Source organism: Hippopotamus amphibius, chromosome 6 (assembly GCF_030028045.1).
Source record: "Hippopotamus amphibius kiboko isolate mHipAmp2 chromosome 6, mHipAmp2.hap2, whole genome shotgun sequence".
Classification (NCBI taxonomy): domain Eukaryota; kingdom Metazoa; phylum Chordata; class Mammalia; order Artiodactyla; family Hippopotamidae; genus Hippopotamus; species Hippopotamus amphibius.
In genome coordinates, this window is record NC_080191.1 from 50183606 (window position 1) to 50327784 (window position 144179).

Genomic DNA, 144179 nt, shown 5'->3' on the forward strand with positions numbered 1-144179 from the left:
CAGGGCAGAGGCACCACTTTTCTTGGTCGCTGGATTCATAGGAGTCCAAAAGAGACAAATAGCTTTAGGCAATTTTCAATAAATCTTAGAGAGATAATAGTTAGTGTAACAGTTAGTTCCTTATATCACTATCAAAGAATAGAATCAAACAGCACTTCTTACTATTAAATATGAAACACACAGGAATAGCACAGTTATAGGAGAAGTATTAAATGATTTCTCAGTGTTTATTAGCTAGTTCTCTTTAACGGACAGGATGTTTTGCAGATGTCTAGTAACCCACACAACTCTGCTTTGGTGTGTACTGTGTTTATCACTTATTCCAACCAATTAAATTCAGCAACTATTTACTGTACACCCAATGAGAGGCAATGCCTGTTCTACTGAATTCATTGAATTCCTTGATAAATTTTTAAAAAGAAATAGTTGTATTCTTCTATGTTTACTAATTTTTAGAGAAGGAAATAGCAGCCTCCCTTGTTTGGTATTTATTATTCACTTGGTTAAAGAGATTCTGGAACTTAATACCGTGTATTTTTGGAGAAAGAAAAATCTAAAATGGAAAATACTATAGAGATTTAACTACAAGATTGAAAGAGCCTTAAAGTTTACTTGTACTTAAAATCTTTCAGAAATGATTTCACTATCTCCTTTGAGAACTCAATTTCTGTTCAAAATTTCCTTTCTCGTGGATAATTGAAATCTTGCTGGATGTTTCAGGCCTGTCACCCTCTGCATTTCGTAGATGAGCTCCTCCCCGCTGACATCGTGCTATGAGGATGAAACTCTTCACCACACCTTTCTTGCCTGATAGTATGAGTAGCTCCCATATTAACAGGTGACGCGTGGCTGCCATATAAATGGATGGGAATAAAGCTGTTAGTGTTGATCTGCATGTTAAGTAAGAGGATGCTTAATTTCTCTTGTATAAGTAGCCCTCCACTCCATATAATTTCCAAAAGCTTCTTTCCACATCTTAATGGATCTCTCTGCCTATCCCTGGAATGTGTACATGCCACACTGGAGGCCACTTAATGAGCCAATTATACTCATAAACTACCCTTTTTATGGGGTGGAAACTTTATTCTTTGATGTTTAAGTCACAGCTAAACACTTTGCGGTATGTTTTCTTAGAAACATTACAATGTTATTTAATAGTGGTAGGGCTTCCCTGGTAGCACAGTGGTTAAGAATCCACCTGCCAGTGCAGGGGACACGGGTTTGAGCCCTGGTCCAGGAAGATCCTGCATGCCGCAGAACAACTAAGCCCATGCGCCACAACTACTGAGCCTGTGCTCTTGAGCCCATGAGACACAACTAAGACCATGTGCCACAACTCCTGAAGCCCATGTGCCTAGAGCCTGTGCTCTGCAACAAGAGAAGCCCATGCACCACAACAAAGAGTATCCCCCACTCACCACAACTAGAGCAAGCCTGCACGCGGTAACCAAGACCCAACAAAGCCAATTAAAAAAATAAATTAATTAATTAAAAAAAAACATAAAAAAACACCATGTGAACAAGCCCACATCATACCCATGTCCCATTAAAAAAAAAAAGTGGTAGCAGAAGTCATATCACCCATTTGTTTCCCCAAGTGTAGTGCATGAGTCAGAGTTCAACCAGAGAAACAAAATCAGTTGTAGACATATATTAAAGGACTTATTGCAAGGCATTGGCTTATGTGATTGTGGAGGCTGTTTAGGCAAGTCTGAAGTCCGTAGGGCAGGCCGTCAGGAAGGACAGGCTGGAACTCTCAGGCATGAGCTGAAACTGCTGTCCACAGGTGGAATTTCTTCTTCTGGGAAGTTTCACTTCTGCTTGGAATGCCTTTCAACTGATTAAATCAAACCTGCCCAGGTCCTCCAGAATAATCTCCCTTAAAGTTGGCTGATTATGGACTTTAATCACATCTATAAAACACTTTCACAGCAATACACAGTGTTTAATTGGATAACTGGGATTACAGCCTAGACAAAATGACTCATAAAACTGACCATCACAAGTGCCAATTATTTCTGTGGTCCTAGAGCAGTCACAGAATATCACTGTTTACAGTCATATGGAGATGGCTTTTGGTTTAAAGTCAGCTGCTATAAGCATCCTCAACCATTTAATTTGTTTTAAAATAAAGTGTAAGATGCAAAATTAAACGGAACTCCTTGTCCTACAGCCTACCAGACTTGCACACACCGCTGCTGCTGTGTGGGTGGACTTCTTTCTACAATAGGCCTTTGCCCATGATTAATAAAATTGTGTATATAGCAACTTACCACATAGCTTGGCCAGAAAAATTTAGCCCATTCCCTTCCTTGTTCTTGATGAGGAGACATTGAAGAGAATTTAAAAATAGGCTATTGTAGTTGTTCTCAAAAGTTTTGGTCTCAGGACCTTTATATGCATCAAAATTGAGGACTCTAAAGACCTTTTGTTTATATGGGTTATGTCTTTGTCAGTTTAAGCTGCTACAGAACTCTTTTCAGGGAGCTGCAGACTGTACACAGTGTGGGGGGTCTTACCCTCTGAAGCTCATCTGGGGAACCTCTTCCTCCCAAGCGCCCACTGACTCCAGGTTAGGACACTTGGGTGGGGGTCTGATAAGCACCTTTATGTGATGGTGAATAAACAAATACAGTTTTAAAACCAAGGAGGAAAAGAGCAAAAAGGAAGAAAGGAAGGCAGAGAGAATTAAAAAGTGGTTTACTCAGTAAAGATCTTTACGTTGATGCTTCAACGATAGGAAACTTGCTGATCTTTTGCTTTATTGTATGTGGAAAGATGATTAAAAGTAATCCTCCTTAAAAACAACTCACTGCATAAATTGCATGTCTGCTTAATTGAATCAGCGCTAACAACTTGATAGGAAGCTGAAGTGCTATGTAACATCTTTGCTTGTACTGGATCACGCTGGTAGACCATCCTCTGGGAAGCTGAATGTGAGTTCAGGGTAGAAATGGTCACCTGCAGCATGAAAGTAGTAACCTGATTATCAATTAGGGATTTAAAAAGTGAAAAGCACCAAGGAAGCTTTAATTAAACAATATTCCACAAAGATGCTTTTAACAGTGTATAGTAATCATTTATAAACAGTCTAATACAGTAAAGCAAGATCAGTCACTAAAATGCATTCCCTTTTGAAACAGGTTTGCACTGACCAAAGAAGACAATATTCTGTGACAGCCAAAGGGAAATATATTCAGTACAGTCAACAACAGTAATGTTTTCCTTAGTCAGTGGACATTTTTACAAACAGTCTGGAAAAAAAATAACTGGGTGTAGCACGTTTGATTGGGAAGCAGGGAAACAAAAGGGCACAAGTTACCTTTATAGTTCTGAGCTCAGAATTAGGGACGTGGCAAACATACACTAAATGGTCTTGAAAGAAAACAAGCACAGGTAATCTCAGTAGATATATCCAAAATAAATTATTAATAAAGTGAGGAGGAAGTAATTTCTAAGGAAATCTGGGCATAAATGTTTTCTCTGTAACGCACTGGAGGAGTCAGTGATCAGAACTGTGAGGCATGCAAATCAACAGATCTGGAAAGATCTCGTATGTTGAAAATATGTGTTTGCTCAAAATTATTTCTAGAATAGGCTCCATCAAGGGTATGGAACATGAAGAGCATGTTTACTAGGAGATGAAGATACCAAAGGGGTTTGAAGAGGAAGTTCTTTAAGAAAAGGCTGAAGGGATGGAATATTTGAAAGGCAGAAAGAAAAAGTTACTGAATAACTTAATAATAATAATAGTCACCCATACAAAGAACCATTACACAGATAACGGAGGTAAAATTTTATTTCTATTTTGCAAGGAAAAAGCATAAGCATAAGCAGTACACAGGATTTGGTTTCAATACAACAAAGTCAGTTTTAGTGAACAAAATCAGTCTTGAGAGTCACTGATATTAAATAAGGGAATAGGGTTCAAAGGATGATTTGGGACCTTCAAAGACAGGGTATGAAGGTCTTTGAAAGGCTGACTGAAGGCACAGGAAAGCTGGAGATGTCAACTTTGGTTCCGGCCAAGTTCTCCCTCTTTTTTCTGTATGTGACACTGTCTGTTCTTTAACTCAAAGACAACACCACATACCCACTGTGAGAACTGAATTCCCTTTGGGGTTATCAATTCCTCACATAGCGTCCCTCTAAAGGAAGGCTTGCAGGTAGTTCATATTCAAGCCTTACGTGTAATAGCATTTATGTGAGATTCACAATGTAATAGGTACATGGAAATGCTGGTAAGCTATATAAAATATAGAGTTGATTGATTCTACTTTGAAGAAGCATCACTGAAGATTAGATTTCCTTTATCAGAGTAGACAGGTTTAAAACACATTGCCTGTACTGTACTGTTTTAATAACATTTCATTTTTATATTGATATGCCAGTTAGAAATTAAGAAATGGCATGTAATTGTGGAATTTTGTTTAAATTCTAGAAAAACTGAAAGATACATTTTATTCAGCTTAACTAAGCCTGAGGTATTCTAGCATAGGTGATTTCTGCATTTCTTGAAGATTATCCTGTAGTTTAATAGACATAAGGCACTCAAGCACACTAAAATCCTGGGAGAACTTGAGAGCAGAAGATTTAAAAGATATCATTTCTTTCTTTGTCCACTAACTGAGTAACTTGAGTTGATGATTAATCTTGGATTGTCAAATTCAAATCCTAAATATTTTGACAAGTATTGTTAAGTTTGATAAATATTTGTAAAGAATTTGTGGTTATGTGTTGAATTATCATGTCAAGAGTTTTCAGTTTGTTGTTATTAATATGATATGAAAAGGACCAGTCCCTAACACTGCATCCCTAAAACATGGGCCATTCTGCTGAGATCACATACAAAGAGAAAAGTTGAAGCTGCAATAGACATAGTAAAGCTACCTGGGTTTGAAGCACAAGTCTAAGGAATTAGGTGTATTTCACATTGTATGTAAGTAAGTCTTTTCAGCCCTAGCAAGGTCACTTGGATTCATTTATCATTTAACAGAGGTGTGGCCCCAGATCCAAACACATTCCATCTCTTTAAGGACTCAAATCACCTCACTTTTTTTCCCCTCACTGGTTCATTAATAAAACACCCATTTAAGAACAACTATTTATAAGTACAGTGATATTTCAGAGAATATAAAATGATGGAAGGAGGGAACAAAAAAGTCCTCCGTTTGCAGCCAAGATGTGGGGACTAGATCTGAATTTGTTTTGAACAATTATTTGGGAGAACTGTTACAACTGTTTTGAAGAAATAATAAATGCCTATAAAATATAGGATTCTGTGGCATAAACAATTTTGACACCTTTTGTTGAGAGACCAAAACAAACAAAAAACAAAAACCATGCAGTTATTGTCTATGGATCAGAAATTAAATAAATCTCCAAATTTCAATTTCCACTAAAATATTTATTTAATTGATAATATTTTACAGAAATAAATAAGAGCAGTTTTTCTCTAATACAGATAGGTATATTTATATATTTATATTTTTATATTTCTTTTTTTTAACAAAATTAAAGCATATCAAATTGTTTTCCTTAAAACTGCAGCACAAAAAGGAATACTAGGAAACAAACAAAAAGAAATACTGAAATATGTTCATCATTAAATTATAACCATGGGCCTTCTGAATCTCAGCAAGGTATACGATTTAGCAAAAGAACATGAGATTTGCAGTCAGGGGACCTGGGCTCCACTGTTTACTTGCCAGGTGTCCTAGGCACATTTCTCAATATTTATGAATCTCAGATCTCTACCTTTAAAACAGGAATAATATTAATTACATCAACTTCACAGGACCATTGGGCAAATTAAACACGTGAATATATAGGAAAGCTCTTTGTAACACGTAAAGAGCTACAAAAATAATAGTTCTGTTTAATTTCACATAAAAGAATCAATGCATATCCTCCTTCAACTGAAGAATAAGCACCAAAAATGTGTGTGTGTTTTCTTCAGTTGAATTATGTCACCCTATAAATCAGAATAAGAAAATGCACCTTAACTAAGCACCAAAGCTTCTTGGACAAATGTGATCCAGGGTATATTTCTATTACAGTTTTTTGGGCAACTAAGTAGGAGCTAATGAGTCCTGAGGGTCATTTACAACTCTGAAGGCTCAAAGAAAACAAATCAAGAACATTTGTATTACATCAAATGGCTAGGATACAATAAGCTACTCCTTACTTAGCAATTTCAAAGTCCATTAATTCTTCACAGAAGAAGAAACACTAGGTTATTATCACTTGCAATTATTTGCTTATGTGAATATGACATTCTCTTGTTCCAAAGATCAAATACTAGTCCTTAAGGACTAGTGAAATGAAATAATAAACCCTATCATAAATTTAGGTATTAGTGGTTAAAAGTCTAGTTACACAAGAAGATGGGAAAGGAAAAGAACCCAAGACAATAGCATAATAATGATAAAAAAAAAAACCCCTGCCATATTGCCATATTATAATGATAAGAATTGAAACTATAAACATTGCAATATTTACAGATACATCAATTTGAAAACATGTAAAAACTCAATAAGACAAAAGTAGAGAAAACATAAGGAAAGTAAACATTAATATACTTAAAAAAACTAAAGTTAACTGCTTACACGGATAATACTTAACATATAATAGAAATACTTAAAGTGTTCAGTGTTTCAATTTTTAGTAGCAAGATACAGAGAAAAGAAATAATTGCCTAATTAACTTATTGTTAGGAGGTGCATTATTCTAAAGTTACTACTTATGGAGTTATAGTCTATATCTACTCAAAGAACTAGGAGCTAATATAATTCATTGTCTTTTAAAAATATTACTAATAAGATATTGGTGAAACATGTGCTAAAGATATTGCAGGCTCTTTCAAAAATGAGATCTATGTGTTGGTTGAGTATACCAGGTCATATAAAACTAGACTAATTGACTTACTCTCTTATTCCTATTTTTAAGACTGATCTTATCAAAAGAAAACTACACATTATCTCTCTTAACTCCCTCAGATAGAGATGCTCTTTGGAACAAAAATAAATACTTTATTAGGAGTGTAAAATTAAAGATCTTTATAGCTATTGTGGAAACAGTAAATTGAAAATGATTCAATAACTACTAGGACACTGTATAACTGAAAAAGAAATTCATTCAACTAAGAACAGTGTTTACTGACATCTACTGGATTGTTTAACTTATAACTTTATTCTATAAACTATGAAAAATTTAAAATACATTAAAGTCTGTGGATTGAATCAAGTGTACTTCATTCAAGGTCTTCAGTTTCTTTGGTAAATAGGTCTGCCAGATCAGCCACGGTCAAGACAGAGGCCTCGGAATGCTTTGCTGATGGGTTTGTGTGACTGCAGGATTTTCCAAGTGAGCAGAATCAGAAAGAAACCCCAAGGAACAAATTATTATATTTGTCTTTATGGTCTCATAATAACACAAGACATAACAGTACAATAATATCATATTCTTATATAAGAACATATTTGTTCCCAAGTTTTTGTAATTGAGTTATAAGAAAATTCCAGAAGAAAGGAGGTGATGGGATCATTATTACAACTTGCTAAAATTAGTGAAGATTTCTATACATCCTTTTCAAACTTTGTTATGACATGTTTTTCTCTGCACAAAATTAATGAAACAAAGAAACAAAACCCCTGCCAACTACTACTAAGGCTCTCACCTTACAACTTACCTTTTTAGTATTCAAAGTTAATTTGTTTCAAGAATAATTCAACAGCTCTCTTAATTGCTGTTTTATTGAGGCAGCTTAAATGTAATCACTGAATTCTATTACATGTGGAAATACCAACAAAAAGCCTCCACATTTGAGGCAAAAAATTCTTGTGGTAGCCTTTCTTTCCCACAGACCACCAATGAAAAGAGAATTTCTGGTTTCCAACGGCTTCTTTGCTATGCAAAGTACCTCTGTGGACACAACCCCTTCTAAAGCAATTATCTCTTCTGAACGTATCTTCCAATCATACCTATCTCACAAGGATTCAGTAAGGCATACGTTTACGCTTCAAAATGACTTTAAAGAAAATAAATTAGGAAATAAATGCTAGGAAGTTTTATGATTTCAAAATTAAGTTTTTCAAATTAAGGCTATTCTGGTTTCTCTGCTTCCGTTCTGCCTTTGAAATTAATAGCACAATTACCAGCCTAGTTTTAAGTCCAGACCTTTCTACCTGCATGTGACTAACAGGTGTGATGTATCAAGCAGCACTGTAAATTTCACGTCACAGCTGTGAGACTAAGGCTTTCAGGTTGAGCGTAAAGACAGATTTCACTGGAAAAGTAATCCAGTGCAGCAGGGAAATGCAGGATGGTTCCTCACCCCCCCCCACCCCCCAGCACACACCGGTGATTTAAAGTTCGCTAGCTCCGAAATCAAGTTTCTTTAATACTAGGACAGTTTAAATATTTTTATATATAGTACAATCCCTATTAATAAATTAACTTGAATATAGAATGCCCAGAGTATTCACCAGGAAATTTTGGAGAGCTAAAATGTCATGCCTTGCTTTTAAAAAGTATTTGCACTTCGATTTTTCTATCTTTTGGCTAAGTGGTCATCTAAGTGAAGAAGTTCTACACACTTATACAACCTCTTATGAACAGAAACACTTCTCCCATCCACCTGAAGTGAACTGTCACCTACCTCCTCTCAGCAGTTTTCAGCATTGCTTGCATTCTTTCTTCTATTGTTGCTTTAATTAAGAATCTGTGTACAATAGTGGGTCTAGAAGGTACATAACAATTATAAGTTTAAAACCATCTAAAAACAAATTAGAACCAAACAAACTTCATTCATCAGTCAGTTGGTATGTACCCTGGCAGGCGCTACTACAGGTGCTGGCGTGGAGGTGGGGGGTGGGGGGCTTGTCAGCAGTGAATACAACAAACTAACCTCAATGAACCAGCATCTATTGAGGGGAAACACACAACAAACACACACAAAATAAGATATTTTCCAGTACAGACAATGACATGAGGAGGCTGACATGACCTGAAACATGAGTGATGGGAATGAGGCAGCTAATAAGCAAGGATGAGCGGGAGGAGCATCCAGACAGAAGCAGCAGTAAATAAATGCAACGTCCTGGGAAGAGAACGTGCTTGGCACAAGCTTAAAATGTTTGAGGGGCAGAAAGAAGGTTAGCGCGGCTGAAGAATACTGTACAAGAGGGGTAGGGAGGTCAGATCATGCAGGGTCTCATAGGACATGGCAAAAACTTGGATTCTTGCCATCAGTGGGTTTAATGCATGATTTGAATTCTTCTTGGTTATACTTTAGAAATCCCTTTAGCTGTTGTGCGGAGGACGGACTGTTAGGCTGAAAGTGGAGGCAGAGAAGCCAGATGTATGCATGACTTTGTCTTTTATCTCATTTCACATTTCTTTGTTCAGCTGTTACCTTCATTGTAAGAACTCCCATGCCTTCCTGCCCAGCCACTTGCACTCTTAATCCTCCTTACCCTGCTCCTAACATAGTGTATATTTTACTTATTATGATTATTGTTTACCATCTGTCTCTCTACCTAACCCCTACAACCAGCATTTAAGCTCTGTGAGGGCATCTCCGGTACTTAAAACAGTCCTTGGCACACAGAAGGAGCTCAATAAAAACTTACTGAATAAACTATGTGGGTACTGACACAGGTAGACTGTTCAAGCTGGTGATGGAAAGATGAGATACTTCCAATCTTGACTGTATCTATTTTCCCTGAGTGCAGCAAGATCATCCTTAATGGGGAGGAGGAAGATAGAGGAGACTTAAGATAGTCTCCTCAGGAAGTAGAAAAATCTTTACTAGGGAAGCATAGTAGGACTGTTAAACACTGTTGAGTGGCCTTTGTAGATTTGTGGCCTTACATCTGGGATGAGTCCAGTGTATGCTTTAGAAAATAATGATAAGAAGTCAATGTTTAAAAATATAAGACAAAACCAACCCCCCCAACCCCAAACCAAACAAAAAACAATAACCCAGTAAGACATAACTACATTTTAAATGATACTTGGTAGTACTTTAGAACAAGCTTGCATTTATTACAATTGTATTATTTTGCTGTATTTTGCTTGAGGAACACGTTTCTTTCTTGTTTAAACGTAAGAGCCATCACTTGCCCTCCCGGCCACTGCTCACAGAGCAGGGTATGTCTCTGAGTGTGGCATACAAGACCTCGTCTCCTGTCGTTCCTCTCCAGATACTTTATATGCCAGCAGTTTCAAACTCCTTAGGGTCTCTAGAAATATCATGTTATCTCCTCTGCGTTTTTGCACAGGCAACTCTGGCTGTGTGAGCACCCTTTTCTAGCCCAACTTTGGAATAATTACCCCTTCAAGACCCAATCTAATGAAGCCTTCCCTGACTCTCTAAGGCACTAGAGATCATTCCCTTCTTTTGTTACCACAGTCCTTCAATTTTATTTTCACACACTCTACTATAATATGTTAAGTCATGTTTCCTGTACTACGTAGTGATCTCCTTGGGGAAACAGATTATGTCTCATTCAATCTGAATCATCAGTATCTAGCATAATGCCTGACATATAGTAAGTATTTAATCAATATTTATTTAATGAGTACTTAGTATGGATGCATTTTAAAAAAAATTCAAAGCATCTAACACCCAGGAGAGAACACATCTGAGGGGCCTTATAAAGGATAATTGTCCATTCTGATATTTGAATAAAACTAGTACATGCTACATAATATTTACTATTATGTTTACTCTGGGCCTTAAACTAAACTAATCATCTCTTAGAGTGAAGCTGGAAGGCTGTACTTTCCTAAGGGAAATAATTTATACATGAGCTACTTGTTTTCAGTCATGTATGAGATATAACTTTTTTTAAATACAGGCTACTTTAGCCAATCAAAAATCAATTCTTTCAGTTATGACAGATACCTCAACTTAGTAGTTGTCTTAAGTATTTTAAGAAACTGTTTTGATGAAGTGATCAGGGTAATTTCTGAAGGAAGAAAGACAAAATCTGGGAGAACTTGGGGTTTTGCTGCTTGGAGGAGAGAGGGTTGCAAATCTCAAAATGTCTTCTGGTCATCTAATAACAATTGAAAATTTAATACATAAGGAAGAAACTAAAGATGAATAGGTTATGATGAATATACATGAAGAGTTTAAATGCTGATATGTTATCTTAGAAGCTGGAGCAAATGTGACTGAGGTTCACTTTAGCCCTTACTTTGTTTGTCCAATCCGGTGCACCCTTCCTATGGCCTGAAGCTCATGGGCAGGGTTCAGTATGGGCTCCACCAAGAGGACATGAGTTGCTTCGATGATAGTTAATCCATTAGAACCTGTGTGCAGGGGCAGCAGCAAAATATTGATTTGGGGATCATATTTAAATGCTGAAAGGTTCTCCTAAAAAAGAAAGGTACATTTAAATTTTAGCTGGATAGTTAAAAATAAGAGCAGTATATTATATATAGCTCATGTTAAAATGCCTAATGGTATCCAGGTCATTGTGAAATGTAGTAACTAAGAAAATTAAATGTAAAATTACCAATTTTGCAAAACATAAACTTAATGCTTGACCTCATGGAAAAAAGTGTCACATAGCCTCTCTTGTTCTTTATAATAATATAGTGGAATCATAAGATATATGTATGTGATGTAGGTGAATTAAACTATATGAGCTTAGAGGAAAAAGAGAGTGAGAGAAAGAATGTGCTGGAGTGAGTATGAGGTAGGTAAGAGACATGAATCTACCAAGTTTTCGCTTGGTCTTTTTTTGGTGTTTGCCACTTAGGTGCGCACCTGTCATTTTGCTGAGTGTGATATAAGCACAGTTTGATCATATGCAGTTTGCCTAATGCAGTGATTTTAGAACTTAATCCCAAGGGCATGAGGCCTCTGTCCATTCAAAAGGAATATAGTAGGCCATCTTTTCCTATATTAAAGAAACGGACCTCAAATCAGAAGATCTTTAGATATGGTTTGCTATGAGTATAACTGCATAGATGGAAAATAAATGCAGTTTCTTTACTTTGCCTTTAAATGTTAATTCTATAGTTAATTAAGAACACAAACCATGTTTTTGTGGTTTATATGATGCAAGACAATAAATGGAAGTAAGCTAGTTAAGAGCAGTTTCAATTTACAACTGAATCCACTCCAAAAAAACATAAGTAAAATCTTTTTGACGTACCTGAAATGTCTTAACGCGACTGATCTGTGCAAATTCCATGTTGTTGTCAGTGAGAGCTTTTGAAATAATGTCTAATACATCTTGCCACTAAGAACACATAAAACAATAGGAAAACAAATATTTTACAAAGAGCTTTCATATAAAAAAATTTGAAAAGTGACTAAACTAAATACCCTTTATACCTCAGAATTAAGTAAATGAAAACAAAATCTTCAGGTGCGATACCATTAATATTATTTTGTTCTATCCTGAAAGTTTTTTTTTTTTATCAAATGCTGGTTAAAGATAGGGTGAAAAATATGAGCACCTTTAATAAATGAATTAAGATAAACATAAACAATAGAAAATACATTATGGAGTGCTTAACGGATGTGGTTACTTATTTTCCAAAAATGAAAACTAGAAGTTTTACTCAATACCTTTTATTCAATATGTTACTTTAATTTCCTTTTCCTTAGCCAAGTTCATTTGTGAAATGACTTTCAAGGTTATAGATTCCAATATAAGAAAATCTCTAAGTAAAATTAATATAAAAACGTGAAATGTAGCTATAGGAATTGCCTTGTGAAGCATCATCAAATTTTTCTAAAAATAATTCTATCCAATGGACATAGAAAAAAATCTAACATGGAGAAATCTATTAGTAATTCTAAATCTCAATTAAATTTTGGCAAACATTAACAATTATTTCTCAGATATAAACTGATTTGAAACAGAAAGCCACTTTGAGTTAATACTGAGGATGAAAATGTTGATTGTACCGTTGAGAAAACAAGTGCTTTAGCCCCTGGATCTCTAAGCTGGATTCTCATCAGAGTTCTGACCACAGCTTCCACTTTTGTAGAATGGCTGCCCTTTGAACACAAAGAAGCAAACACATTATTACCAAATAAAATCTAGTTAACAATGGAATGAAAAACCAACATAAAATAGTTATTATCAAAACTATATGATAGGCTGAGAAAAGATGGCGGCGAAGTAGAGAGACGTGGAGTGCATCCCTCTCCACAGATGCATTGGGAATGCACAGAAGGACGCAGTAATTCCCACAGAGAACCAGCTGAACACCAGCAGACGGCCTCGGACACCAGAAAGGGCTGCGGGGAGCCCGACATAGCAGGTAGGGAGGCATCTACGAGGGCTCAAAGAGGGTGAAGCGGCGGAGCTGTGGCAGACGGGAGGGAGTGAGAAACATACGGAGGGTCCGCAGCCCAGCTCAGCAGTCCCGGACCGAGACATCGATCCGTGGCTGAACGGAGGGTCCAGGAGCGGGAGCGTGGGAACCGGAGAGCTGGTTCAGAGGGAGAAACATAGTTGCTGGTAGGGTGACGGACCAAGAGGACAGAAGGGAGGAGGTCCGCGGAGAGGAGTGCCTGTCCCTGAGAGCTGCCCGGCCATGATGGCAGCTGGAGGCTGCAGGCTCACCGGCGGGGGGGAGGAGCCGCGCGCATAGCCTCTCTCTCTTTCGAAGCCTCTGCAACAGGCAGTGGCGAGACGCCCTGCGGGCCACCTAAGGCACTCAGGGATAACAAGCACCCTCAGGCACTCGGGCGGGGCTAGATTAAAACCCCTTGCAACGCCAGCAGCAGGGAGGTTGCCGAGAGGAAAAAAAAAAAAAAAAAACAACAACAGCAACAAAAAAAAAACCAGAGAGAGGCCCAACTCTAAGACTTTCTGTTTACCCCTGAGCCACCGGCATCCCTCTGCAACAGGCACCTCCAAGCCTGACTGACACAACAGTGTGCCACTGCTCACTCACTCCCAAGAGAAGGAGCCACTATTGTACCCTCTCCCTCCCCACACACCGAGGCTTACAGACGAACAATAAAGGAACCTCTGCTAGTCACAGAATAATGCAAAAAAACCCAAGGCAAGGAGAAGGACACTTACAGCTGAGACGCTAAGGAAACAGAAATAGTAGTATCAATAACTATTGAACTGGTCCATTCTGGGATCAGTTCTGGATTTTTTTTTTTTTTTTCTTCTCTCTCTTTTTTTTTCTTTATTAAATACGATCTTAGCCCTAAGGGATCTACAAGTTTTATAACATAATTTTGTAATGATATTTTTTATTCTTTTTTTTTTCTTTTTTTGCCTTTTTATATACCTCTATATCTAGTTAAGCTTTTGGTAGTACGGACAATATATCTCTCATACTTTCCTTTCATCCCTATCTTTCATACATTCTATTCCTTTCTTTTTATTTGCATATTTCCAACCACATTACGCTCTTCTATTCCCCTTTCTTCCAGCCTTTTTAAGTTTATTTTATCTTAACATACTTATAAGCAACACTATCGGTCTGCTCAAACTCCTTGCTCTATTCTCCAGATGACGCACTGCCTTGGTATTTAATATTAGGCTTTTGTCTTTATCTTAGTTCTTAGTACAGTTGTCTAATTACATTCTGAGAATCTCCATTCTCTCTGGAGCTACTCTGGCTCTTTTCTGTATTTGATCCTAGCTTACAAAATCTCCCTGGATTAATGTTTGTATGTGTAAGGTGTTATTTGTTTGTTTGTTTGCTTTTGCTTTTGTCTCTGATTTGTCCTGTTTCAGTTGTCAATTTCTGCTGGGTTTCTCTTTGAATATCAGATAGCACACTGGGGTTCTGTCAGGTCTTTGTAGAGCCTTATGTCCTAATGGATTCAGTAATTGTGTGTCTTATACATGTATGTGTTTCCTAGACTTAATATTCGTTTAATCCAATACTTGGACATTAGTCTGAGGCTTGGACAGTCTTCTATAAACACCTCTATCGCCAGGACAAGCAACCCCAAAACTTTGGACAACCGTGAGGAAACAAAGAAACACCATGCAGGCAAAGGAGCAGGGAAAAAACCCACAAGACCAAATAAATGAGGAGGAAATAGGAAAAATGCCTGAAAAAGAATTTAGAGTAATGATAGTAAAAATGATACAAAATCTCGATACAAAAATAGAGAAAGTACAAGAAACAGTTCATAAGAACTCAGAAAAACAAACAGCAATGGATAACAAAATAACTGAAATTAAAAATACTCTAGATGCTATAATCAGCAGAATGACTGAGGCAGAAGAACGAATAAGTGAGTTGGAAGATAGAATGGGGGAAATAACTGCCACAGAGCAGGAAAAAGAAAAAAGAATGAAAAGAATAGAAGACAGTCTCAGAGACCTCAGTGATAACATTAAGCATACCAACATTTGAATTATAGGCATCCCAGAAGAAGAAGAAAACAAGAAAGGGCCTGAGAAAATATTTGAAGAGGTTCTAGTGGAAAACTTCCCCAACATGGGAAAGGAAATAATGAACCAAGTCCAAGAAGCACAGAGAGTCCCATACAGAATAAACCCAAGGAGAAATACACCAAGACACATATTAATCAAACTAATGACAATTAAACACAAAGAAAAATATTAAAAGCAGCAAGAGAAAAGCAACAAACAACATATAAGGGAAAACCCATCAGGATAACAGCTGACCTTTCTACAGAAACTCTGCAGGCCAGAAGGGAATGGCAGGATATACTGAAAGTCCTGAAAGAGAGAAACCTACAGCCAAGAATACTCTACCCAGCAAGAATCTCATTCAGATTTGAGGGAGAAATCAAAAGCTTTCCAGACAAGCAAAAGTTAAGAGAATTCAGCACCACCAAACCAGCCTTACAACAACTGCTAAAGGAACTTCTCTAAGTAGGAAACACAAGAAAAGGAAAACACCTACAAATACAAACCCAAAACAATTCAGAAAATGGTAATTGGAACACACATGTCAATAATCACTTTAAATGTAAATGGATTAAATGCTCCAACCAAAAGACACAGACTGGCTGAATGGATACAAATACAAGACCCTTCTATATGCTGCCTACAAGAAACCCACTTCAGACCAAGGGATACATATAGACTGAAAGTAAAGGGATGGGAAAAGATATTCCATGCAAATGGAAGTCAAAAGAAAGCTGGAGTAGCAATCCTCATATCAGACAAATTAGACGTGAAAGTAAAGACTATTAAAAGAGACAAGGAAGGACACTACATAATGATCAAGGGATCCATTCAAGAAGAACATATCACAATGGTAAATACCTATGCCCCCAATACAGGAGCACCTCAATACATAAGGCAAATGCTAACAGCTATAAAAGGGGACATCAACAGTAACACAATAATAGTGGGAGACTTGAACACCCCACTTACATCAATGGACAGATCATCCAAACAGAAAAATAAAGGCACACAAGCTTTAAATGACACATTAGACCATCTCGACTTCATTGATATTTATAGGACATTCCATCCAAAAACGACAGACTACACTTTCTTCTCAAGTGCACACGGAACATTTTCCAGGATAGATCACATCTTGGGTCACAAATCAAACCTCAGCAAATTCAAGAAAATTGAAATCATATCAAGCATCTTCTCAGACCACAACGCCATGAGACTAGATATCAATTACAGGAAAAAAACTGCAAAAAAGACAAACACATGGAGGCTAAACAATTCACTCTTAAACAACCAAGGAATCACTAAAGAAATCAAAGAGGAAATCAAAAAATATCTAGAAACAAATGACAACGAAAACACAACAACCCAAAACCTATGGGACGCAGCAAAAGCAGTTCTAAGGGGGAAGTTTATAGCAATACAGTCCTACCTTAAGAAACAAGACAATGATCAAATAAACAACCTAACCTTACACCTCAAACAACTAGAGAAAGAAGAACAAAGAAACCCCAAAGTGAGCAGAAGGAAAGAAATCATAAAGATCAGAGCAGAAATAAATGAAAAAGAAAGGAAAGAAACCATAAGAAAAATAAATAAAACTAAAAGCTGGTTCTTTGAGAAGCTTAACAAAATTGATAAACCATTAGCCAGACTCATCAAGAAAAAAAGGGAGAAGATGCAAATCAACAGAATTAGAAATGAAAAAGGAGAAGTCACAACGGACACCTCAGAAATACAAAACATCATGAGAGACTACTACAAGCAACTATATGCCAATCAATTGGATAACCTGGAAGAAATGGATATATTCTTAGAAAAATACAATCTTCCAAGACTGAACCAGGAAGAAATAGAAACCATGAACACACCAATCACAAGTACGGAAATTGAGGCAGTGATTAAAAATCTCCCAACACACAAAAGCCCAGGACCAGATGGGTTCACGGGCGAATTCTATCAAACATTTCGAGAAGAGTTAACACCTATCCTTCTCAAACTCTTCCAAAATATTGCAGAAGGCGGAACACTCCCAAACTCATTCTACGAGGCTACCATCACCCTGATACCAAAACCAGGCAAAGATGTCACAACAAAAGAAAACTACAGACCAATATCACTGATGAATATAGATGCAAAAATCCTCAACAAAATACTAGCTAACAGACTGCAACAGCACATTAAAAAAATCATCCACCACGATCAAGTGGGGTTTATCCCTGGGATGCAAGGATTCTTCAATATACGCAAATCAATCAACGTGATACATCATATCAACAACTTGAAGGATAAAAACCATATGATCATCTCAATAGATGCAGAAAAACTTTTGACAAAGTTCAACATCCATTTATGATAAAAGCTTTCCAGAAAATGGGCATAGAAGGAAATTACCTCAACCTAATAAAAGCCATATATGAGAAACCAAAAGCCAACATCGTTCTCAATGGGGAAAAACTGGAAGAATTCCCTCTAAGAACAGGAAGAAGACAAGGGTGTCCACTCTCACCATGATTATTCAACATAGTTTTGGAAGTTTTAGCTCAGCAATCAGAAAAGAAAAAGAAATAAAAGGAATCCAAATTGGAAAAGAAGAAGAAAAATTGTCACTCTTTGCAGATGACATGATATTATATATAGAAAACCCTAAAGACTCTACCAGAAAACTGCTAGCACTCATTGATGAGTTTAGTAAAGTAGCAGGATACAAAATTAATGCACAGAAATCTCTTGCATTCCTATACACTAACAACGGAAGAGCAGAAAGACAAATTAAGGAAACTCTCCCATTCACCACTGCAACCAAAAGAATAAAATACCTAGGAATAAACCTGCTTAAGGAGGCAAAAGATCTGTATGCAGAAAACTTTAAGACATTGATGAAAGAAATCAAAGACGACACAAACAGATGGAGGGACATACCATGTTCCTGGATTGGAAGAATCAACATCATGAAAATGACTGTACTACCCAAAGCAATTTACAGATTCAATGCAATCCCGATCAAATTACCAATGGCATTTTTCACAGAACTAGAGCAAGAAATCTTACGATTTGTATGGAAACACAAAAGACCCCGAATAGCCGAAGCAATCTTGAGAAGGAAAATTGGAGTTGGTGGAATCAGGCTTCCTGACTTCAAACTATACTACAAGGCCATAGTGATCAAGACAGTATGGTACTGGCACAAAAATAGAAAGGAAGATCAATGGAATAGAATAGAGAACTCAGAAGTAAGCCCAAACACATATGGGCACCTTATCTTTGACAAAGGAGGCACGAGTATAAAATGGAAAAATGACAGCCTCTTCAATAAGTGGTGCTGGGAAAATTGGACAGCAACATGTAAAAGAATGAAATTAGAACACTTCCTAACACCATACACAAAAATAAACTCCAAATGGATTAAAGACCTACATGTAAGGCCAGACACTATAAAATTCCTAGAGGAAAACATAGGCAGAACACTGTATGACATCCATCAAAGCAACATCCTTTTTGACCCACCTCCTAGAATCAGGGAAATAAAATCAAGAATAAATGAATGGGACCTCATGAAACTTAAAAGCTTTTGCACAGTGAAAGAAACCATAAACAAGACTAAAAGGCCACCCTCAGAATGGGAAAAAATAATTGCCTATGAAACGACGGACAAAGGATTAACCTCCAAAATATACAAGCAGCTCATGAAGCTTAATACCAAAAAAGCAAATAACCCAATCCACAAATGGGCAGAAGACCTAAATAGACATTTCTCCAAAGAAGACATACAGATGGCCAACAAACACATGAAAAGATGCTCAACATCACTCATCATCAGAGAAATGCAAGTCAAAGCCACAATGAGGTATCACCTCACACCAGTCAGAATGGCCATCATCACAAAATCTGGAAACCATAAATGTTGGAGAGGGTGTGGAGAAAAGGGAACTCTCCTGCACTGTTGGTGGGACTGTAAGTTGGTACAGCCACTATGGAAAACAATTTGGAGGTTCCTTAAAAAACTACAAATAGAACTACTATATGATCCAGTAATCCCACTCCTGGGCATATACCCAAAGAAAACCATAATCCCAAAAGAAACTTGTACCATAATGTTTATTGCAGCACTATTTACAATAGCCAGGACATGGAAGCAACCGAAATGCCCATCAACAAATGAATGGATACAGAAGATGTGGCATATATATACAATGGAATATTACTCAGCTATAAAAAGGGATGAGATGGAGCTATATGTCATGAGGTGGATAGAACTACAATCTGTCATACAGAGTGAAGTAAGTCAGAAAGAGAAGGATAAATATTGTATGCTAACTCACATATACGGAATCTAAAAATGGTACTGATGAACTCAGTGACAAGAACAAGGATGCAGATACAGAGAATGGACTGGAGAACTCGAGGTATGGGAGGGGGCGGGGGCTGAAGGGGAAACTGAGACGAAGCGAGAGAGTAGCACAGACATATACATACTACCAACTGTAAAATAGTCAGTGGGAAGTTGTTGTATAACAAAGGGAGTCCAACTCAAGAATGGAAGATGTCTTAGAGGACTGGGGCGGGGAGGGTGGGGGGGACTCGAGGGGGGGAGTCAAGGAAGGGAGGGAATATGGGGGTATGTGTAAAAAAACAGATGATTGAACCTGTTGTACCCCCCCAAAAAAAAAAAAAAAAAAAAAAAACTGAGGAGAAAAAAAAAAAAAACTATATGATAGGTACATATGTGTTTATCTTTTTTTAATTTTGTATTTGCTGGAAATTTTCTTTAGCTTCAAATTGTAGAAGTTAGGGATTTACAACTCAAGGGAATCAAATATAAAAAGCATACCAGAAAGGCATACAGTGATATGACCTTAATATAAGATTTTTTAGTTAAGTGGCTGCATTTTGTAGTTACAAAATTTTGTTACTTAGATAAGCAGAATTTATATTAAAAATACTCTTCATTTCAGATATTATGGCACTGAAAATGTTCAGAATATAATGAATCAAAACTCCAATGTAAGCAAATAATAAAGAATCTAACCCACAAAGAATCTTTTATTACAAGGGCATTACAAAGGACAAGGACAGAGTAACAAATGACGTTCACTTGGACGGAAGCAGATTTATACAAAGCTAGATAAACACTGAAAGAGTGCTTTTTGTACTTTCCATAACCATTTCCAAGGTAAGAATATGAAAATGAGAATAAAGATGAAGAAATAAAGTAAGTGTTTTTGTAGCCTTCATTGAGAAAGTTTCCCTCCTGGAATGCTCTGGGAGATACTATGACATGGAGATTAAGGGGATGAGATTTTGAGTGAGATAAATCAAAATTCAACTGCCAGTTCTCCAACTCCTTAGTTATAAAGATTCTAACTTTTCTAAGCCTTAGTTGCCTCATCTGTCAAGCAGGGATGATAATTATATCTATTTCCAAAGGTTGCTGTGACGGTTAAATGAGAAAATGCATACGAAGTGCTTAGCCCAATAGTCGGCAACTGGTAGGCACTCAATAACTTACTACCTTTCAGAGACATTAAATATGAGCACAATGACACAGATTATTCTACAAGGGGGGCAGATCTAACCAAAAAGAAGTAAAAATATTCTCATACTACTCTCCTCCTCAAATCATACCCCCTTACTACTCTTACACAAAGAGACATTCAAAGGTAAAAATATACACAAAACAAGAAAGAAAGCTTTACTAACTTTAAAGCTGCCAACAAAGAATTATGGGAGAAATTTTAAAACTCTCATATTAAAATCCTGGATCTACATTTATTTCTCTGGATATGCAGATTTTCAACTGTACTTGTAAGGTGAAAAAGGATAAGGGAACTACTCCAATCTAAAAATTATCTTAAATAAGAGCAAAATTATCTCAAATAAGAGAAAACAGAAAGTAAGCATAAAGTGATCATTTAGGAGTTTAGACAGAAACTTCCATGTTCCTTGCAAGGTCTCATTTTCAAAGATATTTTCAAGTGAAATACCAGGATAACTATGAACCCGTTATCAATTAAGCTGCTTCTTACAAAAATTTCAAAAGAAAACAGAATAATCTTTTATAAGCAACATTCCAAACTAGAGTGCTAACTCTTTGAAGGAAAAGACTAGAATATTCCCTTTCATCAAAGTTTGGCCAATTCAGTGGTAGCTCTCAATGATCCCTTCCAAATGCTACAAATCTGAACCATTTGGTCCCAGTCCAGTTACTTCCTACTATGAAAGAAGAATAATAAGTAAGTCTAGAAATCCAAAGCTCTGCTTGGCAGAAAGCTACATGGGGAGTGAGACAGCCTTAATACCCTTTTCTTCCAGATGGACAGAAAGTGGCTACTGAGAATGAGAAAAATGAAGAAAGAAGAGGGAGGCCCATATTTATCTGTGGCTCTTGGTTTGAAAAGGCATGCCTTGTGCAATTTCTGAAAACAAAGCCAAAAAATGCATAATCCTCATCTTAGACCAATGCGTTAAAACAGTTTCTCCCAAAGATTTCATATTTTAGACTACTTGAAGACATTTAAATTATCATAAATTATCATTACAAACGTTGCTTCAAGTTATAAGATGCTGTGTTGAAAATACACTGCCTCTGTGAGTCTATTTTAATGAAAATTCATAATTTGTTGTTAAAAGATAATGCCCTAGACAATGAAGGATTACTATTCTAAAAAGCATTACTATTCTAAAAAGCATTGCCAGTCTTCCTAAAAAGAAGGCAGTGAAATGTAGGAGAAAAACTAAATGGAAGTTAAATAAGGATCTGGTTTCTGTCCTATTTGCTACACATAGCACAAACACTTCTTGGAAGTGCGGAGTGTTAACCACTGGACCGCCAGGGAAGTCCCTGGATAACTTTTAAAAAATTACAAAAAAGCAATATATGTTTATTGGACAACTAAGTTAATAGACATATTTAGGATTAAAAATTTTAAATCTATTATTTTATGCCTTAGTCTCTCTAAACACTACTAAGCATTTGGCATTTATTCTGCTAGACCTTTTTATGCATTTTAGAAAGCTCCATGAAAGTGCACACACACTTTTAAATGTGTTTTATAACATGGCCTTTATATTTAACATTGTATCTTAGCCTTTATATTTAACATTGTATCTCAGCAATCTTACCATGTAGGACCTTTATATATTCCTCACCTCAATGGCTGCACAATATTTAGGATATGACAATGTATTAAATATTTGTTTATTAATACATATTTAGGTTGATTCATTCTTTTTTGTTCCTACAAATAATACTTCAATGACTCTGCTTATACTTATAGCTTTGGGTACCTGTGTACATCTTCTTGTTGGATAGGTACATCAAAGTGGAACTGTTGGTCAAAAGTTGAAGAAACTTTTTAGATATTTGGATTTTGGTAGGTTCCCTATCAAACTGTCCCTAAAGATGCCAGAACTTTAAACTATTGACAGTTAGATGTGCCGGCTTCTTAGCACACTTGTTAAAATTCAGTTTTTGCCAACCTTATAGGTAAAATGAGGAACCAAATTTTCATTTTCCTGAGAATGAGTTTGAATATCATTTGCTGGCCATTCAGAATTCCTCTTCTGTAAGCTGTCTATTCATATCCTTTGCCAATTAAAGAAAACCTGGTTTGTAGGACCTTTTATATACTGTACCTATTAAATTTATGTTGTAAATATTTTCCTAACTTTCTATATGTAGTTCACATTTAATTGTATTAAATGCAATAATATAGGCAAAAGTGCTATATTAATACATTAGTTGCAGTAACTCACAAATGTTTGATGAATGATGTGGATTTAAAAACTATTCTTTGACTTTACTATTTTATTAGACTTTTCTGTGTTTGACATTTAAATTTGTCTTTCATAAGGGAAAGATGAGAGATTTTATTTGCAGAACAGCTTTTTCCTCAATTAATTGCCCTGCCATGATTCTATCTAGTATGATTTCATATGATATTATATCATATCTCAGAGTATAGTATATCCCTGTCATTTATCAGTTGATATTTGTTTGAAATCAAGGACCAAATGGCATTTACTTTTATATCACCTAGAGCCTAGCATGGTCCTCTGTAAACAGTATATACTTGACCAGTTTAATTAACGTAAAAAAATTTAATATGTACGTTCAGGCTTCTCAATCCCAAACACGCCTGAGTAAAGCAATGAAGAAACAAAATAAAAATAAAAGGGGATTAAGAATACAATTTAAAGCTCTCAACATATTTTCTAGTCATTCAGAATGACTAACAACAGGCAAATTAAATCCTACAATTAATCTCGATAGCTTTCCCACTTATAAAAGCTTTCAGACAAGAGCAGTCCTGAAAGACGAGCAGATTTAACCTAACACGAAGCAGACTGAGGTGGATTTTGGGTCAATGTTGTGTAATGACATCACTGGAACGGGTTTTAAAAGACGCCGCCAGTTGGCAGGTGCTGCTCTCTCACTCCCGCCTATGAACACTCATTTCTTCCCTACCTCTCAGCAGCGATAGGAGAGGTTAATAAAGTCCGCAAACCCTGTGGACTTCTATTTCCAGTCTTCAGAATCAGAGATACATTAGGCCCTTATTCTTAACTTTTTTTCTCTTTTCTACTTGTGTTTTTACACTTCCAAGTGAAAAGCAAAAGTCCTAAAATTATACTGAAAAGACCATGGTTGGTCTATGAGCAGAGCCCATAAAAAGTGATCAAAGAGATCACTCAAACCCTGGAGCATTTCAGGTTAAGTTCCCGTTTGATTACTCGAATCATTCAACAAAAACCTTCTGGGCACATAAGTGACCAGAACTATACAAGGCACTGAATGTACAATGATGAAAAAATACTCCTTTATTCCCAAATACATACACTCTAATGCATGTTACAGAATATGGAGAAAAGCAAAGGATGGCTTTATACTGCTGGTCTGGCCTGGAAGCGATTTCAGTGAATGCTTTATTATACCATCTTAATAAGCATTATGCACATTCTACTGTTCTTTTTAATGCTTCTATCTCAAATACATAAATAAACTTTGGCTCAAATCTGCCAGTCTCTGAGACAACTACTCAATGTGGTCACTGCTACAGAAAAGTAATATTCACTTTGTTAAAAAGACTGAAACAGGAAGAAGGAGATGGGTCTATATAAGAGAGGATCACAGAAAAGGCAAAAAGATACAGATGAAGAAAGAGAGATATCAATCCATCCCTGTGCAAGGTGTTAATAGAGTATGAACATTCTCAAGACAGGTAAACTGGCAGCCTTAATCCAACCAGCTTATGTTTTAGCTGTATCAGTAAACACACAGATGCAAAGTCAGGCTGGAATTAAGGAGGAGGGGTGCACGGGAAGAGAAATCTCCTCAAACTGCTAGATCATTTCATAATATATTAGATTGATAAAGTTGGATTTAATTATAAACACCTCTGCCCTCTTCTGTCCCTTTCCTCATTTCTATCCTTTCTCGTTAGCCTCTTCAGTTTTTCCAGATATATATCTACCAACTCTGACTATGATTAATGCTTGGTTTTTCTTCATGTTTCTGAAATATCAGTGACCAAAGCCCAGCTCTGGAATGAAGACCCATCATCTGTTCTCTGCCCTGCCTTGACTGTATCTTTGTGGCTGTTCTCTCTGAGGCACTAGTTCTCTCTGAGGTCAACTAGGGAACTATGAAAGGAGACATATAAAGTGCTACCACTCATATCAAGTCAGTGCTTCTGGTTTTCCTCTCATGAGGTAAGTAGCCAAGAGCATTTCAATAGTTAACAATGAAGAAAAAGGGGCTTCCTAGGTGGCGCAGTGGTTAAGAATCCGCTTGCCAATGCAGAGGACATGGGTTCGATCCCTGCTCCAGGAAGATTCCACATGCCACGGAGCAACTAAGCCCGTGCGCCAAAAAATAAAATTAAAAAAAAAAATAAAATAAATATTAAAAAAAAAAAAAAAAAAACAATGAAGAAAAAGGATGGACTTTTCCTTCTTTACAACAAAAGAATCTTATAAAATGTTCTTTATGGAGATCTTCACTCCCTTGCTTGTAATTTAATGAACAAAACCAAACTAGATCTCTAAGCTACACATATAGGTCTTGCGCTTTCTGGAAAATTAAGTACAAAGTTCCAGACCATTTAGGCAGTCAAGGCAATGAAAAATCAGTAGATATCCATTAGCAATAAAGGCCGACAAAGAATTTCTCATGAAATCTGGCTTAGAGGTTGTCTAATAGCATAGAGATCAGAAATGTCTCACAGCCTCTTATCTATGCTAAATAGGTGCAACTAACTTATTTTTATCACAGAGTTAAACTTCACTGAAACAGGCAGCTCTACACTCTCAGGCTGTTGTGAAATTCTGAGAACCTAAACTTTGAGTTAAAAAGCTGTTAAATGTGTTAAAAGGATGGAAAATTCACCTTTGTTTCTGTCATATATTCAGGAGACTGAAAGAATTCTAACAATAAATTAAACAAAGTAGTGTTTGATTTAGACTTTGATCAACCCCTCTCCTCCAAAATAGGTCTAAAGATTTTACCAATGCATCTTAGAGTGAGGTACTGTTTTCACTCTCTGAAGTCTTGTTATTGAGGAAAGCAGAGGGAACAACAGGAAAAACCCATGAGTGTGCCACAGAAGACATAGTGTGGCTGGCTTCACACCATTCCCTCCACATCTATGCGCTGCTTGTGCTTGATTTCCATAATTAAAGGAAAAACAGTGCTCTATAACTGGAAAGCTATTGCCGAAAACTGGCAACTCTGAAGCAAGGCATGGCAATCCATGACTCTGAACCAAGGGTTTGTTACCCATTCTGTCCCTTCTTCACCAATCTAGTCCTCCTTGCCTTGGCCCCTTTTATTTTCTCTGTTTACCAAATCTGTCCACATTCCTCTCCCATTCCTTTTTCTTTGTAACATCTATGGATTCTCATGGTCATGCTCTGCTCCAGTGGTAGAATTAAGGGCTAAAGTGGCTGCTGTGTTCTGAAGAATATCAGAAAAAAGTCTACGCAATGGAGATGATGAATGTACCCAGTCTTATTTTTCATCAAATATCAGAAAGAATATTCATATTTATAGACTACTTTATGTCAACAGGCAGACCAACTCTTCAGGGATTTTATAGATACTATGTATATATTATCTTTAATATAGCTTTATAATATATTAATATATTATATATTAGTTCACATATTATATATATTCTACACATATGAAACACATAGACACTAATACATATGAAACATGTCAAATAATGTCTTACAGTAAGGGGGTTGCCAGTCATTTACGACTCTAAAGTGCAGGCAGAATGAAGTCATGTTCAGAAGTATAAAAACTCTGATTTGCCATTCACATGCTCATCATGTTAAAATCTTGATGCAGTTTAGCACAATGAAAAAAGAATCATAGAATGAGGATTACATGAATAATGGTGCCAGATAAGGTGACATAGAAATGAAGGAAGCTAGCTAAAAAATGAGAACTTCTACTAGACTGGGGATACTTAGAAGATTCTTCCTTGAAAAGCAAAGTTTAAATGAGAGAAGATTAGGGTTACGTTCCTTTCTGCATGACTTCAATCACTCTGCTTGGTTCTATAATGAAAAATGTTTACATTACAACACTGTACACACCACTTACTGATGTTTTCCTAGATACAGAAGTCACATCTACAATTAGATAACAAAATGAGTGTATAAACATTACAATATAAAAATGATACTATAACACAAATTGGAATGTGGAAGGGAAAAGAAAGAATGAAGGAGGAATAGATATACTAATTTCCTCCTACTTTAAAGTGAGGAGTCAGCAGATACTGTCTAAAGCTAGTATTACAAGAAAAAATTTATGCACATTACTGAAAGTCATAGAGGTGATCTCTATAACTGAAAACAGAAACTGTTCACAGTGGCAAGGTAAAGAAAGAAAAATAAAGGAGAACATTACTTTTCACTGCGTGCTGTTCGTTTTATTCTGAGTTTATTTATTTATTTAAAAGATTTTTTTTTTTTCTTTTTGATTTGGACCATTTTTAAAATCTTTACTGAATTTGTTAAAATATTGCTTCGGTTTTATGTTTGGTGTTTTGGCTGCAAGGCATGTGGGATCTTAGCTCCCTAGCCAGGAATTGAACCCACACCCCCTGCATTGGAAGGCAAAGTCTTAACCACTGGATTGCCAGGGAAGTCCCCAAATTTATTTTTTATTCTTTTGTGCAAATTACTTCTACTAAAAAATATTATATTTTTTTGTTTAGCCTGATTTCTTACAGATGAATAAGGGTTTTAGGGGAATGGGTGGGAGGCTTGTAATTCTGGGACTTTTTTAAACTTATTACATCAGTGATACAATTGGCATTGTGTTTATCATAAGTGAACTGGTCTTCTGAATTATGTCATTATCCTAGTGTTGCATGCTATTATACCCGAAGTACCTCTCACTGCTCTAAGGTCAAGTGGATGCCTAACCTTTGCTAGCTGCCACAGATGAGTTTCAGCCTTGTCAGAAATAGGACAATCACATCTGAAACAGAGCGAAGATAACATTTATTTAAATTGTTAATTAATTAATTTATTTTTGGCTGCACCATGCAGCATGTGAGATCTTAGTTCTCTGACCAGGGATCAAACCTGTGCCCCCTGCATTAGAAGTGTGAAGTTTTAACCACTGGACCACGAGGGAAGTCCAGAGCAAAGATAATATTTAACTCTTCCAGTTATTACTTGGATTGATTTTCTGCAATCTTTTAAATATACTATAAGAATCAAAGATCCTGTGATTAGAGATTTTTTTTGAAGATTCATTTAACTGAAGAACAACACTTTAAAAAAGACAAATTTATGCAATTTAGGCCCCCTCCCCCCCCCAAAAAAAACCCAAAAAAACTATGATCTCTAATCAGTTATATGAGAAACTGGGTTATAATTTGGTGATAGGTCAAAGATTTTTCTTTAGGTTTCCTTGCTGGTTTGTAACTTGCAAATAACTTGAATGTTTCCTATTGTTTAGTATAGAGGAAGTCATTTCCTGTCTCTGTATTTTCTGACTTTCATTACTTTTATTCTGGGCTTTTCCTTTTGAAGTAGAGCTAACTCTTTCAATTTGCCTGTGCTGTCCATAGTACTTCCAGCTGAGTAAGATCAGTTAACATTGTTTTATTTCTGTCTGCACCTGTTCACCATGCTAAAAACCCATGTTGATAGTGACAGATACAATTTAGTGCAGTTACACAGTTTGTATGGTTGGTCTCACAAAGTAGGAATACTTTTCAAGCATATGCCTGGCAATGGTTGGGTTCTTCACATGTTACTTGCATAAAGTTCAAAGGAAACTCTACTCAGGCGGCGTACAATGGGAAATTTTACAAAGTGAACTTAGCCACAAAAATATTATCCTGTTCTTTAAAATACTTTGAATAATTATTTCAAAGAGATAAAGTTAGCAATTGCAAAGAAGTCAAAAATTTTATTTGGACCCAAAAGTTTTTGGGAATATTATATGTAAGTACTAATCAGTTGTTCATCTGTCCAGCCATCTATCCAGCCACCTACTGAGTACCTGTAACATGCCAGGCATTGGTCTAGATCTAGGGATACAGTAGTGAATGAAACAAAGTCCTCATCTCATGAACAATGTCCTTTCCACATTTTAATGGAGTTTACACTTTACTTACACTTTACACTTTAAACTTATACTTTACACTTCATAAAGTATGTTTTCATAAAGATAATTTATAGTTTATATTTTAGAAGTCTTGTGTGTTCAATTTATTGCAAACTATTGCTAACTTCAACATGAGACTCACTAACAGTTCAAGAGCTAACTTGGCTAGTGAATAGAAATTTTTTTTGCAATTATATTTATTCATGACGTTTTCTAACAAAAAAACTTAAGTGTGTTCTAAATTTACCAGTTAATATTCATGTATTAATGTTATACAATACATTAATATTATATTACTTGTAATATTAATTTAACAATGAATATTATAAGATAATATCAAGTATCTTATATAAAAAATTTAGATAAGCATATTTAAATATAACCACTTGTGAATTATATTTACCAAATCATTTTATGTCAATTTTAAACTCATTCAGAACTTTACAGTTTTATTCTACCCAGATATTTTAATTATATTTGGAAAGTATAAGACAGACCTTACAAGTCACCTCTGAATCAACTGAACAAAAACTCAAAAAACAAAAAAAGAAAAAAAAAGGAAACACAAAGAAAAAAACAGAAAGGAAACAACAAGATTCTACACAAAGTAGAACCTGACACATAGTATTGCTAGGTTTCTCTGAGAGCTTGAATGTAGAAATCAATATTTTTTTTCTCTACAATAAGGCTGTATATCTCTATTAGCAATAGATTTGTTTGTTAAAAATGCATATTTCTGGACCAGATTTGAGATCTAATGAGTCAAAATTTATGGGAATGGAGCCTGAGAAAATATTTTAAAAAGAAGACCCAAGAGAAACCATAAATAAGACAAGACAGCCCTCAGAAATGGAGAAAATATTTGCCAATGAAGCAATGGACAAAGGATTAACCTCCAAAATAAACAAGCAGCTCATGCAGCTTAATACCAAAAAAGCAAATAATCCAATCCACAAATGGGCAGAAGACCTAAATAGACATTTCTCCAAAGAAGACATGCAGATGGCTAACAAACACATGAAAAGATGCTCAACATCACTAATCATTAGAGAAATGCAAGTCAAAGCCACAATGAGGTATCACCTCACACAGGTCAGAATGGCCATCATCAAAAAATCTAGAAACAATAAATGCTGGAGAAGGTGCAGAGAAAAGGGAACCCTCCTGCTGTGTTGGTGGGAATACAAATTGGTACAGCCACTATGGAAAACAGCATGGAGGTTCCTTAAAAACAAAAAATAGAACTACCATATGAGCCAACAATCCCACTACTGAGCATATACCCTGAGAAAACCATAATCCAAAAAGAAACATGTACCACAATGTTCACTGCAGCACTATTTACAATAGCCAAGACATGGAAGCAACCTAAATGCCCATAGACAGATGAATGGATAAAGAAGATGTGGCACATATACACAATGGAATATTACTCAGCCATAAAAAGGAATGAAATTGAGTTATTTGTAGTGAGGTGGATGGACCTAGAGTCTGTCACATAGAGTGAAGTAAGCCAGAAAGAGAAAAACAAATACCGTATGCTAACTCATATATATGGAATCTAAGAAAATGGTACTGATGAACCTAGTGACAGGGCAAGAATAAAGATGCAGTTGTAGAGAACGGACTTGAGGACACGGGGTGGGGGGTGAAGGGGAAGCTGGGATGAAGTGAGAGAATAGTACTGACATATATACACTATCAAATGTACAACAGATAGCTAGTAGGAAACTGCTGCATAAAACAGGGAGATCAACTGGATGATGGGCGATGATTTAGAGGGCTGGGATAGGAAGGAAGGGAGGGAGCCACGGGAGGGAGTGGATATGGGGATATATGTATAAATACAGATGATTCACTTTGGTGTACAGCAAAAACTGGCACAATGTAAAGCGATTATATTGCAATAAAGAGCTTTAAAAAAAATAAAGAAAAATAAAAAGAAGACCACTTGATTATTAGACACTCAAAAGTTTGAGAAGCAGCAGCACTGTGTGTGGGGGTGGTATGGGTGGGAAGGTTTTGCTGTGGCTATCCCCATGTATTTTCTCCTGGACAGAAACTCCCCATTATAGGGTCAGGGTTTCCACTGACAAAAATGTTTTGTAGGAAACCTAGCCAAACAGAGGACACAGGGAACAGACCACGTGGGACATATGTTCTGCCAGGAGGCCTACTTCACCCTCTAAAATGCCTGGCAGTTGTCAGAACTTGTAGGGGGAATTTTGTTTACTTTGTGAAATGCCCAGTAGGTTCCAAGGGTCATTTAGGAATACTGTCACACTGCTGTTAGGGTAGATACAGTCTTTAACTTAAATGCATCCACTAATCCAAGGAACATTTTGTTCACTTTATTTCTATGGTCAGTCAATAGGATTCCTTTCATTGTGAAATACCCGTAGAAAAAAATGTCTTACATTATTTAATTCTATTTTTATGTTCTCCAAATATCTTTTATCAGAGATCAGCTGCATGATTAAGCAACATGTATGATATTATATTGTTTGCTGTGTCTGAGAGTCTTGACATGAATGCTTAGAGTGAAATAAACATTTCAGATAAAAACTTTGAGATAAAAGATGAATTCTCAGGAGTGTTTAATAAAGATCACGGGTTTGATAACCAACAGTTAAAAAAAGCTTAAATTCAGCAATAGTATGAACTAATATTTATAAAATTTCAAAATAATGCCTTTGTAATTCATATAAAGCCATCTTTATATCCCTTGACTCCAAGATAGATAATGTGACCATTCAGTGGGACAGTTTTAGAGGGTCAGTGTGCAATGAGAACCTGAGAAAACACTAAGCAGATGCTTCAAGGAGTAGCTGGCAGAAATGTGATGGTCAGAAAAGGAGACAGGCAGCAGAAGGCAGAAGCAGCAGATAGAAACGGTGACAGAAAACAAAAGTAAATGTAGCAAGAAGCAAGGTGAGAATGTGGAAAAGTGATAAAACCTGCCTGCATAGTAAGTACAATATTCAGTCATGTATTTAATAAAAAGGAAACATAAGTATATATGCATCCATGACAAAAGAGAAATTAACTTTAGTAAATTCTGTATTCTTTAAATTGTTTTTACAAGATCCTTCAATTAATTCATGTTAATTAATTAGTTCATTAATGCTTCATTAATTTCATCAATACCCATGAAAGACAGGAAGAAGCCAGAGCATAATAAACAGTGTTTGTGCACTGATACCCCTGTCTTAATAGGATAGCAAACGTAACTGTCCTGCTCTCTCTGCTGGGTGTCTAGGGAAGCTGCCATAAAATGAACAGGTGTTTTGATGGGCTCAATGACTCAGTTTCATAGAGGCTGTGGTGTTTACTGGTATCCAGAGCAATCACTTCCTAAACCTTACTGCATGAAGCCTGACACAGCAATTCTTTCTTATGCTCCTTCCCTGCACTGTGATGAATGCTTTCACCTAAGGGTCAGCAGGCCTTCTTAGCCACGAATGCCACCTGTGGCCCATGGGATGCCTGAGGCCAGAGGAAAGGATAGAAGGGAAAGAAGAAAGGGCTAAAAAAGACTCTTTATGGGAAGGAAAGGGAGAAAGAAACTATAAGAGTAGGAAGAAAGGGGGAGAGGGGACTGAAAACGAAAGCAGTTCTTTACAGTGGTGAATAGGTTACAGTATACTAGCTCTGAACATTATATACATTATATACTTGGACCACCTATTCAACATTCAGATCTCATTGCTTCAGCTTCTACCACCTTTTCTCCTCCACCTCGAGTCTAAAAAAAAATGGTACAAATGAACTTAGGTACGAAACAGAGTCACAAATGTAGAAAACAAACTTACGGTTACTGGCGGGGAAGGGAGGGGAGGATAAATTGGGAGATTGGGATTGACATATACACACTACTATATATAAAATAGATAACTAATAACGACCTATTGGATAACACAGGGAACCCTATTCAATACTCTGTAATGACCTATAAGGGGAAAGAACCTAAAAAAAAAAAAAAGTGGATATATGTGTAACTGATTCACTTTGCTATACTCCTGAAACTAACACAACACTGTAAATCAACTATATTTCAATAATAATAATAAAAAGATCTCTTATTCTCTGATAAAAACCCTTACCCTTATAGCTTGGTTATGCAATAGTCCAATCTATCTCTACTTTCTCTCTATACATCAACACTCTCCCTGTCTTTTCAAGAATTTTGTATTACAGATTATCCCTTCTTGCTCCTATATCTTCAATTTATTCTTCTTTACTAAAGATTAAACATGCTCAAGAATCTTTTAAACTGAATAAAACAAAAAAAAACACAAAGTCTTTCTGTACTTCATATCTCCTTCCAGTTACAATACTCATTTTTCTACTTCACAACTCAATTTATGAAGTATTTGGGCATTTTGTATCTGTACCTATTCACTTCCTGTTCACTCCCCATTCCCTCCTGATCTGCTTTTTGCCTCTACATTTCCACTGAAAGGGCTCCTTTTGAATGACCTTCAATGACCTTCATTAGCCAAATTAGTCCATCTTGTAGCTGAGCCACCTTCACCATCACGGGATACAGCTGATAATGCCTCCTCCTTGAAGCCAAGTTCTCTTCTGGCCTCTGTTGACAGCATACTCTCCAGACCACCTACGCCTCTAGCTGCTCTTTCTTGGTCTCCTTTTTCAGCTCCTCTCCCTTCATTCCACTTTTTTAAAAGCTATGAAGTGCTGCAGGACCTGATCTGAAGCTAAACTCTATGTTTCTTTTCTTAGGCAATCTCATACACTTTCATGGCTTCAAAGATCACTTACGCCAATGACTGTGAATTTTCTATCTCCAGCTCCATATATTAACACTTTGCTGGAAAGTTCTACTTGGATGTCTCAGGCACTTCAAATATAGTATGTCTAAATGTACCCGTCTTCCAAATACCTTATATCAGTAACTGTACTTTCACCCACCTGAATTTTCACATCAGAAACCAGGGGTCACCTACAAAATCTCCTTCTTCATCAACCCCTCTAATACTGTATCTCACTCATCAACTCTAAACATCTGAATATATCCACTTCTTTCCATTTCCACTGCCACCAACTTAATCAAAGCCATCATGACTACCATTGTAGCTTCCTAAACTGGTCTCTAGACATTTTTTTCTACTTCAGTCTTTTCTATTCCTGCTAACCTAATTTTCAAACTGTAGCAAGAGGAATCTTTTAAAAATCCAAGTCTGATCATGATACTTCTCTGCTTATAACATATAACATGTTAATAGCTTTCTTTATATGAAAAGAAAATTCTCAGATGCTCAGGTGTCTTTTCAGTATCTGGCCCCTCTTCAGAATCCAGACACATTTCATTCTACTCTCCTCTATGATTTCTACACTGCAGCCACTCAGTTCCTTTTGAGTTCCTTCGGCTCAGACCTTCTCACGTACGTGGGATTTTTGCTTGTTTTTTTTTTTTCTGTCTTGCAGCATCCTCCTGACAAGATCACTTCTACCCTCTTTCTAGGTTGGCTGATCCATTCATCATTTAGACAGCTGCTTAACTGCCATTCTCTGAGGGCGGAGAAGCTAGCTTTGATTTTCTTTTGCAGTACTTATCACATTAATTATTTGCTTAATGTCTGTGCTTTCTGCCTCAAGTCAAACTCCTTCCCCCTACTGCCAAACTGTAAAATCCATGAGGGCAGCAATCATGCCTGCTTTACTCATGAGTGTGTGTTGCATCTGTGAGGCCCAGCACACTGCCTGGCACACTGTATGTGTCCAGTAAACATGTACGGAAAGTATGAATGAATGAAAGTTCATCCCAACTTTGGGATCCTGTTTATCTCAATATGCTTGAGAGCACTGTGACTGATATGGTCAGGTTTTACTCAAATAACAGTGAGAATAAGTAGCAATTAGATATTCTTTAACGGAACTATAGTGTTCTCAGGAGCGGGCATCCTAACAGCTGCCTAACTCCTGCCAGTTTCAACTTGTGGTTAATTCTACTCACAAAATACAAGCCTGAAAAATAAGTGAGCAGAGAGCATCAGGGACGCAGAAGGAGAAGAAATGAATGAAAAATATTCTACTACCTTTTGCTTATGAGCCAGCCCCACCATTCTCCCAACTACTCCTTCTGGCCTGTATTCCCTACTATACTCATACATTGAGTTGTCCTTTGGCTAAGTTTGGTTAGAAGAAAAAAAAGCATGCTTAAGTAAAACAAAAACCAAAAAAAGTCTAGTAAAGCCTTTTCATTAAATAAATACCCCTTAGGCAGAAAGTCTAATTACAGATCCTATTTGGATTTTAAATTAAACTCTTATTTCTTAAAATTCTGAATGAAGCATGGGAAAAAAATTAGGAAAATAAAACGAAGTTTTGGCTATACTCTGAAATACCAACTCATGCCATCTACAAGTACACTACCTCCTTGTGACAGTCTTCACTAACTTCAGTAATCAATTTTTTTATCCTTCAATTTGGTGGGGCACATCTTCTTTTCCTGATACCCAGGGCTGAATGCAAGAATGAAGAAAAAGAAACCTTGAATTTAATCAGAGCTCTATTTGTAGCAGACAGAAACACTATAAAAATAGTAAGGGACTGGAATTCTAAGATGTCACTTTTTTTGCCACAGTGGACATAACTATTGCTGTGTTTGAAAAAGTGGTCTTGTGTTCCTCCCGTGGGGAATGAGTAGATGATAAAGCGGAGGCTTTGGGGCAGTGTATCTGCAGACAGACAAAAGTGGCTGCTCCACAGTCACTGTGCCCCCTTGTTCTTTTTGATGCTCTCACTGCCAAATACTGATTCCTATTACACTGCTCTGACGCGGCATCTACATGTTCTTAACTGCCTTTACCTTCACAGGGATGTCCTCTTCCTGGCTGGCTTTCTCTGAGGTGAAGACATACGAGATCTCTTTGTGAGATGTGGTCTGGCGGCAGATGGCACACTTAATGGAGCTCCTGTGAGACCCCACACTGTACTGTTCGATAATAATGGAAACGCATTCATTACAGAAACAGTGCCCACAGGTCAGTACTGCCCACTAAAAAAGAAAACACACAGAATATGCCTCAGTGAGATGCTATCAAAGATGCCTTCCAATCTATAAGTATATTAAAAGGAGAAGAGAGTCATAATTTCATTTCCTAAATATTTCATGATATAAATATCCTTTAAGTCACAAAAACTAAGTTATATTTTTAAACTATTTTTTAGTCCAACCAGAGTAAGCTTTCATAATCTTTAGTTCTGTTCACCCTAATGGGAGGATAATAGTCAGTCAGCCATCATTATTTTGTGAGATGCTGGTGTTCTCATTTCAGTATTTAGGAAAAATGCAAAGTACTCTTTGGCACTATAACAGTAGAGTAATAGAATAGACTACAACATTAATTTGGACATAATATCATATTCAATATATTCTATACAACTTATTAGTAAGTAGATATACATTTTCACATGTTAAAGCATTTATTATATAGAAAATGAGATGGAAACGTTAAAGATAATACAATTTCTGAGACAATCTAGCTGCATGAATCTCACCACAACTAAAAGCAAAGGAAGAAATTACTTACACCATGATCCTTTCCATTTTTATAGTAATATTTATCAAAATGTATTTATCACTGATTTTTATCAGAAATCTCCAGTATCTGTACATTACTGTTCTTCTGCTCAATTTCCAATCTATCCTTTTAAGATTTATCATCAATAAAATATCCTTTAAAATCTTATCTTCTCCATAATTCACGGAAATGAAAAGGTATGTTCTTCCTGATTATTTCTGGTTAGAATATGGAACTCATATATTTAACCTTCTACTCTCAGTTCCATAGAAAAAAGTGCCAAGGACACTTTTACTCATTTAACAGTAACAGACTTATCTTTAAAATTTGGAAAAGCAATGAATTACATATATTTATCATACAAAATAGGAACTTATAGTATCCAAAATCACATTTCATTAAATAAAAATAATACTCTCTTTCAGGAAAACTAATATAGTGCCATTAAGCTTACAGACATTTGTATACTAATATTCACAAAGAAATATACTTAACTGATATAATAGTCTCCTAAAAATCACATATACATTCCCTCAGGATTGCTGTTATTTATGGTTTAAATCCTGGTACTATTAGATATTAATAATATTAACTGAGAACTATGTTACTATACGTTTGTAATACCTTAAGTATGCTGTATTATATTTCTGTACAATTACCAAATAACCATGTTAAACTGACAGACTCAAGTGACTAGAAAAAACACTTAACATTATTCATCTTTGATGAAAAAGATGGGGTTATTCTAGAAATACGTTTCACCTATCACTTAAGGGAAAACATTACTCAAACATATTTGACACTAAGCATGTCAGTTAACCTTTGGCCCTACCTTTAAGATAAAGATAATGTTTGCCTTGGATACAAAGTTTGAGGGTGGGGGGAAGTTTGTGTGTAGAAGCCTTTGAAAACTGTAAAGTGTTTTATAAATGCATGTAATATTTATTATAATTTCACCTGTTTTCCCAGTTGCCGAGCACAGATTGGACAAGGTTCTGGATTAATACCTCCTGATGTTTTATCCTGAGACTATTCAAAAAAGAAGAATTAAAACATATATTGGTTACATTTTAAAACTTGATACATGTATTACAGCTCATTTATAAAAGTAAATGTTGGCAACTGCAACTAAAATAATCTAATAATTGAGATGACCTAATAATTCATATATTACCTAATACTATCATTCCTGTGGGATTTACAAATAACATTTATTTGAGGAGTGAACAAAAAAATGGACACAATTTTTAATACAGTTTGTTAAAGTTATCATATTACTATATTTGTGATTATTACAGAAGGCAAAATAAAAAGCAACATGATATAATTTAGCTAAATTCTCATATTTTACTTTCATGCTAGATTTTTTTTTATAAAGAAATAGATATTCTTCATGTCCACTTGGTATGAGATCACAGACAGAAGAGGCAGCATTTATTCATATAACTCCTTATTAACACTGATTTCTTCTCAGTGCCCTTTTTCTAGTCTCACTAAGGCAAAGCAAATAATTAGAAAGCAGAAATATTACTGATTTGAGACCTATGTATACCTGGAAATTATGTCAAAGTATAATAGCATTTCAAAATCTCTTTAAAAATGGAAAGATTTCCAAAAAAGCCATCAAATGAACAGGTTTTTAAACTGAGGAAAATGTAAAGGAAAGTAAGTTAGACTCATAGATTACTAAACTGTTCTTTTCTTGATTATCCTTTGTCTCTCATAAGTAGAAAAAACAAAGCTAAATTGTGCATGGATTCAGCAGTTCTAATGGTTAAAACATTTCCATTAACTACGAGTGTGAGTCAAAAAATTATCCACACACTGGTTATATTAAAACTTCTGTAAATTCTACAGCCAGAGGGCGGATAATTTTTGACTCACCCGTGTATAATTTAAGTATGCAAGCATTTAAAAAAAGTTGGACCGAGTTATTCTTTTCCTCTGTTAATTATTGATTTGTTTCAGGTAACATATAGCAAACCACCTAAGACCTTAGTGGTTAAAAAACCATTTATTTCTCCTGATTTCTACAGGTCACCTGGGTAATTCTGGGATGCACTAATTTGGCTTGGGCTGGATGGTCCAGGACGGCCCCACACTCATGTCTAGCAGTTGGTAGGCTAGCTGGTCTGGGGAGAGGGCTAAACTGAGGATTCTGCTCCTCAAGAAAGGTCACCTGGGCTTCTTCACATATTCTCAGAGTTCCAAAAGACAACATGATTGGGAGGACTCCAAAGTGCATGGACTTCTCAAATCTTTGCAAGTCATTTGACTAAGTCTAGAGTCAGTGTGGGAGGGGATTAACTAAGAGCATGCGCGCAAGAGAAGGTATTACTATAGCATTTTGTAAACAATCTACCATAATTTACAATATCTCTTCTAATTTATTTAATGTAAGAATTAGCATTTTTTCCATAAAGGGGCTGACTGTAAATATTTTAGGCTTTGTGGGCCATATGATATCCTGTTGCAACTACTCAACTCTGCTATTATAGTACAAAAGCAGCCGTAGACCACACTTAATGAATGAGTATAGCTGTGTTCCAATAAAACTTTATTTACAAAAACAGGCCACGGGCTGGATTTGTCCTATGCTTAGCAGTTTGCAGACTGCTTATTTTCCTTCATTTATAGACTAAATTTCTTTCTTATATATTTAGCCAAATGGGTTTTCCTACATAGATTATATCCTTGGAATTTTAACTTTTTAAAAAATAATTCACCATATAGAGGATATCAACTTATGTTCCATAATTAAAAGAATGATCAACTATCTCTTAGTTTTGACTATCCTATTTAAAGTATAGAAATCTTATATTTTAAAAACTCATGTCCAGAAATGGCAATACTTTTTTTCCAAATGTTATTTTTTTATAGCTAGCATTTTGCATGGGATTGACTTAAAGTTCTTCTTTTTTTTCCCTGCCAAAATAGTACTCATCATAATAATAGTAATAAATAATATTAATAGCAAATACCTAGGAAGTAGTTAATAAAGTAGTTAATAAACCACTCCAGCACTTTATATATATTAATTCATTTAATCCTCAAGAGAGCCCTAAAGATAGTGCTATTATCCTCATTTTACAGATGGGAAAGTGAGAAGTAAATAACTTGAATAAAATCCTATATCTAGAAAATAGTGGTGTCATGATTCAAACTTGCACTGTCTAGGTCCAAAAGTCCACCTTGTTAACTACCATGCCATTTTACCCATAATGAATGTTCAACTTTTTCATTTTCTCATCATTGAGATTTAATGATTCACTTAAACATATTTTGTACCAGTTTTCAGGACCAATGGTAGTCTACTGCTTTCCTTCATTTGCCCTATCCAAAAATCTACTATTATATGTTGTTCTGATAAGTTACTCTGCCAACTGCCATATATTCTTGCCAGAAAATGGAATTATATTCCATTTTCAATGTCTAATATAGTACTTTGCTTACTACTCACAAAATATGTTGTGAATTACATTGAATAATTCATTACCATGTCCTCTTATTTAGCAGCTTTCCAAACACACTTCACAGTTTCAAAGAAGAAGTTAAAAAAAAAAATCTGTGTATGCATTATTGGATGCATGTGTATACCTTTGCCAAGAGGTATGCTGTAATACTTTCACTACTGAAGGCTTTGAACTACAGTCTGTTTACATTGTGCTATACTATATACTGCATACCCTTTCCATTATTTGTATAACATATTTTCTACAGATATCATCTTCTTTTGTGATCTATGTAGCTATTGCAGACATAGCTAGTGTTCTGACTCATATAACTCACACAAACAAATCAAAGAACAATTAAAAAAAACTTGTACCATTGATTAGGCGACTACTATATTAAATGAAAGGAGTCAATAAAGTGGTTTATTGATAATACAATACAGGAAAAAGTAGCATCTTTTAAAAATAATACCTTCTCCAAGTTAGTTAGGTAAAGAAGCTGCCCAAGTTTTTTCTGAAGTTGTGATGTAGCAACAGCTTTATCATTTAGCAGTTTTATACGATTTTGTTCTACCTAAAAAACAAAACAACTTCTTTATTCTAAGATGGTAACATTATATTAAACATGCACAATTATTCTATTTTAACTTTTCCTTAAAAAGTGTCCTATTTTAAGAAAACATATTTACATGTGAAAACTCAAATTTGCAAAATGGATACTAGGTAATATATTTCAAAAATACATATATATATATATATATCTTGTTATATAGAAGATAAAATTCAATGTAGAATTCTTTTAAATAAAAAGTTTCCCTATATACCTGAAGTAGGTTAAAAATCAACTAAAGGCTATTTGTGTATGACTTTTCAATAATACATTTATGGGATAAAGAAAAATAAAATGGTATGCTACTTTGGCCATACAAATAAAGCAATTTTAAGAAATCCAGGGAAGACTCTCTCTGCCCTCCTCCTCTCTGTGCCCCCAGCCAAGTAGAATATAGTAATAGAAAACAAAGAATAAAAATAAGAAGAATTTGTTTTCAGTGAAAACTTATTGAGAATTCTACTTTAAAAATTACGTGAAATAGTATATAATGAATATTTATCAGTTACAGCTTCCAAGCTTTATAGAAAAAAAAGATTTAAAAGATTAAAGGAATAAAAACAAATTATAAAGAAAATAATACTTTTAAGATGAAGAAAAGAGGTTGGTGGAGTTATTTTATTAATTCCGAGATACAAAGAGGGATTTAGCAGATGATAAGTTGTCAATATCTGTTCATCATTAGCAAAGGAAAACAGTACAAAATAAGTTCTTGGTCACCCCTATGGAAGATTTTTCTAGTTCTGAAAAAGCTAAGGTAATAGGACATACATCTAAAAACTGACCAAGAATATCTTTAGGTTCTGGCACACAAAAGTTGCTCGAGAATAGATGGATATGCAGTATGGAAACAAATGTGCAAACACACCAAAACAGTGAATGCTAAACATGTATTAGACATGAAATTGCTCATCTTTGACCTATGAAAACAAACAACTTCACATGGCTTAAACTAAGAGTAGATATGAAGCACTTATTTATTGAAGACATCACTGCCCTGACTCTGTCCCTTCTATGGATCTTGGATTTTTGTGACATCCATTTGGTGTGATCTTTTCTGTAATTCACTCGCAAATTACCTCATGTGGTTCAATGATATGAAGAACTGGTGGATTGGGCTTTGGCTCCCTAGGATCACGTACTCTTAGACGTTCTGTAGCCATTGCAAGTTCATCAACAGCAGACACACGATTCCTCAGAGCCATCCAATATTCATGAAGCAACTAAAGGAACAGAAAAGACAGATAGTGGAAAAGCACATAATTAAAATTGGTTTAAACCACCAAGATGTGCCTTGGTCAAGAGTCTTCAGTGAGCTCTTAAAACATACACAGTTTTTTCATTAAGGGTCTAAGGTACAAGAAATTCTTGGGCCATTTTTAGGATGAGGAAGTGTGACACTAATCTCCACCAGACACTATACTGTACTGCCTTTTCAGAATCTTAGGAATAGCACACTGCAAGATTTCTTGGTAGGACCAAAGATCTTTACAGATCAATACTAGACTGGTAGAATCTCTGCTTTATTTTTTAAAGAAAAAAAATTTTTTATAAAATATTTCACATTCTCAAAATAATATGTATATATGATAATGAGTATATTAAAATATACAACTGAGTCCACATCATCCAAATCAGGAAAGAGAATATAATGCCAGTTCCTTAGAAAGCCTCTGTATTCCTTCTCAAATGCATCACTTTCTTGCCTCACACATTCTTCCTTCAACCCCCAACAATGGGGTAACCACTATTCTGAATTGGACTTATTATTACATACTTTCCACTGGAGTTATACTAACCTATACATCTTTAATAATCTGGTTTAATATGTTTCCAAAATTTGTAAAAATGGTATCAATCAGCATTAAATTTTTTGATATGCTTTCTTCACTAACATTATATTTTGAGTTAGACCCTAATTGATGTGTGTGGCAGTAGCTCATTCATTTACACTGCTGTAAAAGGATTTAGTCTGCATATTATGGGGAAAAAATGCACAAAGATCTGGGTGAATTGCATGATAAGCATTCCTCTGACACAGAGCATGTGGTTAAACTGAGCCCAAAGGAAGAATATAGGGGCAAATAAACACTGTACTTGGTACTGTCCTCTTCCATGACTTGCTGTAATTAACTGTTAATGTGCTTTTGCTTTTAGAATAGTAATGTGAAAAGAAAAAAAACTATTACAAACCAATGATTCTGACTCTACAGAAGTATCACTTCCTAATCAAATGTATGAATTGATATTATAGACAGCCTAGCTTCTCTTTCTTGAAATTTTTATTCTGCTTTAAAAGGCAAGAATTTTAGATTAAAAAAATAAGATATCAAATGGAATATAACATTATAAACAAAAAAAAGACACATTTCCTCACCCATCTCACTTGCAAAGTAGGATAAGGGATTAACAAATCCACATATAAAGAATAGTTCAAAATTAATGACTAGTGTAATCTCAAGTACAGAGTTATAATATGATGAAATTACTAATGTATAAATATGAAGAGTCGCTTTGAGCATTATTAATTGCAATGGTTTCTAGTATCGCATGTGGAGAAATATTTACTATGTTCTCCAGTCTTTAAGGTTGTTGTTGTTTGGTTGTTATTCACAGAGAAAAAGCAAAAACAAAAACAAAAAAGGAAACAAAGCCACACTGATTTCACAGAATAGCAGTGTAAGATCAAGCTAAGACTAGAATAACACACTTTCATGGCTAAATAAATTTCATTTAGTAATGATTTTTAGTAATTTAATAAAAAGTCATTTGTTCAGTATTATTGTATTTATTATTCATCATTACAATCATAACATTTTAGGGAAAGATAAATTATGACACCACAACTCTCTAAAGCAGATTTTTAAAAACTGAAGAGAGAAAAAGGAAAGTAGCAATTAACGTAAAGGGAGGAGAAAGATGGCAGTGAAGCAGAAGGACGTGGACTGCATCCCTCTCCACAGATGCATCAGGAATACACCAAAAGACACAATAATTCTCACAGAGAACCAGCTGAATACCAGCAAATGACCTCGGACACCAGAAAGGCCTGCAAAGATCCCAATATAACTGGGTAGGACAGGGAAGAAAAAAAAAGGAGAAAGAGGAGAAGAAAGGAGAGGGACGGGTCCCACCCCCTGGGGCGGGGGGTTCTGAAACAGAGGGGAGATTGCCAAATTCGCGGAAATGTCCCTTATCTGATGGGGAAACCCCTTCTCCAACGGGGAACTTCCCTGGGTCAGAAGGGAGGCATTTAGGACTATTCAAAGAGGGTGAAGCGGCTGAGCTGTGGCAGACGGGAAAGAGCGAGAAACACATGGAGGGTCTGCATCACGGGTCAGCGTGTCCAGACTGTGATGTCGATTCACAGCTGAACAGGGGGTCTGGGAGCTGGAATTTGGGAACCGGAGAACTGGCTCAGGGTGAGAAATATTGTTGGCAGTGTGGAGACAGACTGAGAGGCCAGGAGGGAAGAAATCCACAGCGGATAGTGCCTACCGAGGAAAACTGTGTGGCCACAGTGGCGGCTGGATACTGCTGATCACAAGCAGGAGGGAGGAGCTGCGGCTGTAGCCTTTCTCTCTGAGCCTGAGACGGACAAAGGAAGGACCCCTGTGGGCCTAGCTAACGCACTCAGGGATAACAAAGGCCCCCAGGTGGGGCTGGCCTAGAGTGCCTGCAGCCGAGAGCCAAAAGTCCGCAGAGTGGCCCAGGTCTGGAGACATGCTGTTTACACCTAAGCTGCCCGTGTCCCTCTGCAACAGGCACCACCACGGCCAACTGAGCCACCGTGCCCAGGCAGGGCACCCTGGTGGTGTCGTAGCAGGGGGAGGAGCCGCAGCTGGAGTCCTGCTCTCTCAGCCTGAGCCACCCAAGCTGCCGTGACCCAGGTAGGGCACCACTGCTCATGCACTCCCAGGGGAAGGAGCCACTATTGTACCCTCTCACTGCCCACACACAAGCACTTACAGACGAACAATAAAAGAAGATCTGCTGGTCGCAGAATAATACAAAAAACCCAAGGTGGGTAGAAGGACGCTTAGAGCTGAGACTTCAAGGAAACAGAAATATTAGCATTAATTCTATTGATCTGGTCCATTCTGGGGTCAGTTCTGGTTTTTCTTTTTTCATTTATTAATTACGATCTTAGTCCTAAGGGATCTACATGTATTATAACATATTTTTTTTCTGGTATTTTTTCTTCTATTTTTATTTTTAGCCTTTTTATATATTTCTGTTTCTAGCTAAGTTTTTTGTAGTGCTGACTGTATCTCTCATACCTTATCATCTCTATCTTTTATACATTTCTATTTCTTTCTTTTTCTTTTCATATTTCCAGTCACGCTATGCTCTTCTGATGCCCTGTCTTCCATCCTTTTTTAGTTTATTTTATATTAATATACTTATAAGCAATAATATCAGTCTGCTCTGTTTCCTTGCTTTATTCTCCAGATGATACACTGCTTTAGTATTTATCATTAGGTTTGTCTTTATCTTAGTTCTAAGTATAATTGTCTGATTTCATTCTGAGAATCTTCAGTCTGTCTGCTGATACTCCTGCTCTTTATTATATTTGATCCTAGCTTTCAAAATCTCCCTGGTTTTGTGTTTGTGTGTGTGTGGTGGTTTTTTTGGTTTGTTTGTTTTTGTTTTTGTTTTGTTCTGTTTTGCTTTTGAATTTCTGTTGATTTTCTTTTTGACTGTCTGATAGCATAATGGGGTACTTCTGTGGTCTTTCTAGTGCCTTATGTTCTACTGAATTCAGTATTTGTGTGTTTTATACATGTATGTGTTTTCTTGACTTAGCATTTGTTTGACTCAACACTCTGCCATTAGTCTGGGGCTTAGACAGTCTGCTTTAGACCCCTTTATTGCTGGGACAAACAACCTCTGAAGTATGGACTACTATGAGAAAACAAACAAACACCATGCCGGCGAAGGAGCAGGAAAAAAACCCACAAGACCAAATAAATGAAAAGGAAATAGGACAAGTGCCTGAAAAAGAATTCAGAGTAGAGATAGTAAAGATGATACAAAATCTCAAAAACAAAATATAGAAAATACAAGAAAGTTAATAAGGACTCAGAAGAACTAAAGAACAAACAAATAGTAATGGACAACAAAATAACCAAAATTAAAAACACTCTAGATAGTATAAACAGCAGCATAATGGAGGCAAAGAAAGAATAAGTGAGTTGGAAGATAGAATGGGGGAAATAACTGCCACAGAGCAAGAAAGAGAAAAAAGAATAAAAGGAATGGAAGACAGTCTCGGAGACCTTGGTGACAACATTAAGCACACCAACATTCAATTCATAGGCATCCCAGAAGAAGAAGAAAAAAAGAAAGGGTCTGAGAAAATATCTGAAGAGGTTATAGTGGAAAACTTCCCCAACATGGGAAAGGAAATAATTAATCACGTCCAAGAAGCGCAGAGAGTCCCACACAGGATAAACCCAAGGAGAAATACACCAAGACACACATTAATAAAACTAACAAAAATTAAACACAAAGAAAAAATATTAAAAGCAGCAAGAGAAAAGCAACAAATAACATATAAGGGAAAACCCATCAGGATAAAAGCTGATCTTTCTACAGAAACTCTGCAGGCCAGAAGGGAATGGCAGGACATACTGAAAGTCCTGAAAGAGAAAAACCTACAGCCAAAAATACTCTACCCAGCAAGAATCTCATTCAGATTTGATGGAGAAATCAAAAGCTTTACAGACAAGCAACAGCTAAGAGAATTCAGCACCACCAAATCAGCCTTAACAACAGTTGCTTAAGGAATTTTTCTAAGCAGGAAACACAAGAAAAGGAAAACACCTAAAAAAACAAACCCAAAACAATTAAGAAAATGGTAATAGGAACATACATGTCAATAATCACCTTAAATGTAAATGGATGAAATGCTTCAACCAAAAGACACAGACTGGCTGAATGGATATAAAAACAAGGCCCTTCTATATGCTGCCTATAAGAAACCCACTTCAGACCAAGGCATACATATAGACTGAAAGTAAAGGGATGGAAAAAGATATTCCATGGAAATGGAAGTCCAAAGAAAGCTGGAGTAGCAATACGCAGATCAGACAAATTAGACTTTAAAGTGAATACTATTACAAGAGACAAGGAAGGACACTACATAGTGATCAAGGGATCCATCCAAGAAGAACATATAACAGTAGGAAATATCTATGCCCCCAAGATAGGAGCACCTCAATACATAAGGCAAATGCTAACAGCCATCAAAGGGGAAATCGACAGTAACACAATAATAGTAGGAGACTTGAACACCCCACTTACATCAATGAACAGATCATCCAAACAGAAAATAAATAAGGACACACAAGCTTCACATGACACGAGACCATCTCGACTTAATTGACATTTATAGGACATTCCACCCAAAAACTACAGAATACACTTTCTTCTCAAGTGCACATGGAACATTCTCCAGGATAGATCACATCTTGGGTCACAAATCAAGCCTTGGTAAATTCAAGAAAATTGGAATGATATCAAGCATCTTTTCTGACCACAATGCCATGAGACTAGATATCAATTACAGGAAAAAAACTGTAAAAAATACAAACACATGGAGGCTAAACAATTCACTCTTAAACAACCAAGAAATCACTAAAGATATCAAAGAGGAAGTCAAAAAATATCTAGAAACAAATGACAATGAAAACACAACAATCCAAAACCTATGGGATGCAGCAAAAGCAGTTCTAAGAGGGAAGTTTATAGCAATAAAGTCCTACCTTAAGAAACAAGAAAAATATCGAATAAACAACCTAACCTTACACCTAAGACAATTAGAGAAAGAAGAACAAAGAAACCCCAAAGTGAGCAGAAGGAAAGAAATCATAAAGATCAGAGCAGAAATAAATGAAAAAGGAAGGAAACAATAGCAAAGATCAGTGAAACTAAAAGCTGGTTCTTTGAGAAGATTCACAAAATTGATAAACCATTAGCCAGACTCATCAGGAAAAAAAAGGGAGAAGATGTAAATAAACACAATTAGAAATGAAAAAGGAGAAGTAACAACAGACACCTCAGATATACAAAAGATCATGAGAGACTACTACAAGCAACTATATGCCAATCAATTGGATAACCTGGAAGAAATGGATACATTCTTAGAAAAATACAATCTCCCAAGACTGAACCAGGAAGAAATAGAAAATATGAACAGACCAATCACAAACACTGAAATTGAGACTGTGATTAAAAATCTCCTAACAAACAAAAGCCCAGGCCCAGATGGACTCACAGGCGAATTCTATCAAACATTTCGAGAAAAGCTAACACCTATGCTTCTCAAACTCTTCCAAAATATAGCAGAAGGAGGAACACTCCCAAACTCATTCTACGAGGCCACCATCACCCTGATACCAAAACCAGGCAAAGATGTCACAACAAAAGAAAACTACAGACCAATATCACTGATGAATATAGATGCAAAAATCCTCAACAAAATACTAGCTAACAGACTGCAACAGCACATTAAAAAAATCATACACCATGATCAAGTGGGGTTTATCCCTGGGATGCAAGGATTCTTCAATATACGCAAATCAATCAATGTGATACATCATATCAACACAATGAAGGACAAAACCCATATGATCATTTCAATAGGTGCGGAAATAGCTTTTGACAAAATTCAACATCCATTTATGATAAAAACTCTCCAGAAAATGGGCATAGAAGGAAATTACCTCAACATAATAAAAGCCATATATGAGAAACCAAAAGCTAATATTGTTCTCAATGGTGAAAAATTGAAAGAATTCCCCCTAAGAACAGGAACAAGAAAAGGGTGTCCACTCTCACCATTATTATTCAACATAGTTTTGGAAGTGTTAGCCACAGCAATCAGAGAAGAAAATGAAATAAAAGGAATCCAAATTGGAAAAGAAGAAGCAAAATTGTCACTCTTTGCAGATGACATGATTTATATATAGAAAACCCTAAAGACTCTACCAGAAAACTGCTAACACTAATTGATGAATTTAGTAAAGTAGCAGGATACAAAATTAATGCACAGAAATCTCTTGCATTCCTATACACTAACAATGAAAGAGCAGAAAGAGAAATTAAGGAAACTCTCCCATTCACTGTTGCAACAAAAAGAATAAAATACCTAGGAATAAACCTGCCTAAGGAGGCAAAAGATCTGTATGCAGAAAACTATAAGACACTCATGAAAGAAATCAAAGACGATACAAACAGATGGAGAGACATACCATGTTCTTGGATTGGGAGAATCAACGTTGTGAAAATGACTGTACTACCCAAAGCAATTTACAGATTCAATGCAATCCCTATCAAATTACCAATGGCATTTTTCACAGAACTAGAACAAGAAATCTGACGATTTGTATGGAAATGCAAAAGATCCCCAAAAGCCAAAGCAATCTTGAGAAGGGAAGATGGAGTTGGTGCAATTAGGCTTCCTGACTTCAAACTATACTACAAGGCCACAGTGATCAACACAGTATGGTACTGGCATGAAAACAGAAAGGAAGATGAATGGAACAGAATAGAGAGCCCAGAGGTAAACTCAAGCACATATGGGCACCTTATCTTTGACAAAGGAGGCATGAATATACAGTGGAAAAAAGACAGCCTCTTCAATAATGGTGCTGGGAAAATTGGACAGCAACAGGTAAAAGAATGAAATTAGAACACTTCCTAACACCATACACAAAAACAAACTCCAAATGGATTAAAGACCTAAATGTAAGGCCAGATAGTATAAAACTCCTAGAGGAAAACATAGGCAGGACACTCTATGACATCCATCAAAGCAAGATCCTTTTTGACCCACCTCCTAGAATAATGGAAATAGAATCAAGAATAAACAAATGGGACCTAAGGAAACTTAAAAGCTTTTGCACAGCTAAAGAAACCATAAACAAGACAAGAAGGCAACCCTCAGAATGGGAGAAAACACTTGCCAATGAAGCAATGGACAAAGGATTAATCTCCAAAATATACAAGCAGCTCCTGCAGCTTAATACCAAAAAAGCAAATAACCCAATCCACAAATGGGCAGAAGACCTAAATAGACATTTCTCCAAAGAAGATATACAGATGGCCAACAAACACAAGAAAAGATGCTCAACATCACCAATCATTAGAGAAATGCAAGTCAAAGCCACAATGAGGTATCACCTCACACCAGTCAGAATGGCCATCATCAAAACATCTAGAAACAAGAAATGTTGGAGAGGGTGTGGAGAAAAGGGAACTCTCCTGCACTGTTGGTGGGAATGTAAGTTGGTACAGCCGCTATGGAAAAGTTTGGAGGTTCCTTACAAAACTAAAAATAGAACTACCATATGATCCAGCAATCCCACTCCTGGGCATATACCCAGAGAAAACCATAATCCAAAAAGAAACATTGACCATAATGTTCATCGCAGCACTATTTACAATAGCCAGGACATGGAAGCAACCTAAATGCTCATCAACAGATGAATGGATAAAGAAGATGTGGCACATATATACAATGGAATATTACTCAGCCATAAAAAGGAATGAAATGGAGCTATATGTAATGAGGTGGATAGACCTAGAGTCTGTCATACAGAGTAAAGTATGCTAGAAAGAAAAAAACAAATATTGTATGCTAACTTATGTATACGGAATCTAAAATAAAAAAAAAAAAATGGTACTGATGAACCCAGTGACAGGACAAGAATAAGGATGCAGATTCAGAGAATGAACTGGAGGACATGGGGTTGAGGGGGCGGGGGGCGAAGGGGATGCTGGCACAAAATGAGAGAGTAGCACAGACATATATATACTATCAAGTATAAAATAGATAGCTAGTGGGAAGTTGCTGTATAACAAAGGGAGATGAACTCGATGATGGGTGATGCCTTAGAGGGATGGGATGGGGAGGTTGGCGGGGAGTTGCGGGAGGGAGGGGATATGGGCATATGTGCATAAACACAGCTGATTCACTTTGCTGTACCTCATTAGCTGGTACAAGAGTGTAAAGCAATTATATTCTAATAAAGAGCTTAAAAAAAATTTAACGTAAAGGAAAAGAATTTTTAATGTGGGAAGGAAGTTTTAAATTACTGTTACCTTATATTCCTTCTTCCAAGCTTCAAAGAGATCCATTGAAGTACTGCCTTCATCAATGAATTCAACATCAAATCTATGTGATTTTGCAAATGATAGCAGAGCTTTCATAGATCGCTCTGTCTCACTTATTGCCCACAGACCTCGGTTGGTGGTAGGTATTCGATCATCCACCAGTCCTTCTTCATCTTCTATCATCTCCTCAAATATTGCAGTCTGGCCTTTGACTCTGAAGACATTTGAGAACAAAACCACAGTAACTACTGTTAGTGGTTAACAAGTATTATAAAAATGATATTGGCAGAGCTAATAGGAAAGTAAGGTCAAAAACAAAAATTTCATTAACATATTTCAATGTCATGTCTACAAGATCATACTTTGAAGTCTGAAAAACTACAGTAACTCTGAAAATGCTTGTGGTATCATACATTTGATCAGTGCTTTCTTGAGAGCAATCTGGTATAATAAAAAAGGCTATAAATTCCAGGCTAAAATCTTGCTCTGAGAATTAAAATAATACAAAACACAAATTACCACCACTATCAACCACGCAAAAATAAAACAGAAAAACCACAAGATGATCTATACTGTTAATTTCTTTTTCTTTTTTTGGGGGCAATCAGACTGTCTTTTCTCAATTTCCATGTTTGTAAAATAGTGATAATTTTGCTAAATATACTCACTAAATAGCTTGATCCCTGACACAAGAATGAAGACTTCAAATTTGCATTGGAGAAAGTGTATTACTAATGAGAGCTAACATTTTTATAGGACATTTACCATGTATCAACTACCATGCTAAGCAATTATATGCATTTTCTTATTTAATATGCAGAAAAAAACTCAGTGAGGTGTTACTATCTTCATTTCACAAATCAGGATCCTGAGGCTTAGAAGAAGTAATCTGTGCACAATAGTGAGCAGGGATTTGAATTCAGGTCTGTTGGACCCTATTGTCTGTGTACTCCCCTAAACCATCCCTCTAGTACATGTTCCTACATGACATGTGCATATGGGGATAAACTTCTGCATAGGTGAAACTGAGCATGTTAAATGGTCAAACACTAAAGTCTACTAAATTGACTGAATAAGAGAAAAAAATATAAGAAATGTTACTGTGAGGAAAATATACTCCTATAAATTAAAACACCAAGTCTTGTAAAGTGTTTCATTCTCCTGATGGGAAATAATCAGAGAACTTACGTATGAGAAAATAGCTTCGATTCATATTCTGTGAACAATTCATCAGCCTTACAAAAGACACAGCTGGAAAAGAAGAAATTATTAGAGAAATATTCACATACATAACTGCAATCAGGTAATTTCTAAAAGACACTTAGTATTTTATACTTCACATTTACTTTGCAACAAATATACCATTTTAGAAAAAAAATTCATGGTTCTCAGGTATGTGGTCCTAGAGAGGTTTTTTTTTTTTCCTTTTTTTAAAGTTAGATTAATAATATAGCTCTACTTCTGTCTGAATGCAGATGAAAAAAATTTTATTTTGTGAGCCCTTGTTTTTTCTCTCAGAAGAAGTCCAGCTCAATGGAATGATGCCCTTCACTGGATGCTTTCTCCTATTACCTACCAGTTGAGAGGAAGTCTGATTGGTCGGAGATGGCAGATTGTTGCAGACTCAATAACATGACGAGATGGCGGTCCCTCCAGATTTTTTACAGCCTCTCTTACTTGCTTCTGGAACTTACTTAGCTCTTCCATATGTGTTGTAAGTAAGAACTGAAGACCTCTGCAGTCATGGAACCTGATTCCCACCACCAGCAACAGACACAACAAAGAAAAGAACAGTAGGTCAACTTCCTAAAAATTCAAAAAGTGGCTGGCAGAGTGTTAAAGAAACTGCAACACTTTACCTAGTCACACCTGAGTGAGTTTACCTTAGGAGTGTATTCAATCGGTACGTACTGGTAAACAATGAATAACAACACTGGCTTGTCCACTACAAAAGATAACAAAAACATCTGATAGTTCCTGGCTCAGAAGCGAAAAACAGTATGCAAAACCTATGTCTGTCTCTGACATCTCTGAAAGATGAGGATTGCCACATTCTTTCTTTTTAATACTGATTGACTACAAATGTTCCTCTGACATCCATGCTCTATGTGGAGAGATGACTGCGGGATGAAAAGTAAAGACAGAAAGCTGAGAAGAAAGAAAAGTAGCCAAGAATTATATTCTATATTACAAGGAACTTATACATATACACATATATTTTTATAAAGCATTTACTAAATGCCAGGCACTTTGCCAAGCACTTCTCCTGTATAACCTCAACAGACACCCAACTGTGCCCACGTTGTAGATGAAGCTTAGTGAATTAAAGTAATTTAATTAAAGTTACAAAGTTATTATGTGGCAGAGCTAGGAGTAAAATACAATGCTCTTAACCATTCTGGTAAACTATAAATGAAATGGGCTAAGAAAAAAAAAGTATGGATGTGTGTGTATAGGTTTTCAAAAGGAAAAAGAAAGCCTAGAATAATAAGAAATTAAAAAAACAAAAAATATAAACAGGATTTGTTTGCTTTTTAAGTTAAGAGTATATCCTTCTTTCTAAAATGCCATATGCCATTCTCTCCAAATTGTTCAAAAGAGCCCACTCTCCCTCCTAAAAGACTTACCCAATATTTCACAACAATAATCTATGTTTCTTTCTATTCATGTAGTTTATTAACATTATTTATTTTAGTACTTTGTTTAGTTTTTATACATACTCATATTTCTCAAATTATTTATGACTCTTGTCTTCTCATTAAGCTAACTTTTAGAAGGTAAGAATTAGATTATACCCCTTTTTCAAAAACATATATAATAGGTATAGAATAGTTGCTCAGTAATTTCTAAAAAAATTTACATAGAGGTACTTAAAATTAGGTTAGATATCAATACTATTCACAAAAAGAGGACAAACTTTTTATTTGTAATTTATTACAATTTTAAACTGCTCTTCAAAAATTAACTTTTGAACCAACGGAAAGAAGTGGTTTTGGAAAAGTTCTCTCCACTAAGTCAGGTCTCAGCATGTGAGTAAGGGCTGAAAAATATCATCACAGATCAGCATTTAACATGTCCTAGCAGTGTTCTCTCTTGCAGGTCCTTTAAATGAAAAAGAAAACATAATAATAGAAGGTAATGCTTAAACACCATACTAATGGTAAGTACTATTTTAAGTAAGCACTTTTCAAATATTAATTTACTAATCCTCACAATGATGCTGTGTGGTTTTATAGATGAAGAAACTAAGGCAGAGAGAGCTTATATAACTCTCCCAAGGTCACAAAGCTAATAAGCGGTGGTGTTGAGGTATGAACACAGGCAGTCTGTCTTGAGAACCTACTTGCGCTCTTTTTTTTTTTTTTTTTTTTTTTTTTTTTTTATTTTATTTTATTTTATTTTATTTTTTTGGGGGGTACACCAGGTTCAATCAACTGTTTTTATACACATATCCCCATATTCCCTCCCTTCCTTGACGCCCCCCCCTCGATTCCCCCCCACCCTCCCTGCCCCAGTCCTCTAAGGCATCTTCCATCCTCGAGTTGGACTCCCTTTGTTATACAACAACTTCCCACTGACTATTTTACAGTTGGTAGTATATATATGTCTGTACTACTCTCCCGCTTCTTCTCAGTTTCCCCTTCACCCCCCGCCCCCTCCCATACCTCGAGTTCTCCAGTCCATTCCCTGTATCTGCTTCCCTGTTCTTGTCACTGAGTTCATCAGTACCATTTTTAGATTCCGTATATGTGAGTTAGCATACAATATTTGTCTTTCTCTTTCTGACTTACTTCTTCTTACTCTTCTTCTGACTTACTTACTCTTAATCATCAAGCTACATAGTCTTCCCCATGAATCATTAACAAGCAAATATAGGTCTGAGATGTCAGTCTCATTAAGAAACAGAGCAGCAGTGTTAAGATGATCTCTGAATACATGTAATATTAAAAAAAATTAATTTTAAAAATGTGTTTTCTTACTTTTTATTTATGTCTAATGTTTTTAAAAAGCATGTTTGTGTAATGAATTACACATTTTGTGTTTCCTATTGGTCCTTGTACAGCCCTGGGACCTCGAAACATTTAATAGGGGATATATTCTAACATGGGGATTTACAACTTTTAAAAGTAGTTTCTCTGTGATTTAAGAAAAACAAGTTCAAGATATTTTAAAATATTTTTCTTTATCAGTTGATGTCACAATGCTGGCAGAACACATCAGGACAGAGCTTTAAAACTGGATAAGACAATCATGACGTAAATGACAACTTATCCTGGAACAGTGATTCTTGGGCTTAACAGGGAAAAAGCGAATGCACTCAAAAGCATAATACACTGCATATACTTCAGAAATGAGAAGCCCATCAGGTTCCGAGTGGTGAAAAAGATGATTACATTAAGGTATATCAAGTTACAAATGACACACAGAAAATGCAGCATATCTTTTTAGGGTGTTAGCAGACATCTGAAAAAGTTTTTAGAGGAACAAATGAAAATTTAAACCATTTCAAAGATATTCTTATACTGAATTTTTCACTGAAAACCCACTTTAATCCCAAGGCTGATGTTATACTGTGATGTGATAGGAGAAGCAATAAAGATCCTCTCTCTGTTCCCCTACCCAGAATCAACAGTTCTGCCACAACACCTAAGTTCCCCACATTAGTCAGACATTCCTTTGGGTTAAACCACTGAAGGTACTTTTGCTAGGGAATATTTGTTCTTTGGGAACAATTATTCACCATTCATACTTCAAGAGCAATAATCCAACTTATCTATCTGAGGAATGGTGATTGTCGATGAGAAGAAAGATGGGGAAGACAAAGCAGACTCGACAATATAAAACCTGGGCCGCTGTGGCACTATGAGCTTAGCCCTTAGGGAATGAATGACATAGGGAAATACGAATGCCTTACCCCAAGGACAGAATTTTCCAAAACAAAGTTTATTTCAAAACTTTGCTTAAAGCTGGCTTTAAGCAACTTTGTCCAACAAAGATATAAAAGAAATATTTTAAGCAGATTAAAAAATAGAAAAAAAAAAAAAAGCACTAAGAAGAGAACACTTAAAAATGACTAATATATAGGAAATAAGCAAAACTCATATTTTGGTTTGAAATATTCTCAACAATATGTAAAACAAAGATGTTCATAATTGCAATGTTATGATCTTTAATTGTAATTCTTAATACCAAATGATCTGAATATTTGGGGTGACTACTCATATAACTGTTGTATGCTATTTTCTTACTTCTCTGACATAGAAAGCTTGCCAGTTTGTTGCTTGTAGTGACTGGTTATTTCATTTCTCACTCTTTGAACAAGTTCCTCTTCAATACCAAATTCCATTGCTCTGTGTATCACATTCAGCCACCAAGGAGAATTAGAATAAATCTGTAAACAAGACAACCAGCTGATCAATTAATGTCTTTTTAGTACTCACTATGTTTCTATCATTGGAAAGGGTTCTGTGAAAAATTAAAAGAAAGCAACAAATGCAACTCTCAAGGGCATCACAACAGTGGAGAGACAAGTATACACGTTGTACATACAATGAACAAGTACAACTTCTGCATAATAATTAAATAGAACACCTATTTCATGATTACTCTGAGTGGGAATTTACTGTATGTACATGTATAACAAAACTGTGCTAAAAAAAAATACTTAGCCAAAATAAAAATTCAGTATTCACTCTATATATTTGAAAAGGTAACAGGTTTCTTTCTCAGCATAATAAAGATATCATGCTTATCCTCAACTAACTGAACTAGATTCTACTCAATGAATAATCTATAACTAATAAAATTATATGCCTGAGTACTAAATAATTAATGAATTAGAGAGAATAAAATGGGAAGTAACTGGTTAAAATCAAAAAGTAAAAGTATTCTGTGTAGCCTCCTCTTTAGACTTTGCTACTTATTTCATGAAAGAGAAATTTTAGAAATGACAAATGGTACATACTTAATAAGAAAAATACTTATGGTTCTAATATTCTGACACCTTAAAAGAAAAGATTTTGGAAACATACACATTTAAGATCAAAAGAGGTTATGGAAGTCTCTACTTTCTTCAAAAGTCAACTTGTTATATAACGAAGGTAAGAGGAAACCCCATTATACCTTAAAAGAAATGAAAGAGAATAACCTCAAAATAGGTGACATCTATGCATCTGTTCATTCAATCAATAAACACTGCTAACAGCAAATAAACTTTTATTGTGGCCTAGGTACTGTACTAGGTGCTAAAAATTCCAAGATGAAAAAGAAAGTTCAAGTTTCTCCCCAGACCAGGACAAAAACCAAAATGTTACGTGGAGACAAATAGAAGGAAAGTCACACTCGTAGCCATACCTTTCTCTGGAGATCACGTATGGTCTGCTGCACTGGCAGCAAAGCTTGCTGCGCCTCAGCAACCTCTGTATTACACTTGCTCATGTAATGCTCTCGCAGCTGTTTGGCCTGTGTTGAAACAGGAAACAAGTATAAACTTTCACTCCAGGTCAAGAAAATTTAGTGCGATGTTTCAAGAACGGTGTACTTATTTTATTTATTTAAACCTAAACTCAATTTAAGCATTAAACCCTACAAGTATATTGTAGAGAACATAAAGCCATGTTAGAAATTCATAAGATGTATACTGAAGAGATTTTACCTGTAAGCCATCTTGATTTACATTTACCTGTAAGTCATATAATTTAAGAAATTTCAAGGATTTTCAACCAAAATTTCTAATTTTTTAATTTTAAAAAAAGGAAGGGGAAGAACAGTAATATTTCAAACTATAAGGCAAAGCAAGAATACATTTTACAATTTCTTGTCTGATTCAGTTATTATAATTTCTTGGAATTACTTCAGTTTAGAAATAATACTTGAGAATATACATTAACGTGGGTTTTATGGACTGAATTGTGTTCTCTCAAAATCTATATGATGACGCCCTAACCCCCAAGGTGACTATATTTGGAGACAGTGCCTTTAAGAAAGTAATTAAATGAGTAAATGTAGATAAATGAGATGATAACAGTGGAGCTCTAATCCTATATGACTGGTGTCCTTAAAAGAAAAGAGAGAGACATCAGGGATGCAAGTACACAGAGAAAGGGTCCATGAGAACACAGTGAGAAGGCAGCCATCTATAAGCCAAGAAGAGAGTCCTCAGGAGAAACTGACATTGCTGACACCTTGATTTTAGACTGCCAGCCTCCAGAACAGTGAGAAATACATTTTTTAATTAAAATAAATTTTATTCAATTTACTTAAACTAAAAAAACCCAACAGTTTACCCATTTCTCCCACCTCCAACCCCTACCTCTTTCAACCACCAGTTTGTCCTCTGTATTTATGAGTATGCTTTTTTCTTTTTCTTTCTTTCTTTTTGGATTCCTCACATAAGAGAAATCATACAGTATTTATTTTTCTCTGACTTATTTCGCTTAGCATATAATACCCTCAGGTTCCATCCACACTGTTGCAAACGGCAAGATTTCATTCCTTTTTATGGCTAAACAATATTCCATCATACATGTATACAGTATCTTTATCCATTCACCTGTCAATGGACGCTTAGGTTGTTTCCATATCTTGGCTATTGTAAATAATGCTTCAGTGAACATAAGGGTACATATATCTTTTCAAGTTAGTGTTTTTGTTTTCTTCAGATAAATACCCAGCAGTGGAATTGCTGAATCATATTATAGTCCTATTTTTTATTTTTTGAGGAACCTCCATATTGTATTCCATAGTGGCTGCACTACTTTACATTCCCATCAAAAGTGCACAAGGGTTCCCTTTTCTCTCATCCTCACCAATACTTTTTATAGCTTGTCTTTTTGATAACAGCCACTCTAACAGGTATGAACTGATATCTCATTGTGGTTTTGATTTGCATTTCCCCAATGATTCATAATGTTGAGCATTTTTTCATGTGCCTGTTGGCCATCTGTATGTCTTCTCTGGAAAAATGTCTATTCAGATCCTCTGCCTATTTTCTAATTGCCTAAGAATGGGTTAATGTCTAAACCCTTGATAAGGGGTTAGTATCTAAAATATATAAACAGCACATACAACTCAATGGCAAAAAAACCCCGAACAACCCAATCAAAACATGGGCAAAAGACCCGAAGACACATTTTCCCAAAGAAGACATAGAGATGGCTTACAGGCACATGAAAAGATGCTCAACATGCTAATTATTAGAGAAATACAAATCCTAACAACAATGAGGTATCACCTCATTTGTGTCAAAATGGCTATCATCAAAAAGTTTACAAATTAGACTTCCCAGGTGGTCCAGTAGTTAAGACTCTGTGCTTCCACTGCAGGGGGCACAGGTTCAATCCCCAGTCAGGGAAGTTCTGCTTGCAGTGCAGTGCAGCAAAAAACAAAAAACAAACGTTTACAAATAAGTGTTGGGGATAATGTGGATAAAAGGGAACCCTTGGATATTGTTGGTGGGAATGTGAATTGGTGCAGCTACTAAGGAAAACAGTATGGAGGTTTCTCAACAAACTAAGCATAAAAACCACCATATGATCCAGCAATTCCACTCCTGAGTATATGGGTGGAAAAAAAAATGAAAACACTAGTTCAGAAAGATACATGAACACCAATGTTCACAGCAGCACTATTTACAAATAGCCAAGACATGGAAACAACCCAAGTGCCCACCAGCAATGAATGGATAAAGAAGATGTTATACATATTTATACTGGAATATTATTCAGCCATAAACAGAGAACGAAATTCTGTCATTTGCAGCAACATGAATGAACCCAGAGAATATTATACTTAGTGAACAAGTCAGAAAGAGAAAGACAAATATTATATCATATCACTTACATGTGGAATCTAAAAAATAAAACAAATAAATGTAAATGTAAACCAGAAAGACTCACAGATGTAGAAAACAAACTAGTTGTAACCAAAGAGGAAAGTGAAACGGGGAGGGACAAATGAAGGGTATGGAATTAACAGATACAAACTACTATGTACAGAATAGATAAGCAAGAAGGATATATTGTATAGCACTGGGAATTAGAGCCATTATCTTGTAATAACTCATAATGGAGTATAATCTACAAAAATACTGAATTGTTATGCCATAACTTGAAATATAATATCATAAATCAACTATACTTCACTTAAAAAAAAAGGAGACGGTTCTTTCCCCATTGTCTAATCTTGTTTCCTTTTTTGTAAATTTTTTTTTTAAGAACTTTTATTGAGATACAGTTAACATACAATAAACTGCATATATTTAGAGTGTACTATTTGGTATCCCAATCTCCCAATTCATTCCCCCCCAACCCTCCCCGCTTTCCCCACTTGGTGTCCATATGTTTGTCCTCTACATCTGGGTCTCTGTTTCTGCCTTGCAAATGGGTTGATTTGTACCATTTTTCTATATTCTATGTATATGTGTTAAAATACAATATTTATTTTTCTCTTTCTGACTCACTTCACTCTGTATGACAGTCTCTAGGTCCATTCATGTCTCTACAAATGTCCCAGTTTCACTGCTTTTTACAGCTGAGTAATATTCCATTGTATATATGTACCACTTCTTCTTTATCCATTCCTCTGTTGATGGACATTTAGGTTGCTTCCATGTCCTGGCTATTGGAAATAGTGCTGCAATGAACACTGGAGTGCATGTGTCTTTTTGAATGATGGTGTTCTCTGGGTATATGCCCAGGCGTGGGATTGCTGGGTCATATGGTAGTTCTATTTTTAGTTTGCAAGGAACCTCCATACTATTTTCCACAGTGGCTGTATCAATTTACATTCCCACCAACAGTGCAAGAGCGTTCCCTTTTCTCCACACCCTCTCCAGCATTCACTGTTTGTAGATTTTCTGATGATGCCCATTCTAACTGGTGTGAGGGGATACTTTATTGTAGTTTTGATTTGCATTTCTCTAATAATTAGTGATGTTGAGCAGCTTTTCATGTGCCCTTTGGCCATCTGTATATCTTCTTTGGAGAAATGCCTATTTAGGTCTTCTGCCCATTTTTTGATTGGGTTGTTTGTTTTGATATTGAGCTGGATGAACTGTTTATATATTTTGGAGATTAATCCTTTGTCTGTTGATTCGTTTGCAAATATTTTCTCCCATTCTGAGGGTTGTCTTTTCGATTTGCTTATAGTTTCCTTTGCTGTGCAGAAGCTCTGAAGTTTCATTAGGTCCCACGTATTTATTTTTGTTTTTATTTCCATGACTCTAGCGGGTGGGTCAAAAAAGATCTTGCTGTTATTTACGTTGAAGAGTGTTCTTCCTATGTTTTCCTCTAGGAGTTTTACAGTGTCTGCCCTTATATTTAGGTCTTTAATCCAGTTCGAGTTTATTTTTGTGTATGGTGTTAAAGACTGTTCTAATTTCATTCTTTTACATGCAGCTGTCCAGTTTTCCCAGCACCACTTATTGAAGAGGCTGCCTTTTCTCCACTGTATATCCTTGCCTCCTTTGTCATAGATTAGTTGACTGTAGTTTATCTCTGGGATTTCTATTCTGTTCCATTGGTCTATATTCCTGTCTTTGTGTCAATACCATACTGTCTTGATCACTGTAGCCTTGTAGTATAGCCTGAAGTCAGGAAGCCTGATTCCACCAACTCCATCTTTCCTTCTCAAGATTGCTTTGGCTATTCAGGGTCTTTTGCGTTTCCATACAAATGGTAAAATCTCCTGTTCTAGTTCTGTGAAAAATGCAATTGGTAATTTGATGGGGATTGTATTGAATCTGTAAATTGCTTTCAGTAGTATAGTCATTGTCACAATGTTGATTCTTCCAATCCAAGAACATGGTATGTCCCTCCATCTGTATGTGTCGTCTTTGATTACTTTCATTAGTGTCTTATAGTTTTCTGAGTACAGGTCTTTTACCTCCTTGGTTAGGTTTATTCCTAGATATTTTATTCTTTTTGTTGCAATGGTGAATGGGATTGTTTCCTTAATTTCTCTTTCTGATCTTTCATTGTTAGCGTACAGAAATGCAAGAGATTTCTGTGTGTTAATTTTGTATCCTGCAACTTTACCAAATTCATTGATTAGCTCAAGTAGTTTTCTGGTGGCAACTTTAGGATTTTCTATGTATAGTAACGTCATCTGAGAACAATGACAGTTTTACTTCTTCTTTTCCAATCTGGATTCCTTTTATTTCTTTTTCTTCTCTGATTGCTGTGGCAAGGACTTCCAAAACTATGTTGAAATAATAGTGGCCAGAGTGGACATCGTTGTCTTGCTCCTGATCTTAGAGGGAATGCTTCCAGTTTTTCACCACTGAGAATGATGTTTGCTGTGGGTTTGCCATATATGGCCTTTATCATGCTGAGGTAGGTTCCCTCTATGCCCATATTCTGGAGAGTTTTTATCATAAATGGGTGTTGAATTTTGTCAGAAGCTTTTTCTGCATCTATGGAGATGATCATGTGGTTTTTATCCTTCAATTTGTTATTATGGTGTATCACATTGATTGATTTGCATATATTGAAGAATCCTTGCATTCCAGGGGTAAATCCCACTTGATCATGGTGTATGATCCTTTTAATGTGTTGTTGGATTCTGTAGGCTAGTATTTTGTTGAGGATTTTTGAATCTATATTCATCAGTGATATTGGTCTGTAATCTTCTATTTCTGTAGTATCTTTGTCTGCTTTTGGTATCAGGGTGATGGTGGCCTGATAAAATGAGTTTGGGAGTGCTTCTTCCTCTGCAATATTTTGGAAGAGTTTGAGAAGGATGGGTGTTAGCTCTTCTCTAAATGTTTGATAAAATTCACCTGTGAATCCATCTGGTCCTGGACTTTTGTTTGTTGGCAACTTTTAATCACAGTTCCAATTTCATTGCTTGTGATTGGTCTGTTCATATTTTCTATATCTTCCTGATTCAGTCTTGGAAGTTTACACCTTTCTAAGAATCCGTCCATTTCATCCAGGTTGTCCATTTTATTGGCATATAGTTGCTTATAGTAGTCTCTTATGGTGCTTTTTATTTCTGCGGTGTCCATTGTAACTTCTCCTGTTTCACTTCTAATTATGTTGATTTGAGTCCTCTCCCTCTTTTTCTTGATAAGTCTTGCTAGAGGTTTATCAATTTTATTTATCTTCTCAAAGAACAAGCTTTTAGTTTTATTGATTTTTGCTATTGCTTTCTTTGTTTCTATTTCATTTATTTCTGCTCTGATCTTTATGATTTTTCTCCATCTACTAACTTTGGGTTTTATTTGCTCTTCTTTCTCTAGTTTCTTTAGGTGCAAGGTTAGATTGTTTATTTGGGATTTTTCTTGTTTCTTCTGGTAGGATTGTATTGCTATAAACTTCCCTCTTAGAACTGCCTTTGCTGCATCCCATAGGTTTTGGATCATTGTGTTTTCATTGTCATTTGTCTCTAGGTATTTTTTGATTTCCTCTTTGATTTCTTCAGTGATCTCTTGGTTATTTAGTAGCGTGTTGTTTAGCTTCCATGTGTCTGTGTTTTTTACAGTTTTTCTCCTGTAATTAATTTCTCATCTCATAGCATTGTGGTCAGAAAAGATGCTTGATATCATTTCAATTTTCTTGAATTTACCAAGGCTTGATTTATGACCAAAAAGGGGATCTATCCTGGAGAAAGTTCCATGTGCACTTGAGAAGAATGTGTAATCAGCTGTTTTTGGATGTAATGTCCTATAGATATCTATTAAATCAAGCTGATTTATTGTGTTATTTAAAACTTGTGTTTCCTTATTAATTTTCTATGTGGATGATCTGTCCATTGGTGTAAGTGGGGTGTTAAAGTTCCCCACTATGATTGTGTTACTGTCGATTTCCTCTTTCATAGTTGTTAGCATTTGCCTTATGTATTGAGGTGCTCCTATATTGGGTGCATATATATTTATAATTATCTCCTCTTCTTGGGTTGATCCCTCAATCTTTATGTAATGTCCTTTCTTGTCTCTTGGAACATTTTTTATTTCAAAGTCTATTTTATCTGATATGAGTAGTGCTACTCCAGCTTTCTTTTGATTTCCATTTGCATGGAATATCTTTTTCCATCCCCTCACTTTCAGTCTGTATGTGTCCCTAGGTCTGAAGTGGGTCTCTTGTAGACAGCATATATATAGGTCTTGTTTTTGTATCCATTCAGCCAGTCTGTGTCTTTTGGTTGGTGCATTTCATCCATTTACATTCAAGGTAATTATCAATATGTATGTTCCTATTACCATTTTCTTAATTGTTTTGTTGTTGTTTTTGTAGGTCCTTTTCTTTTATGTTTCCCACTTAGAGCAGTTCCTTTAGCATTTGTTGTAGGGCTGGTTTGGTGGTGCTGAATTCTCTTAGCTGTTGCTTGTCTGTAAAGCTTTTGATGTCTCCGTCGAATCTGAATGAGATCCTTGCTGGGTAGAGTATTCTTGGTTGTAGGTTCTTCCCTTTCATCACTTGAAATATATCATGCCACTCCCTTCTGGCTTGCAGAGTTTCTGCTGAGAAATCAGCTGTTACCCTTATGGGAGTTCCCTTGTACGTTACTTGTCGTTTTTCCCTTGTTGCTTTTAATAACTTTTCTCTGTCTTTAATTTTTGTCAATTTGACTACTATACGTCTTGGCGTGTTTCTCCTTGGGTTAATCCTGCCTGGGACTCTCTGCGCTTCCTGGACTTGGGTAGCTCTTTCCTTTCCCATGTTAGGGAAGTTTTCAACTATAATCTCTTCCAGTATTTTCTTGTGTCCTTTCTCTCTCTCTTCTCCTTCTGGGACCCCTATAATGTGAATGTTGGTGCGTTTAACGTTGTCCCAGAGGTCTCTTAGGCTGTCTTCAGTTCTTTTCATTCTTTTTTCTTTATCCTTTTCTGCATCAGTGATTATCACCATTCTGTCTTCCAGCTCACTTATTCACCCTTCTGCCTCAGTTAATCTGCTATTGGTTCCTTCTAGTGTATTTTTCATTTCAGTTATTGTGTTGCATATCTCTGTTTGTTTGCTCTTTAATTCTTCTAGGTCTTTGGTAAACTTTTCTTGCAACTTTTTGATCTTTGCATCCAGTCTTTTTTCAAGGTCCTGGATCATCTTCACCATCATTATTCTGAATTCTTTTTCTGCAAGGGTGGGGTGCCTATCTCCTCTTCATTCAGTTGTTTTTCTGGTGTTTTACCTTGTCCCTTCATCTGGTACAAAGTCCTCTGCTTTCTCATTTCCTCTATCTTTCTGTGGCTGTGGTTTTCAGTTCCACAAGACGAAATAATGCTGATACTGCTTGATTCTGCTGTCTGCCCTCTTGTGGAGGAAGCTACCTAGGAGGCTTGTTGGTGCTTCCTGATGGGAGGGACTGGTGGTGGGTTGGTCTGGGTGGGCGGAGCTTAGTAAAACTTTAATCTGATTGGTGGGCGGAGCTCAGTGACACTTTAATCTGCTTGTCTGCTAGTGGGTGGGGCTGTGTTCTCACCTTGTTTGATGTTTGGCCTGAGGCTACCCAGTACTGGAGTTTACAGGCTCTTTGATGGGGCTAATGGCAGACTCTGGGAGGGCTCATGCCAATGAGCACTTCCCAGAATCCCTGCTGCCAGCATCCCTGTCTCCTTGGTGAGCCACAGCTGCCCCCCACTTCTGCAGGCAACCCTCCAACACCAGCAGGTAGGTGTGGTTCAGTCTCCTATGGGGTCACTGCTCCTTCCCCCGGGTCCTGGTGAATACAATATTTTGTGTGCCCTCCAAGAGTGGAATCTCCGTTCCCCCCAGTCCTGTGGAGGTCCTGCAATCAAATCCCACTGGCTTTCAAAGTCTGATTTTCTGGGGATTCCTCCACCCATTGCTGGACCCCCAGGTTGGGAAGCCTGACGTGGGGCTCAGAACCCTCACTTTAGTGGGTGGACTTCTGTAGTATAACTGTTCTCCAGCTTGTGAGTCACCCACCCAGAATTTATGGGATTTGATTTTAACACGATTGTGCCCCTCCTACCATCTCATTGCAGCTTCTCTTTTGTCTCTGAATGTGGGGTGTTTTTTTTTTTTGGTGAGCTCCAGTGTCTTTCTGTGGATGATTGTTCAGCAGTTAGTTGTAATTCCAGTGCTCTTGCAAAAGGGAGTGAGCGCACGCCCTCTTACTCCGCCATCTTGATTCTAAGGACCTCCTTTTTTGTAAATTAATTGACCATATATAGGTGGCTATTTTTCTGGGCTCTTTCTATTCTGTCCCATTGATCTATGTGTCTGCTTTTATGGCAATACCATACTGTTTTAATTACTATAGCTTTACAATATAGTTTGAAATCAGGGAGCATAGTGCCTACTGCTTTGTTCTTTCCCTAGGTTGCTTTGGCTACTCAGGATCCTTTCTAGTTCCATACAAATTTTTGGATTGTTTATTCTATTTCTGTGAAAAATACCGTTGGAATTTTAATAGGGATTATATTGAACCTGTATATTGCTTTGGGTAGCATGGACATTTTTATGTTAATACAATATTAACTCTTCCAGTCCATGAGTGTGAGAAATAAAATTCCTATTGTTTAAGCCAGTCTGTGGTATTTTGTTACGGGAGGACTAAAAGACTAATACAAAAAGGATTTAAAAATTTTTTCCCCTTTCAACTTTTCAAGACAAGAAGGATCATGTTATTTGCAAGTAACATAAGTACTGAAAAATTTATTCTTATAAGTTCCCATTAGGAAACTTAGGAAAATTCTTCACTTTTGTCCATTTAACTGAAATACTTAACTGACCCCTGAAACTATTATGAATGAAGAGAGGGGATGATCAGAGGCTATATGGGACAGTGGGAGGAAAACAGGAAAGACTAATGAACTGGAAATCCCAATGCTTCCCCTTACTAGTGGGTTGAGCCATATGAAATTGCCAATACTGGACCATTTTTGACTTACCACAACAGTGGTAATTTCATGAGGTCAACTGAATAGATAAACGTCTCTTTTGACTAGCCATTTCAATTCCCTAGGCTTCAGTTACTTCATTTGCAAAAGAAGGTGGGTGAAGTAGATGATTTCTTGGATCCTGCTCAGCTTTGAAATACTGTGGCTTCACATACTGTGAGAGTTAGGCAAAGGTGATAAGTGGTCTCCTTGGAAATACATCTAAATAGTATGAACCCTCCTCCTCATGATGCATTTTTCCTTTTCCTGTTACAACCTTCTAATTAATATCTATTCAAATTCCATGGCTATAATTAGTTGGTCATTAGAGCTGTCTACTAATAGATGGGACTGTCTTCCAGAGAGCTTCCTGTCACTGAAGGCATTTAAACAGAGTGACTGATTACATATAAGGATCAGATGCTTGCACTGGGAATAAAATTTCACTTGAAAACTTCCAACACTTAGACTGCCATCTAGCATCAAGAAGGGGCTGTATGTACCTATATAATCTCATTTTTTATCCTGTTAATTCAAATAAAGGCTCCATTTACAGGTTCAATACATTTCAAACATATCTAATACTCTTTTGCTTTTAGACGTGCCACCCCGCTTTGACATTTAATGAGGCAAAAATCCATGTGGGAACTGGCATAATAATCATATTAACAATAATTTATAATAACAGTTTCTAATGAAAGGCAATACTCATTGCAGAGGGAATGTCTTTGAGAGGACATAAGAAATACCACTGAAAATTTGAGTTTATTTACTGCCTTAAATAATACACTGAAGAGTGGAGAAAGTACTAAACTTTTTACTGCTACTAAACTACATCTTTTGCAGATCTGTCATGAGATCAACAAGATTTCCTTTTTTAATTTGTTGTTTATTTACATCCTGTGCTGTTGGCTATGAAAAGTCACATCTACAACAAGCAGTTGCCATGTAGCTGTAAGCAGATCATCAGAGAAACAAAATAATATGGAGTATTGCTATTCTATGCCACCTAAAATCACCACAGCAAAGTTTAGAACATCAAAGCAGCAAGAAAACATGGTTACCTTTACATGCTCTAGGAAATATCAAGTAGATGAATCACGAAGTCTGAAAAAAAATTCTTTTCTAGACAAAATGAAAAAATAATAATTACCTCTTCCTCAAGTCTGCCATCTCTCAGGGTAGGAGGTATCCCTGGGTGTTTGGCTACCAACAATTCCATTAAGTTATGGGTAGCATGAAGTCTCTATAAAACACACAAAAGGCAACAATTATGACAGACAATGCAGTGAACTCTAAGGGGAGAACCTACTATTACTAAGGCACACAGAACACTAACACCGCATTTAAGATCGAGTCACCAAATTCTTTTCCTTTAAAACAATATGAATATCAACTTCCTCAGTGTCAGTTTTAAAGTAATTACCTTATTCATAATGACAAATTTCCAAGTAAAAATATACAGTTTCATGAAATATGTCTACATATTTAACAGAGTATGTAATATAGGTATATTTCTTCTAAGTGTACTTGTCTACATTGGGAAATATGAGTATGCCAAGTAAGTCCACAGACTTGATTCCTCTTCTCCTGGGAAATGAGTCTGGATGAGCCTAGCAAGTATAATATGTTAAAAACAAAGATAATGAAATACATAAGAAAACGGCTGTGACCTGGATCTGTTGAACTTAAGGGCTGAAAAGGGGAGGGAGCTGAAAGTGAAGATGGTGTAGAATAAAGGAGAAAACTATATCTTAAATCTCTGTATTAAATATAAGTGAGTCTGTGACTGGTTTGTGGCTCCCTCTGGAGTAAAGAGCTATGAGAAAAAAAAACCTGAAAGTAATTTCTATCTAATTTGAGCCTTTATTTGACAAGACAGGTAAAGGCTAAAGGATGATTGGGAAAGGAGTCTTTCTGGTAAGATTTGACTTGGTGCCAGTGATTCAAGACTATAAAGGTGTACTTTGTTTGGCTACAAATTATGGGCCATGGTGCAGATCTTCGTAGAGTTAATCTCTGAAGAATTATCTCAAATGTCTTAACGATTTTTCATCATGCCTTCATAGATAATATAATCAGTAATATTATCAGATTCAAGAGCAAAAACAAAAGTATAAATACGACAAGAGAAAAAGTGGTAGAAACTCAGCTCCACTTCTCTGTGTGCACCGGTGGAAGAGGACTTCTGTTGCTTTCTGCACAAGGTGGTTGAATGGACTGGGAGGAATACTTGTCTCTTTCCACCCCCTTACATACACATTTTATCTCAACAGAGCAGAGTGGCTAATCCGATTTGACAGAGAAAGACATTCAGTGGGCCATGCTTTATCAGCAGGTGGGGTTACTGTGGCTCAAAACCAAGAAGCAAGCTGACTGACAGCTTACTCTTCACTCCTGAACTCAGGTATACTGGACTTACCTGTATACTTTTGTTTTCTTTATTCAGGAACACAGTATCTTTGCACTTCCTCCTCCTCTCATGAGGTAAATACATTTGCTTAAGGTCAAGGACCTTCTGTAATCCTTATCCATGAATAATATAAGTAGACTCGTATTTAATTTTCTCTCCTCTTCCCTTTCCCCCATACACTTCTCCTAATACCTGTTCAGGCATAGGTGAACATGTAGGTCTGAAGGTCTAGATTCTGAATGGTACAAAAGAAGCCTCACCAGGGACTCAAGCCTAAACTTATCAAGATTCATAAAAGAATCCTTATTTACCATTTAGCTAGAGAGCCTTGTCTATATGATCCACTGGACTGAACCAAGAAGGGGAAGACATTTCACACTGAAGTGTCATGATTCAAATATCCAAATCTCTCTAAAAGATCTCCAAAAATTAAATTAAAAGATGATTGGATAGGTTTTATTACTTAGTTCCATTTTTGAGTTTAACTCAATTTCTCTTCTTTTTGGTGAATATCATGTGAATATATGACGATGTTAAAGTGCAAAGTGATAAAACTGACCCCATTCTTTGAAATACAAATATTTTGAGCTGCTTTTATTATGTGGTTTAGGCTTATTTAGTCAGCCTTGTCACCAATATTGACCTGAGCAGACAGAATAGTGATTCTCAAACTTTTGTGTATACATAAATCAGCTTGGGTGCTTATTAAAAGAACATGATTTCCAAGCTTCATCCCCAGTGATTATCACTCAGTCCATTTGTAACCCTTTGTCCTCTTAAATATTCAGAAAAATTATCCTATAGAAAGCAAATATTTTGAAACTTTTTACTTTTTACTTACTTGCAGTGAATCAGTTTTGAGCTTTTCCTTGTGTTCCTCAGATGAACGCAGCACTTCTCTGTACAGTTCTGCTGCCAAGGCATACTCACCTGAGTAATCAGAATATATTTAAAGCATAAGAAAATCAAGTATTTAGTTCCCAATGTCATCTAGCTATCTATAATCTAAAAACGCACACTGTGAAAATACAGCAATGATTACAATTCACTAATTTATTTTTTAAGAAAAGGAATTTAAGTTGATATTAATATGACTGTCCCAGTAAAAAAAAACCCTGATAACAGCACCTGTTTTTGTTGTTGTTGTTAATTTCACAGAATAGACCATCAATCAAATGCAATGTTTTAAAATTATATTGAAAAACAAACTCTGGATTAACCTTTAATTTAAACAAACAGTTTTCTTCTTGTTGAAGTTAATGACTACCAATCAGTAGTCATTAGGATGTTTGAAATTAAGGACAACTTTCAGGTACATACATGTCTTTATAAACAGATATTCAAAACACTATGACGAAGATAGGATCAAGATGGCGGAGTAGAAGGACGTGCGCTCACTCCCTCTTGCAAGAGCACTGGAATTACAACTAACTGCTGAACAATCATCCACAGAAAGACACTGGAACTCACCAAAAAAGACACCCCACATCCAGAGACAAAGGAGAATCCACAATGAGACGGTAGGAGGGGCGCAATCACGTTAAAATCAAATCCCATAAATGCTGGGTGGGTGACTCACAAGCTGGAGAACAGTTATACCACAGAAGTCCACCCACTAAAGTGAGGGTTCTGAGTCCCACGTCAGGCTTCCCAACCTGGGAGTCCAGCAACGGGTGGAGGAATCCCCAGAGAATCAGACTTTGAAAGCCAGCAGGATTTGACTACAGGACTGCCACAGGACTGGGGGAAACGGAGACTCCACTCTTGGAGGGCACACAAAAAAGTGTGCTCACCAGGACCCGGGGGAAGGAGCAGTGACCCCATAGGAGACTGAACCACACCTACCTGCTGGTGTTGGAGGGTTGCCTGCAGAAGTGGGGGGCAGCTGTGGCTCACCAAGGAGACAGGGACGCTGGCAGCAGGGATTCTGGGAAGTGCTCATTGGCATGAGCCCTCCCAGAGTCTGCCATTAGCCCCATCAAAGAGCCTGTAAACTCCAGTACTGGGTAGCCTCAGGCCAAACATCAAACAAGGTGAGAACACAGCCCCACCCACTAGCAGATAAGCAGATTAAAGTGTCACTGAGCTCCGCCCACCCAGCCCTACCAACCATCAGTCCCTCCCATCAGGAAGAACCCACGAGCCTCCTAGGTAGCTTCCTCCACAAGAGGGCAGACAGCAGCATCAAGCAGTAGCAGCAGTATTTCATCTTGTGGAACTGAAAACCACAGCCACAGAAAGATAGAGGAAATGAGAAAGCAGAGGACTTTGTACCAGATGAAGGGACAAGGTAAAACACCAGAAAAACAACTGAATGAAGAGGAGATAGGCACCCCACCCTTGCAGAAAAAGAATTCAGAATAATGATGGTGAAGATGATCCAGGACCTTGAAAAAAGACTGGATGCAAAGATCAAAAAGTTGCAAGAAAAGTTTACCAAAGACCTAGAAGAATTAAAGAGCAAACAAACAGAGATATGCAACACAATAACTGAAATGAAAAATACACTAGAAGGAACCAATAGCAGATTAACTGAGGCAGAAGGGCAAATAAGTGAGCTGGAAGACAGAATGGTGATAATCACTGATGCAGAAAAGGATAAAGAAAAAAGAATGAAAAGAACTGAAGACAGCCTAAGAGACCTCTGGGACAACGTTAAACGCACCAACATTCACATTATAGGGGTCCCAGAAGGAGAAGAGAGAGAGAAAGGACACAAGAAAATACTGGAAGAGATTATAGTTGAAAACTTCCCTAACATGGGAAAGGAAAGAGCTACCCAAGTCCAGGAAGCGCAGAGAGTCCCAGGCAGGATTAACCCAAGGAGAAACAAGCCAAGACGTATAGTAGTCAAATTGACAAAAATTAAAGACAGAGAAAAGTTATTAAAAGCAACAAGGGAAAAACGACAAGTAACGTACAAGGGAACTCCCATAAGGGTAACAGCTGATTTCTCAGCAGAAACTCTGCAAGCCAGAAGGGAGTGGCATGATATATTTCAAGTGATGAAAGGGAAGAACCTACAACCAAGAATACTCTACCCAGCAAGGATCTCATTCAGATTCGACGGAGACATCAAAAGCTTTACAGACAAGCAACAGCTAAGAGAATTCAGCACCACCAAACCAGCCCTACAACAAATGCTAAAGGAACTGCTCTAAGTGGGAAACATAAAAGAAAAGGACCTACAAAAACAACAACAAAACAATTAAGAAAATGGTAATAGGAACATACATATTGATAATTACCTTGAATGTAAATGGATGAAATGCACCAACCAAAAGACACAGACTGGCTGAATGGATACAAAAACAAGACCTATATATATGCTGTCTACAAGAGACCCACTTCAGACCTAGGGACACATACAGACTGAAAGTGAGGGGATGGAAAAAGATATTCCATGCAAATGGAAATCAAAAGAAAGCTGGAGTAGCACTACTCATATCAGATAAAATAGACTTTGAAATAAAAAATGTTCCAAGAGACAAGAAAGGACATTACATAAAGATTGAGGGATCAACCCAAGAAGAGGAGATAATTATAAATATACATGCACCCAATATAGGAGCACCTCAATACATAAGGCAAATGCTAACAACTATGAAAGAGGAAATGCAAGGCAGAAATAGAGACAGATGTAGAGAACAAACATATGGACAGCAACTGGGGAAAGCAGGGAGGGTGGGGGCGGAATGAATTGGGAGATTGGGATACCACATTGTACACTCTAAATATATGCTGTTTATTGTCTGTTAACTGTATCTCAATAAAAGTTCTTTAAAAAAAAAACACTATGACCAATCTACACATAATTCTCAGAAAAATAATTCACTTCTCTTGATAGGTATTGTTCTTGCTGGTATTTGGCCAGAATGATTTACCATTAATAACTACATTTCAAAAACAGGAATTCTTTCTATTTCTGGTCACACAAATCACAATTTGTATGAGATCTACATTGTTTTTTATTGTACATATTTAGCAGCTTATTCAAATAAGTAATTAAAAAAGTATCAAAACATTGGTTGGCAAAGTATGGTCCATGGGTCTTATCTGACTGAATTTTTGTAGGGTCTACAAAGCTAAGAATTTTTTTTACATTTTTAATAGCTGAAAAAATTAAAAGAATAATAATATTTTGTGACATGTGAAAACTGCATGATATTAAATTTCAGGGTCCATGAATAGTTTTATTGGAACTCAGCCACACTGACATTTATGTACTGTCTGTGGCTGCTTCTGCATTACAATAGCAGAGCTGAATAGTTGCCACAGATCTTATGGCTCACAAAGCCTAAAATATTTATTATCTGGTTCTTTCAAAAAGTTTGATGAGACTTCAGTGAAGGAGAGATGAAACATTTTTAATGGCTTTGACTAATGGAATGTAACTTACTTGCTGCCAGGGAAAAAACTCAAAACTGGTAATTTGCACATATCATTAAAATAAAACTCTAACAGTGGCAAAATCATGAAATACAAGGGGGAAAAATGATATAGAGATGTTCTAGATTCAGTTTGTTGAGGAAAAAAAGCTTTTTTTCTGACCATCACATACACTTGCATTTCTTTTTTTTAACTTTAAACTAGTTTCATTAATATTGTGGATTTAGAACTTTGTTCATGGCCATAATGACTTTTCCATATATATACCTTTGTAAATTTTGATGTTGGGTCTCTCTCTCTCTCTTTGTTAAAGCTGATTTTATATATGTATATTTTATTGTGGTAAAACATATATATATAAAAAAATTTACAATTTCAGCCATTTTTAAAAGCGTGTAGTTCAGTGGCATTAAGTACATTCACATTGTTGTGCAAAACACTTGCTTTTATACCACTGTTTTATATCTAGTTCTATCAGTATCTAATACAGAGCTTTCTAAAGCACACATTTTCACAATACTTTACAGTTATCCAATTTCTATTCACTTTAATAAAGAAGATTATTTTCACAATAATAAAATTGCATTATAATGTAGGAGTAACACAATTATCTTCACACAATGAACTTATAGTTTTGAAGATTTTTTCTAAAGCTTTTCAAAGACATATGGATTCTATTAATATTTATACTACCATTTATAGAGAATAATTCATTTAACAATTTTCCCCTCATAATTATTATACCTTTTAAAGAAGGTACAATGACTAGACTATAATAAAAGCAATTGAAACTGAACTATTCATTATAATATCTTTTTTTAATGCTTAGTTAAAAAAAAAAGACGTTTCCTGGGGAAGACATAAAAATATGCATATTCAACAAACTATGCAAGTTTCAGCCAAATAGGGAAATACCTATTCTTTGCCACATGATGGCACTAAAATTTCTGGGTAAAGAAATCATACTCGTTCGATACTGTCAAACTAATTGTCTTCAAAAAACACGTGCAGAAATGAAAAATGTATGTGATGATCAGGAAAAAAGCTTTCCTTCTCAGAAAACTAAACCTAAAACACTTCTATAACATATATATATGGTACATGTATACACTGTACACAATTGAAATAATACCATATTTTTAATACCATAATCAGTGAGGACCTTAGAATACACACTGTATATTATATACATGCTTGCAAACAATATAAACAAATCTCTTTAGAGTTTGATATTATTTTTAGATTTCTTTAGAAGTCAGATCTTCATTATCTGATCTCTACTATTAGAAGAGTTTAAATTATGTAAGTTAAACATGTAATGTTACTTTTAAAAATGTGTACTGCTTAACATACTACTATGAGTTAAACCATGGAAACTAAGAGTAGTTAATCCTCCACAATTAAGGTTATAATTAAAATTAAATGAAGAATGGACATATCACAATTAATGGACTTTCTAATAGGAATTTCTAATAGGAATTAGCAATAGTTTCCAACCATAGAAAAATAACTACAGTGGGAATGCAGTGGAAACTATCTGAAAAGCGACATGATGCACCTCCTGTTACACCACAGCATGGTATTTTGCCACACAGGAGCCAACTACATGCTGATCCTGCTGGAGTGCTACAGTGTTTGGAAATGATCAGATGAAAACCTTTTCCCCCAATTCTCATATTATGCACAACTTCACAGCAGGGAAAAAGAGACAACAAATCTGACAGGACACTAGAAAAAAGGCCAAGTGAAGAAACACATTTACTGTCTAAGCTTCTGAGTCGTAACAACATAGAATAAAATGAGGAATGCAGTTTTAGAATATGGGAAATCTGAAATTTGTTTTTATTATTGTGACCATCTACAAGTAACATATTACTCTACGTCAGAAATTTTTGATGGTGAGTTTCAACCTACTATAGACAGTATAATATTGAGGTTTACAAGTGCTTATTTGATAAAGAAGCAGATATAGTATAATAAAAAAAATTAAATATCTGATTTGAAATCAAAAGATCCAGGGCAAATTCTCTGTCAGTTACTAGCTGTAATCTTGAGAAAGCAACTAAGCCTGTTGAACTCATTTTCTCATATAAAATAGGGATGGTAATGCCTCAACTATTGGGTAACTATGAAGATAAAATAGGATACATACATATGGTGGTGGGACAGGGGGGAGGATTAAAAGAAAAAAAGAAATCTCTTCTGACCCCCCCAGAAAAGAATATATACATATGATAGTGTTATGCATAATATAAAATATTTGTAGAAAAATGATTATTTCTCAGATATGAGGCTACATTTTAATGACCTAATATTTTAAACAGCATATTCATAATTTATGTATTTTTAAGACCAAGCACACATATTTACTGTCTGTGAAAGTCATTTATTCTGTGGATTTTTACCACAATTATTACACTCAATTTGGGGCTCTGAGAAGCTGGTATTAGATATTAATTATTACATAATTTCTCATTTTTTGCCTATTATTTCCAAGTTGAAATAAAGGAAAGTTTAATGTTTCAAAAAATATTTTCTATTAAAAGTTGCCTTACTTAGTCTTCACTATGGATTGTAAAGCACAGATCATTTTAGATTTTAGATTGATGCCTGGAATACTACATAGTCATAGGCACACTTAGCAAATGAGATGGCGTTGATGATGATGGTGATAATTAAGAATCCAAACCTGCAAACATTGCTAGCTAAACTGGAACAAATTTTTCTGGGCAACTGGTTTTTAATAGTTCTTATTGTGTTCCAGGTACAAGTCCTTTCTCAGGCAGGTGATTATTCTCTTGAGAGTACCTTCAAGAGTAGAGGCTGTTAATTTTGATGAAGTCAAATTTATCAGTTTTTTTTCTTTTATGCATTGTCCTTTTAGTGTCATATCTAAGAAATTTTTGCCAAATTTCAAATCACAAACATTTTATCCTTTGTTTTCTTCTAAAAGTTAGGTAGTTTTAATTTCAGTTTAATATCTTCTTTATTTTGAACTGTTTGTACAGTGCAAAGTGAAAGCTGAACTTTTTGAATATGGATAACTAATTGTCCAACATCATTTACTGAAAACACTAACCTTTCTCCACTGAAATGCCTTTGAAAAATCAACTGATCGTAAATAAGTGGGACTAGTTCTGGACTCTATAAAATAGCCTGCTAAAATTTTTGATTGGGAAAATTTTGATTATATTGACTCTGTATATCAATTTGAGATGAATTAGCATCTTAATAATATTAAGTCCTCTAATCCATGAACATGGTATAACTAGGTATTCTTTAATTTGTCTCAGCAATATTTGTACTTTTCAATGTTTTTGTGATTTTTATATGGGTCTTATACATCTTTTTTCCAAGTTGATGTCTAAGTAGTTCATATTTTTTATACTACTATGAAGAGTATTGTTATAATTTCTTATTGTTCATTCCTAGCATATAGGAATAAAATAAATTTTCATATATTCATCTTGTCTCATGCAACCTTGCAAAACTCATTTGTTCTAGAAGTTTTCCTACATAGACAATCACATTGCAGCAAATAAAGATAGTTTTATTTTTTTTCCTATTCAACTTGATTAACTGTTTATCTTCTTCTATTAAGAATTTAAGGTCCACAAGATCAGAGACTACTTTCTTTTACTGTATTATTTTTAGTACCTAGATCATACCCAGCACACAGCAGACATTCTAATATCTGTTGGGAGAATGAATTTACAAACAATATTACTTTGTAAATCAATGACCAATATTCACTTGAATGTGTCAAAATTTAACCATTCTTCTATTTCTAGGCATTTCGATTGTTTCAGTTGTTCACTATTATAGACTAAGATCAATAATTTATTGCCAAATCTCTGTTCACATTATAATTTCCCTAAAAAAACTTCTAAAAGTGGAAATGTCTGGTGAAAGCATATGTAAACTTTGAAGGTTTTTGAAGCGTTCTGTATAACTGCTCTCCATTAAGTTGAACCTATTTAAATTATGATTAGTACCATGTTAAAGTGTCTTTCTTGGGAAGCTTTGATTTCTACTCTAATTAATCTTCTTCATTAAGTACTTAGAAGAATCAGAGATAACAAAGCAATCACCTTCTACCTTTAATGATGTGGATGCCTGCTAAGCCATTGAGAGCACAAACCAGCTGCCTATGTGCTTCTTCACATTCAGTTCCACATTTCTTCTGCAGAGATGTCAGCAGTTCTTCCATTGTCATGGTACTAAAAGAAAAGGCAGATTGTTCAGAAGTAGAAAGAAAATCCTAAGTTAGAGTATTATATTATATAAGATCAAGAGTACCAGACTGTTAGAGAGTCTTTATGATCCTCGGTATCTTTCTGTGTACTTCCATTTTCACCACTATCACTTTAAGCTTTATTTCCTCTTACTACTCTAGCAAGCATTCTTCTGATCCCATCATTCTTTAATTTTTTCTCATTTCAGTCAATGAAGACCAGAACTGGAAAAATCTTCCTAAAGTACAAAGTACACATGATATATTTGAAACAGTATGGGTGTGAGAATGTAAGACTGAATCTGCATCCCAGGACTGAACTTAACCTCTAAGAGCCTGCTTTTTTTTAATTTGTAAAAAAAAAAAAAGAATATTCTCCAAGGATCAGCTCAAATACCATTTCCACCAGAGGGCTGTCTAACATTAATACCTTATATAGAAATTACTGCCATACTCTAATTGTCCATAGCGATTCATACATACCTCTTGTGAAATATATCATGTTTGCCTTAAATTATAGAGATCTATAATCTTTGTCATCTCCTTTATTTGTCTATAAACTGCTTAAAGGCAAGGACAAAAGTCAAATTCCTCTTTACATTTCTTATAGCACCTGAAAGGGTATGACTTTAATATTAAATGCTAAAAAAAATGGCCAGTTCTTGAGTCACATTCTGATGAACAAAAAAGTTTCTGGGACAATAGAGTATTGTGGGCATAAATAACCTTAATGTATTAGAAACAAATAATCAAAGAATATAGCTAGCATAACTATAAAGATAATATTTAATGGCAATCTAATTCCTCTAATTCCCTGATGTGGGAACCAAAAAATATAATGCAAAAAGAACAAAAGCCTTTCATATCTGGAGTGCAGCAGAAAACAAACAAAAAAAACCAAACAAACAAAAAACAACAAAACCCTACAACAGTCCTAATCTTAAAAGAAATGTTCAAAACCACGAAAATAATTTTGATGTGATTCTCTTTGACAAATGGGGTTCCATATAAAAGAAAAATCACCACACTGCTAAAAATAGCTGACAACTCAGTTATAAGAGCCTGAATGAAAATATAAGCTAAGAAGCTAATTGCTTAAATATTGTCTATTACTACTATATGATCAATTGCAGTCTAAGAAAACTGATAATAAAACCTTTTTTGGAGTGGCAAAAACTCCCCACGAACAGCCTGTGGGTGGCAGCAGGCCTGCCTGAGCCGCAGCAATGGATACAGGATGGAGGTGACAGTTCTTCTGTCCAGGCTGCTGAGCTTCAAAGCCCAGTCAGAAATCTTCCTGAGTTTTACTACTGCATCCTGGCAGCACACTTCATGCTGACGGTGATAGAAATGTCTTTCCACTGGAGAAAAATGGAGCCAGTGGATTTCTTCCGTCTGAGGGGGTATCTGGATCTATACAGAGGAGAAAAAACATGATTTTACCTGGAAATTTAAATTTACCATCCCAAAGCTGCTGCTGCTGCTGCTGCTTTTTTTTCTTTTTCTAATACTCTTAATCAATAAAAACTTTTCCTACTGACTTGGTCAATCACATCTTTCTTTGCAGACCTCCACAGTATCTTGGCAATAAAGCTGTATAGGAGCTGAGGATTCTTCTTGCAGTAAGGACGATAGAGAAGTCGAACCCACCAGTGTTTGACACAGTAAGGTTCGATACCGAGGAAGACCACTAACCCAAAAAGATCTGAAAAGAAAGAAAAATGCACATTGAGAATACAGACAGTCCCCAACTCACGATGGTTCAACTTGCATTTTTGACTTTACCATGGTGCAAAAATGAATGCTGTTAATTAATAAATCAAATCTGATTTATCTCTATCAGTCGAGCATAGTGGCTCTCAAATGAGGTGGAGGTGGAGGGGTGCAATTTTGCTCACTAGGGATATTTGGCAATGTCTGGAGATATTTGTGGGTGTCACAATTGCAAGAATGCTACCAGCATCTGGAATGTAAAAGCTCAATATTCAAAATGCCCAGAACAGCTCCCAACAAAAATGAATTACCTAAACATCAATGGAGCTAAGGTTGAGAAACCCTGGTCTAACACAAAAAGAAAACAAATGAGCTTTTACTTCCAAATACAACACAGTTAGTCATGTCAGGCTAACATTACCACTGCAACAACTATTGGGTTGGCCAAAAAGTTCGTTTGGTTAATGAATATGTGTTTCAATAAAGTTCTTGGTGAAAATGAAAATTAAAACTGAACGAACTTTTTGGCCAACCCAATACAAAAAGATACACTACAAGAGTTGTAGCGTTAAAGATATTAGAGAATCACGGAAGCAAAGACGAAAGATAAACTAAATTTCCAGAAATTTGGGAAAGGCTATTTTTTAAGGTAACTTGGGCATGAGAAAACTTCTGGGGGTGATTATCTGGATTGCAGAAATAAACTCATAGGTAAATACATATGCCAAAACTTCATAAATTTTACATTTTAAATATTTACAGTTTCATTATATGTCATTTATACCTTAGTAACACTGTTTAAAAAATTAACCAAAAATTTGTTGAATGGTGACAAGTGTTCAAAACACCTGCCAACATCTTATTTATCCAAAATTACCCAGGGAACTAAGGAATTATTGCTCATATTTTTTCAACATTAAAATTAGAAAAAAGTACTTTAAAAGTCATTTTCTTTTTTCTATACCTCCTTAGCTAACTTTTGAGCTGAATGAGGTATTAACACCTAAATATCAACAACTGGGCAGTTTCCAGTGTAATAGCAGACTACTAAATTTGGCCTTTTAATTAGTCTGAGAGTATTCCATGTTTCTTAATGTAACTTACTAAAATTACACAGGTATTTAAATATATACTTGAAGTCTTCCTTAAAAACTTTCTTCCCCTAAAAATAATTATCAAAAAAAACTGTTTTTCACATCATCATAATGGATGTTGATATTTTTATTTAGCAGAATGATAAGTTATCCTGCTAAAAACAGACAACATATGAAAACTTGAATTTTCAGAATGATAAGTTTTGAGGATGAATATTTGCCACAGGCCTCCAAGAATATTTACATTTCATAATTTAATCACATTTTAATGACAGCTTTTTAGGAAATTTATTATGTAAAAGAACATTTAAACTTTTAGTTTTAAATATTTGCAACTTGAACAAAAGTTTTAACATGCAGTCTATGTTCTATGGAAAAATAAATTATACGAATGAGATTAACAGAGAAGCATGAGTTATAATATGTGAGTGGGAGGTCCTTATTCTTATAGACACAGCCAAGTGAAATTAATTCCTTTTTCCTCTCTCTCCCTCGCTCTTTCCCTCTTTCTTTCCTGTCAGGTTCTTCCTGTTTTCTACTCACCATTTGGAACTCTGAGTTCAATTCGGACCTATGTCTACACTGTTTAGGCAGGCACAGTAGGTGCTCAAATTAGGGCAGCGGGACTACTCACTATATATCTGTCCTCACATGTACCAACAAAAGTCACTTGATTCCACTTAAAAAGTTAAGTGTTTGAAACTATTAGGAGTCAAATATAAATACATGTATAATCACTTAAGTAAGGATTTCAGCAAAAGTTAAACATAACAATACTTTTTGTTCAAAAAAATTAAGCTTTTCAAATACATGCAATATGTGAGGAAACCATACATTACCCTCCAATCCTCTCTGTACTGGAGTGCCGCTGATGCACCAGCGGTTAATTCCACTCAAGCGCTGAGCCATTTCTGCAGCCTGATGGGAGGGAAATATGAAATAAAAAAGAAAAGAAAAACAGACACAGGAAAAACAGAGAAGTCAGGAATATGTTTATTTATGAAAATAGCCCATGACAAGCTATGCTTTAGCTCAGATGCATTTGCCCTCATCGAACAGTTAACACACTCAATATTAAATGTCATATTCAATGGGCTATTTTCTAGTATGGGTGGTTCCCATTAGCAGGAGGAGGCCACGTGTCCCTCCAAAAAGGAAAGGTAGTTGAAGTATGTGTAGAATGAAAATGCTCCCTGCATGACTGATACATTCATTCCCTAGACCACCCCATACTCCAGGTGTGAACCACTTTGGTAATAGATATGATTTATAAACTCAATTCCGGTTACAGACTGACCAAAGAAGACAGAATAAAGACATACAACAAAGTCTGAATAAAAATTCTGTCCTCTAAAGTAGCATTTTTCTATTACCATTTGGTCTCTCTGATGAAAAATTGCCAAAGTTATCAGAGCCTATATGATGAGCCTTCCACATAGCAGAAATGCTTACAAAGTCCCTAAATACTCTGATCTGCATCATGCAAAAACTGCCATTTTATTCAAATATACATGAGCATTGCATACAGGACAATGATGCACAGAGTACCAAAATAATTCCTAAGGGTTATATAGTTCATACACAAGAGAAAAGCAAACGTTGAGTGTTTAAAGGCAAACTTTTGGCCAATGTCAATGCTGTGGGTTAACTACACTTAAACGGTTAAATTTTCTATGGATAGTTTCTTCCAATCCCTTTCCCTTTTCTCTTCCCCAGCCCTCAAGAGTTTCTACAGAAATTCTCACTTTTACAGTAGGACATTCAACCATCTGAGCTTCATCAAGGCAGATTCTCCACCATTCCACAGCTACGAGGGGGCTGGGAATGGCCATATAGCGCTTCTGGTTCCTTAAGCGACGCCCATCCTCACTATTGCTGTGTGGGATATCTACATAGTTTAGTTCTGAACGAAGGACATCATAAGTAATGATGACTATATCCTGTTCTGCCAAAAAATGAGGCTGTAAAAAACCATCTTTCTTCACTCCTTGATATACCTAGGAAATAATCAGCACAGACATAGTTACTGCAGAAAGGCACATCAAAGATAATTGAAATATTCATTCATTTATACATTTACTGAGCCCTTTCTATTTGTTTAGAAGCAAACATGCTATAAGATACATCCCATACCTGCCTAGAGAAAGATGCATTTTAGTGTGGAAGACTAATAATAATAACATAAGCAATGTGAATGGAACTGTAACAGAATTAAATGTGATAGTCTCACAGTGGAAAGACCAATTCCATGGCTAAGAAGGTAAATTCAGAAAGGAATTCAAATTTGCAGTAGCTTTTGAAGAACATTTAGGAGTTCTCACAGGTGGAGAAAAGGGGAAAAGGACTCATACATAGGTAGGTGGGTAGACGGAACCAAGAGCTTGTGCAAAAGCACAATGGTGTAAAAAAGTAGAGCGATAAGAGCTATTATTTACTGAATGCCTTTTATGTTTCAGACACTACGCAAAGTTTTACCTCCTACCTTCAACAACAATCCTGTTAGTTGTTATTATTCCTATCCCACACATAAGAAACATGAAGTGACTTGCTCAAAACTGGTAGAGTCAAGATTCAAACCAAGGTTTGCCTACCCTACAGAACAGAGCTCCTCAATGGCAAAGATGGTGTTTTACGTGTTACTGTATTCTCCATACTTATCATAGTGGCTGCAATACAGAAAACCTCCAGTAGCATTTGTGTGGAAAGGAAAGAAGAACAAAGAGAGTAAAGAATACTAACAGTAGTGAACAATAACATTAAATGACCACTTACTATGTGCCAGCACTTTATCAAATCATTTAATCTTTCCAAAAAGTCTGTGAGGAGGTACAATTTTCAGAACTTAGCACAATTCCTGGCATATAATGGGTGCTCAATAAATATCTGTTGAATGAGTAAATTCTTATTTTACAGATAGTGTAACTGAGGCTTCAGGGTAAGACTCTGGAGCTAAAAGTTGTCAGATCATACAAGTAGATACTATTACACAATGCTGCCTTTGAATTGCATTTCTAAGAGTATAAACACTTACACAAAGACTTTTTCACTTATATGATCAAGAATTTTTTCAAAAGGCTTTCACATCTTTCCACCCAAAGTACTTTAACTTCTGATGTCAGAAAAGAATAAACAGTCTACTGTTCTATTTCTTATTCTTAATTTCCTCTTCAAGTTCTGATTTAATATTATTATTATCTAATTAAGTTAATTTTGGGGATAAGAAACAAAGTGGCAAAGATTATAAAAGTGATCATAGAGCGAAAATTTACATTTTCCTATCCCTTTAAGGAGTCCAAACTACCTTACCAAGACTCGAAGAGATGATGACCTCACATGCCTGTTGATTTCATCCACCCACTGATGACAGATGGAACTGGGGGAGATGATCAGAGTTGCTCTTGTTGATACTGGCTCCATCGCAACAAGGCAGTGGGGGCAGTAGAAAGGTTTAATCTTCAGATTCTTCTCTTCGTAATTCACACATTTTGCATGTTGCCACAGGTGGCATTTCAGGCACTGAACACGAGGCTTACGGTCTACCCGGGCAACTTCACCACATATGCACTCAAAGTGATAATTGGAGGAATTATAGGGACCCATGATATTAGAATGTGGCATGTCATCACCAACAGGATTTAGTGATTCAACTTGGTCCCTTGCTGCATGTTCTTGCTTGATTTCAAAGACACATGTACTTTCAGATGTGGTAACATCAGGAATTCCAGAGTCACCAGTAGCTGGACAGTGATCTCGTGAGTTGAGACTGATGTTAAGCTGACTTTTTCCCTTTTTTGTGGATGGAACAGGCTTTTTCCTCAATTTACTGCGATTTCTCCTGGCCTTACAGTAATAATAGTAAGGATCATCATCATCATCAGAGGTGTTTGATGGCAAGTATTCAGAATCTGTGTCCTTGCTCCCTGATTTTCTGGATTCTTTGTGAATTTTCCTTGGACTCCCCACTGCCTATAAAAAACATTATTTATTTAATTTATTTCAACAGAGTGACATATCTGAAATTAAATGCCCAACTTCATGTGCTTTACATAAAAATCTAGTAGCCAGTCTTTTCTACCCTTTCCCTGAGGAGAAGCACTCCTTATCAGTGGCTTTCAAGTTGCTCTCTCTAAGAACTCCCCTTCCTGCTATTCCCTCCAAAAGCAAAAGAAGGCTCTACTGCTGTATAATTAAGATTTGGAGTGAACAAAAATTAGAAAGATAAAAGGGGCTACTAATTTTGGTATCAACCTCTTATAATATACAATCTGCCTAAATCATAAAAGACTGGTAGTTTAAAATACATAAATACACAAACCAGGGCAATAATAAAAATACCAAGTATTAAAATATAGCATTTAAACAAAGTGAAAATTAATCTACTAGTTACTGCAATTAGCAAATAGATTCCTTCTTTCTCCTTTCTATCTGTGTTAACCTCCTGCAGTTATTTATTGAATGCCAATTCTGTGCCAGGCTTCATGTTAGATGCTGAGGATATAAATATGAGGAATATTTAGCTTCTGGTCTCAAAGGGGTCTGCTGGAAAAGAGAGAACAGTAAAAAGTAAAATGATGCTATAGGAATGCATAAGAGGGTTACAGAACAGAGTGGGGCTGTGATGGGGAGGCAGGTGCCAGCATAGCTTCCCAGAAGTGATGTCACAGTCAAGGTTGAACAGAGGAATGAATGACATTAACATGGAATGACTGGCATTAACTGAAGGAGATTTTCTTTTTTTGGTAGCAGAAGGATTATTAAAAGCACAGAAGTTCACTGCAGTCTTCTAACCTAGCTGGGGAGAAAATGTTGGAGACTCCCTACTCCAGGAAATAAACTTTTTTGTCTGTGATTTCTTTCATAGTAGCTAAACTGGTAACTCCACATTTTGAATTGTTGTCCTTAGTCTTTTCCTGATTTATGTTTGCAAATTTGTAACTATTTTCTTAAAAGCAAATTGAAATTATCAGCCCCAAAGAAGCTGTTTTATAACAAAATGTAAACATTTTATAAGGTAATGGCATGGGAAAAATGAGAACTTACATAAACGATTCATCATATATAAAGATATGCAAATGTAAGGTATCAATATCTTTAAAGTATGGAACATGCTTTTTTAACCGTTGACAACAACATGAGGGTAAGAAAAGTTATTTTAAATTATAATATGCTTAACCAACTAATTTTATAATTCACTTGATATGTGCTAAGCACTCTTCCCTGGGCTTAATGGTAACCAAAATAAAGTTTCTACTCTGATGGAACTCTAAAAATAGTAGGAAGTAGAAAACATAACTCACAGCCATAAGTGTTTTTCCTAATGTATGTTTTTTTAATCATCAGACTGTAAGAGCTTCAGACAGCTTTACTCTGTAAAGCATCACACAAAACTACTTAATAAATGCCCTGTTACCTGCTTTTTTGTTTTATCATATATATCCTCTTCCTTGTAATTCTTCCCCAATGTAAAAGTACCAGAAAAACCATGGCCTTTGATCTGTTTCACAAGACCTTCAAAAATTAAACATTTCAGCATCCGTTTCAGAAGACTCCTGTTCCGCTGAACATCATATCTATATATAGAACTGACATACTTGTAGATGGAAAGAATGGAAACTCCTTTTTTTCCATTCATTTCTTTAACAGCTGTCAGGATCATCACACGTGTAGCTAAATGCAAAAGGATATGCTAACTCAGTCAACACAATTAAAATGAAAAGGAAAGAAAACTCAGTTAGTCTTATTGTATAGCGAGGACCAAGTTAAGAAGAAAATAAATCAAAGATTTATTAAAGACAATGCTGTCTGTACATCACCATTTTGAAGAATGTGTAATAAAAATTCATCTCAATAATTAAGAAATAAATTACTGTAATGGAAATAATTCAAGGAAGAATTACATTAATTTGCTAATCTTACAGTTCAACTATCATTTAAAACTACATATTAAAAAGAAAAAACTTCTCACAAATATCTACATAAATGCTACCATTAGCAAGAGAAACTTTCATTTGCTAGCAGAATTTGAAGTAGCTACTCTTGAGAATAAACAAGGACTGATTTAAATTTTAAGTTAAAGAAATTTAAATATAACAAATTAAGCAAAAAACTGCCTGGACCAAGTCGAAGCAAAGAATAAATCTCTATTTTTGTTAAGATAATATGCTTTGTAATTGAACGTTTATGCCAAATATAAATAACTGTAGAAACAGTTATTCCTTACAATTACAAGGTATCTCCAAATAAGGATTATAAGAACTAGAACAAAGATCACTGTAAAAAGGTGTTACCTTTAAGAGATTTCATACTTACGGGGGCATTGAACTTTTTCTTTTGGTTCAAATTCCACAGTCTGGGTTTCTGCGTTTTTTACTTTTCCTCCAGAATAATGTGATGGAATGAAATAATTCACCACTTTTCCCTGATATAAACAACATTAAGTAGTCACACGGTGCTTTGCTTTCAGTATTCTGAGTTGCTTAATAAGATTAACCCTCCTTCTATTAAGGAGATGCAAAAGTTATAACAAATTACAAAAGGGCTAAATATGTTATTCACAGGTATAAACCTATTTTTATTTCAGAACTTACAGCAAGCCATCACTTTCTAAAACTGTGCACATCATCTTAAATTACCTAATTTTATGTGTGAAACTTCTGAAATTAACTTTTTAAGGCTTGTTTAAAATAGTATTAACCCACTGAATTGGTAATAATACTCAAAATAACTTAAAATTAGCATAGCTAATGAGCAGAATATCCTCAAAGGAAGTTACCAATAGTTAAAACTGTATACTCCAATTCATCTTCTACAAAGGAAACAGACATTCCCTACTCTAACCCTTACTCACATCTGAAAGGCTAATTTTGCAGAGTTTATTAATAGATCACATAACCACTAAGGTTGTGAGCATGGTGGGCCCTACAGGTAATTACAGTTATGCCTTTATAACCAGTGGCCTCATTTCAGCAGGATTTAACGTGCTGATTTCAGATTCCATTATTGGAAAATGTGAGCTATGAGCTATATTTGCCTCAGTTAAGTTTTTTTTTCTTATAAACTCTAAAATTTATATTTTTAAATACAAATGTATATTTTGGAATGAAGACTCAGAGTTTGTTTCATCTAGCAATCTAATTATTAAGCTATTTATCCTTTAACAAAGCTCTAATTATTGATATTTGACTAAGACTTACTATCTGAGATTTGCACAATTTTTGAAAAATAACTTTAATTATATTTAGTTTCAAAAATATTTAGCAGTAATATGGAGACTTGAAGTAGTGACAAAACATTTTAGGAAGTAATAAAACTTTCCTAAGGAAATTTCCCTGCTAGCTAGAAGCTTGGTAAGTGACAGCATGTTGCCATCCTAGTTGGCCAATATCACTTTAAAAAACCCCTCCAGGTCACAAACATCCCATTTTCTGTGCCTACTTGAAGTTAATTAATAACTAATAAAAATCATTAGCTGCAGAGTAAACTGAAAGTGCTGACTTAAGTGCCAAGCAAATGTTCGACATATGATGCTTTTGTAGAACATATGTCTCCGCTTTCCCAAGTCCTATAGTACCCCTCCTACCTCAGGAAGAGTGAGAGCATCTTGTTTGATATCTTGCCGAGCATGTGTCAGAATCAGAGCCAAAACCTCCACTGTCTTTCCGAGACCCATCTCATCTGCTAAGATTCCACCAAGCAACTGTGGCCCAGCATTTGGATACTCACGAATGATGCTAAAGGAAAAAACAAGAAAAACACATCATAGGAATGCAAATAAAAATTACTCTGTTCCTAAAGAGAACTGGGAGAAATGCATAAAGGTCTAAGGTTTTTTAAAACTGTATTTTAGGTTGCAACAATTATAATTCCTAGATCATGAATATGAGAATGATATCAATGATAATAAAAAAACTGCCTGAGCTGACAAAGTCTGCAGAAACAGAATTGGTACTGTCATCATTTTTTCTATTCTATAAATAAAAAGAAAAATGTCTGCTTTCTTTTTGTGACCTTTATGAATTTGTGAATTAAAAAAAAGAATGGCATTAACTACCGATTTACTAATTATATTTAATGATTCCTAAAACTCTTTTGTAATAGAAAATAACAAATTTAATGAACTGGACTATTATAAGATGACATTTTTACTTAAAATTATAATCTCTTTAAATATCAATTACTATGCATCTTAAGTGTATTATACTGCATTTATCCACTGAAAAATTGCAAGTGCTAATTCTATGTCTGTCTATAAAAATGTCTAATGAGACCTTAACTTAGTATTCCTCCTTGAGGTACTGCCAAGGCTGAAGACATATGCTACCAATCTCATACAGGTTTTTGTAATATTTATTTTTACTATCAAGCACATAAATAAAGGTTTGCCTTACCAGCCTGTATATGGATTGTAGAAGAGTTTCAAACCCTCGGATGTAACAATCTCTCGCCATAGGAAGTGCAGGGCATTTTCTAAAGAAAAATATCACCATAAGAACAAGTTTCTGTTTGTTTTCCTTTCTGCCAGATAATCACATTAAAATAAAAGTAAGTTAATACTCAGGACACCCTGGAAAGGCACATACACATGGGAAAAAGGCTAGGACCCCTCGCATTCTTTTCTTTAGATATTATTCATTAGCTTCCTTTGCTTTGGGCACCAATATTTTTCATATAAAAGTGTGATAAGACAGAAATAGTATAGAAATTACAGAGGATTAACAGGAAAAGAAAACCAATATATACAACCAAGTCTCACCCAATAAAAGAAAGTAGCTTATCTTTTATAATCCTACTAGAAGTTACCTGATGTCTTTAAATAACTCAACAGATATATGATACTGGGCTAATACGTTAACTTAAATCAGACCTAACCTTTTATATGGGTCTGAATGGGAGGAAAGGCTTAACTGAGGAAAAAAATATCTAAAGCTATAACACTGAAGTACTGAGTTTGTTTCAACCAGAATCTTCCACTATCCCTTCCCTTAATATTTTAAGTTGTTCAAACCAACTACTAAGTAGGAAGTATGTCTCTACGCGTCAAACAGTAAGTCATTTTTTGTTACCTTCTTTAGGGATTAATAGATGAAGTAGGAATACAGATATATAGGTTTTATAAAATGAAAAAAATTAAAAGAGCTTTAATTTATGGGAACCATAGCGAACAGAAAAACTACTCAATGACACGGGATGTAATCAACAAAATCCAGTCTGTGGACAAAAAACAGTGAATTACTGATACGTGCATCATGGATGAACCTCAAAAACATTATGTTGAAAGAGGCCAACTCCCTCCACCTGAGTGTACATAGTTTATCATTCTATTTGTTTCACAAAACAGGCAAAACTAACTTATGGTGACAGTGGTTGCCTCCCAGAGGGGCTGAAGTAGGAGAATTGATTGGGCAATAATGGAACTTGCTGGAGTGATGGAAATATTTTATGTCAGCACTGTATGATAGAACTATTAAAAGAAAGAGGTAAAAGTATTTTAATAGTTGTTTTTATTTAGCCCAAAATAATCAGAATATTATCATTTCAATATGCAATCAAGATAAAAATTAGTAGTGAGATATCTCACATTCTTTTTTTGTACTATTTGAAATCTAGCATATATTTTAAACCTACAGCACGTAATTTTGGACAGCCACATTTCAAGTCTCAAGAGGCATATGTGGCCAGTGCCTACTTTTGAGAAAGTCTGGTTCTATGTCTTAACTGAATTGCTAGTTACACAGATGCATAGATTTATCAAAACTTACCAAACTGTGCCCTTAAGATCTGTGCATTTTACTGTATATAAGTTACACCTTAATCAAATTTCTTAGTTAAAAAAAATTACTTCATTTTGGAGAAAAAAAAGTAACCCAGTCTGTGGGAAACTCTACAGAGCTAACAATTTCTTCAACAAATATAAGAAAAAATACAAGAGAGAGGAGATAAAACCTATGGACTAAAAGAAACTTAAAAGATAGCAACTAACTCCAATATATGGATGTTATTTGGTTTTAGATTTGAACAGACTGTAAGAGAGAGAAATGGAGAGAAAGGAGGGAAGGAAGGGAGAGAGATTTGGAGATGTTAAGGAACTACTGAGTTCTAAAATCCATTATATATATATTTATATTTGTTTAAAAGGTCCTTTATCTTTTAATGAAATAAACTGAAATAATAACAGGTGAAATGACACAATATGTGGGATTATTACTTCAAAATAATTCAGAATATGGGAGGAGGAGGAGGAAGAAGAAATAATATTGGCTATGAAGTGATAATTCCAAAATAAAAAGTTTAAACAAATGAAGTCTGTTGGATAAAAAACTCTGAAAAATAAGCAAGAGCTATTCATTACTAATTAAAATAAATCTACATAGGAAGAATAAGAAATAGTTAACACTTCACTTCCTAGAGTCATGTAAAAATCTCATCTTGTGCCCATTCCTTTAAAGACAATGATAAAGAAGTGGTACAAATGACTCCCATAAATCTACTACTTCTATGAAAACACTTACTAGATGACATTTCATTTTATTATTTATTTTGTGGAGTAAAGAAAATAAATGCAAACCTAGGAAAATTAGATTAGTCACACTGAAGTCTCCCACTTTTGTAAATCTGCTTTCTGTCCCTAACATTCATGATCAAATTGTAAAGCCTCTTACATATATTAGCAAGATTCCATCCGATCAGGTTACAAAAGTAATTCTTAGTTGGAAAGGCAGGTAAAAAATTTCTTTGTCTTTAAATATTCCAATCAAGGCAGCCTTTACTTTGGCTGTAAAAATCAGTTCAAACTTTTATGGACGAGGGAACTCATAAATGAATTTCTCTAGATTTCAATTTTGAAGGATTTCTTAGAAAATAATTTTGTTCATAGTAACACCCATTCTAGCCTATATTTTCAATATGATTTGTTCACTGATTGATTTCCCCGTACCCTAATTCTCTCTCATATACCCCCTGATCAATTTGCCTTTCTTTAAGGATCTTATACTTGCCACTAGCAGGAGTGCCTTTGAAATGCTCTTGTTGTAGCATCCAATTGACAGCCTCTCTCTGGTATGGTCTCAGCACAGGAATCAGTGCAGGATGCTGGACATCCACTTGGATGGACCGAGTTTCTTGCTGATGTGTTCGCTTCACACAGTGATAGAGCTCATCAATGTCCTGTCCCTCTGGCTCACTCTCCGAATCTTCCTCATCCTCTTCCAACACATCTGAATATCCAAGAACAAATGTACTCAAAACAACCCGATCCACATTTAAAACTATAAGGGATTCTCATTCCTAGAACATACCAGGCACTCTCCCAACTCTGGGGTCTTGCTTAGTATGTTTTTTGACTGATCGAAAATCTAACCAACCATCCTTCAAGATAATTCAATTGATACTTTTTCCATGACATTTTCTTTTGTTTTCTCTGGTCAGAATTAATATTCTCCTCTCTGTTCACGCAATACTCTTACACTTTGGATATAGCAATACATTGCAATCCATCTGACAGTACAATCATTTGTGTGTATTCATCCCCTCCCCACTGAACTGTAACGCTCTTTGAGAGCAAAGGCTGTCTTTTGTTTTTATAGCTCCTCAGAGCAGCTAGTACATGCCTTGTCCATTGTGGATGTTTAATAAACATCTGAGGAACTGAATGTGACTATCTTTTGCAGTTTGCAAAAGGATAACATTTCACTTTTACGTCTTAACATAAAATCCATATGCAGACATAATTTTTCTATGTCTAATAAGGCAAGGATTCCCATTCTATTTCTTATGCTAAAAAGGATAGCTATTTGGTAGCAGCAGCAGCAGCCAATCAGGAGATTAAGGGCTTAAGCTATCAATACATATTCGTAAGAATTTCAGATTCATTTGTTGGGCACAATCGCCCTGTGGAAGAAGATTCATGCCTACAACATGAAAAAAAAAAACAATCAAACTCTTGAACAAATTTACAAACACCCTTTAGCTAATGATTTATTACTGAATGGTTTCAAATAGGCCTACACACATTTGTAGGGCATGCCTCATATGCCCTAAAATAAAGACCGTACCACAAAATGTATAATTTACTTTTTTCAATAAAAATATGTTATATTAAGATTTTCAAAAGTTTACAATTAATGTGTAGTTATATGCTTGGTTATTTCAGACTGTTAGTATAGGTGTATACTCTAGTATTAATAATTAAATTTGAAGTTTTCCTTTGCAAAGCTCAAATTTTATTTTTAAAAGGCAGAATAATGGAATTCTTTTCATAACTTTAAAAATTCTAGATGTACTTAAAAGCATTCCTTCCAATTCTGAAACCAGTGATTTTCTTCCTTTTAAGTCTTTAACGTGCAAAATGATTTACTATTATTAGTATTATGAAGCTTTGCAAAGAATGTACTGCAGAAACAACTCAATAACCAAGTTCAGAAACTGATTTCCCAAACATTCCAGCATAAAAATGTTCTATAATGTGCACCTGAAATAAGGCTGACCCACCATGAGCAAGACTTGGAGAATTTGAGCCATTTTTTCTGTAGTGTTGATGGGCTGCCTCAAGCCATCCACACTCTCCCTTGGGAACCAATGGCAGACAACTCTGAAACTGCAGTCCTGACCAAGGATGCAATGTCTTGCCAAGAAACAGTAGCAGAGTTAACTGGTCTTTATGGGAAGCAGGCTCTTGAGATTATTTGTCAGACTGCAAAGGAGAGGTGGAATAAAGGCCAGCCAAGAATCTCTGGCCATGACAGAATAAAAAAGCACAGGAATAATGTAAAAATTCCAATCAGCTCAGATCCCTTTAAACTCTGCCTACTGACTCCATAAACATTTCTTGAATACTTACTATAAGCTAAGCACATTATTAAGCAAATAAAGACAAAAATTATAGCAGTAGGGGCATTTCAGATAAGTATAATTTTGTCATATCGCAATTTTATGAAGGTTGTTTAATTTTATTATGGTTTCAGCAGCTGTTTTTCTGGTTGTTATGTATAAGATTTGGAGGGAAAACCCACAGCTCTTCAGTAGTAGCAATTTTAAAGTTTACTTTAAATATTACCTGGAATAATAAAACTGTATAACTTTTCCATCACTCTCTTCATGAGTTGATTGAACTTTTTCATTCTCGAGTTTGCATCACTCAGAAAATCTAGTTTTGCTAGGCCACCTTCCAAAAGATAAATTCCAACCTACAAAGAATTAATCAACATAAAAATAGTTTTGCTAGTACAATACCATTTTTTTTAATGTGGATATAAGAAAAACATTTTTTAACATCATCATTTTTAAAGGTATTCACAGTATTTATCCCACAAACACTAAATATATACCTACCAAATCTCCCTTAGATGTTTTTGTTTTCAATAACAAATTCATTCCACAAATGCAGTGCCTACTACTTGTGATGCACCATTTAAGTAGCTAGGAAAAAATATTTCCCTACCTGAACTGAATCTGGGAGACTGTGAGGAGAACACCAATTCCACCAGCTACGCCAGTGACTTCCCAAATGGATGGTCATCAGAATAATCAGTGAAGCTGGTTAAAAACGCAGATTCCCCCAGAAGATTCTGACGCACATGACAGACTCTTAAGCAGTTACGTTTGGGAATCCCTATTACTAGATCAAAAACTAAAATGTATAGGAAAACAGACCTTGATTAAGGCTATGCACCTTGATTCTGGTGAAACAATGTAGTATGAAGTTTTACAGCCAAAATACTCGAATTTTAATACTGGCATTGATATTTAAGAGCTAAATAAACAAACAAAATGATTGATATGTTTTGACCCCAATGTTCTCATTTGCAAAATGGAGAGAAGCCTGTATGAGATAGCCCACTTAGTACAATTTTAAAACTTCCTAATGGTAGATAATCAATAAACACAGTTTCCTTCACTTCCCTGTATTATCCTGGGCCTGATTCCCTAATCACTGAGATTCTCATATTCTTTCACTAAAGAAGAAGAATCAACCAGCATTACACAGGAATAAGTGCCAAAGACTATTTTTCATGATTATTTATACTCTGCTTTGTGTTTACCTAGAGATGGCTTGCCGTAGCATCAATAAGTGTAAATATTTATAAAAGTCGGGATTAGGGAACACAGAACAGATCAAGACTTGGTGTGTGGGAGAAGAGGATAGAACACAGGCATATAAACCATGAATTCTCACATATTTGTTATCCCTAAGTCACAATTTTTGGCACTCACAATCAGCAAAGAAAGGGAATGCTCGGTTGCATAGTTAGACTATACAGGGAAGATTACAATCCAATGCTTCTAAATATTCTCCTTTCCTTCTGTCAGTTCTGAAACTATAAATAGGGCTATTGATGTAATTGCTTTTTAATGTGAAAAATGTATAACAGTTTTCAATTGAACAAAGGTGAATTTAACATTTTAGAATTTCTCTTCAAATTTTAGCATGAAGGCATATTAACCTGTTTCATAGTTTACAAAGGACATTTACTTACATTATCTCACCTGACTCTCAACACAATTGTATGAGGTAAAAAGAATGAGTATTATTTACATTTCATACAGAAAGAAGCTGAAATTAGAGCCTTTAAATGATTCACATAAAGTTACTTGGCTAGTGAATAGCAGAGCTTGAAATGAATTATAAATTTATTCATTCATTTTCTGAAAATCGGTTTAGTACTTAGTATTTTACTGGGCCTTGAAGATTAAAAAAACTTCATAGTCTAGTGAAGGGGAAAGATCGAAAATGTAAGTACACTACAAGTGACCAAGGCAAAAATAAGCATATGTGTCAGATATTATGGGGGAAGAGCATGGAACACCATTCATGGAGTTTAAGAAAAAAATCTCTTAGATGAAATAAACTCTAAGTTGAACATTAACGAATGACCAGGAGCTACGAGGGATGAGGAAGGAACAATCCAGGCAGAGGGAAGTGTGAGAGCAAAAGCACAGATGCAAAAAGACAGCAGGGTATCTGCAGGAAACAAATCAATCTGCACTTTCTGGGAGTGATTAAGGAAGAGTTGAGGCTGGAGAAGGAGACAAAGGCCTGTCAAAGGAGAGATTTACATGCCGGATTATAGTTAATTCTATAGTCAGTAAATAGACTAGAATTCCATCTGCATTCATATCATACCAGCCCAAAGACCAAGAAAATGAAGAAGTGGAAAAGGCAAGCAGGGCAGTGATTAAAGGACTGCTACGGGAAGAGAAAGAGATAATGCGGACCCAAACAAGTCACTGAGTAGAGCTGGAAAGGACCAAACAGGAAGATCCTGAAAAAGTACAGCCTGGAAATGATTAGCTACAACATACATTTTTTTATAGTTACTGAATGCCCCAAATAAAGTGTACTTTGACACTTAATAATGAGAGGCTTATTGCTGGCTTTCCAGATCTTCCTTCTAAGTTAATTTCAAAATGGGCTGTCTGATGTAGAAGAGCCTTAAAAGACACCACAGAAACTGAGTACCTTGATAATGTGATTTCCTTCTGGTTTTTGGTAAAGTTTTATTCTTTTCTTCTTTTGCAGCCACCCCAAATCTTCTAACATTTCACCACTGAAGGATGATTCCACTTGAATACCCTTGTCACAAATACTGATGGGCTCGCTGAGTCCTCTTTCTTTTTGCTGTACATCTTCACATTCTGAATGAACACAGATCAGGAACTGATTGCTCGACTCTGAACTAATCAGTGTAAAACTCCTTTCAGAAAAATTTTCAATTAAACTCTGTTCAGGAGGAAGCTGAAGAGTAAATTCTCCTAGAAACGCTCTCCAAGAATTATCCAAGTGATAGGGAGAAATCACAATATTCAGCTTTAGAGACAAAGGGGAAAAAATGCCACCAGTGTCTTCTTTATCAACTGATTTTGAGATGCTCACCACTTCTGAACACCTCTTCTTATCTCTGTGAGCCACTTCTTCCTTTAGACTATCGTCCAGGATGATGCAGTGAGCAGAAGAGGGGTCTAAACCTGGGCAGGACTGCTCGTCATCGGTTAAGGTGAGAGGTTCATTCCTTCTGTCCTCATGCATATTCCAACGAAGCTGCTGTTGCTTCTCCTCATCTACCCTCACTGGAGGAGCACGTTTCCGTCGGCTGCTCATTTTCAAGTTTTCTTGGTAAATGTGAACTCTAGAAGACAAATGCAACAGTAGGCATTCCAAGAGAGGATTTTAGTATTAAAATATTCCCAGATGAGAAATTTAGCATAGAAAAATAATCCCACACATAATATGAAATCTTCAGAGAGATACATAAAGCAATGGATAATTTTTTAGTAAGTCAAATACAGCTTTGGAACACATTGACTATAATCTCATGTATTGTATAAATTTTAATGGTCTTATTGTTCTTTTATAGATAAATTTAATATAGATAATTTGTTGTCTAAAACAAAATAAATTCTAAAAATAGATTTAATGACCATCATTAGTAAGGCAAATCTCTCAAATATCCTGGAAATGCTTATTTGAAAACTTTCAGTAACATTTAAATTTATATCATCACCACAGAATTTCAATTTTGTTTTATAATCCCAAAGTGTTAACAAAACTTCACTTCACCCATACATAACTTAAAAATCCTTAAAATATATCTTCTTTTTCAAAATAGGAAGATGAAAACATAAAAATGTGCTTCTTTTTGTGACTCAGCAGATAAAAAGAATAAGAGGGAGAGTCGGGCAACAAACAAGGTGGTGATGGCAAGTAGGGGAAATAAGATAGAGACAACAAAAGAAGAGAATTTAAAAATTTAGGAAAAAAAAGAAAAGAAAGCTTTGTCATCTCAAAAGAGGAAACTGGGCTGAAGGTAGGCCCTAAACTACACTTTTCCCAAAATAATAGCCAATTCCTACATGTAGCAGAGATGAACTCAGAGAATTTAGATCATAAAGTCATAATGATGGTTGGTGCCTATTCCAATCTATTCCAACCATGTAGCTGAAAAAGAAAAAGAAAAAAAAGGATGTATAAACAAAATTTGGCTTCAAGTACAGTTTAAGAAATATTCCCGGTAATTTCATTTCTGAATAAAATCCAGTCAGGGATTTGCTGAGTCCCCAGTAAGTATTCAACACTGTGCTGTATTTTAGGGGAGGGTATAAAAGAAGTATAGATCAAACCATGGTCTTTAATTCAGTACAGACAATAAGCTGTGTTTTGGTTTCTTGATGACAAACTGAGCACGCAGAGCAGCCTACTCTCCTCAACCCCTGCTAACTCCCCACTCTTAATTATTCTCTCTGAACCTGGCCCTGTTTAAGATAATACAAAACAAGGGGAAATCTCAGATGACCAGAAACTATGAGAAATTCCTGAAGCATGATACAGAGGGAATCAGAGTGGAAAGCTGAGTAACAGTGTGAATATATTAGCACAAAAGATGAAGCATCATCAAGAGGGCTGCTGTGCTCAATGGTGGGGGACCTGGTAGTGGAACCCAAAGTGAGTCCAGGGCTACAAACACAAATAATAGTGGAGCAATAAAGTGGGAACCCATAGGCCCTTACCTGCCCTATCTCCCAAAGGCAAGGCAGCTGTTGTGAGGGTATTTATTTTCTGGAGAAAGCGGGGCCTAAACCAGAAAGATGTCCTTTGTTACTGACTAAAGAAGAAAAGGCAGATGACAATGGACTCTGCCTATATGGAGGTCTCACCGATCCCCCATCCTCACTGAATACAACAGAAAACATGTCTTACATCTGCTTCTGAGCTTCCCCTTAAGCAAACTGTGCAAGCAGAGACAATGAAAGGGGAATCTGAACTCCAAAGATGAGCTCACAACCAACATACATGAAGAGCTCTCCAACAGGAGAATAAATCAACAAAGAAACTTTCAGCCAAACAGATGAAGCAATCTGAATAAGAACTTTATAAAACAATCAACATCATCACATCCTCAGGGACGTAACATATTGTTTTCATGAGACAGACTCAGGAAGTCATAACACAGAAAAGATGGCTATTTAAAAAACTGGCAATTTTAGAAAAGAAATTATTTTACTGGATATTATCGATCCACAGTTGGTTGAATCTGTGGATGCAGAATCTGCAGACATGAAGGGCTGACTGTATTTTTTAAAAAATGGAGGTGAAAAAAAATGACAAACAAAACCCAAGAGAATTCACTTGTAGACCCACACTATGAGAAATATTAAAGGAAGTCCTCAGGCAGAAGGAAAATGACATTAGATAGAAATTGGACCTACACAAAGGAATAAAAAGCATCATGAATGAAAAATATGTGCATAAATACAAGTCTTTTCCTCTTGTTTTTACAGTTCTTTAAAAGATAATCAACTCTAAAAATTTTTTAAGCTTTTAATCCTGAAAATTGTCGTCTACATAGAAAAGAGAGAAAATAGCATAGTAGTACAGTCATAGAGATATACATACTATGTATTATGTTTATGGACTGGAAGGCTCAAGATGCCAAAATGTTAATTCCTCAGTATTAATCTACAGAGTCAAAGTAATCCCATTCAAAATCCCAACAGGGTTTTTTTTTTTTTTTTTTTTTGTAGAAACTGACAAGCTGATTCCCAAGAGCTAGAAGAGTCAAAATAATTTTGAAAAAGAATAAAGTTGAAAGAGTTAGCAATGACTCCAGGACTTACACTGACAGTAATTAAAACAGTGTGGTAATGATATAAAGACAGACATATAGACCAATGGAACAATAATAAAGTGTCCTGTAATAGACCCACATAGCATGGTCAACTGATTTTTGAAAGAAATTCAAAAGCAATTAATGGGGAAAGAATGTTCCTTTTAATAGATATCTATATCTATTTAAAAAAAAGGAAAAGAAAAAAGAATCTTGATTCTTACCTCCCAATACATATAAAAATTAACTTGAAATGGGTCATAAACTGAAATATAAAAGCTAAAACTATAAGACTTCTGGAAGAAAACTGAGAAAAAAAAAAAGTGACAGTGGATTAGGCCAAAAAAAAAAAAGAACAAAAAAAACTTACATAGCATACAAGAAGCAGAGTCTATAAGAGAATGATAAACTAGGCTTTAATGAAATTAAATACTTTGGCTCTTTAAAACATATTGTTACAAAAATGAAAGAGGACACTGCAGATGGGAGACAATATTAGTAAAACAGATACCTGATGAAATATTTCTATGTGGAATATATAAACAACTCTGGCAAATCAACAGTAAGAAAAACAACCTTATTAAAAAAATGGACAAAAATTTTGAACAGTCATTTCACCAAAGACGATCTCTAAGTTGCAAATACCATAAGTACGTGAAAATATCTTCACCATCATTAATGCATTGCTAGTTCAACCCAGGAACCACAAGGAGAAACTATATATGCAGTAGAATGGTTAAAATTTAAACGACTGAGGATGTAGGACAGCTAGAACTGAACTCTCAAACATTCCAACAGGAAAAGTTTGTCAATTTCTTACAAAATTAAATATACACTTTCTGCATAGCCTATTAATCCCACTCACAGGTGTTTATCTAAGAGAAAAATACAGAAGCATAAAAAAGACTTAAACTTGAATTTGTTAATAGCAGTTTTATTAATAAAAGCCTAAAACTGGAAACAACCCAAATGTCTACCACCTGATGAATGGAAAAAAAAAATGGAATACTACTCATGATAAATTATTGATACATATAACAACATGGATGAATTTTTAACACATTATACTAAGTGAAGGAAGCCAGATGTGAAAGACCACACAGTGTATGATTACTTTTATATAAAATTCTAGAAAAGGTAAAATCTTGTGATAGAAAGCAGATTAGTGGTTACCGGGGCCAGGAAGTGGTAAGAGGTGACTGACAGCAAAGAAGTAGAAGGGAAACCTTTGGGGTAACAGAAATGTTCTACTGGTGATCACATGATTGAATACATTTGTCAAAATTCATCAAATTACATATGTAAAACTGTTGAATTTTATTGTGTGTAATTTACCTTAATAAAACCAATTTAAAAAGCAAAAACAAAAAGTAGGTGCAGAGGGGATTTAAAAACTGTAAGAATAGCAAGAATAGTTTATTCTAATAAACTTGAAAAATCTAGATAAAATGCGTAATTTACTAACAAAATGTAATGATGAACATTGGTCCAATAAATAGAAAATCAGAATAGAACAAAAGCCATAAAAGAAACAAGTAATATTACTTATCTGCCTAAGACCTACCTCATGTCCTTGTTGACAGAACCTTTCTCTTACTAAGGAACTTGTTGGCCTTGTGACTTAAAAGGAGAGTGGTTTCCTCTGTAGCCCCAAGGAAGTTGTTTGTGCAGTCCAATAAGGATGCCACTAGCTGCATGTGGCTATTTAACTTTAAGTTAAAAAAAGATTTAAACTCAGCTCTTCATTCTCACTAACTGTACCTCAAGCGCTCAAAAGCCATATGTGACTAGCGGCTACTGTACTGGACAGTGTAAATACAGAACATTCTCATAATTGCAAAATGTCTATCAAACACTGCTGGTCTAAGTCAATCATGGGAATTCCATTCCCTTAACCAGTGCTTGGTTTATGAATATGCAGGGGGTGATCTATCTCTGACTATAATTAACTACTTTTCAAGCATCTTATCTCCTCTATTTTCTTGGATAAGAGATCAGAATAATATAGGAAGCCCTAAAAACCTAAGTGCTTACCTGTGTCCAGTTCTCCTCAGAGCACAGGCTGGAATACTAGAATTGGTCACTCTGCTGAAGTTAGGCTACACCAGTTTATCAGTTAGCTACTGTCATAAATATGCTGTATAACTCACCACCCAAAGCTCTGCCTTGAGACAGCAATCATTTATTCTCACAGATCTGCAGGTTAGCTGAGGGCTGGCTAATCTAAGCTAGGTTTTGGGAGAAGCAGCCTGACTCTGCTTAATGTAGTCCTCACCCTTCTCCTGGACCAGCAAAAAAACTGAGGAATGTTTATATGGCAGTGACTGAGGTGTAAGAGTGTAAATCCAACCAAATAAGTATTTTTCTGTATTTGGTCAGGGTAAAACCACTAAGGTTCCATGGGCCAAAGCAAGTCACATGGATGGACTCAAATTCAAGAGGTGGGACATATTACACTTCTTTATGGGTAGAACTGCTCATGGCAAAAAGCGTGGATAGGAGGGAGGAGATGGGGAGGGAACTGGGTCAGTTACACAATCTATCACACCAACCACAATAATATTAGTAACATGGTAATTACGGAATCATTAACTCTAAAAGCCCCCAAAGCAACTGCCTATATGGTCTCACATCTGCAAAGCAATCTGGCTTACAGGAGAGAATGTGGGCTTTGAAGTCCTATCAATAGATTCTAATTCTAGCTTTAGCACTTACAAATTACCTAGCCTCTCTGTGTATGTACAAGAGCACAGCAACAGAAATTTCGCATATATTCAGTAAATGGTAGTTGCTATTATCACCACTCTGAGAACACTATAAACTATATTTACAATAACCAAACTTTAAAGTAGCAGGATGGGGGACTACAGATCAGTGTCTTTCAAATTTGACTTACATTAGAATCACCTGGGGGAAATTTTAAAAATCCTGATGCCCTGGTACTACCCCAGCCAATTAAAATATAATCTCTGGGGCAGGGATCAGGCACTACCTCCATTATTTTTTAGGCTCCCTAGGTGATTCTACTATGCAGCCACGTTTGAGAAACCTCATTATGAATAGCCAGTTGCCTATTAAAATCCATTTCTTTCCTTCTAAAGTCTAGTATATATGGGTAATATCTGCTCAACTGGTGCTTCATCTCTAGTAATCCCACGACCAGTTTGAGCCAATCAATTGTGAACAGAGGTTACTATGTGCCCTTTCTCCTACAACAGTTTTGTAGTAGAGATATTACCCAACCAGAACACATTCCTTCAACTCTTTGTTCTTTTCTCTGGTAAGATTCATCCAACATCTTTTAAATTATTTATATCACTATAATTTGCACATTCTTTCAGATGTTTGCTTCCAATCTGATTCTTCTAATACTACAGTATTATCAAAGTATTTATCAATTACAATAAGTTGAAGAAAAACAAATACCAGGATTTCTAGCAAGGCTCTCCTTTTGTTCAGTTCTCTACTGAGCCAACATGTATGATCTGCCTTCCCTCTGCCCCACCATCCTATTTTCATTGACTCCTTTTCTAGGAGATCTCTACTTAGGGATGGATAACTCTCGAACCAAAGAAGATATGATTTGATCAAAGCTACTTAGAACCATAATGTTAACTGGCAGCTAATAAGTATTGGTAAAATTCCATACATCTCTAATCATATTCCAATTCTAAATCCTTCTCCTTGTTTTCCTCATATCAGATGAACCTCATGTTTGATGGTTCTGCTCCTTTTTCCAACTCCTTAAATACCAGTGTTTGGGTATAACGTGATTATATGCAGTTTTTTATATGGACCACACTTTTACTGTCCCTCACTTAAATGTAAAAAGCCTTTTGCTTGAAATGCCCTTTCACCCTTTTCTGCCCATTGCTGTCCTAATTCTCCCCACAAAACCTTCCATGACCAGGTATGCTGAGTTAAGGGCCTCTCTTCCCCTTGATCCCAACTGCTACAATGTTCTTAACTGTTTAACTCTGAACTACTTGAAAGCTGGGCAGGAACAGTATCCTATTCAACATTGTACTCAAAATGCCAGGTCACTGCCAGGATGGAAATGATATACAAAGTAACATGAAACAAAGCTCTCTAATTCCCTGAATACCTCTCTTTTTAAGGGCCTAGTAGTACTTTACTCAAATTTCTTTTTGGACAAATCTCTCTTAACCACATTCTAAACGACTATATAGGTAGTGTGAAACTACTCCTCACTATTTCAGGCCCAGAATGAAACAGAGAAAACTGACTGTCCTATATCTTAACAGAAAACAAGGATAGATTGCTATAAAAAATAAACACAAAATGTTAAGTTACTAAGACAATACAACAAATGGATATCAATTAAATTTATTCAGATTTTTTCCCCTCCAAATTATTAGCTCTTCATTAAAAGACACATACCAATCCTGAATGACAACAAATCTATGGTAGGCCTGGGTTTAGGCTATCAGGGGAACAAAGAGTATATACATTTGAGATACTGCTGTCCAAGATAAGCCTTATGCAAGTGAAGTCCAATCATTACTGATGAGTGAAAAGTTCTCAACGACCTAGCATTACCACAATCTTTTTCTGTACTGATAACCCCAGTGGGCTGCGAGTATTTTCATCTATTGAACTCTAAAACATGTTAGACACAGATACTTAGAAAATGCCCTCATAAGATTTTTCACCAGCAGATTCTATTTCCCCCAAATCTTTCTAGTGTTAACTCTTAATAAAAGATTTGTTTTAATAATCCTGTAAGTAGTTCTTTAGGCTGGACAAGAAGAGGATATACATAGAGAGAGAGACAGAGAGAGCATCCTTTAAAAGTAAACTAAGCAGAAACTGGGACAACAGTGTAAAGCAACTATACTTCAATAAAGAGCTTTAAAAAAAGAGTAAACTATTTTATTCTCAACTGCCAGCTTATTGGCTAAATGGACCTCATAAACTCTAGGAAGTGCCAAGTTTTGCAATACAGGAAAACTTATCCCACTACTGGTCACTACTGCACTGCTTCCAAGCATGATTACTGATCATAAACCAACTAGTCTTTTTGGTGACAATACAGATATTATGGATCATTTCAGTTCATGGGAGTTTCATCATTCTTGCTATCACTCAACTGAATAACTAAAGATAGCTCTAATGACGTTTAATTTTTATTTTGTTTTTTGTTTCGTTAAAGCCACAAGTTAATTTAAATACAAGCAGGAAAACAAACATCTAGGACTTTTGCCTCACGGCTAATGTCAAGTCACTTAGAAAAAAGGCACACGCTTAATAGTCATTTAATAATGTTGTTTATCTGACAGTGACCGTCAATCATCAGAAAACACATCTTGGTTCAGAAAATTAGCAACTACCACGGAGTCAAAATGTACAACGCGCGCGAGTGGTTCTGAACGCGAATGTAATTAACCTGACGCCAGAGGTAACTGAGAACTTTCAGACTAACTTAGGTGCCTCGGCCTCCCCTTTACTACATTACAACCCCGCACACCAAGAGGCTAGGCAGCTGCCCAGTTTCCATTCTCCAGGGGCATATCTGCGGCGAATGGTGATACCCATTCAGTTTTCTTCCCAAAGACTCAAAACCGGTTCGAGGAGTCAGAGCAAGGCTGTCAGAGCCGATCGCTCCCAGCGGGCCAGGCAAACAAGCTGCCGCGAGGCGGAGGAGCGCGATCACAGTCCCCGGGGCGCTCGAACAGGACGCCGCAGGCCCCAGCCCCCGGGGAGAAGCACAGCCCCCCTTCCCACGACACCACCTCGCCCCGGGGGGAGCCGCGGTGTCCACCGGCCCGCACATCTGGGATGGAGAAGGGTGGGGGAGACTCGCGCTGCTGCTCCCTCCTCAGCCTTTTAGTTTCTCGGGCTCCAGAACAACCGAGTCCTCCCTCCAGAAACGTCTTCAGTCCCCGACCTCTGACCCCTGACCCTCCATCCCCCAAGCGCCTACCTAGACTCGTTCTCCAAGCTCCTAGAGCCTCTCTGCACCAACAAGGCCCGGGGCCCTCTAATACCCCCGCATCTCCCGGGCACGCATTCGCCACCCACCGAACATCCGCCTTAGGTGGGCACGCGCGCCTTATGCTGATGTGTGTTGCGGTTCCCGGGGGGCCCAGAAACCAAGGCGGCTAGGGGCCGGGCGCGCGCTGGAGCGTGGGGTCAAGGTGAACGCGCACGTCGGGCCGCCTTGCCCCCTTTCTCCGGCAACGGCTTCATGTGCATCTTCTGCGCAAGTCCACACGCTTAGAGACTCTCGAAGGCTATGGTTGAAATCTCGCGATAGCTCTACACCGAGACATTAGCGAATATAGCTTTGGCGGAACCTCTAAGGAGGAGGCGGGGCTCTAAGCGGATTTAGAAGTGAGCGGGGCTCCGGAGGAAGCGGAGAGGCTCTGCCCTGGAGGGGCGAGGCTCCCTGCTGAAGGGAAAGGGCTCCACTTGAAGCGAATGGTAGATGTAAGATTTATGGCTTTAATACAAAGACGGAAGAGAATTCTGCAAATTCACCTTTTAAATAGTTGCTACAAAGCTGCCACTATTTAGTTAAGGAAGAAGCTCATCTCCCTCAGAAAATTTACTTTAAAAGACTTTCCAGGGATATGTGAGTAAATATTTTAAGATGAGGGAAAAACTACACGTGTTGTGCTGAAGCTGGCCTTCCGACCTTTTTTTCCTTCTCTTCAGTGAGTGGTAGCCTCTTTCTCTCGGAGGTAGGCTTACGCCTAGATAACTGGAATAACTGAGAGGCTTCAGGGCCAAAAGCCTGAAAAATAACCTTTGGGAAAGGCCGAGCACTCAATGATTGAGTACCTAGTAAGGACTCAGCATTATGCTGTGGGAGGGCATCTTGGCCTGTGTGATCACAGAAGCACAAAAGTGAGTTCTTGCCTATGGGAGCATGCGTTAGCTGCGGAGACAGCCCAGAGTGGTCCATATTCTTAGTACAGAACTTCATGACGGACCTCTAAGACAGCCTAAGAGAAGCTATTTGCATAAACGAAACCACATAGAATTCAGTGGAAATCAGTGACCTTATCCAGGGCTTCATGAGGCAAGGTGAAAAAGTAGTGCTAGTGCTAGAGCAGTAGGTGAGCAAAGTCCCTCTTCGTTGGAGAGCTGATCCTTTTACTAAGTATTGATACAAGACATAATGGAGCCTTTCTTTTGGAAGTGTAATTTGAAACTCCGTATTTAAACGTATATTGTACTTTGAAAGGTTATCTTTGAGTTTTATGTCACATTTCACCATTGGAGCAGAAAATTAAGCTCATAATTGACTGAGTCCAGCTGGTGCCAAGCAGAAATATTTTATTTTTTTGATTTTTCAAAAAATTATTTTATTGTAGTTGATTTACAATGTTGTGCTGCTGTACGGCAAAATGATTCAGTTATACATGTATACACATTCTTAACATTCCTTTCTATTATTGTTTATCACAGGATATTGGATGTAGTTCCCTGTGCTATAGTAGGACCTTGTTCTTTATCCATTTTATATGTAATAGTTTGCACCTGCTAATCCCAAAGTCACAATCCATCCTTCCTCCACCCCCTCCCCCTTGGCACCCACAAGTCTGTTCTCTATGTCCCAAGCAGAAATATTTTAAGATAAGCACAGCATCATTTCATTTTGTTCAACATGATGGGGTAATTAACCTCTACAGACATTACTGTTATCCTGTACAAGATATTAAACTACAGATCCAGTTGTGTGTCTGGAGATGTAATTTCAACTACAGAGATGGAATTCTATATCGTATCTTGTGTTTACAATTAAACAAAATTCTTCCTGTTGAATTTTACAATGATATGTTTAATCCTGTATTTGCAAAGTGCCTGGTGTAGTCTTTGAAAAATTCTCTATGGAGTAATGTTTTTGAATATTAGAATCACCAGAGCTAACTTCAGAAAACATGGCTCATTTTTGCACCTTAGCATTCTGGAAGCTCCCAACTGTGAAACAGCTGTTCATCCCTGACAACGCTCAGTTATCCACCCGTTAGATGCTAAAGATCTAATAGTATTTTGCAAGTGGTAATCAACTGATTGGACATCAGCCAATCAGGAAACCGCTCAGTGTTCATGGAGTTCAACTGCTTCTTCTTGAAACTGTAAATGTGGCGAAAGTCAGACCACTTGCTTCCTTGTGTGGTCTCACTAGGCCAAAGCTATAGATACAGTTCCTTTTCAGGACAGTGGCTTTATTCTAACTTTGCCCCTAACTTTGGTCATCTATTTTAGAAAAGAATGTTGTAAGTTGTTCTCCAGGAGAAGGACTGGTTGAGAGGGAGTAAATGAGTAAACGCAAATTTAACTCCCTTTGGAGGCAGACACAGCATAACTGATGATTTATGAGTAGAACTTTATGTTTTGCCAAGCCCTTTCATGTTCGTTTTTCCATTTGATTCTTAGAACGATAATATGAGATATTTAAATTTTTCATTTTACAGAAGAGGAACCTGAAACTCAGAGAAATTTGGTGATTTGCCACAGTTTAGCTCTAAGAGAACAAGAGCATCTAAAACTCCTCTTGACTCTTCTGTCTAGGCTCTTTTCTCTTGTTACTAAGTCATGTTGTCTATCAAATACAAATAATTTTTCATCAAACTTTCTAGGTTGCCATGGGAAAAAATGAAGGCGAGAGGTGTGTAACTCCTCGATGATGCAGGGCAGTGTATATTAACAATAAGGATCATTCAAACCCAACACTCCTTAATAGAAAGATCATTAATAAAATTGCTTGAGAAGTGTTTTCCATATTCTACTTACTTTTGCCTGCTCTGTGGAAGTGAAGTTATCGCCATTCAGTGTGATTGAGGTTTGCCAAAGATGACTCTTTGTTTCCATTTTCCTTACTACCAATCTGTCTTAGGACTGCTTTTCCTCTTCCTGACAAAAGGAAAATATTAGGGTCAAAGTCACTATTTCAGAATGAATTATGGTGTCCAAAGCCATTGTTAAAATTTGCATAGTACTAACAGAGAGTGGGAGGAGGAAGCATTGTTCTGGAAAATTGGTGCTGATAAAGGTGATCAGCTGTGTTGAAGTGAATGTGTGCCAGGTCAAACAAACAAGAAATGATAGAGGGATTGGGCATGCTTTGCTGTAGCATGACCATGATATGTTAGGGAACAAGAGTGTGTGACTTGAACCACATTGTTTAGAACTTCACAGTTTTTGCTCAGGCTAGCCATGGATAGGTTTAACTGTTAACTTTCAATTTAATTTTTCCTTGGTGATTTGCAGGTCAAATTTATTTCAAAGTCCAAGGTTTGTTCTATCTCCCTGGCTGCAACTCAACCTGCAAACTGAAAACTCTGCCTCTCATAATTTGTAAAACAAAATCTGTAATCTGTACACAAAATGCTGCATTGGACATGAACTTATGACATGAGGAAAAGGGAATTCACCATTTCTTTGTAAGTACTTGTTTTGGGTGTTAATAAAGGAATGCTTGTAGATTAGGTAAACGCAAGGAGAAAGTTGAAGTTGGGTCTGTCGAGTAAGGAAAGGTGTGAGATTATATTCAGTGTTTATTAATGAAGATAATGTGATCTGCATCTTTGATACCCTTCTCAGTCCCTCCCCACCTCCATTCCCAATTGTTACTTTTTCTAATGGCATTTTTTTCCCAACTGATTTTGTCAATATGACCTCTGAGCATTAAGAAATAGGAATATTGTAGATAAGTCTCTTGATGCTTATGACTTAGGTAATATTCATTATGCAACTTTGAGACAAATAGAAGTGAAATATTTTTTGGATATTTCAAAGATTGCTATCATCTCATTTTAAAGTACAAATATGATGTAGCACTTTCAGAGTGAATCTAAAATCTCAAGGAAGCTTAATCATAGTCGTGTTAGCATAAAATGATGCTTTTCAGATGATGAACCTTTCTGAACTTGCCATCCACTAGAAGATCGGCACCATGCTCAGATTTCAGCATTGGTGTATTTTTTAGGTCAATTTTGGGGACAATGGCAAAATTAGGTATGAGTTTCATTTCTTTTAAACCCTGTAAAATTGCTGAATTCCTCTTTGGGCCCTTAAATAAAGTTAAATACCTTATGTACTACACCGTAGTTGTATATAATGATCAATTTTGTCCATGTGCCATAAATTCCCCTTGGCTGTTAGCTCCTGAGAATTAATTTGAAAAAAAACAAACCAAATCCATCCAGCCATCCCAGGTAACTCTAGTGAAACCAATTTAAAGGCAGATATTTGGAAACCACTTGACCAAATGATCTCCAACTTATGAACTAATTGATTCCTGGACGCTTAAAAAACAAGGTTATATAAATCAAATCCTTGTTTCCCATAGCCATAATGTTATAAACTGAGGCACCAATCCTGGAAACCATTTCATACCTTAAAAATACCAAAATTACCTTCACAAGAATTAACTCAAATAAGTCACAGATCTAAATATAAAATACAAAACTATAAAACTTCTAGAAGACAACATAGAAGACCTAGATGGCCTTGGGTATGGTGATGATGGTACTTTTAGATAACATACCAAAGGCATGATCCATGAAAAAAAATAATTGATGAGCTGGACTTCATTAAAATTAAACTATTCTGCTCTGCAAAAGACAATATCAAGAGAATTAGAAGACAAGACAGACTGGGATAAAGTATTTGCAAAACACTCATTGGATAAAGGACTGTAACTACAATCATTAGTTAAGGGATACACAAGATAAAAAGATGTGACTTCTAAAACATAAAAAAAAATGGTGAGGGGAGAGCAAAAATGTAGAGCTTTAGAATGTTATCAACCTTAAATTCTTACCAACTTAACATAGACTCTTATAGATATAAGTTGTTATAAGTGAGCCTCGTGGTAACCACAAAGCAAAAACCTATAGTAGATACATAAAATTTAAAGAGAAAGGAATTTAAACATACCACTAAACAGTTAGCAAATTACAAAGGAAGAGAGCAAGAGAAGAAGGGAACAGAGTGGAACCACAAAACAACCATAAAACAACTAACAAAATGGCAGTAAGTAAATACCTATCAATAATTGCTTTAACTGTAAATGTACTAAATACCTCAGTCAAAAAACACAGAGTGGCTTAATGGATAAAAAGCAAGACCCATCTGTATGATACCTACTAGAGACTCATTTCAGTTATAAGGAAACACACAGACTGAAAATCAAAGGATGGAAAAAGCTATTCTATGCAAATGGAAACCAAAAGAAAGCTGGGGTAGCTATACTTATATCAGACAAAATAGACTTTAAAACAAAGATAATAGTAAGAGACAGAAGGGCATTACATAAGGATAAAGGGATCAATGGAACAAGGGGATTCAACATTTATAAATATTTATACACCCAACATAGGAGCACCTAAATATATAAAGCATATATTAACAGACTAAAGGGAGAAATAGCAGTACAATAATTTACATCAATGGATACATTATCTAGACAATATTATTAAGGAAACATCAGACTTAAATGACACATTGGATCAGGTGAACTTGAGAGATACACACAGAACATTCCATCCCAAAGCAACAGAATACACATTCTTCTAAAGTGCATATGAAACATTATCCATAATTGAGCATATGTTAGGCCACAAAACAATTCTTAATAAATTTAAGAATATTGAAATCATATCAGGCATCTTTTCCCATCACAAAGGTGGCAAATCAATTACAAGAAGAAAACAAGAATTTACAAATAAGTGAAGATTAAATAACATGCTACTGAATAACCAATGAGTTAAAGAAGAAATGGAAAGATGAATTAAAAAAAAAAATGTTGAGACAAATGAAAATGGAAACACAGCATACCAAAATTTATGGGTTCAGAAAAAGCAGCTCTTGGAAGTTCATAGTGATAAATGCCTACACTAAGAAACAAGAAAAATCTCAAACAAGCTAATAATAATATATAATAATTATACCATAATATAACAAATATATAATATAATTGTATAATAATCTCAATAGATGCTGAAAAAGCATTTGACAAAGTTCAACATAGATTCATGATTAAAGCTCTCAAGAACATAGATATAGAAGGAACTTACTATAATACAACATAGGCCATATATGAAAAGCCCACAGCTAACATCAAAGTCAGTGGGGAAAAAATGAAAACGTTCCCTTAATTATCTGGTACAAGGCAATAATGCCCACTCTCACCACTTCTATTCAATGTAGTACTGGAAGTCCTAGCCAGAGAAATGAGATAAGAGAAATAAAAGGCATCCAAAGTGGAAAGGAAGAAGTAAAATTATCTCTATTTGCAGATGACGTAATTATAAATGTAGAAAACTCTAAAGACAAACAACAAAACCTGTTAGAACTAATAAATTCAGTGAAGTTGAAGGATACAAAATCAACATATAATACAAAAATCAGTCATATTTCTATACACATACAACAAACTATCTGGAAAGGAAATTAAGGAAACAATTCCATTCACAATAGCAACAAAAAGAATAAAATACTTAGGTATAAACAAAAGACATAGAAGACTTATACACTGAAAATTATAAAACATTGATGAAGGAAATTAAAGAAGACCCAGATAAATGGAACGACAGCTTGTGTTCGTGAATTGGAGTAATTCATAAAACGTCCACACTACCCATAGCCATCTGTAGATTCAATGCAACCCCTATTAGAATCCCAATGACAGTCTTTACAGAGGTAGTAAAAACAATCCTAATATTCACATGGAACCCCGAAAGAATCTTGAGAAAGAAAAACAAAGCTGGAAGTATCATGCTTCCTAATTTCAAACTATATTACAAATCTATATCAAAACAGTATGGTATTGGCATAAAAAAAGACATATAGATCAGTGTAACAGAATAGAGAGCCCAGAAGTAAATCCACACATTTGCGGTCAGCTGATCTTCTGGCAAGGATGCTAATTACCCATAATGAGGAAAGGATAGTCTCTTCAGTGTATGTTGGGAAAACTGGATATGCCCATGGACCCTTGTCTCACACCATCTACAAAACCAAATCAAAACAGATTAAAGGAATGAACATAATACATAAAACTGCAAAACTACTGGATTAAAACATAGGGAAAAAGTTTCTTGACCTTAGACTGGGCAATGATTTTTTTGCATAGGACAGCAAAAGCATGGGAACAAAAGCAAAAACAGACAATGAGATTTGTCTATTTTTCAATGAGATTGCATCAAGCTAAAATGCAATGGTTCCTCTGCACAATCGACAGAGTGGGGCAACCTACAGAATGGGAGAAAATATTTGCAAACAATATAATTGGTAAGGGGTTAATATCTGAAATAAATAACTCAATGAGTCAAACAGCAAAAAAGGAACAAACAATTAAAAGAAAATAAACCCGATTAAAAAAATGGGTAAGGACCTGAATAGATATTTATGAAAAGAGCACATACAAACGGCCAACAGGTATATGAATGCAAGGGTGCTCAACATCACTAATCATCAGAGAAGTGGAAATCAAACCTACAATGAGATGTTACCTTAAACTTGTTAGAATGGCTATTATCAAAAAGACAAAAGAGCTGTTGACAAGGATATAGAGAAAAAGGAACCCTGGTGCGCTGTTGGTGGGAATGTAAATTAGTACAGCCATTATGGAAAATAGCATGGAAATTCCTCAAAAAATTAAAAATAGAGCTACCATATGATCTAGCAATCTCATATCTGGATATATAACCAAAGGAAATAAAATCAGTATCTTGAAGAGGTATCTGCACTCCTATGTTCACTGCAACATTATGTACAATATTCGATGTATAGAAACAACCTAAAGTGTTCATCAGTGGATGAATGGATAAGGAAAAAATATATATACCTAGTTCAGCCTTAAAAGAAAATCCTGCCATTTGCAACGTGGACAAACCTGGAGGACATCATGCTCAGTGAAATTAGCCAGACACAGGAAGACAAACTATTACATGATGTCATTTATATATGGAATCTAAAGCATTTGAACTCATAAAAGCAGAAAGTAGAAAGCTGTTTGCCAGGGGCTGGGGGTTGGGAGAAATGGGGTGATATTGTTCAAATGGTACACACATTCAGTTATGCAGAATGAATAGGTTCTGGAGAGCTAATGTACATCATGTGACCACAGTTAATAATATTGTATTATATACCTGCAATTTGCTAGAAGAGTTGATCCTAAGTGTTCTCACTACAAAAAATATAATAACCATGTGCAGTTATGGATATGTTAATTAACTTGATTGTAATAATCATGTTGCAATGTACATGTATATTAAATCAAGTTGGTTGCCTTAAATATATATGTTTGTCAATACCTCAATGAAGCTGAAAAAAAGTAGTAATTGAGAAATTTCAACAGTTTGAACTGCCCTCATCAAAAAATGATTCCTTTGTAATCAAATACATATTATATATCTCATTGTATTATTTTGATCCTTTGAAAGGTAATTATCCATGTAGAAGAAATTCTTAGCCAAACAATATTACAATAGCTAGAATGCTTTGCATGTCCCAAATATTTTTAACAAATGTGGGTTTTCTATATTTTGTTTGACAAGGGGTGGGAGGAATTTCACCTGTTCTACAAGAAACCAATAAAGGAGTCCTGTTGCTTTAATGCCTATTTTTTCCTGTGCAGAATATTTGTTCAATTTTTTCCAGTTAAATGTAATATATGAAAACCAACTTGAAAAGCATAAATTTGTATCACTAAGGAGGGTAATTCATAATGGATATATTGGCAGAAATGAAATATTTAATTAAACATTTAAAATAAATCCAAATCATCAGTGATTATTACCCTGATTACAAAAGAGGCATTTTCTTATGCAAAATAGAGTATTTACAAATGTATGTTTTCAGCATTTTGAATACAGATATGTATTTGGAAAACTCTTTAGATTTATTGAATTTCCTCTGCCCTAAAGGACTAGTTTTAGTTAAGTTTTTTTTTATCATCCTCATCCCTTTTACAGTGCAAGCTTAAAGGAGATATAATATTTCTATAGTGAATGCTGGCTATATAGTCATTAGAGAATTCAAAATACTGAAATGAATGATGGAAAAATATGTTTGTAGATATAAATTAATCTCGCTTTTAGATTCTCTGTACCATATGCTTTATTTTCTAATTAGAGATAAACATAACTACCTGGAAGCCACAAAAAATGTTTCACTGCTATTATGTCATATGGGTCTCTTTGCTATTTCAGTATTGTGTTTTTTTTAAAACCTGGTATGTTAAAATCATTTATGGCAAGTATCAAAATATCAATTTATACAGATTTCCTAACTTAGTCTGAACTTCTCTTTATATTTTAATATCCTTCCATTTCTTAGAGAAACATGAGTGCTTTTTACTGTAGGATCAAGTCTCATAGGAAAATGATCATTACCCACATTTTGGAAGAAAACGCGGTGGCTTAGTAGAGACACTGCCTGAAAACTACAGGAAGCTTTGCTAGTTTGAATGAGGTTTTAAATAGTGCACAGAAAAGGTAAAAATACAGATCAAACTCTACAGAGTTGACTTCTCTGCTATATAGTACACAGGAAAATTTATGAAGTCTGTGAGGCAAATGCACCCTAGGCGGACATAGTAGAAACACTAGCAATATGAGGATAACTTAAAGGATATAGAAACCACTCCCCACTCCTCCATATCTAAACTATCCCCTCGCAGCTGCTTTGGTACTTTAAAATATGTAATTAGATATTTATTTCTTTAGATAAAGATATGTATGCAGGAATTTTTTTACTTTACATATGATATATTCTGTTCAGTAAATATTTTACAGAATTGCATGTCAAATGCTTTACAAATTGTGGGAATATAAAGTTGAATGAGGTAGAGTCCTTGTCAATTTTTCTCCCTGTCTAGTAAGAAAAGATAGCTGTGTTAAAATTAGTGTAATGAGCTTTTGTATGTGCTGTGATAGACTGCTGATTATTGTGAGGGCATAAATGAATGAGTGGCAGACTTTTTATTGGCATGGTTAGAAATTGCTGAGGATAATCGAGTGCTAGATAATTGAGTGTTGAGGGATTAATAGGTGTGTTCCAGGTAGACAAGGAGATAAGGTATCCTTAGTAAAAAGAGCATCTTGAGTAGGAAGGCCTGGAGGTGGAAAACAGACTGGATTATTTGAAGAAATTGCAGGCTGTTGAACAAAGATGGAATGAAGGGTAAAAGTGAATATGTGGTGAGGAAAGAAGAAGAAGTGAAATAAAATGTGGAAGTAGCCAAAGGTTTGATTATGGGAACATTTTGTACCTTGATAAGGCCTTTGAAATTTACTCCATTATCAATATGGGGGGCATAGAATGATTTTAATCAGGGAAATTATATGGTCAGATTTGTGTAATAGATAATTCTAGTTATGCTATGCAGGTTGGAACAGATAGGAAGACTCTGGAGACAGAGATTATTAGAACATTGTTGCAGCTGGTGAGCCCAGATATGGTAAGGACTTGGACTAAGGCAGTATCAGGAGGAATGGAGAGGAGGGGAGCAATCTGTGAGTCGAGTGGTGCCTTTTGTAGATATAAGGAGTACATCAGCAGGTAGAGTTTGGAGAAAAAGATAATTTCAGTTTGGGTCTTGCTGAGCTTAAGATGCCTGTAGATAGATATGCACAAAAGGGGCACTTGATTTAGACAAGTTGAATAATAAAACAAATGACTACATGAGAACAGAAATAGAGAAAAAGTCTGGCCTGGAGATGGAGATGAGCACATAGGTAGTAAATGAAGTCACGGAAAAGGATAAAATCACTCAGAGACAGCTTGTAAATCAGGAAGAGATGAAGGCCAAGAACAGAACCCTGGGAAACACCAGCATCTAAAGAGCACGTATAAGAGAAAGAGCTGAAAAGCAGACTGAGAATGTATGGGACATTCTCAGAAAGTGTGTGGGACATGTCTCAGAAGATGGGACACCCAGAAAGCATAAAGTCATAGAAACCAAGTGAGGAGAGAGTTTTAATATTGTGGGGGATAGTCAGCACTTAAATACTGGTGAAAAATCAAGTATCAGGAAATGAAAAAGATTCTATGGGTCTCTCAGGAGGTCATTAGTGACTTTTGCTCGAGGAGTTTAAGTAGTGTTGAGGGGTGACTTGCTTGCAGTAAGGTGAAGTGAATAAAACGTGAAGAGAAGTGGTCATCCAGTGCAGATTTTCTTTCTAGGAGGTGGCTGTGAGTGGAGAGAGACACAGGAGGAGGTGAAAAAGAATCTAGGGTCAAATTTTTATTTACTTTTTGTTTGTTTATTTTACTTATTTTTAACAGCTTTCTTGAGGCATAACTGACATAAACATTGTTTAAATTCAAGTTGTACACCTTCTAATAATTTTTGCCTTGTTTGATGTCCATTTCCACCTTCAGCACCACTGTCTTACCAGATAGGGATACATTCCCCATAACTTATTCTGTTCCTCCACAAGTCTACCCAAAACAAGCACTGAACTAGAAATCAGGAGACCTGGATCCTGTACTCGTCTTGCCCCAATGAGTTTTATGGTCCTGGATAAGTCAATTTCTATCACTTTTACTTATTTTTAAATTATAACAGCTGAAAAGGGCCTTTCCAGCTCCATCTTTCTCTATGTCTTTGACCACTCTTGCATGCAAAGGTGCAAACATACTTGTTAGTTGATAACAACTTAAATGGCATCTGTTTTCAGGGTCATTTGTATTGTAGTCGTATTTAAAATCTTTAAGAAAAATTAAAACAATTTAGATTCCAGACACAAACAAGAGGTTGGGGATTTTGGAGGGCACTGTACCTCCCTAGTACTTGGAAATCATGATACATAGACACATTTTCCATGAGTAGAACTCACCCTTACTGATTATATTGTTTAAGATCAGAAGCTAGCTAAGAAACAATAGCCAAAATTTGTTCCAGATCATGGTAATGAGGCAACTTCTAAACCCTGCTGGTAGTAACAGTTGATTACAAACTCCATCCTTTCACAAATTCCTTGTCAAGCCCAAAATCTTGGAGTCATCTGTGATTCATTTTTTAAAAATTCCACTCCACATTCATTCCTTCAGAAAATCCTATTGGCTCTACTTAATAATCCTACTGACTCCATCCAAAGGCTGACCATTTCTCACTATCTCTATTGCTACCAGTCAGGTCTAATTCAGCCACTATTATCTTTTATCCGTATTATTGCAAGTCTCCTAACCGGTCTCAGTGTTTCCACACTTACCTCCCTGCAGAATATTCTTCTCAAAGTAGTTAGAATAATCTTATTAAATCATAAGTCAGATCATATCACTGCTCTGCTCAAAACTGTTCAATGGTTCCCTCATTTCATGCAGAACAGAAAACAAATTCCTTATAATGGCTTGCAAGGCTCTGTATAAACTGTTCCTCATTTGTTTTCTGACCTCATCCCGTACTGTTTTCTCCCTCATTCACTTTGTTCCAGCCAGAAAGACATCCTTATGTGTCTTCAGTCACAACAAGAACCCTCAAAGCTCAGGGCATTTCACTGGATGCTTCTTCTGCTCAGAACACTCATATATCTCCAAGGCTCACTCCCTCAACTCTTTCGAATATTTGTTCAAATGTCACCTTCTTAATAGGACTGACTATCTCATTTAAAATTAAATCTTACTTTATCATCTCCAGGTTATACTTCTGTACTCTATAATCTGCAGTTCTTCTTTTCACTAGGGTACCTGTGACATATAATTTACTAGTTTATTATGTTTAATATTTATTTTGTTTCTTCATGATAGAAAGTAACCAGAGATTTTTTTGTGTAGTTCACTGATCTATCTCAGTCACTTAGAAAAGTGCCTGGTGTGTGGTAAGCACTCAGTAAATATCAATTGTTGAATCGACAACAGTAACACTAACAGTGGCTGTTATGGTCTGAATGTTTATGTGCCCGCCACAAATCCATATATTGAAATTTAACACCCTGGGTAATGGTATTAGGAGATGGGGCCTTTGGGACATGATTAGGTCATAAGGGTAGAGGCCTCATGAATGGAATTATTGCTGAAAGAGCTTCACTTAGATCTCTTGCTGCTCCTGCCATGTGAGGATACAAGAACAAGTTTGTAACCTAGGAGAGGGTCCTCACCTGGCTGTGCTGGTTCCCTAATTTTAGACTTCCCGCTTCCAGAACTTTGAGAAATAAATTTCTGTTGTTTATAAACTACCCAGTATCTTGTATTTTATTATAGCAGCCTGAACAGACTAAGGCAATGGCCACTTATATTTACATAGCAACTTAGAGTTTTTAAAATCTATTTATTTTTTGGAGGCTGTAATAAATATGGAAATGGTGTGGGGCTCCTCCTAACAAAACTTTGTCAGCTAGATTGGGAGCCTTCCTAATAAAACCTTGTCAGTCAACTAGATTAGTATGAGATTCACCAGGGAAATAAAGTCTTAAGGGACTGGGAAAGAAGGTGTACACAACACATATGGTAAGCGGTGACCCTGCAAAGTCCACTACGCTTAGGTGCTTTTGTGAGAGTTGCCAATTGAATTAATGATTTGTTGGTTGGGGCTATAGACAATAGAATTGTGCCAGAGATGGGGTAAAGAAGCCATTAAAAAATGAACATTGTCTAAGTTGCAATTTCATCTGTATCTATCTTTTTTAGAACATTATAATCAGAGAATACTGCACTTGGTTGGTTAAGACACCAGTTAAGAAACAGAAAAATTTGTTTACTTTTCAATTTAATTCCAGATTTGTGTATATATGATTTATGCATTGAGAATACAATAGGGAAAAAATACCATGCAATGAGAATAGATATAGTGGAAGACTAGGGCCTTTCTTTTGAAATGTCCACATTTAGTCTCTGATACACAGCTTAATGATTCCTTAGTGGTAACATAAGAAAATTCCAGACAAATTTTGTTTTTGAAATATTAGCAGATTTAGCTTGAGAATAGTAGCATCAAAAATATCTGTCTTACATAACTTGTGGGAAACAAAACTGCTTAAATAAACAAATATTTTGTTTCTCTGTGAAAAAAATCAAATCTCCAATCAGAAAATAATCATTATCTTTTAACTGCAGTAACTAGACTTTAAGCAACTAAAGGACTGGTATAGCTCCCTTGGGTGGAAAGATAAATAGGCTATATTTGTAAATTCTACTTATGGTTATCTATCACATTTCATCAGTTAAATAAAATTAAATAAAGATGATTTTGTAACTGGAACATATGTTCAGAAAGGAAGATTAAATATAAAAGAATTAGATTTCAGGATATAAGAATATGCAACTCTGTTTCTAAAATAAATCTGGAATTAAAAGTTGTATAGTTGTCTAGAAAGATATTAATTACATATTTAAATAGTTAGAATATGAAAAATAACACAAGCTGAAAATATATCTTTAGTATAATGAATTACCAATGCTATTATTCTTGTCACATACATGATAGACTAAATTTAATTTTTTAAGTTTTTCCTTGCAAAAATATGAATGATATAAAACTGTTATTGTAACCTATTCTAAAAGACTTTATTGAAATTACCTGTTCAGAAAATAATAGTAGAAATTAAAGTTACATAGCAGTGTCTCCCAAGTTTAACCATCTATATCTCTGCCAAGACAGATGTTCAAATCATGGGGATTCTTTTTATGTCATATATTTACTTTGAAAGTTAGTCTAACTCTAATTTTTCCATTTGTGACACTCTTTAGAACTTTATTTCATTTTTATTGACTCTCTAGCTCCAACTACAGGAACTAGATGCTCGTTAACTTGATAGGAACTGCTTAGTTATTTCTAAAGAAAAATTGTTCTTTATTTCCAATCCCTTGAAATCACAGCTATCGAAGATAATGAGACCAATGAGTAATTATTCCAGATAGCAATATTTAGCCTCTCATACTGGTAGAGAGATTGCCATCAAGAGAGAGTCTGTTTGTAGGTCTTAATATCTGGGAAGAAATTATCTGGAGGTAAATATAATTTTTTAATGAAAAATGCATGGCCGTTAATAATTTAACTGTGCATTTTTGAAGTATTAATTTTATCGGTTGGGAAGGAATTTATATGCAATTAGAATTCCTGATGGATTGTGGCTTATATAACAAAGGTAAGAAATCTGAAAGAAGGTGATTACAGGTTGTGTATAGCAGCTCAAGGATAACATTTCATTTTGTTAGCATCTCCATGCTCTCAGTGGCCTTCCAGACATAGTCTCAAGATGGCTGCAGTCTATCTTTTTATATGAGAACAAAAATTTTCCCCAGTTTCCTAACAGACTTTCTCTTATGTCTCATTGAGCATAACTGTTGTCATAAGGCCACCTCTATCTCCAAGAAATTTGTGAAAAAAAATTTAATGAAGAAAAGTGGGATAATGGGACTTCTATGACTAGTCTTTATCAATCATGGGTCACTTTCTAGGGCTAGCAAAAGACTTACCTTCCCTGAGATGAAGGAAATCTTAGCTGGCTCCCTGAATACAACTAAGATTCTGTTAGGGAAGACTTAACAAGATATGGAATAAGATATTTCCTGCTATTCTGGGATTACGGCTAACACCTAAAGCTGGCAATAAAAAGTATTATACCTATTACAATCTATACCTACCAGCACTTTGGGCTGGCCATCATCCTTTGTGTTTGTATATCAAGTACACAGTTATGGTCATATCTGTGCTATAGTGTGTGTGTGTTTATATAAGTATAGAGGAATATACAAATTAATTATTAGCTATGAACTCAAAAGAGAAAATAGAAAACTTATATTAAAGGACAGCAAATATTTGAAACCACTGAATATTCAAGGAATATAACTGTGTGTAAAATTGGTGCAGTTAATAGGATATCAGTGTCACACTGATACAGTCCAGGAATTTTACTCATGGAGTAAGCATTATTCTTATGGAGCATATATTCTCCTTATTTGCTTGCTGTGGATCAATCACAGATTTTACTTTGAATTTTCTAGAAGCCAATGCAAAGCAGAAGCATATTTTAATATGTGACTCAAGGCAACATAATGTAAAAGCTGATTAGCTGCTTAAAATATGGTCATCATTAGAACAGTTCCTAACAGCATACACAAAAATAATCTCAAAATGGATTAAAGACCTAAATGTAAGGCCAAACACTATAAAACTCTTAGAGGAAAACATAGGCAGAACACTCTGTGACATACATCAAAGCAAGATCCTTTTTGACCCATCTCATAGAATAATGGAAATAAAATAAAAAATAAAAAAATAGGACCTAATGAAACAAAAGCTTTTGCACAGCAAAAGAAACCATAAACAAGACAAGAACACAATCCTCAGAATGGGAGAAAATATTTGCCAATGAAGCAATGGACAAAGGATTAGTCTCCAAAATATACAAGCAGCTCATGCAGCTTAATATCAAAAAAACAACCCAATCCCCAAATGGGCAGAAGACCTAAATAGACATTTCTCCAAAGAAGACATGCAGATGGCTAACAAACACATGAAAAGATGCTCAACATCACCAATCATTAGAGAAATGCAAGTCAAAACCACAATGAGATATCACCTCACACCAATCAGAATGGCCATCATCAAAAAATCTAGAAACAATAAATGCTGGAGAGGGTGTGAAGAAAAGGGAACCCTCCTGCACTGTTGATGGGAATGTAAATTGATACAGCCACTATGGATAACAGTATGGAATTTCCTTAAAAAATTAAAAATAGAACTACCATAGGATCCAGCAATCCCACTACGGAGCATATACCCTGAGAAAACCATAATTCAAAAAGAAACATGTACCACAATGTTCACTGCAGCACTATTTACAATAGCCAGGACATGAAAGCAACCTAAATGCCCATAGACAGATGAATGGATGAAGAACATGTGGCACATATATACAATGGAATATTACTCAGCCATAAAAAGGAATGAAACTGAGTTATTTGTAGTGAGGTGGATGGACCTAGAGTCTGTCATACACAGTGAAGTAAGCTAGAAAGAGAAAAACAAATACCGTATGCTAACTCATATATATGGAATCTAAAAAAATGGTACTGATGAACCCAGTGACAGGGCAAGAATAAAGATGCAGATGTAGAGAATGAACTTGAGGACATGGGGCGGGGGGTGAAGGAGAACCTGGGATGAAGTGAGAGAGTAGCATTGACATATATACACTACCAAATCTAAAATAGATAGCTGATGGGAAGCTGCTGCATAACACAGAGAGATCAACTCGATGATGGGTGATGACTTAGAGGGCTGGGTTAGGGAGGGTGGGAGGGAGTTGCAGGAGGGAGGGGATATGGGGATATATGTATAAATACAGCTGATTCACTTTGTTGTACAGCAAAAACTGGCAAAACAGTGTGAAGCAATTATATTCCAATAAAGAGCTTAAAAAAATATATGGTCATCACTTACACTAAGACCAGAAAGATATGCCACCTGAGTGTTTCAAAAGAACACTGTGTACTATAAAAACAGTATCCTCAGCATCATCCTCAATGAAGAGCCAATAATGAGTTTCCTAAGGTGCTATAAAAAATGAAAATGTGGATGAAATAGAGTAGCAGTAACCATTTTAATTACAAAATTAAGTGTATCACCTAAGACAAACCTTATACTGTTTTTCAGGAGGAACTATTAAGATTTTTCTCTGGCTCCTAATTTTATGTTTGAATATCAGGGTTACCTGAGATTAATGAAATCACAAGTAAATTTGACATTTCATTGTAATTTCCTCTCCTGAAGGGGAGTGATGTGTGCTTTTAATATGATGTATAATCTAATTTAGGAAGAAATGAAGCTCAGCTGCCCTTTATTCAGGGTTAAATACTTGTTATTTCTAGTTCTTAAAGCTCAGCATATTAGAACTGAAAACGTGGTTTGATAGTCATTGTTCACTGCAAAAGAGTTTGGAGTGTGTGTGTGCATGTGTGTGCATGCTTGTGCTTTGAACTTTAATAAATATTTGTTGAGTACATGAAAGGAGAGGTGAATATATTCCTTTTAGTCATTCAGTGGACTGACTCATGAACTTTCTGGTATTATGCATTATTATGTCTGAGACAAAATTTTTTTTTATTAATTTTATTTAATTATTTATTATTTTTTGGGGGGTACACCAAGTTCAATCATATGTTTTTATACATATATCCCCGTATTCCCTCCCTTCCTTGACTCCCCCCCCTCAAGTCCCCCCCACCCTCCCCACCCCAGTCCTCTAAGGCATTTTCCATCCTCGAGTTGGACTTCCTTTGTTATACAACAACTTCCCACTATCTGTTTTACAGTTGGTAGTATATATATGTCTGTGCTACTCTCTCGCTTACGTCTCACCTTCCCCTTCACACCCTGCCCCCTCCCAAACCTCAAGTTCTCCTGTCCATTCTCTGTATCTGCGACCTTGTTCTTGTCACTGAGTTCATCAGTACCATTTTTAGATTCCGTATATGTGAGTTAGCATACAATATTTGTCTTTCTCTTTCTGACTTACTTCACTCTGTATGACAGACTGTAGTTCTATCCACCTCATTACATATAGCTCCATCTCATCCCTTTTTATAGCTGAGTAATATTCCATTGTATATATATGCCACATCTTCTGTATCCATTCATTTATTGATGGGCATTTCGGTTGCTTCCATGTCCTGGCTATTGTAAATAGTGCTGCAATAAACATTATGGTACAAGTTTCTTTTGGGATTATGGTTTTCTTTGGGTATATGCCCAGGAGTGGGATTACTGGATCATATGGTAGTTCTATGTGTAGTTTTTTAAGGAACCTCCAAATTGTTTTCCATAGTGGCTGTACCAACTTACATTCCCACCAACAGTGCAGGAGAGTTCCCTTTTCTCCACACCCTCTCCAACATTTGTTGTTTCCAGATTTTGAGATGATGGCCATTCTGATCGGTGTGAGGTGATATGATACCTCATTGTGGCTTTGACTTGCATTTCTCTGATGATGAGTGATGTTGAGCATCTTTTCATGTGTTTGTTGGCCATCTGTATGTCTTCTTTGGAGAAATGTCTATTTAGGTCTTCCACCCATTTGTGGATTGGGTTATTTGCTTTTTTGGTATTAAGCTTCATAAGCTGCTTGTATATTTTGGAGGTTTATTCTTTGTCCGTCGTTTCATAGGCAATTATTTTTTCCCATTCTGAGGGTTGCCTTTTAGTCTTGTTTATGGTTTCTTTCACTGTGCAAAAGCTTTTAAGTTTCATGAGGTCCCATTCATTTATTCTTGATTTTATTTCCATGATTCTAGGAGGTGGGTCAAAAAGGATCTTGCTTTGATGTATGTCATAGAGTGTTCTGCCTATGTTTTCCTCTAGGAGTTTTATAGTGTCTGGCCTTACATGTAGGTCTTTAATCCATTTGGAGTTTATTTTTGTGTATGGTGTTAGGAAGTGTTCTAATTTCATTCTTTGACATGTAGCTATCCAATTTTCCCAGCACCACTTATTGAAGAGGCTGTCTTTTTTCCACTGTATATTCGTGCCTCCTTTGTCAAAGATAAGGTGCCCATATGTGTTTGGGCTTACTTCTGAGTTCTCTATTCTATTCCATTGATCTTCCTTTCTATTTTTGTGCCAGTACCATACTGTCTTGATCACTATGGCCTTGTAGTATAGTTTGAAGTCAGGAAACCTGATTCCACCAACTCCATTTTTCCTTCTCAAGATTGCTTTGGCTATTTGGGGTCTTTTGCGTTTCCATACAAATCGTCAGATTTCTTGCTCTAGTTCTGTGAAAAATGCCATTGGTAATTTGATTGGGATTGCATTGAATCTGTAAATTGCTTTGGGTAGTACAGTCATTTTCACGATGTTGATTCTTCCAATCCAGGAACATGGTATGTCCCTCCATCTGTTTGTGTCGTCTTTGATTTCTTTCATCAATGTCTTAAAGTTTTCTGCATACAGATCTTTTGCCTCCTTAGGCAGGTTTATTCCTAGGTATTTTATTCTTTTGGTTGCAATGGTGAATGGGAGAGTTTCCTTAATTTCTCTTTCTGCTCTTCCGTTGTTCGTGTATAGGAATGCAAGAGATTTCTGTGCATTAATTTTGTATCCTGCTACTTTACTAAACTCATCAATTAGTGCTAGCAGTTTTCTGGTAGAGTCTTTAGGGTTTTCTATATATAATATCATGTCATCTGCAAAGAGTGACAATTTTACTTCTTCTTTTCCAATTTGGATTCCTTTTATTTCTTTTTATTCTCTCATTGCTGTGGCTAAAACTTCCGAAACTGTGTTGAATAATAATGGTGAGAGTGGACACCCTTGTCTTGTTCCTGTTCTTAGACGGAATTCTTCCAGTTTTTCCCCACGGAGAACGATGTTGTCTTTTGGTTTCTCATATGTGGCTTTTATTATGTTGAGGTAATTTCCTTCTATGCCCATTTTCTGGAGAGCTTTTATCATAAATGGATGTTGAACGTTGTCAAAAGCTTTTTCTGCACCTATTGAGATGATCATATGGTTTTTATCCTTCAGTTTGTTGATATGATGTATCACGTTGATTGATTTGCATATATTGAAGAATCCTTGCATCCCAGGGATAAACCCCACTTGATCATGGTGTATGAGTTTTTTAATGTGCTGTTGGAGTCTGTTAGCTAGTATTTTGTTGAGGATTTTTGCATCTATATTCATCAGTGATATTGGTCTGTAATTTTCTTTTGTTGTGACATCTTTGCCTGGTTTTGGTATCAGGGTGATGGTAGCCTCGTAGAATGAGTTTGGGAGTGTTCCGCCTTCTGCAATATTTTGGAAGAGTTTGAGAAGGATAGGTGTTAGCGCTTCTCGAAATGTTTGATAGAATTCGCCTGTGAACCCATCTGGTCCTGGGCTTTTGTGTGTTGGGAGATTTTTAATCACTGCCTCAATTTCCGTACTTGTGATTGGTCTGTTCATGGTTTCTATTTTTTCCTGGTTCAGTCTTGGAAGATTGTCTTTTTCTAAGAATGTATCCATTTCTTCCAGGTTATCCAATTGATTGGCATATAGTTGCTTTTAATAGTCTCTCATAATGTTTTGTATTTCTGAGGTGTCTGTTGTTACTTCTCCTTGTTCATTTCTAATTCTGTTGATTTGCATCTTCTCCCTTTTTTTCTTGATGAGTCTGGCTAATGGTTTATCAATTTTGTTAATCTTCTCAAAGAACCAGCTTTTAGTTTTATTTATTTTTGCTATGGTTTCCTTCCTTTCTTTTTCACTTATTTCTGCTCTGATCTTTATGATTTCTTTCCTTCTGCTCATTTTGGGGTTTCTTTGTTCTTTCTCCAGTTGTTTTAGGTGTAAGGTTAGGTTGTTTATTCGATCATTTTCTTGTTTCTTAAGGTAGGACTGTATTGCTATAAACTGCCCTCTTAGAACTACTTTTGCTGCATCCCATAGGTTTTGGGTTGTTGTGTTTTCATTGTTGCTTGTTTCTAGATATTTTTTGATTTCCTCTTTGATTTCTTTAGTGACTTCTTGGTTGTTTAAGAGTGAATTGTTCAGCCTCCCTGTGATTGTATTTTTTGCAGTTTTTTTCCTGTAATTGATATCTAGTCTCATGGCGTTGTGGTCTGAGAAGATGCTTGATATGATTTCAATTTTCTTGAATTTGCTGAGGTTTGATTTGTGACCCAAGATGTGATCTATCCTGGAAAATGTTCCGTGTGCACTTGAGAAGAATGTGTAGTCTGTCGTTTTTGAATAGAATGTCCTATAAATATCAATGAAGTCGAGATGGTCTGCTGTATCATTTAAAGCTTGTGTGTCTTTATTTATTTTCTGTTTGGATGATCTGTCCATGGATGTAAGTGGGGTGTTCAAGTCTCCCACTATTATTGTGTTACTGTCGATGTCCCCTTTTATAGCTGTTAGCATTTGCCTTATGTATTGAGGTGCTCCTATATTGGGGGCATAGATATTCACCATTGTGATATGTTCTTCTTGGATGGATCCCTTGATCATTATGTAGTGTCCTTCCTTCTTTTAATAGTCTTTACTTTCAAGTCTAATTTGTCTGATATGAGGATTGCTACTCCAGCTTTCTTTTGACTTCCATTTGCATGGAATATCTTTTCCCATCCCTTTACTTTCAGTCTGTATGTATCCCTTGGTCTGAAGTGGGTTTCTTGTAGGCAGCATATAGAAGGGTCTTGTTTTTGTATCCATTCAGCCAGTCTGTGTCTTTTGGTTGGAGCATTTAATCCATTTACATTTAAAGTGATTATTGGCATGTGTGTTCCAATGACCATTTTCTGAATTGTTTTGGGTTTGTATTTGTAGGTATTTTCCTTTTCTTGTGTTTCCTACTTAGAGAAGTTCCTTTAGCACTTGTTGTAAGGCTGGTTTGGTGGTGTTGAATTCTCTTAACTGTTGCTTGTCTGTAAAGCTTTTGATTTCTCCCTCAAATCTGAACGAGATTCTTGCTGGGTAGAGTATTCTTGGCTGTAGGTTTCTCTCTTTCAGGATGTTCAGTATATCCTGCCATTCCCTTCTGGCCTGCAGAGTTTCTGTAGAAAGGTCAGCTGTTATCCTGATGGGTTTTCCCTTATATGTTGTTTGTTGCTTTTCTCTTGCTGCTTTTAATATTTTTTTCTTTGTGTTTAATTGTCATTAGTTTGATTAATATGTGTCTTGGTGTATTTCTCCTTGGGTTTATTCTGTATGGGACTCTCTGTGCTTCTTGGACTTGGTTCATTATTTCCTTTCCCATGTTGGGGAAGTTTTCCACTAGAACCTCTTCAAATATTTTCTCAGACCCTTTCTCGTTTTCTTCTTCTTCTGGGATGCCTATAATTCGATTGTTGGTACACTTAATATTATCACTGAGGTCTCTGAGACTGTCTTCTATTCTTTTTATTCTTTTTTCTTTTTCCTGCTCTGTAGCATTTATTTCCCCCATTCTATCTTCCAACTCACTTATTCGTTCTTCTGCCTCAGTCATTCTGCTGGTTATAGCATCTAGAGTATTTTTAATTTCAGTTATTTTGTTATCCATTGCTGTTTGTTTTTCTGAGTTCTTATGAACTGTTTCTTGTACTTTCTCTATTTTGGTATCGAGATTTTGTATCATTTTTACTATCATTACTCTAAATTCTTTTTCAGACATTTTTCCTATTTCCTCCTCATTTATTTGGTCTTGTGGGTTTTTTTTCCTGCTCCTTTGCCTGCATGGTGTTTCTTTGTTTCCTCATGGTTGTCCAAAGTTTTGGGGTTGCTTGTCCTGGCGATAGAGGTGTTTATAGAAGACTGTCCAAGCCTCAGACTAATGTCCAAGTATTGGATTAAACAAATATTAAGTTTAGGAAACACATACATGTGTAAGACACACAATTACTGACTCCATTAGGACATAAGGCTCTACAAAGACCTGACAGAACCCCAGTGTGCTATCAGATATTCAAAGAGAAACCCAACAGAAATTGACAACTGAAACAGAACCAATCAGAGACAAAAGCAAAAGCAAACAAACAAACAAATAACACCTTACACATAGAAACATTAATCCAGGGAGATTTTGTAAGCTAGGATCAAATATAGAAAAGAGCCAGAGTACCACCAGAGAGCATGGAGATTCTCAGAATGTAATTAGACAACTGTACTAAGAACTAAGATAAAGACAAAAACCTGATATTAAATACCAAGGCGGTGCGTCCTCTGGAGAATAGAGCAAGGAGTCTGAGCAGATCGATAGTGTTGCTTGTAAGTATGTTAAGATAAAATAAAGTTAAAATGGCTGCAAGAATGGGGAACAGAAGAGCGTAGTGTGGTTGGAAATATGCGAATAAAAAGAAAGGAATAGAAATGTATAAAAGATAGGGATGAAAGGAAAGTATGAGAGATATATTGTCTGTACTACCAAAAACTTAGCTAGATATAGAAGTATATAAAAAGGCAAAAAAGAAAAAAAATAAGAATAAAGAATATCATTTAAAAATTATGTTATAAAACTTGTAGATCCCTTAGGGCTAAGATTGTATTTAATAAAGAAAAAAAAAAAAGAGAGAGAAAAAGAAAAAAAAAAGGAAAAAAAAAATCCAGAAGTGATCCCAGAATGGACCAGTTCAATAGGAATTGATACTAATATTTCTGTTTCCTTAGAGTCTCAGCTGTAAGTGTCCTTCTCCTCGCCTTGGGTTTTTTTGCATTATTCTGTGACCAGCAGAGGTTCCTATATTGTTCATCTGTAAGTGTCGGTGTATGGGGAGCAAGAGGGTACAATAATGGCTCCTTCCCCTGGGAGTGAGTGAGCAGTGGCGCACTGTTGTTTCAGTCGGGCTTGGAGGTACCTGTTGCAGAGGGACGCCAGTGGCTCAGGTGTAAACAGAAAGTGTTAGAGTTGGGCCTGTCTCGGGTTTTTTTTGTTGTTGTTGTTGTTGTTGTTTTTTCTCGGCAGCCTCCCTGCTGCCGGCTTTCCAAGGGGTTTTAATCTAGCCCCGCCCGAGTGCCTGAGGGTGCTTGTTATCCCTGAGCGCCTTAGGTGGCCCACAGGGTGTCTCTCCACCGCCTGTTGCAGAGGCGCCGAAAGACAGAGAGAGGCTATGCGCGCGGCTCCTCCCCCCGACCCGTGAGCCTGCAGCCTCCAGCTGCCATCATGGCCGGGCAGCTCTTAGGGGCGGGCACTCCTCGCCACCGACCTCTTCCCTCCTGTCCTCTCGGTCCGTCACCTTACTGGCAACAATGTTTCTCACCCTGAACTGGCTCTCTGGTTCCCACGCTCCTGCTCCCAGACCCTCTGTTCAGCTGTGGATCGTCGTCTCGTTCCGGGAACGCTGAGCTGCGCTGTGGACCCTCCGTGTGTTTCTCACTCCTTCCTGTCTGCCACAGCTCCGCTGCTTCACCCTCTTTGAGCCCTTGTAGATGCCTCCCTACAGGTTATGTCAGGCTCCTTGTGGTCCTTTCTGGTGTCTGAGGCCGTCTGCTGGTGTTCAGCTAGTTCTCTGTGGGAATTATTGCGTCCTTCGGTGCATTCCCAATGCATCTGTGGAGAGGGATGCATTCCACGTCCCTCTACTTCTCCGCCATCTTTTTCCACCCACTGCCTCCTCCTGTGAAGATTCCTACTGTCTCTACCTGTATTCTGGATCCCATTGACTCCTGAGACAAAATTTGAGCACTTCTTATTAAAATGGAGCAATTCTATTAGAATGCTTTATAACATGCCTTGTAAAATGACACAGTTTTTAATAACTTGAATACAGGATGGATATGTGAGTGCACAGTAGCTTTTATTTTTAAGCTTCAAAGTGAAATCAATAATTACAATAAGGACCTGACCCAAAATTAACATCTGAAAATACTCAGTAACCAGTCATTAAGCAAAACATATATCTAGAAGCTATTTTCTTTAGCCAGTTGTTTCTCTGTTGAAATCTGTAATTGCCAAAAACAAAGCAGAATGAAATTACAGGCACAGAGAAAAATAGTAAGCCAACTGAAACTCCTTTGTACTTTAGAGAACTTCACTCTCTTTTTGTTACATACCCTGGAGCAGGCTACCAGGACTTGATAAAATTTCTAATTTGGAAATCCTAAACAACAATAAACAAACAAACAAGAATAGATCTTGTATCTTTTTACTTATATCTTATACCTTTTAATGTATTTTTTTTTTTTTTTTAGTAAGTAATGTCCCTTTTCTCCTTTAAAAGGAAACTCAAAATTTGCTGCCTCGGGTTGGGGTGGGATGAATTGAGAGATTGGGATTGCCATATATACATTACTAATAAGAAAAAAAATATATCAAATTGTACACTTTAAATACATGCAGTTTATTGTATGTCAATTATATCTCAATAAAAGTTCTTAAAAAAAAAAAAGAAATGACCAAAAAAAAAAAATTTGCTGCCTCTATCAGTAGTCTGTGACTCTTTGACCATGATCCACTATTGGGTGTCATCTCAGCTCTTAGGGGTTTAATGAAATGCTATTTGTCATTCATGATGATGTTACATCACATTGTTCTTACACCTTTTTTGCATTTTAAAATTTGGAATCTTTACTTATTTTTGAATAGGAAACCCCAAAAGTAATAAAAAAGTGATGTATCACTTAGGTGATTGGATTTCTTGGATTATTTTATCATTGGTAAACACTAAAATGATTTGATTTTGCAAAATATGCTCCTTGAGGTTTCTTAGAGCAGTAGGTCCTGACCAGGAATACTGGGAGCACTAGGGGTTCCTCAAAGATCACTTTGTGGGCAAGTGGAGAATATAATATTTTTTCTTTTTTTTAATTGAAGTATAATTGACTTACAATGTTGTTAGTTTCTGATTAACAGCAAAGTGTTTCTATATATACAAGGGTGAGTCAAAAAAATTATCCTCACTCTGGCTGTAGAATTTATTTTAATTAACTTTTAAGAACGACAAATACATCGTTTTTGACATATTCTCCTTGCTTTTCAATACACTTTGTTCATCTGTCAACAAGCTTTCGTATTCTCTCATTAAAAAATGTTTTAGTCTGAGCTCCAAGCCATGAATTCACCAGAAGTGAATCCTCATCCTTCTGGACGAGGGCTGTTTTCAGGGGGCCAAACAGGTGAAAGTCTGATGGAGCAAGATCAGGACTATAGGGAGGATGCCTTAACACCTCAATACGAAGTTTTTGCAGGGTGTCAACAGTGTGGGCAGAAGTGTGTGGATGTGCACACCCTCAGACCACAAAAAATAAATCACTGCACACTGCTCTTCTTTCATGCAAATCACAAGTGGGGCATCCATTTTTGCTCTCACCACAGTTACAAGCAAACTGATGTAACACATTCACACCTGCACAGCAGTGACTGGGGAGATGGTAGCCTTGAATAGAAAGCACTGATAAGACAGTGTGGCCAACAGAAGTTTTTTTTTTAAATAAATAAATAAATAAATTTATTGGCTACGTTGGGTCTTTGTTGCTGTGCACTGGCTTCCTCTAGTTGCCGTGAGGGGCTACTCTTCATTGTGGTGTGTGGGCTTCTCATTGTGGCAGGTTCTCTTGTTGCAGAACATAGCTCTAGGCACGTGGGCTTCAGTAGTTGTGGCTCACGGGCTCTAGAGCACAGGCTCAGTAGTTGTGGCACATGGGCTTAGTTGCTCCGAGGCATGTGGGATCTTCCCAACCGGGGAATCCAACCCGTGTCACCTGTATTGGTAGGCGGATTATTAAACACTGTGCCACCAGGGAAGCCTGCCAACAAGTTTTAATATAACCAGAGTGCAGATAATTTTTGACTCACCCTCATACTTATAATTTTTCTTAAACTTTTCCATTCTGGGTTATTACAGGGCATTGAATATAATTCCCCATGCTGTACAGCAGGATCTTGTTATTTCCCTATGTTTTTATGTAGTAGTTTGTGTCTGCTAATCCCAAATTCCTAATCTCTCCCCCTTTCCCTTTTGGTAACCATAAGTTTGTTTTCTATGTCTGTGAATCTGTTTCTGTTTTGTAAATAAGTTCATGTTTTTTTTTTTTTTTAACATTTTAGATTCCACATATATGTGATATCATATGATATCTGTCTTTCTCTGTCTGACTTCACTTAGTATGGTAGTTTCTAGCTCCACCCATATTTGTTGCAAATGGCATTATTTCATTCTTTTTTTATGGCTGAGTAGTAGTCTATTGTAAATCTTTTTTATTTATTCATCTGTTGATGGACATTTAGGTTGCTTCCATGTATTGATTGTTGTAAATACTGCTGCTATGAACATTGAGGTGCATGTATCTTTTCAAATTAGAGTTTTATGTAGACATATGCCCAAGAATGGCCTTACTGGATCATATGGCAACTCTGTTTTTAGTTTTTTAAGGAACTTCCATACTGTTTTCAGTATTAGCTGCACCAATTTACATTCCCACCAACAGTGTATAAGGGTTCCCTTTTCTCCACACCTTCTCCAGCATTTATTATTTGTAGACTTTTTAATGATGGCCATTCTGACTGGTGTGAGGTGATATCTCTTAATGTAGCTTTGATTTGTAGAAAATATGATATTTTTAAAAAAGTCTAATGGAAGTTTTGTTTATCTAAGGTAAGACCCCTTAGGCTAACTAAACCAGTAGATTTTCTTGGTTTTGCCTAGATTATATCAATTTAACAGCATAATTTTGCATTGTTGTAAATAAAGCATTTCAATTCTTTGTATCCATTATAGGAACATAATAGGATTGGTTACCATTTGGATAGGCCCTCTTCAGGTGTTTGTTAAAGGTAGCATGTATTCTACACCTTAGATATTCCATGTATGATAACATATTAAAAGTATACTTCAGCCCAATTATTGCTTTCTATAAATGTAACCATAGGAATAACAATATAATTTTAAGCTGGTTTCTCTAATAACAGCAATCTAATATTGGATGTCTTCTTTGTGAGAGGCAGTCTTAGGCACTGTTTATTCACAATCTTGATCTTTAAAATGATCCCATGCTGTTATTATTTGTATTTTAATATTTAAGAAATGAAGACCGATAAGGCATAAGTAACTTGCTAAAGATCACCTAGTAAGTAGGCAGAAAATCAAGGATTGAAAAACAGATCTGCCTGAATCCAGAATGCATATTCATTCATCTGTTCTACATTGCCTTTCAATGAAAAATGAATGGAGATACAAACTATTATAAGATTTAGAAGAACTATAATATGAAGGCAAGAGTGTAATCCCCTGTTAGCTCTAAATTCTATGTTTTTCTCATGTCTAGTTAATTAAGTATTGCTTTTCTGTCAAGCAGCTAGATTTAAATTCTTTTTCTGTCCTTTCTGTCTTTTAAAAGCATTTCTTTATCTCTGCCTTTTCCCAGATTTAGAGTTCTTTAGTTTATGAGAGATTATTTTAGCCTTGTACTATTTTCTAATTAATGATTCATTATACCTAGCTCCTGTATACAACAGCCTAGGTCTCAGTGCTATTTACAAACTGTTTTATTTTTTTCCAAGTGAAAGCTGAAAGAATAAATGAAAAAAAATGTATATCTGATCTTCCTATTGGAGCAAGCTTTTGCCCCTGTAATCATGTCTTCCGATAAGTTACAGTTACTCATGGCAGAATCTGCTTACTACTAAAATCTGTGACAATCTTATTACACAAACTTTGCTTCTTTTTCTCTCCCCAAGTCAATATTTGTAAGATATGATGCTTTATTTTAAAAATAAAAATTTCAGCCCATTTTGAGTTCAATCGTTCTTAATGTTTCAGAGTCTCCTTTCTTCTGCCTTCTTTTGAATAACTTTTTTTAAGATTATTTTTATGATTCCATTTTACTTTGGCATGTTAGTTACTCCACTTTTAAAATTTTTAAATAGTTGCTCTAATGTTTATAATATGCATTGTTACCTTATCACAATCTACCTACAGATAATATCATAGCATTTCACACAGAATGTAAGAAATATATAAGAATATGCAATGGTGTATTTCCATTTACTTCCTCTGATCCTTCATACCATCATCATAAGTTTTACTTCTGCATTTATTTATTTTTTCTCTATTTTTAAAATGTTTTTTTTAAATTTTCATCTTTATTGGAGTACAATTGCTTTACACTATTTACACTGCTGTACAACAAAGTGAATCAGCTATATGTATACATATATCTCCATATTCCCTCCCTCTTGAGCCTCCCGCTTACTCTCCCTATCCCACCCCTTTAGGTTTTCACAAAGCATCAAACTGATCTCCCTCTGCTCTGTAGCAGCTTCCCACTAGCTATGTATTTTACATTTGGTAGTGTATATATGTCAATGCTACTCTCTCACTACGTCCTAGCTTTCCCTCCCCCCACCTGTCCCCCTGTCCTCAAGTCCCTTCTCTACGTCTGCATCTCTATTCCTGCCATTTCTCTACATTCCATATATATGTGTTAGCATACAGTATTTGTTTTTCTCTTTCTGGCTTACTTCACTCTGTATGACAGACTCTAGGTCCATCCACCTCACTACAAATAACTCAATTTCATTCCTTTTTATGGCTGAGTAATATTCCATTGTATATATGTGTCACATCTTCTTTATCCATGCATCTGGCGATGGGCATTTAGGTTGCTTCTATGTTCTGGCTATTGTAAACAGTGCTGCGATGAACATTGTGGTACATGTTTCTTTTTGAATTGTGGTTTTCTCAGGGTATATGCCCAGTAATGGTATTGCTGGGTCATATGGTAGTTCTATCTTTAGTTTTTGAAGGAACCTCCATACTGTTATCCATAGTGGCTGTATCAATTTACATTACCACCAACAGTACAGGAGGGTTCCCTTTTCTTCACACTCTCTCCAGCATTTATTGTTTCTAGATTTTTTGATGATGGCCATTCTGACCAGTGTGAGGTGATAGCTCACTGTGGTTTTGACTTGCTTTTCTCTAATGATTAGTGATGTTGAGCATCTTTTCATGTGTTTGTTGGCAATCTGCATATCTTCCTTGAAGAAATGTCTGTTCAGGTCTTCTGCTCATTTTTTGACTGTGTAGTTTGTTTTTTTGATATTGAGCTGCTTGTGTATTTTGGAGCTTAATCCTTTCTCATTTGCTTCATTTACAAATATTTTCTCCCATCCTGAGGGTTGTCTTTTTGTCTTGTTTATGGTTTCCTTTGCTGTGCAAAAGCTTTTAAGTTTCATTAGGTCCCATTTGTTTATTTTTGTTTTGATTTCCATTATTCTGGGAGGTGGGTCAAAGGGGGTCTTGCTTTGGTTTATGTCCATAATACGTCATTACACAATTATCTTTTAAAGAGATTAAAATAAGGATAAAACTGCCTTTATAATTGTACATATATTTTCCCCCTGTATCTGGCATACTTTCTTCCTTTGTGTTTATCAGAATTTGTGTCTGGTATCATTTGTTTTTACCTGAAAAGTTTTCTTAAATATTACTTGTAGGGCAGGTTGGCTGAAATAAATTCTCTCAGCTTTGGTTTGTGTGAAAAAGTCTTTGTTTTGCTTTCATTTTGAAAAATATTTTCCCTAGATATAGAATTAAGTTGGCAATCTTTTATTGTTTGGTTTTGGGCTTCAAAGGCATAGCTCCATTGAGTCTTGGCTTACATATGCTTGATGAGAAGTCTGCTGTCATTCTTTTATTCATTCCTCTCTATGTTATGTTGCATTTGTCTCCAGCTGACTTCAAGATTTTCTCTTTACTCTTCGTTTCAATGTGGTTAGATGTGTTTTTCTTTGTGATTATCTTTCTTTGGTTCCCTGAGATTTTTGGAACTGCTATTTGTTGATTTTCATTAATTTTTGGTTCTTGACCAGTGTCTCTTCAAGTTGATCTTTGTACCATTTTCTCTCTTCTTATTTAGTTCATATGTATAGGATCTTTTGATATTGTTTCAGAGTACTTGGATTCTATGTTAAGTTTTTTCTCCACTTCTTTTTCTCTTTGTGTTTCAGTTTGTACTCTGGGTACTTTCAACTGCCCTTGAACTACTCTTCAAGTTCACTGATATATATATTTTTAACTTTGTTTTGTCCAGTCAGCTAATAAGTGCCTTGAAGGAATTCTTCATCTATGATTTTTTCCCTGGATTTTCCATTTGTTTTTTGTTTTTGTTTTTGTTTTTGTTTTTGTTTTGAGTGCTGGCATTTATTACATCTGCTTTGGCAAAAATAAATAATTCTTCACACACATTCTTCAGCCAAACATGAAAAATGTGGAAGGAGGAGCAGGTGCAAAATTCTCAGGAGTAATACTGCGCTTATGGGTGGGGTGTCGCGCAGGGGCCACAGGTGTAGGAGCCCCCAGCCCCCCTGGTCTCAGCCCCGGGTGAGGCCTGGAAGGGGAGCTTAAGGCACAGGCAGGAGGCCTCTGTGAGGGAAAGGCTACTCCATACTCCTCCCTCCTCCGTGCAGCTCCATTTGATTTTATATTTCCTAAATTTCCCACCTTCCCATGCATATCATACACCCTTCTGACTAGATCCTTTAATTTATTGGCTGTGGTTAAATATATTAAATTATTTGTATAATAGTTCCAGTTCCAACACATGGGACACCCCTGTATCTCTTTCTGCTTACAGTTTATCTCTAGACATTGAGTGAGTTTTTCTTGCCTTTTTATATATCTAGTAATTTTAATTAAATACCTGACATTATATGTAGAAGAACAGTAGAGATGTAGATAAATAATATTTTTACTCAGAGTAGGCACACTTATTTTTCTGTCAGCAGAAGATTTAGTTAATATAGTCAGGAGTTGAACCAGATTTAGGTTTTGCTATTGCCTTAGTTATCTTTAGTGCACCACAGTTTTCATACTAATCACTAGGGACTGCTCTTTTCTTGTGATTATTGTGGGCCCTGGAGTAAGAAGGCATTTTCTCTGTATTTCTGCTGTACTCTCAGCTTTCAACAGGGCTTTAACATCTGTGCATCTGAGGAGGTCTCTCTCTACATGTATCCTTCCTCAGCAGTAGACTGCTGTGTCTTATGACTTGATGCAAGGCTCATGGAGTAACTGTTTGTCTTTTTCTTTTTCTTTTTTTTTTTCATTTCTCCTGGATCAGCCTCAGTGTTAAAGTCCTGTGTTTGTAAACTTTTTTGGAGTGGGAATTTTTTCCACATACAATGTGCTTTTGATAGAGTTGATTTCTTAACAAGGTCCTTTCCTCCCTTTTCAAGCTTTAAAATATATAATCATTTTTATGTGTTTAATCTTTTCATTCTCATCAAGGATTTGAAACTAGATTCTAGTCTCTTATCTTTGTATCAGGTCTCATTTATCCTGGGTGACTTAGGTACACAGCTAACCCTATCCCTGTACCTATTTAATTCCTCATTTTGTGCGATCTATCTCTCCCACTGTTTTCCTTTTCCTCACCTTAACTTGAGTTGTTGGCCAATGATAGAGGAAAAACAAAGAGATTAGTGCCACAAAATTCATGAAGTCCACCCTGAACTGAATCCTTATTATGTCTTTAAATTTCCCTATTCAGCTCTCTTTCTATTTATCTAAGTGGTATTTCAACTTTAGTTATGCTCTACTTTACCATCTCCTCTCTGGCATTTAGCAGGAACTAAGGACATGATCAGATGGTCATTGACCTCACAGAATTTTTAGACCAATGATGATGGATAGTGATCAGATTTGGCAATAGCACCTTGTATTTGACATCCTTCATTTCAGAATAGCATTTCATATTCTTCATGTCTTGTTGTGAATCTCTTTGTGCTTATCGTTCTTAGAGTTTGTTCATCTTCTTGAATGTGTAGATTAGTGTCTCATCAACTTTGTGAATTTTTTGACCATTATTTCTTCCAATATTCTTGCTGGCCCTTTCTCTCTCATCTTTCCTTTTGGGACCTCAATTATTCACAGGCTTGTACACTTGATGGTGTCCCACAGGCCTCTGAGGCTCTGTTAATTTTTCTTTATTCTTTTTCTTTGTGCTTCTCAGACTAAACCATTTCAGTTGAACTAACTTCAAGTTTGCTGATTTTTTTTCTTCTGCTTGCTCAAATCTGCTATGGAAACCCTCTTGTGAATTTTTCTTATTGTACTTTTTAGCTCCAGAATTTTTTGACTCATTTTTATAACTTTTATCTCCATTAGTATTCTCTCTTTGTTGAGACATTGTTATTATGGTTTCCTTTAGCTCCTTTTCAGTTGTTTCCTTTTGCTCTTTAAACATATTTAAGACAGTAATTTAAAGTTTTTGTGTGGTAATTTCAATGCCTGTGCTTCTCAAGGATAGTTTGGTTTATTTTTTCTGTGATTAAACCATGCTTCCTTTCTTGCATACTTTATAATTTTTGTTGCAAAGTGGACATTATAAATATTATAATGTGGTATCTCTGGAACTCATATTCTTCACCTCCTCAGGATTTCTTTTGTAGTTTGTTGTTGATTGTAGTTGTTTTCTGTTTAATTACTTTTCTAAACTATTTTTGTAACTTCTATACTCTGTTTTGTGTGGTTTCTGAAATGTTTAGCTTGCATTCAGGTAATGTTTTGATAGAGTTTTCCTTGAATGCCTGGGGCCAAGAGTAAAGAAAAGGAAAAAGGAAAAGAAAAAGGAAAAGAAAAAGGAAAGAAAAGAAAGTCTCCTAGTTTTTGCAGACTTGCTCTGTGTGTATTGGTGGCACTACTTCCAGTCAGCCAGGCTGTTTACAACTCTACCTTAGCCTTCGCTTCCTGCTTGTGCTAAGCTTAGAGATCATCCAGACATGAAAGCATACAGTCTTCTCAGGTTTTTTTCTAAGCACTCATCCCTCCCTGGTCATGCATGTGGCTTTCTGTATTCATCTGTTTGTGTGATGCTTTTCAGTGTTCTAATTTTCCAAAGAAACTTCCCTGCTTTTCTTCCCAGGCTTTCCACATGCCTATTGTTCCCTTCAACTGTAATCTCTGGCTTTAGATGGAAGTGGGTTGTTTATTTGCCTTATAATCCTTTCAAGGAATTCTCTCTGCATAGCAACTTTTCTACCTGAGAGTTCTGTCTTAGGTGAAACAAAGGCAAGTATCCTGAATCACTGCTTCAGGTAGCTCTCAGATAGGTCACAATGGACAAACACAGTTCTCTGAGAACACAGTCATCTTTGCTCTTTCACAAACCAGGGACCAATGTCCCACAGTGGGAATGAAGCCTGCTATCTTCAATATCACATTAAGCTGGGGAGGGGGTGGGGCCAAAGCAAATATAAATGCCATAAAACTTTCCTACCATTTTAAAGTTGCCTTTTTCCTCCTTGATTCAGTATTCATTTGATTGTTATAAATCTTTGATTCTTTTTCAGAGTTCTGACAAAATTGAATTTGGCAGTTTTTGCATTACTTTTTGGTGTTTCTACAGAGGAATGGGCACTTGGAGTTAACTATTCCACCATTTTTGCTGACATTGCCTCTACAAATGGTTTTATATTGTAAATGTTTTTAAAAATCAAAAGAATACTATTTTATGGTTTGTGAAATTTATATGAAATTAAATTTCAGTGTGCACAAATATTTATTAGAATGCCTCCACACACATTCTTTTACCTATTGTCTGTGTCTCCTTTCACACTACAATGGCACAATTGAGTAGTTGTGGCAGAGATAGTATGTTATTCAGCCTAAAATATTTATAACCTGGTCCTTTACAGGAAAAGCTTGTTTTCCAACCCTTGTTTTAAAATCTCTCAGCTTCTAGTCTTCTCTTTCTCTCTTCCAGCCTCCAAATTGTTGTTATAAAAATGTCATCCAAAATTGTTTTTATTTATTTGAAATATTCTTACTTTGGCTTATAACAGTGCTTCTCAATTTGACTCAACTTGCTGCTTAAGCCTTACTTATCACCCCTTCTCCAGGTTTCATCCTAATTATTTTACACTTCTTACATCTTTCCCTTAAATGGCATGCTCCTTTGTAATGTCTGTGCATTGGCATATGCCATTATTTATTAGAATGCCCTTTCAACCTTTTCTCACTTGTAAAATCCAACAGTCTCTGGGATGTGTTAAATAGCCCCCTAAAAGATATGCTCATCTGCAACCAGGGAAATGGTCTTATTTGGAAAAGGGATCATGTAGATGTAATTAAGGTAAGAATCTTAGAGTAAGATCATTGTGGATTACAGTAGACCCTAAATCCAATGACAAGTTTCCTTATAAGAAAAGAGAAGGGGAAAGGACATATGGAGGAGAAGGTGATATGAAGACAGCGGCGGAGATTGGAATGATGACTCCATAAGCCAGTAGCTATCGGAAACTGGGAGTGAGGCATAGAATGGTGTCCCCCTTACAAACTCAAGAACAAATTAAGCCTGCCAAAAGCTTGATTTCAGACTTCTGACTTCCAGAACTTTGAAAAAATAAAATTCTGTTGTTTTTAGCCACCATATTTGAGGTAATTTGTTATGGCAGCCCTCAGCTTCTAAAGACCCAGATCAAATGTTACTTTATGAAGACTTACCTGATTCCTCTAGACCTAGACAAAATTATTTGCTCATTCTTCTTTTGTATTTTGGCATTTACCACATTATACTTCAATTTATATGTTTAAATATTTGTCTTGTCTAACAACTGTGACCTTGTCCAGTGTAAGAAATTATGCTTTTGTCCTTCACACTTAGCATGTAATCTAGCATACAGTAGTACTCAATGTTGAACGAATGAATCATAGTAGAATATCAAGTGACATATCAAGCATTTCTTGGAGTCAGGTTGTTAATGTTCTACATTTGGTTCTGCCACTTAAAGGCTCATCTAGATGCCACTTTGGTCCTTAGCTTGCTCATTGATGTACTATGAGAGTAAGACAAAAGCTTTTCCCAGCTCTAAAGTTTTAAGATGTATTGTTTCTTTGGGGTGATTTCTTTCATGTCATTCTGTTTTTGTGATTACATTTGGAGAATAATATCTTTTATATTCTTTAAAAAAATTATTACACTACTAACACTTTAAAAGGACTTTAAAGATTAAAAGACATTTAAAAGGATTTTAAAGATTCACCTCCTTTTTTTTGGTGGAGCAAACTGGAAATAATTTGATAGGGATATGTGAAAGAATTTCTGTTGATACTTCCATGGTATGCAAATTTTTAAGAAATGCAATTTTAATGTTTTAATAATGAATCTAAATTAGGAACTAAATTTTTTCCAGAAACTATTTTACAATAGTAGTTATTTATCATTTGAGGTGTAATATAGGCATTTAAAAATAGATGCATATAAAATACATCAAATTTATTATATAAAAGACAAGCAACTCTAATATGAATGCCTAATTTATTGTTTGTAATCAGCTCTGAAATTAGTTTTCTTTTTATATATAGCTCAAATTCTGTATTTTCCCCCCAAGCTGCTTTTTTCCAGTATTTCTGTTATGGTAAAAATGCTAATATATCAGTCAATTGATGATATATGCACTGTGTGTCCACATGTTAGGAAAGCAACTTAGAAACCAACAAAACATGTTATTTGTACATTATTTGCCTCAATGAAGATGCAAATATATATAGGCCTTTCTTCAAAGTGCTATTAAAACTTTGACTCATCAAATCACTTACAAGGTAATTATCCCCATAGAAAGATAAGAAAATAGAATTGTCAGTATAGTTACAGAATCAAGGCTAAAAGTGAAGCTGAACTGGAGACAGAAGTTGAGAACCCAATTTCACAGTGAAGCCAAGTGTTGTTTTGAAAAAATATTAGGAATCCCTATTAAAACTCCTTAAATTTGGGAAGCACTTAAAAGCAGTTTACCTGCTTAAGCTGGAAGGAAACCTAGAAATCCCTTGCATCCTAGATTTAGGTTTTTTCCTCCCATATTGTTCTCAGAATTATCTCTTGGGAATTCCCTGGTGGTTCAGTGGTTAGGACTCTGTGCCTTCACTGCAGAGGGCATGGGTTCAATCCCTGTTTGGGGAACTAAGATCCCACAAGCTGCACATGGCATGGCAAAAAATAAAAATAATAATAATAACAATAAAAATAAATAAAAAAAAAGAATGATCTCTTTCACTATTTTTCAATACAACACATTTTTATTGAGAATCTATTATGTGTATGGAACTGTACCATAGGTTACAAGAATACTATTTGATCTGATTCTTAAACTCAAGAATCATGCAGTCTTTCCTCTTGATCATGTAAGAGATATACAATAAACATATTTTCTTGGTGTATGACACAGTTCATAAGAGATCAGAAAAGGCAGCGATTAATGCAGATCAGTGTTTTCTGAAGACCTTCAAACAGCAGATGAGACCAGAGCTGGGCCTTCCAGGATAGATGAGATTGGCATGGCAGGGAGAAGACAAGCCTGAGATAAAGAGATAGTAGTAAGAATACCATTCATAAGGACAGTGGAGAAATGCATTGATAAATGAATATTAACTGTGGGGTGTGAGTCAGGCTGAAGATATCTGCATTTAAGTCATCTTAGAAATATAGTGTTGTGTGCTTTAAAGTCTCATGGAAGATTGAACTCTACTAATTGAAAGAACCTTATGGTTCTTGGAAGTAGAAGATACCTTTATGAAATCCAACCCCCAGCTTTATAAAATGTTGGGGAAAAATTATTAAGTTTAAATAAGATGTGCAAGTGTGATACATACATCACCAGTCTCCCTAACCAGGTACTAAGATATCTCATGTTGAATTGCGACTCTTAAGTTCATTTTTGAAGTTGCAATATACTTCAGTTCATTTAGTCTCACTCTCCTACAGTGTTTAAATTACATATTTAATTAATCTCAGTATTTACAGTTACATATAACTGTACTGACATTTGTATTTTCTTATTTCTTTATGGAAAGATCAATTGATAGATTAATCTATTGGTTAAGTAATAATTTAATTTCCTGTACACTGACCTACCACTATGTTCAAAAGATAATTGAAGATGTTCTTGGATGTTGCAGGACCTGGATTGGGAATCATGGCCTACCAAATTTCTATATTCCTATTAATGTCCCCATTATATCCCCATTAATACATTTGCTTTTATTGTTTCCTGCTGTAAGAGAACAATTTTAATCTAAAGTTTGAATTGCTTTAGGAACATGAGAATACTTAATCTTATTCACAGTAACTGTCAGGGAAGAATGAGGGGCAACTGTTACCGATTTTCTTTTAAAGAAAATTGGTGCAGCCACTATGGAAAACAGTATGGAGATTGATCAAAAAGTTAAGAATAGAACTATCATATGATCCAGCTATTTCACTTCTGGATGTTTATCTGAAGCATACAAAACCAACATGAATTTGAAAGAAATGTGCACCCCGGTGTTCGTAGCAGCATTATTTAAAATAACCAAGATATGGAAACAACCTAAATGCCCATTATTGGATGAATGGATAAAGATGTGGATATATATACACAATGGAATACTACTCGGCCATAGAAAGAATGAAATCTTGCCATTTGAGATGACATGGATAGATCTTGAGAGTATTATGTTAAATGAAAAAGGTCAGAATGTGAAAGACAAAAACCATATGACCTCAGTCATATGTGGAATATTTACAAAAATGCAAAAAATAAATGAACACCCAAAGCAAAACAAAAACAAACTCATAGACGTAGAGAACAGATTCGTGGTTACCAGAGAAGAGGGTTGAGGGTGGGTAAAACGGGTGAAGGAGTAAATGGGTTAATACATATAAAATACTTTGAATTTTTAGAATAGTGCCAGTGTTCTCTTACCTACTTGGCCAAATCTCAAGCCTGGTTAAACCCATGCAACCACTTTCTGTATGTTTGCTTTCTCATTAGTGAAAAGTACTCAACTAGTCAGAG

General features: G+C 35.9%; 1 protein-coding gene across 4 annotated transcripts; it reads right to left on the reverse strand.

The window, feature by feature from the left end:
• Window positions 1-5386: 5386 nt before the first annotated feature.
• On the reverse strand, window positions 5387-105204 carry SHPRH (SNF2 histone linker PHD RING helicase). 4 transcript variants are annotated; one of them, XM_057739053.1, is made up of 30 exons: window positions 105070-105204; window positions 95886-96552; window positions 93483-93612; window positions 91426-91644; window positions 88819-88897; window positions 88011-88161; window positions 86741-86849; window positions 85842-86098; window positions 83738-84397; window positions 82177-82428; window positions 81271-81349; window positions 79166-79329; window positions 78781-79037; window positions 77489-77610; window positions 69843-69931; window positions 67742-67834; window positions 57099-57206; window positions 55994-56136; window positions 52321-52494; window positions 51933-51995; window positions 50733-50958; window positions 41705-41848; window positions 40488-40589; window positions 37521-37592; window positions 35849-36037; window positions 12932-13024; window positions 12171-12257; window positions 11205-11383; window positions 8660-8740; window positions 5387-7349 (listed from the first exon to the last, which is right to left on the reverse strand). In XM_057739053.1, exons 2-30 carry the CDS (start codon window positions 96522-96524, stop codon window positions 7253-7255), a joined length of 5058 nt encoding a protein of 1685 aa, XP_057595036.1. In that variant the 5' UTR covers window positions 96525-96552; window positions 105070-105204; the 3' UTR covers window positions 5387-7252. The 4 variants fall into 4 exon arrangements, with proteins under 4 accessions (XP_057595036.1, XP_057595037.1, XP_057595035.1 ...); XM_057739054.1 differs by having other exon boundaries at window positions 104972-105075; XM_057739052.1 differs by lacking the exon at window positions 105070-105204 and adding an exon at window positions 104781-104856.
• Window positions 105205-144179: the final 38975 nt, after the last annotated feature.

Excerpts from the sequence above, each read along its gene's own strand:
- SHPRH (XM_057739052.1), bottom strand. The coding sequence starts at position 104,821 with ATGTGCGGGCCGGTGGACACCGCGGCTCCCCCCGGGGCGAG. Across the intron at positions 88,898-91,425 it reads CAAAGGCACTCCTGCTAGTG|AAAATGCCCTGCACTTCCTA; the intron begins GCAAGTATAAGA and ends ATTTTTCTTTAG. Across the intron at positions 82,429-83,737 it reads CATCATCTCTTCGAGTCTTG|GTATATCAAGGAGTGAAGAA; the intron begins GTAAGGTAGTTT and ends ATTATTTCCTAG.